The sequence below is a fragment of the Populus alba genome, chromosome 3 (genome assembly GCF_005239225.2).
Source record: "Populus alba chromosome 3, ASM523922v2, whole genome shotgun sequence".
Classification (NCBI taxonomy): domain Eukaryota; kingdom Viridiplantae; phylum Streptophyta; class Magnoliopsida; order Malpighiales; family Salicaceae; genus Populus; species Populus alba.
The window spans coordinates 12397593-12540745 of record NC_133286.1 but is presented as its reverse complement, the minus strand read 5'-3'; the positions used below and the strand labels follow the sequence as shown (position 1 = coordinate 12540745).

Sequence of the window (143153 nt, the reverse complement as noted above, 5' to 3'; positions counted from 1 at the left end):
CTACGTACATGAACCAGAATACTCTTGCTAGAGGGCAAAGGTAGGAATTTGGGGAATAAGAAAAGAAAAGGGATTCTATAAAAGATAAAATTATAGCACATCACACATTTTGTCATTACTGAATAAAATATACAAATATTTCTTAATCCAACGCTAACTTAATCATCGAAAAGACTTATGAAGTCCCTGAACTGGTTTAGCTTTCTATTTTAGAAGCCTGGAAATTAAACTGACATGGAGCGTTATTTATTAATTATGAATTAGATGGGCAAAACTACGTTCAAGATGAGGTCGGGTACATTGATAAGTTTTTTTTTAAAAAAAAACATAATCGACCATATTTGATAATAATCAACCATGATTGATCAAACATGATTCTGTTGAAAATTGTATTTGTTTTCCTAGTTGTTTTATAATTTATTTCCTAATTAAGTTATAGAGTTTTAATTTTATTTTTCTAGCTAGCAGCCATAATCTTATTTGATTTGGGTTTTCTTGTGTGTAGACTATGCCTGCTAGCTAGAAAAACAAATACAATTTTCCTATATATATATATGCTGGGTTTAAGTTCTTATATCAATAACTTCATGTATTAGTTTGAAAATATATCAAGAAATAGTCAGAATTTATGAAATAAAAACTTAAGTTTGTTCAAAATTACATAATTATTACATAAGTGAGCATATATATTTAATTTAACATAATAATTATAACTCAAGATAAATTTGTAATAAAAAAAAGTTAGCATGCGTACTAAACATGTATAGAATTTATACTTAAACAAAATTAGTTTAGAATACTTGTTTAAGTTTTTAGAATATATGTGAGCTGGGATTTTATTGTTGTTAAGTATTAATTTTTTATTCTTAAGTCTTTATTGTTTTCACTTCATGTAAAAAAACTAAATTCAGAAGCCTCTTAGTATCTAAAAACATTATTCTTATTTAGATGTATTTTTAAATAAGATCTAATAAACTAAGAAAAATATACTCAATTATCTCTCTAGCAGAACCTTAACTCTAGATTAGAAGGAAAAAATAAAGAGAAAAACCAAAACTTCAAATGAATAGACTAAGCTGGAAAGCTAAGGGATGAAAAGTGTTAAAAATTTCATAGAATTTATATATAAAAACCAACTTGAAACATTTTTCTTCAACCTATTTTATAGATGATTTTAGAATCAAAACTGATATAAAATTTATTGTAGTAATTACTAGAATAAATTATGTTCATTATTAGCTTTGGTTACTTTCTATAAAACCATAATCAAACCTGGATATTTTCGCTTTAATTAAATCTAATGTTTTTGAGATGAAAATTTTGTTCAAGTTTTGATTAAACTATTTTAGAAAACTTAATAAGATTCTTACATTCATAGGTTGTACAAAACATTAGGTTGAAATAAATAATTCTTCATGAACTAAACTAGATTCAGACACAAATTAAGTTCAAAAAAAAAAAATCTTTTGTAGTATAAAAAATTATTTTAAACCTATACCGAGTTGGGTTGCGCATGCATAAATTTAAATTTAAAATTCATTTTGCTTAAAACCTTTCATTTCTTAAAGTACAAGTGTTATTTGGGCCAATTCTAACTTTTTTTCAATTTTCACTGGATAAACCATTAGGAAAGTTTGTTTTTTTTTTTTTTGATTTTATGTGGATATAGTTTTTAGAGCGTTGTAAGTTTCTCTTAAAACATGCAAATTAATAATTTTTTTAGATTAATTTTCTATTCACCTATAATTTATTTAAATCATATTAATATTTCATGTTAAAAAAAATTATGTTGGAGATTAAATTCCATTAAAATTCTAACCCCAATAATGAGTGGACTTCATTTTTAATTTGACATTTGCTAATTAAATATGGTTTTAAATAAAATTCCAACAAAATATCTATTTGTTTATGGAAAAAAAATTAAATGGGGCTTGATTGATTGTATACTGGTCCAGTTAACCTCTAATTTTTGACAATAGAAAAAAGGGCTTACAGGTCTATTTTGCTCTGACTTAGTTATGCTTTGATGTACAACTTTGTAACTAGGGAAGCAACTAGGAAAAGAGGATATGTAATCATTATAACTTAATACTGAGTGCTATATGTTAAAATTGACCAAACAATTATGATATATGAACCAAGAAAAATATGCAAAACTTGACTGTAGGCTAGACTTGATAAAGTCTAAACTTGTATAAATAACAAGTTAGGTCACCTCAAATATGTAAGAACAAACTAAAGAAGTGGGCTTGATTCATACGAGCCAAATGACAATAACATGGGTTATGAAATAAATGTATAAAAAATCTACAGTGGACTGATAACAGTAATTATAGATTGATAATAGAATACATATAACAATAGGTTTATAATTATAGGCTGATAACAGTGGACTTACAGTTTTAATTCCCAAAAAATTAAAAAGAAAAATACAAAAACATATTCTTTCAAATAAAGAACAACTCCATAATTAATTTAAAACTCTCTTAATTGAAGCCGGTGTGAAAAAAAAAAACCTAGGAAACAATGAGCTAGGAAAATATACTTGAATATCACTGAAAATAAATAAGCATAACAAGTAAAACGGAAACGTTTGTCTCTCTTAAAATAATCTCGTTATATTGCTAGCATTCCACGGCATTGCCACCTAGAAGGCTGCGATGCCGGGTTATCATCAATGGATAGTGGATACAGCTCATGCAATGGAGAACCAAGAAAAAAGAGCATGTGAACTTTGAACACTTGCGTGGGGGGACCCTTGAGCCATTTGCCATGCAAGATGACAACAGTAGCTTCAAAATGTTTCAGTGCGAAAGAAGTTAACAAAAGAGGCAGTCTTAATCCATCTCCAAAGAAAAATATAGCAAGATCCTGTTATTCTCGAGATGGTATATATAGAAACTTGATTCTCCATGAGAGAGAGAGAGAGAGAGAGAGAGAGAGACACCGACACCGGCCAATGAAAGTTAATCCCATCTCTCCCCTTTCAATTTCAAATTTGTATTTGCAGAGAGAGACAAAATCAACCAAACGAAGTTGATCTTTATTTTTCTCCTGCATTTGGACTTTTCCACTAGATTTAGATACATAGAGAAATTAACAACATTCCCTTCTCTTTTGCACTACCTGCGTTTGAGGACTTCAGAATGAAACCAAATGCATTCTTTTCGGGACTGTAGATTTTAAAGTGAATATCTCGGAAAATGACGGAGTTGCCGGAGTTTCTACCTGGAAAATGCATCCCCGCTGAATGTTTAACCCAAGAACAGGCATATCATACAAGAGCCTGCACATGAAGTTATGCTTAACCCAAGAACAGAAATGAGGAATTCCCCCATAGATGATTGTCACAAAATTAAAAACTTCATGATGCAATGTTTTCTCAGTAGCCAACACCTGGGACCGTTGCTTCGTATTTTTTTAATGGTTGATTTTACAACAAATCCAGGTAACAGTAGCGTGCTGACAACCTAGAGGTTATGGATTTGAGTGGTTGGAGGCATTCCTGTTTTCTTAAATGTGACGTGAATTATGATCGTTTGTGATTTTTTTAAAAAAATATAAAAAATAAAAGGCTGGTCGACATGTTATTTGCTTTCTTAATAAGCAAGAAAATAAAATAAAACCAGGAGGCCTAGGCGATGTGACTGGTTCATTGCTGTTTTCTTCTTCTTTTACATTTTAAAAATAATTTATCAAATTCACTTACTATTTATTTTTTATATAATTATTCTTAAATATCATTATAGATTTTTATTTTACTAATTTCTTTTCAATTATTATGTATTTGATATGAAAATAAGTACTAATAATAAATTATTTTGGAAAAATCAATTAAAATCAATTTTTTATTATTAAAATATCTAAATAGATATATTTACAATTTTTCAGCTTTCTATCATATAAAATATAAATATACTATTATGATATTTTTTATTAATTTACTAACAATCATTATTAAAAAAAAAAAAAAAAACAATACTTCTAGTTGAAAAAATCGTGTTAAATAAGATAAATAAGAGACATATTATTGACAGAAAAAATTATTTCTGTTTGTGCGCGACGTGTTTGTGCGAGAGAGAGAGAGGAAGGGGTAAGATTTTCATATCCTCCACCAATTGTAATGAAGGCTGACCACTAGGGCAGCATACAGCTAAGCTCAAAAGATCGTAGCTTCAATAAAGACCATAGTATCCATGTCAAGGTGCGAAGATTCGTGATGATCCTTTCCATCGACTAGGCTTTTAACTGTATCCATCAAAACTTGTATGCTTCCTCTACGCCTATCAATGCACTTAATTTACCAATACACCATCCTCATTTCTCAATTTGTCTTGAAGTTACTGCAGTGATTAATATTGCCCAGCTCCGTTGTGCGCATGCATATCGTCATCATGATCAATTGTGAAGAAAAGCTTTGAAAATTATGAATAGGGCAGAAAGAGTGAAGGGTATCAGAATGATTTACTATATACTTGCTTGTGTAATTTCAAAAATGCATTCCTCGGTTCTACATGACAATGGATTCCTCTACAGGCAATCACTGTGTCCGCGTGTGAAATTAGAGAGTGAGGAAGCTTAAATTTCACGAGGTTCGTCTTTATAGTGTTAAATGGTGCAACAAATTCAGAAGTGCCATAAAAAAAATTGCGTAGAAGATTATGTAGTGAAAACAGAATGGTCCGGATCACTGGGAAAAGGGAAACCTATACAAAATAATCAGACAGATTATACGGAGCAATACAATAAAACCAGCTAAAAGCTTCTTCTAACGCACATGAAAATTCGTTTGTCTTTATGGATCACAGATTAAGTATCATCAGAATGATTTGTTTCTCTAGTTATGCTCCCTGTCGAAATCCATCTCATACCAAGCACTGATGCCAAAATGCTCATGTAGAGAGAGAGAGAGAGAGAGAGTAAAACATGGTTAAGCCAGCCCTAGGGTAGGGTATTTTCCATGAGTATTGCTTCTAAAGGTGTCCATATTTCTCAGCACTACTGGCAAAATATGGAACAAATTCATGCAAGATAAATGGAATTTCAATCTCATTGTTGAAGAATTGCATGGCAGTGATGTTAAATTCAACGAAGCAGCCGGGCATGAATGGCTTGAAGCATACAGAAAGTAAATTCCAAGAACAAGGAAAACAGAGACTTGTTGCTACCACACGTTTTCCCAATCAATCCAGTCTCTTATCCGAAGCTGAGCAGAGCTTAAAAAAGAAAAAAAAAATCAAGATTTTATCTGCCACAGAAAATCATAAAAGTAGGAATATATATGAAGATAAAGCCGAAAGGAAGCAAGCATATTTTGTGGGGTAAGCCAGGTAGCGGCAAAAGAAAACTACCCATTGTTCACCAATCCAAGATATTTGATGAAGTCTGATAACAGAAGAATTGAAAAGGGAAAATAAAATCCCTTTATCACTAACTCATATGTTAATGATGCTACTCATCATGTAGTCTAATATTCACTAGCAAGTCTAATATTATCCTAAAAAGCTTTTGGAGTTCATGAACTTCGTATGATATGCATCCTTTAGAATTTGTAAGGGAAGCGTTGAGCAAGAAAAAAATATTAATCCAACAGTTTCAAAATAGAGTTTAAAGCAATTTTCTGCAGTTTACAGCCATTTAACTTCACAAAACATGAATTTCCTATTCACAGAACCTATTTCGTGTGAGAAAACTATTGTGCATATAAGTCGTTAATTGATTAAATTACTGGAATTTCTTTAAAAGAAAAATAACATTTAGCTTGTGTCTAGGGCTGTTTTTTAATTTAACTTGTGTAATTACTCCATTAATTACTTTTAAAATAAAAAAAATTTAAAGCTTAACTTCAGGGGGTTTGTTCATAATATCATATTGTTTTTTTTTTTTTTGTTATAATCATTGGTTTTAATTAATATCAATAATAATTAAAAAAAATTTATCGACAATTGTTTTTAGATCTTTTTCTAAAATTTAATTTTTTTTTTACCTTCAAGATTTGGTTCATTTTAATTTTAATTTGTTTCAATACAAGTTTCATGGCTTTTTTAGCATCTCATACCTCACATCATGAGTTTTACATATTAACCATGGTTAGTTTGAGTTGATTCAATATGCCATTGTTTCAGTTTTTTTTTTTAAATATCATTCAATATGTTATCATCCAAATATTTTAAAAGTGTTTTGGCTGGTATGCATCAAAGTTTTGACTTCCTAGCATCTTTATGTTATTATTAAGGTTGGAAAAAAAAAAATGATCTGACCAACGACATAGTGCGGGTTAAAAAAATTAGTACATATAAAAAAAATTAAAAAGGATATATATGATACTGCACTGTGCATATGAACAATTAAGCACTTTTTTGTTTTAAATGTTTTTGGTCTTGCAATCGCATCCTTATTACCTATACATCTAAAGAAAGAGGAAAAATATATGGTGTTTCAATATTCATATAAATAGTGAAGCATTTTTTTTTCTAAGTTTTTTTGACCTCATAATTACATCCTTGCCAAGACTAAGACTAATTAGATAAAGTTTCATTTTGGTATGATTCTTCATTTTGTTCATGTTGTTTTTTATTTAAATAGAAAAGAGAGACTCGCTAGAAAAGGTAAAAAGAGAAGATTGCTGGTTTGTCCGCTTTTTGATAATGAAACTTGTTGTTTTTTATGTCAATAAGGTTCTTTTGATAAAGAGAGTTTGATGATGGTAGTCTTTTTTTTTTTAATCTTTAAACATCCTTGAAAAAGAAGGTCAGACTCGATTTAGACTTTTTTTTTTTTTCATTTGAATTTCATTTTTTGTGTGGTTTTTGGATGGTTTAAGGTATTTATGTGGATTGAAGATATGCTTTTAGGTGAAAATATATTGAAGAACCCTCCCCTTATTATTATTATTTTTTTTGCTACTACTGTGATAGTTGAAATTGAGGTTAGAGCCTAGTTGATGATATGTTGTTTATCACAGCTGGCAACATGTCATTTAATGTTTATTTTAAAAAAATAGGGATGGATCCTAAACAAGAAAAAAAAAATAGTTGTCTAAGGCTTGCATGCCTAGGCCACCCAGGTTTACGCCTATAGTTTTTTTTTTTGTTATTTATTTTTTATTTCATTGTTTAGTATTGAAATTTCATAGAATTTTTTGTTTAATTTTATTATTTGATATTTGGTTAATTTTGAACTGGTTTTTTTTTTAATTATTTTATGAAATAAAATAAATATTAATTGAGTTAAGAGGAAGCCATGACATGGATCATAGTTTTGTATGTTAACATGTGTTCTTTCTCTTGGATTTATTTTTTCTTTAAACCTACAAATTCAATGAGATCATTTAGAGCAGCTTCCATACTATTCAATTTCAAAAAGAGGAAGATCAAAAGTTAGAAATATTATGCGGGGCGTAATGACAAGGCAAAAAATTTCCTGTGGCCGACAGAGTATGTTCTTACATTCAACAAAATTTTTATCTAACACAGCGTAGCGTGGGAAGTAGTAAACTGATTAAACCTTCAACTAGGCAGGTGCAATAAAAAAAAATAAAAAAAAATAAATAGTTTAAAAATATTAGACGCATCATCCTAGATATTTCAATTGCGCGTTGTCGAGCAAACGAGAGTCCAGGCCTGATATTTACCAAACAGCTCCGCCTTGCTAGGAAAGAACATGCAAACACAACACGTTTTGAACCATAAGATGGCAGATTGACCCTTGATTCAGCTTCCAACAATCGAGCCTGATTTACCCCCGATCGATTCAACGGGTGGACCATAAAAACTGAAACTTTTTTTTATTTATTATTTCAAGCATAAAAAAAATAGGGAAAAGGTGCGACCACGTATGCAAAAAATGACTATTCTTGATTGTTTGGACCTTTTCTCTTATAGACTAGTGCCCACCAAAATTGTATCCTTCAAAAACCTGAGCCTGATTTTTGTTATAAATGAACACACAGCACGATCATTCATTCTTACATTTCTTCTCTTCGTCTTCTGTTTTTTTAAAAACCATAGAGAAACATGACTATAACACTGCGATCTTCAACTTCTTTTACCAGTCTGAGACACACCAGAAGCCTCAAAACTCCTGATGGTTTTTCCGGCACTGTTTGCTTTGCGCAGATCAAGCCATCATGCCGTCTTCAAGCAAAGAACTCAAAGCAAGAAGCACAGCTTTCGCACGATGATATCCTGGTGACGGAAGGAAGGAAGAGCAAGAATTGGGAGAAACTACATGCAATATCAGGTCCTGATCATAGCAGCAACAACTCTAGAGTGCCCGTGTTTGTGATGCTGCCACTTGACACGGTGACAATCGGAGGGAATTTGAACAAGCCAAGAGCGATGAATGCTAGCTTGATGGCCTTGAGAAGTGCAGGAGTCGAAGGAGTAATGGTGGATGCTTGGTGGGGATTGGTAGAGAAAGATGGACCTTTAAAATACAACTGGGAAGGGTACGCGGAGCTTGTGCAGATGGTGCAAAAGCATGGCCTCAAGCTTCAAGTTGTTATGTCCTTTCATCAGTGTGGAGGAAATGTTGGCGATTCTTGCAGGTACTTTTAAGCCTAAACGTTTCTAGTTGTAGGCAGGTTTAAAATGATATATAGTCACAGCAAATAATTAAGCAACGAATTCTTAGTTTTTATATATTTTTTTCCCTTTTATGTTTAAGATTGGGAGACGAATTACTCGTAAGAATATTTGTCAGATTCCTTGAGACCTAACAAAGACCTTTTCAGACTTGACAACTTAAAGTTCGAAGCAGTAAACTTTTTTATTTGTAAAGTGTTAGTTTTTTTTATAACAATTATATATATTTCGCAGGAAAATATCTTCTTTGATAAATATTCTAAATAGTGCTTAATCCCTCCTTTCTCCTGAACTTCTAGCATTCCCCTACCTCCGTGGGTGCTTGAAGAGATGAGCAAAAACCATGATCTTGTCTACACAGACAGTTCAGGTCGGAGGAATCCTGAGTACATTTCCTTGGGCTGTGACTCATTGCCATTGCTAAGAGGAAGAACACCCATACAGGTCTACAGTGATTACATGAGGAGCTTCCGCAACAGATTCAAAGATTACCTAGGACACGTTATCACGGTACGCTTCTGCACATGACACTTCTTGGTTCTTGTTTTTGGGCATAGAGACGAGCTTCATATGATCAATTGGGCACATAAATGATCACCAAATTTACTCCAAAAAATGAAACCATGTAACAAACTTGAACTATTATTCTCTCATGTAGACATCATATGGCACGTTCATGCTAATCAGATCTCTGTTATTTATTTATATATTTATTTTTGGCAATAATAATTTTGAAAAGTGCATCGACAGAAGGCTAACATGGAATTTTTTTATGGGTTAAATGAATAAAAACATGATCTCTTCATCGAAAGACTACTGAGCTTGAAGCAAGGATTAAGCCCAAGCTCATGACTAACTAGTTTGTAAGCAAATGGGTCAATGCCACCTCATCATTTGATTACTAAATATCAGCTTAAGGAACAGCGTCTCTTTATTTTTCTTTCATTTTTCACTGAAAAGTATGGATATAATATATATATATTATATATATATATGCCAAAGGCCAATCCAGTGGGGAGAGCTCAAATGTTTAGATATTTCGAGTTTACTTTTAAATTGTTATGAATTTAAGTTCTTTTACTATTACTGAAAATTTATAAATATTAATTTTAGTGCCTGTATTAATTCAAGATATAAACAATAAATTTAATAATAATATAAAAAAAAGATCAGAGGTTTCAACTTGGTCATAGGTACAACTGATTAAAAAAAAAATCAAAGAGCGAAGCCCTTCCTTGTCTACACGTAGGATATTATTTCTTGAAGCTTAAAAAACCGACCGTTTCTATTGCAGGAAATTCAAGTGGGGATGGGTCCATGTGGAGAACTGAGATATCCAGCTTACCCAGAAAGCAAGGGCACATGGAAGTTTCCTGGAATTGGAGAATTCCAATGCTATGACAAGGTAAATTTGGCTGCATCCTAAACTGCAGATTTTTTTAGCATGCTAGTCGGCTAATTTGAGCAATCCACCGATTGAGTGCTCCATCAATTTATAACACAATTGATACATCTTATTCAGTGGTTGCACATGGAATCATATCATCAGATTAACCATAGAACCTGTAATATATCTGGTCGAGTTATTTGGTTTTGGAAATTTTAATTCCTAAAAACAACTCCTTTATGTTGAACAGTACATGAGAGCTTCACTGGAAGCATCAGCTGAAGCAATTGGAAAGACAGGCTGGGGACGGCGTGGACCCCATGATTCCGGCCAGTATAATCAATTTCCTGAAGAAACTGGATTTTTCAGGAGGGATGGTACATGGAACACTGAATATGGACAGTTCTTCTTAGAGTGGTACTCAGGGAAGCTACTAGAGCATGGTGACAAAATCCTAGCAGCTGCAGAAGGAATATTTCGAGGAACTGGAGCAAAATTATCAGGAAAAGTAGCAGGAATTCACTGGCATTACAGAACGAGGTCTCACGCAGCAGAACTAACTGCAGGATACTATAATACTAGACATCATGATGGATACCTACCAATGGCACGGATGTTCAGTAAATATGGAGCTGTGTTCAATTTCACCTGCATGGAAATGAGGGATGGGGAGCAACCAGAACATGCAAATTGCTCTCCAGAAGGATTAGTGCGGCAAGTGAAGATGGCTACAAGGACTGCTAGGACTGAACTTGCCGGAGAGAATGCATTGGAGAGGTATGATGCAGGTGCATATTCACAAGTCATGGCAACAAGTAGATCGGAATCTGGCAATGGATTGACTGCATTTACATATCTAAGAATGAATAAGAGGTTGTTTGAAGGGGAAAACTGGCTGCATTTAGCGCAGTTTGTTAAAAGCATGTCAGAGGGAGGTCGCCATGGAAAAATATCAGAATGTGACTCCAGTGGAACTAACCTTTACGTTGGCTTTATCAAAGACAAGAGCGTTCACAAAACTACGGAAGTTGCTCTGGCATAAAAAAAAGAAGTGTATCTTCCTGTAAAACACCAAATAGCTCAATCTATTACAGGTAAAAAAGTAGAGAAAAGTAGAAATAAAATCACCATACCTTTGGCATGACCTGCCAAACTCTGAGATGATTGTATAGAAGAATCAAAATCTGTATCTGCATCTCCATGCCACTAACGGAGAACAAATTCTTATAAGCTAATGTTGTATCAGCCAAGATTATAGAAAGCTAAAAGATGACTCGTCATTTTTGGGTGAGCCAAAAGAGATCGGCCAATCTTATTCATCACAAACATCCAATCACATCCTTCTTTCTCTTGACATTTGCCTTGATGAATGCATTTTTAAATTCAATCTTGATCCCTGTCCCATCTACCAAAGAGGTGCAATCCTTTCAAGTTCCATGAAAAATATGCTTTAATTTAGAAGAGTGATTCATAAGGCTTAAAATTTCAATCCCTGCAACTTTCAAGAACATACACGCAGAACCTAACACAAGATCGAACTCATCTCAAGCAGTTGTTGAGACTTAAAACATGACAGAATAACCTGTAGATGTGTGTGCCAAGCTTGTAGTAACCATGTATCCAATGCATTACAGGAAAAAGGAATTGCATTTTGTTAAACGATGACCTTATTTTACAATCATGTTCGAAGAATTGTCTTGTGTTAAAAACCAGTAAGTTTGTTGAATTGTCCTTGCTGCTACATAGACTAGAGGGAATCATGCTTTCGAAGAGATCTAAGTTGCAGAAACTAATCTTAAGCTCCCAGGAGTCAGTTTTATTAAACTAATGTGTACATTAAACTTGTACCTAACTTTATGAATACTATTGTGTTTTGTATGTTTTACTAATATCTTTCTTCTCTTTTCTTTCGTGGAAACAGAAAACTTATCAAGGGAGTGCCATCCTATTTACAGAGAACAAAACTTACACAAAAACAATAAGCCAATAAACTCAGTAGCATCATTTACACTAGCAAAATGTTCTTATGCATGCCGGAATTTAAATTTATAATCAAATTTTCTATAAGAAGGCTAAGACTCTTTTCTATTGCACGCCCGGTTTTTTCACATTCCTTAGTAACTGCATAGCTCCTTTTTTCTGCCTACAGAAACCTCCACAAATCCAAGCATTCAACTCAACATCCCCAGGGCCTGAAGTGCTCCAACTTCCGAATGGCTCCAGCAGTGAAACAACAAGTGATTGAAAGGTTCAGCTGCACCCTCACAAAGATAGTACCACTTCCCTTTTTCTGTAGGATTATTAACAGCCAAAATCCTATGCAAACCACCTCTCGTTCAAAAAAAAAAAAAGACACTCTGTAGAGAGGACTTTGATCTTCCAAATAGATCTCCAAGGGAAATCACTCATCTCTCGATGCACAATTCTTTCACAAAGCTGTCTGAAGAGATTTTAACTAAATTTACTGTTCGTGTATAGTCCCCATGTCATCTCATCCTCATCTTCAACCCTCAACATGCATCATAAGTGATACTAAAAAAAAAAATAACATCTACCTTATCCCTAACCAAGTCAAAAAAAGATTGGAGAAATTAGGACTCTAGAAGAATATTCGGATGTTAAGTTTTCATACAAAAAAAGAAAAACAGTCGTCCCCACTTCAAATGCGAAAAGAACTCTTCCCAACCTCTACTAATATATTGCAAGAATTCTAGGTTCAGGGTCTATTAATACCAAAATCAACACAAACTATTAAGCATCGAAATTCCTCAAAGCTCTTAAGCTTAGGAACATTTTATGATCGGATTGTTGTTAATAAAATATAATGTATGGACCTATTCTTTTAATAAATCTTTACACATCAATTGCCACCGCAAAAAGGCAATAATAGGCTATTAGCATGAACGATGTGAAGCATCTGAATGTCTCGCATGCCTAACAGGTTTTCATGGGAAAAAAACCAATAATCATTCATGAAAAAAAAAATTCAAAAGGTGTCCAATACAAAGCGATCCGTAAATCTAAATTCAAAATACTTAAATAAAAAAAAGCTACGCGTTAATTAATAATATTAGGCCAATGCTGGTTAAGATCAGCAGCAATATTACACAATGTACAGATTTTCCTTCAAAAATAAAAAGAACAAAAAAATAATTATGGCAGGAAACAATTAACTCACTATAACACAGAAGAAGAGGAGTTAAAAGTCAAAATCCCAAGGTTCTCTTAAGTCTCCAAGCTCTTTCCGAGACAATTCTCTTCAATTGAGTTCGGGTTTCCACGGCGAAGATCTTCAATTAAGTCTCCAAGCTCTTTCCGAGCTGATTCTCTTCCAAACATGAAACCATACCTGCAACCCCCAAAAATAAAATCAAATTAAAAAAAATAAAACCTGATTGACTGACGAGAAGAAAGTTGAGGAATACCAGAAGGAAACGGCAGAGAAAACTCCGGCTGTGGTTACTGTTTGAACTAGTGTGAACGATTTTCCCATTTTCCTTTTTCCAATTCTATTTTGTTTTCGGTTCTATTTCTAGTCTATGAGTTAGTTTCGGGTTTTACAAAGCTTTTCTCTCAGTACAGTACACCCTGGAACCCCCCCCCCTCCTTTTTCTCAGCAGCAAATAAATAAACAGACTAATAAAATAAAAACTGAAGTAATGTGGGCTAAGGCTGGGCTCCAATAACTAGAGCCTGTATTTTAATGCTTTACACCTGAACCATGCATGGGAGATTTACTAGTTTTCCTTCCATTGCAACTTACAAAACTCTCTTAAGTAACTTCCGATTTAAAAATCTCAAGTATTATTTTTTTAATCTTAATATCAACTTTATACATGAGAGGGGGGTAAAATGAAAAAAATAAAAAACATAATGTATAAAGTTGATATTAAGATTAAAAAAATAATATATATATATGAAGGATGAAATTAAAAAACCAATAAAACCTTTACAAAAAAACAAAAGAAAAAAAATAAAAATTAAAAGAATTAGGATAAAATTGAAAGTAATAATATATGACAAATTAGGATTGGAAGATGAAATTTAAAACAATTAAAATTTTTACAAAAAAATCAAAAAAAAAATAAAAAATAATAAGCATTAAAGTTGAAATATCAACAACAAAGAAGACAAACCTATAATTTTTAGGAGATAAGAAAGAAAAAAAGGAAAAAAAAAAAAAGAGTTCATCAATGTTAAATAATACTGCTATTATTAACACGCGTTGCACCAACAAGAAAAGGATGTGGTGATATTTTCAATGATACGGTAAAAATATAATTTTTTTTTTTGTCATCAAAATGTGCCGCGCATTGCTAGAAAAGCGCAGAAACCTTCAATGCACCAACCTTCTTTCAACCTTTTTTTTATATTGTTTTAAAAAAATTAGTATAAAAAAATAAATTGTTATCGATGAACCTTGTAATAAGAGAAAGATCAAAATGAAAATATCAAAAGGCCCCTAAATGAATGTCATTTAATTGTATTTAAAAAATGAAAAGATATAAATAATCATGTATGCTAGTTTTAAATTTTATATTTTGAGAATAATTAGATTATTTATTATGCTTAAAGAATTAGAAAAGACTTACTTTTTTTTTGGATGGATTATAAAAAAGTTAATGATTAAATTTGCCTTTACTTTTAGTTGTATATATATATTATAATTATTTTATAGTATAAAATATTTCACTGACATATATATATATATATATATATAATATTAATTTGTAAATTTTAAAGAAATGAATTTGGGTGTGTTTGTTTTAGCTTTTTGTGGTTGAGGTTGTTTGGGTACAACCCAATTATACACAAAACTTCACAAAAACTATTTTTTCTTTTTTTATATATCTTTTTAATGGATTCCACACCCAAACTCAACCTCTAAAACAAACCAACACTCCAACGCGAAAAAGTTCTCTGTCCTTCTGACAATTTATTATTCCAAACATGATTGAAGAGGGTCGAATTCAAGCCCGTTATGAAGTAACGTTTTTTCATGTATGGTGCGGGCAGCCGACCAGCCAGCCAGCCAGCCAGCCAGCCAGCTTGTGATGGTAATGTCAAATTACTGGCAAGTTGGTGATTGAAACTTGAAACATGAGCCCTGATTCTTCACAATATTTTATAATACCTCGTACAAAAAAAAATATATTATCTTGGTTTATTCGTACGTGGACCGTGTGGTTTCCTCCGCCTGCTCCACCAAAATGAAAAATAAATAAAATACTTTGAATATATGTTTTTATTTCTTAGGATGAATATGGAACACGTGGAGAGATAGAGCAGCTATTTCATGCTCTGGATTAAAAATATTATTTCACACTACACCACAAATATCTCCATGATAGTGGAAAGAAATCATTTAGTATATTTTATTTTATAACAAAAACATAGTATTTGTATCAATTTTATGATTTCATACGGTCGGGGTTTAAAATTATTATATTATGGTTTAATTTGCAAGTCCGAATGATGATCGAATTATTTGCCTCATGTATAAGTTTTTTTTTTTTTTTTTTTTTTTTGTAATTTGGGTTAAAGCCTTAAATATAGTACTCATTAAAATTTATTAAAATCTTTTAAATATACCGAGTTAATGTGAGAAATGCGCTCTAGGAATTATCTGAGAATGAGACTCAACGTAATCAACTCCCTTCAAAAGCCTCAAGCAACATTCAAAATTAAAAACAGCAAAATATCAGTCTGCAAGTCATGGCAAACTCTCTCGTTCTCACATTCTAATAAACTTTTAATTTTAGGATCAATAAATTTAATCGAGATATATATAAATTAATTCAAACACCAACATTAATTTAACAATATATATAAAATCTCGAAGATTGATCCAAAAGGCAGAAATAAGTACAAGAGGTTGATCACGAGTTGAGAAATAATGGAAACCACATTACATTAATCATTGTAATCATATCAGACAGAAGTTTGGCATCAAGATCCACGACCATTCTGCCCATTCACTCTTTGTTATTGCCTGCCTCACTCCATTTACAATCTTTACAATGGAAAAGAATGGTATTAGCTACCTCGAACCCTTGGCTTATCCGACACTGAATCGGATCAACTCATTTACAAAATTTATGCAACTCTAGGATTTATTTCTCACTGGAACGAATTTCAGGTGCACTGTTCATAGTTCCATCCGTTGTGCTTGGTATCCAAACATTTACACCTGTCAAAATTACAAAAGGTAGTTCAATCAGAAAAGTATGGTAATGTCTTGGCTCTAGCCAAACTGTTAAAGATTATACATGGACAAACCTTGTTCTGTCTTCGCCTAAACAAGCTAGATTGAGATGATTCGGCAATATTCTTATTTGTGGAGGTGCTTCCCCCTTCCAAATCTTGTATTATTTGCTTCAGGCTCGCCACCACTTTAGTCATTGTCGGCCGCTCTTTTGCGTTCTTGTTTAGGCAGCTATCTGCCAACTTAGCAAGTTGCCTTGCTGCTTTGATAGAGTACTCATTTCTCAGTCGTGGATCAATAATCATGCTGAATCTACTACTGTCAACTGGGAACTGTTTCACCCAATATAGAAGCTTCTGCTCCGCTGCAGGGCGGTTTCTTTCCACAGTTCGCCTGCCAGTAAGGATTTCGTAGAGAACCACACCGAAGCTCCATATATCACTTTGACTGGTGAGGTGGCCTGTTTCAACATATTCAGGAGCAGCATACCCATATGTACCAAGCACCTGACACCGGCAAACACATCAACAAAAAAACATGCAATGCCAAAAAATCAATATTGAAATACAATCAAGCAGCTTTGTATTAATTATTGATCAGGGAAAGGCATCCTGCATAACCATGCTTATCCAGATCTAAAAATGTAACTTTTCAGGAAAAATTCGTGTTAATGATTTGATAGATATCGGTAAAGAAGAAAGAAAAGAAAGGGAAAGATAAGAGGTTAATTTGGTTCCACCTAGTTGCAGCATAATTCATATATAACCAATGACATACTGAGATTTTTCAGTTTCTAAAACACACATTTTCTACAATCTGAGCTGCATCACTTCTAGTATGGAAGTTAAAGGTGATTAGATTAACCAGCTACATTTTTTGGTTCAGCAAACTAATGAAGAACGCATATTAGAAGATGGTTTTGTTTAAAACACGTCATAAAGCTACTCACCGCAGTGGATACATGAGTCCGATCACCAGTCGGCCCTTCTCTAGCAAGCCCAAAATCTGAGAGCTTCGGCTTGAAGTCCTCATCCAAAAGAACATTCGAGGATTTGAAATCTCTATAAATTACCTGTGCAATTGAGACAGAAAAGGATTAAAATTCAATAATTGAATAAGAGGCTGTCTTAAAATGTACCAAAACTTTCAATGTGAGGCCAAGAACGCTACGATCATTCATAAACAAAATAAGATACTCAATGCCGTTTGTCCAATTCACAGCTTCTCCACATCACATAAAACCGATACCCTTAGGAAAAGAAATTATAAGAACTTGGATGCAGAAAATGAGTTCTGCCAAGGTTTCATCCATGGCGAGATGTCACAATAATATCCTTTAGTGTAAAACTAGGTAATGATGAAATTTCTCATCCACCCACCACTATATCTGAACAGTAGATTCAGCAAATGCCTTTTCCAGAAACTATGAGGTATGTTTAATGAGTCAGTAAAATTCCCTACCAGAAAAGAATGAGAACTGTGGCCAGGTCATATCATCTTCCTGGGCTGGAGACTTGTCAAATCATAGCGAGACAGGATAAAATGTTCTCACAGGAAGCAACTATCTGTCTAAACCAGTTGCTCAAATTCTGTATGACTCTACCAGTATGATGGTCCAGAATGGGCCAATTAATCTACATTAATATTAGAAGGTTCTGACTTCAAGACCTACACACAAATACATTTCTTTTTTTACAAGAATCAGCCAATACCTTACGAGTCCACACACTCATCTTAAGAATAGCATCATAGCCACAACTTGAAAGCATGAAAGTGCAAGACGCTCCGGATTCCTAGATCAAGACAGATTTCGACTTGGTGCAGTCTACGTAACAGGGCCATTAATTCAGTTCATCTAGGTCATAGTAAAAAGTACCTGGACTTCCATTCCTCCATGCAAGTAAGCCAATCCTTCAGCAGCACCAAGGATTATCTCTAATCTTTTCCTCCATGGCAGATTGGGCAGACCTCTGTTGAAAAGATGATCTTCTAAGCTTCTGTTAGGCATATATTCATAAACCAGTAGCCGTTGGATCCCTCTTTCACCATCTACGGAGCAGTAACCTATAAGTTTCACTAGGTTTGGGTGACTAACAACTCGAAGAAATTGAACTTCTGCAAGCCATTGTTTATGACCCTATATCAGAGAAGGACATCACCAAAAGAAACAGGTTTTAGTTGATGAAATGAAGAGACACATAAACAACAAATAAAAGAAAACATACAACAGTTAATGAAGGCCAACAGGCATCAATACTACCGAAAAAAAATTAAGTTTTGATGAATTTGTGTAATTTGAACTACAGAGAAGATTCCAAGGACCGAATACTAACTTTTGGATCCAGTTAATTTGAGCTTTGTTCCAAGAAAGATACTCCATTTTCCTTATTATAATGGATTCTAAGCATAAAGTTAAAGTTTAACAGATGCAAGAGTTATTGGCCTATTGCATATTATTGTCCGTTAGCTTCTTTTTTCTCTTGCTAAATTTTGTGATAAAGCCAACTCTCTGCTCATTCACAATACTCTCCCCCTGGCAATCGCCAAATGACTTGCAAAAGTCTAACTTATCACTGTCAACATTATTATCCTATCATTATTAAGAAAGAAACTCAAGATCCCTGCATATCCAAATGGAATTGTCTTGCTACTTTGGCCAAAGACATTTTTGGCAGCAAAATGACATAATCTGTATCCCAAAGTCGAGATTATGTGACTTGTAAGCCACATTTCTTCACATGATCATGTCAGATTTTGATTTCAACATTAACTCCCCCAACCGAATGAAAATTATTACATGTAAAGTGATTGTGAGCCTCAAAATGAGTACATTAGTATTTTGTGATCATTTCAGGAATGGATATGCTTGTAAATCAGTCAATCACCAAAAGACGCTTTCTTTGTCAAATTTTTTTTAACACCTTGATTTAACTGAGGAGAAAAGCAAAACATGACATTTTTTCAATTTATAACAAGATGTCCATACAAACAGTTAGTTCACCAAAGTACATTACTGAATGCAAGAGGCAATTGGAAAATTAAATAAATTAAGCACAGCAATTACAAAGAAACAATGAGATTGTACCTGCAAGCCGTGGTTGTTGAGCTTTTTTATGGCAACAACTATAGGATCCCCTTGACCATTAGCAGGTCTGATTGTTCCCTTGTACACACTCCCAAAACCACCTTCTCCAATCTTAAGCAATCTGTTAAAACCATTTGTAGCCTCTCTAAGCTCTTGAAAACTGAAAACTTGCAAATTGTGCTCGCTCACGTTGTACAATTCAGGTATGCTTCTTGGACATGGTAAGGACTTCGCTGTACGACTCGAAGATGAAATATCTGATTTGCGTTGGCCTCCCAATTCTGGGGCTGAATTTGCTTTCCCTTTCGTGTTCTTAGATTTATCCTTAAAAATATAGAAACACTTCATGGTTTTTCCCTCAAGCTTTCGATATTAAAACTTGCCACAAGCACGTATTGTCTCAGATTGTTGCAATTGCAAGAGCGAAGGAGGGCCTTAAAAGGGCTCAAAAAAGAAACGCAGGATGAAGAAATGAAAACTGCAGGAAATGAAGGGAAAAAGCAAGCTTAGCAAACTATATAGATAGAGAAGCAAACTAAGAAACCCAGTTGAGGATTGAATCAAAGTGTAAACACAACAGAGAAAGAATTGAGCTTTGATCGGAGGAATTATATTGTAGAGAAGTGATGGCAGCAGAAAACCAACCAATAATAGAATGACAGGTATAAAGGGGCAGATAGCGGAGACGGTAGAAAAATAATTACGATTCAAAACCGAGGCATGAAACAGGCGATGAACAAGCAATGCAGGTGGGAAAGTAACAAGACGAGAAAGAAAAGTAGAATAAACACGCATGGAAATAAATGGGAATTGAGAGAGAGATAGAGAGAGTGGCGTGTAAGACCAGAAGAAATGAAGTGAGGACAGTCCACATGATCAAATCAGCGAAGACTAATAAGAAGACCTTTTCCTTCCAGGTTAATGTTATCTTTATAATGGGTCTCTGTATTCCTTTACGCGTTCGTACCCTGACGGGTTTTTTTTAAGTTTTTTTTTTTTTTTTTGTGGTTTTTTTATTTAAATATATATTAAAATATATGTTTTTTTATTTTTTAAAAGAAATATTTTTAATATCAATATATTAAAACAATTACAAAATAAAAATAAAAAATTAATATTTTTAAAAACATAATTTAAAAGACAATTCCAAATTCCAAACTTCATGTTAGTCCTTTTATCTTCGATGAGATACCGTAATTGATGACTACTTACTTTGGAAAAAAGAAAATATCTAAAAACCAATGCTTTGCAACTAAGATACATGGCGTCCATCATCATCAATCTGACAGTCCTAAACATTAAAAAAAAAATTATATGCATGGGTCGATTGTATTATAAAATATCATCTTAGAATCATAATTCAACGGCTTATATATATTTTTTTATAGTTTTCTTTTACAGGTTGATTGTATTTTTTTTGTTTGGAAAGTGTGATTATTTATTATTTTTTAAAGTAAATTTTACTAAAAAATACATTCAAAAATATATATTTTTTTATTTTTTTAAAATTATTTTTGATATCAGTATATGAAAATAATTTTAAAAACATTAAAAAAATATTAATTTGAAGTAAAAAAATAAAAAAAATAAATTTTTTTTAAATATTTTTAAAACACAAAAAAAATTAGGATCATCTTTCCATAAAATTCAATCTTAAATATCCGGAAAATTTGATCTGAAAACACTCTTTGTTTACATTTTTTTTTTATAAAAAAAAGAGAGAGACTGAAGAATTCTTGTGGTATTGTGCACTTTAAGTTTTAATTTTTATTTTATTTTTTAAGATATGACAGATTAAAAAAATATTGTCTTTTGTTTGATCGCAAGTGTGATTGGATCTTTCTCTCTCTCTTTTTTATTTTTTATTTTTTTATTATATGACTTATTAATATAATTCAGCTTCATTTAAAAAAAATAAATACGATCAACTTCATTTTTCAGAAAGATACTATCATTGATTTAAATGTAGGCGTGTTAATAAGATGCTTTCGAATATTTTACGAACACGTCATCTCTTACAAGTGTATGACCAACTTATCTAAACGGTTTGTTTTTCAAGCTAATTGCACGCTTCAAGGGATGAATTCAATTTACAGTGAGAAAATGAAATGAATATTTTTTAGCTTTTAAAATTAGAAACACTTAATTAATAAACTCTTTAAAATATGAGCACTCAAATATTTCAAATAAAACACTTAATAAAAATAAAAATTGTAAAGCTCAAGTGGAAAAAACAAATAAAAAAAATAGAAATAGAAAATCCAATGGTCTTTACAATTTCTCCCTTGAAAACGGGTTTCACTTTAATTAATGTTTGGCATTTGACCAGCTAAAGTTAATTAATTAATTAATCGACTTTAAGATAGAAGAAGCAAGAATTTATATAAAAGAGAAAATGGCTATGTGCCGCCAACTTCAATAATTGGCGTCACCCGGTACGCAGTCGTTTTGGCCTTGCGTGTGGACGTGAGTTGACATGCTTGTGCTTGTGCATCATGAGGCAAATATTATTTAATTATTTGCATCTTAAAATACGCAAAGAGTGTTCCATGATATTGTTTATAATATAATATAGTAATAATTCAGTACCCCGAATAACACACATGCATGATTTTCAAATCCTTGATGGAGGATTAAAATTTAAAAATCTCACCCTCGTCCTCTTCCTTTTCTTTGAAAATAATTATTTTAATGTGCTAGTATTAAAAATAATTTTTAAAAAATATATAATTAATATATATTTAACATAAAAAATTATTTAAAAAACAGTTACAACCACACCGTCAAATACACAATTAACCTCCACCAAAAATGCCAAAAGAATTGAAGTTGGAGAAACGTAGGACCAATGAGGAGACATGGGTGGGCTCGGGACCTTCCATGGGGGGGCTCGGCAACCTGAAATTTTTTCTTGGCCCCCTATGATTTCCTTAGTTCTTAGACATTAATTTCTTAGGGTATTCAATGGTGCTTGCTTACTTTTCCTTGTCAAAATGTGAGTAGCAATTAGTTTGTCAATCATATTATTTACTGGGTTGTTGACCGTGTGAAAGATATAGAGGTGATTTCCATGGCAGACTGGGAGTTGAAAAGAATTTAAATCTCAGATTAAGCAACCGATAATACAAGAACATTGACGTTGAAGATTCTATTAGAAAGGTAGAGAAAAATCGCATCTTGTTAACCGTGGAAGGTTTGGCGTAGCGGTTGAATCACGTTTCGTTATTTTTTTACAAGCTTTTTTATTAAATTATTTTTTTATATTTTTTAATTGTTTTGATTTGTTATATAAAAAGATAGAGAAAAATAGCATTTTGTTAACCATGAAATGTTTGGCTCAGCGGTTGAATTACCGTTTTGTTATTTTTTAAAGTTATTTTTTAATTTGTTTTTGTATTTTTAAATTATTAATTTATTAATATTAAAAATAAAATAAATATTATTTTAGTATATTTTCTAATAAAAAAAATACTGTCGCATTTAATTTATCTCCTTGCTTCGCCACCCTACAACACGCAAGTTGGAAAGATGTGATCGAATGACCATTAAGGGAAAGGGAGCTAATTTCTCGTTTTTACATGACATGTCTTGTCTTCTTGACCGTTTCCGCTTCCAGCATGGATGTTTAGGGGGCACAAGTTGTCTTCGGTAAATGCCAGCTGAATTTAATGAGGATGCATCTTACGTTAGTAATTGCGTATTTACAGGAGTAATGCATATATATGGTTAGCATCATTGCTTTATTCTCCCCAAAAAAAAAGATAGACATATAAATTAAAAACTATTAATGTAGTTTGATTAACATTGTGGGATATGGGTTTATCCACGTTATCATAATACTAATAAAAAAAATTAATAGTGATAAATGAAGCAAGATTTATTGTTGCTATAATATAACGATGATTTTACTCTTCATAATACAAACTAAGAAAAGAAAAGTTATGAAATAAAATGGTTTTTTCACATGACTCCATTGGTATTACCAAGTTAAATGTTAAATGGAGTAAATCTATCTCTTCATAAATTTATTGCATATTTGAATTATTAATTACTCTTAAAATAAAATTAAAAAAAATACAATTATATGGGGACTTTTGCACTTTTCATCTTTTTTTGATGGTATAATTATCTAACTACACTTGAAATCTTATTTCTTTGAACTTGCTTCTACGAGTGTTTTCATATTTCAATATAGCTTTTTTTGTAATTAAAAAATAAACTCAAGAGCACTTAGGTCTTTTAACATATATGTGTGTGTGTGTGTGTGTGTGTGTGTGTGTGGATACATATGCTTGCAGCCCCATCTTTTCGAGTAGCATGTTAGGACTTCAAAAACACCAGGAGTGGCATATCAAGATCTTGTTGGTGGAGGGAAGTGTTTTAGCGGTGAACTGATAGTGGAGTGTTGATTGACTCCCCCTCCTTCTCTCCTCCTTAGTAAATTACAAAAGTTTCTTTTCATTTGGTTTTTGTATATAATTTGGTTTTTATTTTTTTTATTTGTATCTTTTTTATATATATCTTTTGTAGTTTTTTTTTTTCAATTTCATCTTTTTATCATTTAATTTCATTTAATTTTTGCATAATATTTGGTCTTAATTTTCTTAATTGCTATTTCTTTCTTCTTCTTCTTCTTCTTCTTTTTATATCTTTTTCTAATTGAATTTTATTTTCAATTTCATTCCCTAACCATTTGATTTTGATATATTTTTGAATTAAATTTGGTCCCTTTTCTTTTTATTACTATTTGTTTTGTTGTGAATCCTTTTTTTATTGCCCTTTTTTTCCCCCCCTAATTCTATCCCTAATTATTTTGTGATTGAGAGTTTTACTTTGTTATTTTTTAAGTTTTATTTTCTATAAGGTTAATCTTAAGCTCACGGCCAGGATCATGAGTTTTGAATGTTAAATTTGATTTTCTTAAACATAAGTTGACTTTGAACATTTTCAATTATTATCATAAGTTGACTTCAATCTTTTTTTTTTATATTCTCTATTAAACTTGTTTTTCTTTCCCACATCATTCTTGAATGATTGATTTATTGATAATTGATTTTCATTTTTTTTTTCAAGGGCTTATCTCAATTCTATGACCATGATCGTGAGGTCAGCAAGTTGATTTAGATCTTTTTTTCTCATTGTTTTTTTTTTTAGTTTCGCCCTTTGATATCGAGCTGTTTAATAATGTCATTGATTTATTCAATTTATTTTTTAATATGGTTATTTTAACATCATGACTAGATTGCAAATTTAGCATGCTAACCCGTGTAAACTCAGGTTATTTTTTTAACTTTTTTCTTTGCTAATTTTTTGTCTCTTTCTTTATTGTCGTATTCTTAATTTATATACTGAAATTATACATGCCAGCTTGATTTAATGATGATGCATCTTACGTTAGTAATTGCGTATTTACAGGAGTAATGCATTTTCAATTAATATATGGTTAGCATCCTTCATTCTAAAAAAAAAAAACCAAAAAAAAAAAAACTAAATAGACATAAAAATTAAAAACTATTAATGTAGTTTGATTAACATTGTGGGATATGGGTTTATCATAATAATAAAAAAACTAATTAATAGTGGTCGGTGCAGCAAGATTATTATACTATGAATGGCTATAATGTAATCATAATTTTGCTCTTCATAATACAAGCCAAGAAAAAACAAGTTACAGAGCAAAATAGTCTTTTCACCTTGCTCAATCCGTATTACCAAGTTAAATGGAGCAAATATGTTTCTTCACAATTTTATTTTACATTTGAATTACTAATTTACTCTTAAAATAAAATAAAATAAAACAATTGAATAGAAGTTTTTGTACTTTTTATCTTTTTTTTTTTGCATAGTATAATTATTTAAAAATCTTAATTCCTTGAATTTGCTTATTGGGATGTTTTCATATTTCAATATAGCTTTTTTGTAATTAAAAAATAGACTCAAGAGCACTGAGATATTTTAATATATATATATATAAAATATATTTTAAAAGAGAATGTGACTAAAACATGCTAGCGAGTAGGAGAAGCCATCACCTTTCAGACAACATATTTGAGCTCCTATAACAGTCAAACACCGTCTTATGCTTGTAGCATCATGAGTGACACATCAAGATCTTACTAGCGGAGGGGATTGTTTCAACGGCAGACTAACAATGTGGTGTCAGTTGACTTTTTTCTCTCTCTCTATCTGCATTTTCTTTCTTCTTAATGGTAAAATGCAAAAGTTTCCTTCCATTTGTTTTTTGTATACAATCTAGTTTTTATTTTTTATTACTACTTTTCTTATCTTTTGTAGATTTTTTTTTTTCAATTTCATCCCTCATCATTTGATTTCATTTAATTTTTATATTGAATTTGGTTCTAATTCTTTTAATTGCTATTTATTTATTATTATTTTTTTTATCATTTTCGTAGTTGAATTTTATTTTTAATTTCATCCCCCAACTTTTGATTTATTTTTGTATCAAATTTGGTCCCCCTTTTTTTTATTACCATTTGTTTTGTTGTGAATCTTTTTTTATTGCCCTTTCCCCCTTAGTTTTATCTCTTATTATTTTGTGGTTGAGAATTTTATTTTGTAAATTTTTAAGTTTTGTTTTTTATAGGGTCAATCCTGGGCATGATTGAAAATTGAAAATTATTATAGATATGGATTCTGTTTTCCTAACCTAATCTCTAGCATGATTGAAGAAAAACATAGCAGAAAAGCTGTAAAAATAGAGAAAAGGAAGAAGATAAAATATATATTGCTTAGTGCGTAGAACATCTCATCTTCAACCCTCTTTTTATACATCATTCAGTTAGTTTTGAGTCAAGCGAGTGTACGCGTGCCTAAAGTTTAAAGCCTATTTAAAAAACAAATTCTAACATTAAAAGTTGTCAAATGGTGATAACTATCCCACCTAAAATTTAGCTTTTTATTGTTTACCATTTTTTTTTTTCCCTGCTGTTGAAGATTTTTTTTTTTTTGGTCAAAGCCACTATATATGTATATATATATATATATATATATATATATATATAGTCAATCGTTAGAGTGGGGTATTGTGATTATACTTAGGAAAAGGAAATAATTATTATTTTTTAGGGGAAAAAACAAAAGGGAGGGAGAATTATAGGCTCCACTTCAACTACTATGCCAATTAAATTCTAAATCTAAACTCGCTAGCCACACCGGTCACCGGCCAAATGAGAAAGGTGCTTCTTCAATCCTTGCCAGTCAGGCAATTTCTTCCTCCGTTCGTTTACCAATTATTATCTCGACACCATCGATTATTGTGTTTTTAATTGGGGGAAGTCTAGAAATCTCCATTACAATATCAGGATCATTGAATTTGAATAAAATAACAGAAACCAATGGCTTTGGAAGTGTGTAAATGCTAAAATTCATTGTAGCAGCCCCTTTTATTAGTGTACTTAAAAGGTGATAATACGATGATGTTCAGGAATTTAAGTAGATTGGAGGTTAATTTCTTGTTTCTTATAATCTATTTTATTTTTTTAGTTAAGACTGCTGCAGATACCTGAAAGTTTTTTTTTTTGATAAATTTAGAGATTCTCTGATAATTAATTCAGTGATTTTTTTTAGAGAAAATATAATAATATTAGAGAGAGATATTTCTAGAAATAAATATGAAATAGAAGGATTCATAATTTATTTATAGCTCATGAGTTTTTTTATAAAAAATAAACTAAAATATAAAGTTGGCCTGATAATATTAAAAAGAAAAAAAGTATATATGTTGATGACAATATTTTATATATATTAAAAAAAAAGAATATCACTGATATATGTATTTAATATTGATGAAAATGTAATAAATTCTTTGAGGATTTTTACACACTATTTCTTGCACAATATTAATATCAATAATAATATAATAAATTTTTAAAAGACTTTTATACATTTAAATTTATAAAAAGAAAAAAGATCCAAAGTATAGTGTTGCTCTCTTCTCCTAGTTGAACTAAGGGAGGGGGGTCATTCAGGAATTTCTGGCTGATACAATCCCACAATGAAATAATCCACGGATTTGGACCTAACATATTCCTAGTTAGCAGGAAAAACCATCCACGACATGTTCCTACTAGCACTGAGCCATAAGGTAGCATCAAAATTCTGATCCCCTTTGTCTCCGGGAACAAGAATCATATAGACTTGCTCTCAACTAAAGGGAATTCAAGGTTGGTTGTTGAAGTTTTTTTTTACTTGGTAGTGTTATTCTAGTTGTTTTTTTAAATAATTTTTTGTATTAAATACATGGTAATAATATTTTTTTTAAAATCTTTTTTGATATTAGCATATTAAAATTATTTAAAAACACTAAAAATATATTAATTTAAAGTTAATAATAAAAAAATAAATTTTTTCAAAAGCGCTTTTGAAATGCAGAAACATACAGCCGCAACGCTGGTTTTTTATTTGTTTTTATGTTTTAAAAGTATTTTTAAATAGATTTGATTTTTTTATTTCAAATTAATATTTTTTAATGTTTTTAAATTATTATGATGCGTTGATATTAAAAATATTTTTTTAAGAATAAAAAAATATTATTTTAAATAAAAAATACTTTAAAAAATAACTATAACATCCATCCATTCGGTAGTGATTTTTGCCCCACTTTTAGCATAGCATTGCAATTTCAAATATTCAATAATTTGTAATCTGTGAGTAAAGGAGGTCCATCATTTCCTTAAAGTGCTCAAGCTTTGTTAAAGGTTTCGAATGATTTCTTTTTCGTGTTTTGTCGGTAATGTACCCACTGCTCCTCAGGTCTTCCGGGTTCGGCTTCTACGTTTTTCTTCCTCCGTGTTTTATTATATGGCACTCATTATCCGTGGAATAAGCTAGCTTTCATATTGGTGCTTAGGATTGAGGAGTGGTAAGATGTGTTCGATTAGGTATAATTTTTTTAGGGTTTGTTTTAGTATTGCGGTTTAATAATATTTCTTAAGGTTTTTGAATTTTTTATATTTTTTAGTTTTAAATTATATATATATATATATATTTTTAATGTTTTTGAATTGTTTGAATGTGCTCTATTAGAAATAAATTTTAAAAAATAAAAAATATTATTTTAATATATTTTCAAATAAAATAATATATTAAAAAATAATATATAACGCAAGCACCTAATTAAAAATTTTAAAAAAACATGTTTTTTATTGTTTTTTTTTTTATGCCAAAAAAAAAACCCCAACAACGTCTCAATCACAAACGCACCCTTTGTCTGTATCAGTTTGGTCTGTTTTATGGCAATTCCGTCCTGCATCTATGTAAGCACTGGAAACTTAAAAATTATCTCTGTCATATAACGTACGGAAATTATGTATTTCATTTTGGTATGGTTTGTTTTGTAATTTGCAATGATTGTAACATCTATTATTCACTTTATGTTTTTGAAGAGTATAAAAGAATCTTTGAGATTGATCGATTTGTTACAAATCATGCTTGATTTCAACATATTTTTGTTAACCCCAATGCTTGATTTCAACAATTGATAAGATAATTCAGTTGTTTTAGTTTTAATTTGATTGAGTAATGTAACTTTTTTATTTTATGAAAGAAAATGTTATTACACTTTTTGGCCCTTTGTACTAGTGAGGTTGTCAGATATTTTTAAAATTTGCACTATAACACAAACATTGAAGAATAAAATTATTTTTTGGTAAATAAAACATTGAAAAATAAAATTAAAAATGAAAAAAAATAAGCATACACGTAAGCTATAGGAGGCAGTGTGTTTTCGATGACGTGGGATATGATCCTGTACTTACAATGTGAAATGAAGGGAGTCCAACACCTTTTTGAAAAACAACAGGAAGGGAATCCACCGTCCTTCCACATTGCCCAGACTCAAGTAATCAAAACACCTTTTGAGAAGGCTGTGAATTTTGTTTTCTCAATTTACACCAGAAAGAAAACAAGCGTTGACAAGCAGGCACGAGAAACACTGAGAAAGGGACTCCCCCGAGTTCAAATTTCAATGTGATCATGCCTCGCACTGTCTCCACTCTTTCAGGGAATATAAACGTGCTGTGTCTCATCGAATTCAGGATCCCCTCGTTCCTCCATGGGTGACGGCTGAGGAAAGCAACAGGTTCTAAAAATTCAAACACTCCGAGAGAGACGGGCGCCACACTGATTTCAATGAAACCCCATTTAAAAAATAAAAATAAAAAAATAAAACAATTTATGAAACTACAATCATACGAGGGTGATTATACAGATCCGTGAACCATTACAATCTCAAATACAAAATAAGTTGCTCTCGCATGCGGATAATCTTACTTTCACTCTGTTGAAAGATAGTTGTGCAGAAATCTTCCAATTGAAGCAATTCAATAAATTTCTCTCAGAAGATTGGTTTTTAAGCCGGAAAACACATTGAGTACACTCCACTAGGTCAATTCTGTAGTACTGGTTGCTGCCAACAGTATCCAAAATGATTGGATTCCATTAGATCCTGACAATCCCATTTCTAAATTGTTTCTTGATTAGGATTCCAAAGTAATCTGCGAGACGGTGCAGGCGGGGCTAATCCTGGAATATCCCGAATGTCCTTGTTGCTTGGGTTCACGAGCTGAAAAATCAAGGGCAGTGATAAATAATGAATGTTTACAGAAAATACATCGACACAAACAGATTATTGAAGTGAGCTAGCCAGCTTAACAAATAGTGTTTTGAAGAGAACACAGGATTTGTTGTGTAATAAGCAATAGTCAAACCGTAGCAGGGTCTTCTCATAGAGGACACTTTCACCACGAAATCAATCTTCAATCAAGTTGAACTCTAATGTAATTTAAGACATTATTCCATAACAGCTTGAATGCAGTTACGGATCCCAACTAGAATAATTTGAAAATCAATTACTTAGACTGCTTCAACCAATTGCAGGATCCAAATTCATAGAGTATGACAAAAAAGCTTTGACTTGATCGTGTATAAATTCCTATATCTGTAGAGTTGTGACTGCAGTGATGGAGGTTAAAAGATGTACACTACAGGGTCTTAATTGCAAGGTACTTTATATTTTCTGAAGCGACGGCTGAAAATGAAACCTCTGCAGCTTCCACAATCCGCGAGATATCTCATGAAAATAAGTGAAATAACTAAACTTCAAGCAATAATTAAAATTCCTTAACAAATGAACTCCATAAATGCAAACAGCTGTTCACGGACATGTTTCAACCCTAAATAAAAAATGCAAAAGTCCATCATGAATTGCAAATATGAGATTGTCAGCAATCTCAAAGTGATACCTAGAATATAAAGGCCATTACCCAGTAAAGATCCCAATATTTTGGGGTCTGTAGAGCAGAGCTAGTATCCACGGGGGGTTTCATCAATCTTAAAGGTGGATTAGTTCTACACAACAACTCTTTGAGATTTCTTTTCAGCTCTTACAGATACAAAATCTAAGAAGGAAGCTCAGTTTAGTACCAGGAGGCTGCTCAATTTGAACTGCAAAAGATGTTATGCGGAAAAGGTAATAGGCTAAGACACCTCCGACACCAATAACAAACAGTTAAGAGCGTGTCCATGATTCTATGTCTAGATTAGGGAAAAAATCAGAGATTAACATAATTTAAGAACAGACAACAAAAGCAAACTTCCATTGGTTAAAAAATACAGTTCAATTTAAAATAAATCAAGTAAGTGGAATACCTTCACAATAATGATTGCTATGACTCCAACAACAATAAGGAAGAGTAATGCCATAATGCACTTGTCAGTTGCAACCTGGTGGAAAAACTTGCAGTGAGTAAAAAGAAGTTATAACTAGGCCTGGAATATGAAAGAAAAGGAAGTGGATATTTTAGAAATTGACCTGCCTACCAATTTCCTTCACCATTTGCGAAGCTTTCTTGATTGAGAAATGGATAGAGTCGAGCTCATTAACAATCCTACTCATTTGTTCAGTCTGCACAGAAAAATGGTCTTAGTTTACAGGCCATTGCAATATCAAATATTTTACCTTTTTTTGCCTTTTCTATTGAAAGGAAAAGCAACTACCAACTCCAGGATATTACAAAGTAAAATTATGTTAACTTTTCGGATGCTGTCAAAGTATATACCTGAGCCTTAAGAGCTGCTGCAGTTTCTGTTCCAACATTGATGGTTTCTTGAACAACCTAGCATAAAATAGAAAAAACAAAGAAGTCAAATGTCAAACTCAGAAAGAAGAGATACCATTCTACGATTTCCTTTTAAGTTCCACAGGGCTTATGGGGAGTGGTAATCAATAGCTTTTGGCATTTTTCAAGGACAAAATCCAGCGAGAAATTAGGTATTGAGCTTTCATCTTATCAAAAGGTTAGAGAAAAGCTCCTGAAAGTTCCACTATTATACTAGCAAAACTATTAAATGATACACTGGCTTCTCATATCTCTATACATGTTGGTCCTCATAGTACAGGAAATATAAAAGCTGCAAAGAATCTTTAGCCAACTTCATCATAAGGCAAGCAATCCATAACAGAGCCAGAGAGGTGAGTGACTAGACTCTACCTTATTTGGGAACAATAGCAAGTTTGGAGCTTATAAGTTAAAAGAGGTCTAGGTCAGAGGTGCTGAGGTCCCTTTGGCCAGCAGGGGGTTGGACATACTTTAGATTCTGATAGGTAGGCGATGGGTTGGGTGTTGTGGTAATTTGAAATATGTAAACATGATTTAAAACAGGTATAAGATTAGCAAGCATTTTCAGTAGCATTTCTTCTCTGCAATCATACAAACAATGAGTTTAAAAGTAAGAATACAATAGGTTTCAGGAAAGCAAGCACTTCCGCATCAAGTTTGAGCTTTTAAGCTAATAAGCTTTTTTTTCTCCTTTGGATTTTGAGTAACTGAATCACTTTAGCTCCATGTTAGATGTCCGCATCTAGAAGACCTATATGAAACACCATCATTGTTTAATAGGGTAAAACTTTTACCACCTGCCCTTCTAAATCAAGTTCAAGGTTTAGAGGAACAAAGATTTCTGTTTTTTTCCTTTTGATTCCAGTAATTGAATCACTTTATCTCAACTGTTCATATGTGGAAGGCCTAAATATTTACCACCAAGTTATAGATTGTTAGTTAGCCCTTTTTGCTTCCCGCCTACTGCTTTAACCATTCTTATTTCAAAGGCTATGCCCAAGAATACACGATCAGGAAGTGATGCAGGCTGCACTGCCTCAGATAACAACCAGTTCATGGGAATCAAGCTACTGTACTGAGAACACATGCTGCAAGTTGAAGAAATTTCCTCCACGTCTATCAATCAGTTCTCCCTGAATTTTCTCTTCTAGAGGTTCCCTTATTACAATTGGAAGACGAGAGAACGTCTCTTTGGGGATGAGGCTTTTTCTTGTTCCTTTCAATCCTCATTAAAAGGTAGGACTGCCATCCAAGCTTTGGGGCCAGATGCAATGCTAAACCTTGAAAGTAAAATGCACGAAAGACAGTACTTTGAGAGAATTGTGCATAACTTTCCAGTGGATGAAAAATTATATGGCAAGCCATCTAAATCTGACAAACAGGAAATGAAAAGAGGTGAGGTATCTTGGAGAAATTTTTTAACTTTTAGACTTCGTTTGTTTGCTAAAAAGTAGTTTTGTTTTGGAAAACAAATTTCTAAAAAGCGAATTATTTTTCAATATTTGACAATGTCATGAAAAATGAACTGGAAAACACTTTTTAGCGTTTGACTATGCTATTGAAAATGAGTTGGAAAATCAGTAATTTATTTCATGGAAAACACTTTCCTAATATATTATGTCCTACATAAACATATTAGTAATTTATTATTTTCTAATAATATTACAATTTAAATTATTTTATATATATATATATATATATATATATATAATGAAGTATTGTACCACTTTAGTTTTTAGGTCCTTCATGGAAAGTATTTTCAATCTTTTAAACCATAAAATAATTTTCTCCATCTAAAGCTTAAGTTTTCCTTTGACCTAGAAAGTGAATTTTGTTGACAGTTTTCCACCGTGTAGCAAAACGTGAGAAATTAAGGAAAGTGCTTTCCATTAAACAACCAAGGCGCCTAAAGCATTAGTCAACCTCACCCAGAAAGGCTAGAATTGAAGAGTGCATAAATTGCATGAAGAAAAAAAACATGTCACAAAACACAAACTAACCTTTTTTCCCCTCTCAATTGCCTGATCAGTCTCATCCATCATCTGATTTCCATGATCCACTAGCTGTTGGTTTGTCATAGCTGTAAAAATATATAGCATTTTTTTACAAACAATTCCACAAAAAAACAATTATAATGCCTGCTATTCTGTTCAGTTAAACCTACCACCTTAACTGTATCAAATGCAGGACAAGATTAAGAAAGGGAATGAATTGGTATATTGGAACATAAAAGAGAAAAAAAATCCTTATTTGTGAAACAAGTTAGTAAGGACTATTATAGATAGCTCCCTTTGCCAGCAAGATGGTGACTTCCATGCCCATGTTTTTGCCATGTCATTAGAAGTTTCTTTTCTTTACCCTCCATCCCTCAATTGCAAACAACTACATGCCGAATCCTAAAGCAAACCAGAAAGCTGCAATTCATAACTGTCAAATTCAATAAGTTTGCACATCTCCAAGGAGAGCACCAAACTCATTCACACCCTTCTGCTGAATCATCTATTACATTTTACCTGGAATTCTTCCATCTAAAAGCAGTCACCATTTTCATGTTACACATTCTTCAGGTAAAATAGATTTTCTAAGAACCTTTTTAAAAAGGATCCAATGATTTATTGATAGCTATTCTGGGCAAGGCATCAATTGATAGAAAATCTCAAGCTTGGAGTGAACAACCTTAGGATGACATGCTGTAAAACATATGAATCTCTGGCATATCCAATCCAGTTCAACATCATATCCACAAAAGGCTATAACCAAATGAATGATCAATAATGCATTTCCATTGCAATCAAGGGTGGATGGATGTACTGCAAAAGGTTAGGGTGGGAAGCACAATCATTATCATGGTACCAACAAAGATGGATCCAATCCTACTCTCAGAAATTAAAGACAAGGTGAAAAAGCTAGAGTTAATATTCATCTCCTCAAATGACAACATGTAACACAAGCTGGCATAGCCTAGTGGTTGTGTACTCAGTAGCTTCCTTTGGTGAAGCAAGATCGAGTCCTAATGACAACGGTTTATTTGATTATTATGTAACAGAGGAGGGCTAACACCACACTCCCCCCCCCCCCCAATTTGTGCAGCCCAAGGTCCAAGAGGCCCCAAAAATACAAAATGACAACACGTAATCGCCACTTATATCAGGCATTGCAGTGAATGCATTCCACCTTCAAATACTGAACATGAACTGACCCTTTGTGAACGGCCTGCTAGCCTGCCATACATGACACCCTTAGTTTTGACATTTGGATATCTTCGACAGAGAAGAAACAAAAGGAGGGAGAAAAGAGTGCATCAGACACTCATCCTTCCATGGATGCTCTCCTTGGTCCATTTCCCCTTTCTAAGTTCAGCTATCCCTTCATATTCCCCAAGAAACTCTACTCATTGAAGTAGAAAGATATCAGAACCACAACATCTAACTCAAAGTAAAAGGAATCAGGATTGCTGGATGAAGCAGTAACAATTTGGAGGCAAATCGAAGTTCTAGTAAAGGAACAAGATCACTTTCATGTTTTTAACTTACTTCCCTAGAACAAGTTGACCAAAAATATGCGGTGGTGTTTCTATACATAATATTGAGTGGGTGAATAGGTGAGTGAGCAAGTACTTGCATATTTATTGCCAAAGCTTCATGCTAATATTAGCATAGAAAATAATGTTAGTTAACACGATTACTTGCACCAAGATTCAAAACTTAAGATTTTAGCATTTACAACCCTTGTATATCAAAGAAAAGATTCATGTACAGCAGAAAAGGTCATGACTTACACGAAGCTAGCAGCACATTGTCATCATGTAACTCTTCATTGGGCCCATCAAAGAGATCAACTCTCTTGTTGTTTTCAAGATTGGTCGCATATCTGTATCACCATCACAACAATGTAGAAACAGAGCAAACAAAGGATTAGAAGCACGGCAAAAGATTATTAAACAGTTGCTAATTATTATAGGTAACATGTAAAATAATTAACCACACATGATAAAAGAAATCAGATATTTTTAGGCAACAGAAGTATTCTTGTATAGAGAACAAAATCATTAACAGGACAAATCACCAACATATTTTATTCAGAAAAATGCAAACAATCATGTATGGGTTCTATCCTTCAAAATTCTGAGACAAAATCCCATGATCTTCCATTTTAAGGATAAATAAGTGAATTCACCAAGAATTTGAGAACATATATTCTTCAGTCATTCCAAAGGTAACTGAAACAGTGGTTAGTTTAGATCAATTTGAAGCCAAAATCGTTGACCATCCAAATATAATTTGCTAGTTGAGAGAAAGTTAAACAACTTGGAACAAAATCTCATCGAGGAATGTCTATTTCTAGTACAATGACCAGAAAAAAGATCCATTGACATACCTTGGTGAAGACTCGTGGACCAAAACTCAACTTTTCAAAATCAACTAACAATCAGATTTGAAGATTGTAAAAAGAAATGTGGAAGGAAAAGGTACAAATGCACACTACCAACAAAGAAAAGGCATTGTATATCAGGACAAATGATGTTGCTAATTTACCACAAGCATCAACAAATTTCAACTTTTTGCTTTTTTCTTTTTCTTCTTTTGGGCTGGAAGGGGTGTCAAGTTTGAAAGAAATATTAACCAAACAGATAAATTCCTCATAAAGTTTTTCTAAAAAAAACTGGCTAAATTTTTTCAAAGATTTCTCTGATGACTGAAAATGAAAATATGAACTTCAGAAAGTGAAATTGAGTTAGTGTTTAGTTTGGAAAAAAAATATTCATAATCCTATAACTGGAATAAACAATTATATCATTCCCAACTTCACCCAGTAGAGAAAAGAAGACATCAGATTGTCTTTACATGTTTTAATTGTAAGAACAATATGTCATAGTTTGTTCATGATAATATATATCTCTTGGTGCCATACTAAACATAGATGGAAACTTATAAACTGATGACAAACTTACTGTTTTTTAAGAGCAACATATGAATTCAACTCTTTGATCTGCATGGTAAAGACAACAACATTCAGAAAACATTAGACATGCAAAGAGACACAAAAATATTAGACTCTTGATAAATCAAAAGCCCACCATTGACTGCTTTTTCTCATTCAGCATTTTGTTGGTGTCTGGATCATTTCTACTCTCCATATCCTTCATTTCTCTGTCAAACTCTTTGATAAGCCTGAAAAACAAGAGGACAATATTCTGATTCTAATTCTAATTGAGTAAGTATGAAAGAGAACTGACAGAGAAAAAGTAAAATTAAAGTGTCAGCAATATTTGTCCTATTAACCGAACAGTATTGTATGGGATGTCCAGATTGTCACTCCTCTATAGACTTTTAGATCCTCAATTGTATCAAATCTTAGCAACTCGGTTCTTAGGGTTTACAATCATTGCTGTATCTACATTCTTAATATATTCATCCTATAATGTGGAACTGTGATAACAGAAATGGAGTTGACTATAGAAGAATTTGAGTTTCAGAATAAGAAATAAGTTGAAAATACATGGATAGGAAACCTGATAAAAGAAACACCAGTAAATAAAATTCTGTAGTTGGTCAAAGACTCCCAGACCCCTTAAATTATACCATCTAATTCTCACAGAATCTAGGAAAACAAATAGTACAACCGACATCATAACAGCACTGTATAAAACATGATGTTCTTTTTCCAAGAAACAGAGGATGAATGTTGTGTGCTAAGGTAAGTTTTGTTAAATAACTGCTTAAACAATGAAAGGAAAATATACATTTCATGATTGGTCATTCATAAAGTAAATGTTTTGCGCTAAGGTGAGTTCCATCATTTGATGCATCCTGGTTCTAGATCATCCCTAACAAAAATCAGCATAATTAACAATCGACCCAACATTGCATTTTCATTCAATATCGAATTGGGAATTGTATTCAGCCAATGGTGAACTGTTAAATACAAACTAATAACATGCATATATAAGGAAAGTTAAAGAGAAGGTGCAATTTGCAAATACCTCTTACACTCCCGCAGCTTCCCCGTAAGTTCTTCCAGCTGCCTACTCTGTCTATTGACATCCTTAATCTTCTCCAATTTCTGGAACCCATTTCTGCAACAATAACACAGACACGTTGCATTTAACTAACAATTCATACTAACCCACCAATAACTGCAAATGTCTAGTCAATTTTCTATAAAACCCATATCAATTAACCAACTAAACCAAGAACATTGACTCTTAAAAAAAATCCAACAAATCTCTCTCCAGCTTCAGATGCCATACAATTCAATTAATGAACATGCAAAGCTTATATTTCAGCGTTCATTAATTTGATTTAATTACATTAGAAAGAAAGACACTGTAAAGAAAGGAAGAATTACGATAAAGCTCGAAAAATATCGGCGATCTGTCCATTGATCTCTGCTAGCTCTTCACTGATCGACGATAAAGGATCCATCTCTGCCTATAATTCAATAATCCTCAATGCACATATAAATAATAAAAAAAAAAAAATTCAAACAATCAAGCTCAAAATGAGCTCGAAAACTAATCAAATCCTATTAAATTTACAAATGCATCTCGTAGAGAATACAAATAGTACCAAATTCAATTGAATCTCTTCACACAAATGCCTAAGATTGCAATTGGTAACTGAAAAATTTGGGTTACGAATTTTGAATTCACAAAAAAATAAAAAAATAAAACGATTTGAAATCCTGATCCGATCCGTACAATGTAGGCTATGGAATCGATCAAGGACCAAGATCCAAGGTTTTACAGTTTCTCTCGATCTTAAGATGAAAAAATACAAAAACTAAATCAATTATGCAAGTATAAAAATGTCTCCTCGTTAATGTTCTGTTTTTGCGTTGTTTTTTTAGTATTTTGTTTTTGTTCGATGAATTTTTATTATTGTTGTTGTTGTCGGCTTCTTAATTCCAATCTGCGAGTCTAATAAAAATTGTCTTTCATATATTTGATATTCTGAAACATGATAAAATAATATTTTTATTTTTTAAAATTTATTTTTAATTTTAATATATTTAGATAATTTAAAAATATTATAAAAAATCATTTCAAGCTAAAAAAAATTCAAATATTTTTAAAAGTGTGATTAGACCGTAATGTCAAATCTTAAATGAAATCTAAAAAAGATTTGTTTTTATGTTTAGAATTATGTTTAGATGCATTTTAAAAAATACATATAGTATTAAAGGTATCAAATTGGTGTATTTTTAGTGTTTTCAAATAATTTTAATATGTTAATTTTAAAAATAAAAAAAAAATAAAAAAAAATTCATTTAAAAAAATGTTTAAGCACATAGCAATTTGCACCATGATATTAAACGAACATTTATTATTGGGCATAGAGTGTTTGGCTATAACATTTAAAAAATATTAAGTTATAACTTAGTCCCTATAGTTTGGAAAAACTAGTTAATTAGCCTTATAGTTTAGAACACTATATAGTTAATTCACTAATTATATGGCCCGTGCTTAACCGTGATTAAAAACAAATTTCAATGCAAAAACAAATATGCAAGTGTTTACTATGTGTTTTTTATGCTAAGAAAAATTCTAAACACAAATAAAAAAACCCTACACATTAATTTAATTAATAAATTGAGAATCATTTATAATAAGAAATGCAAAATAAAATTTATTATGATAACTAAAAACAAAATTGAAAATTTGAGAGATAAATATGTATCCGGATATACGATCTCTCAATATGGATAATGAACCTAGTTATGTTTAATAACTTTGCTTCTTAGAATCAAATTTTTGTTGAATCATACAATAATAATAATAATAATAAACACAGAAGAAAACGAGTTGGATTGACCTTTTTTCAAATGCAAAAAAAAATATATAAAGGCATCGTCAATGTGTTTTCTAAGAGAAATAAACTTACCAAAAATTCAAAATGTGACATATATTGGATGGTTTTTTTTTTTTAAAAAAAATAGAAACGTTAGCATATTGGATCGATTTACATAAACCTGAGTTAATCAACTAAATCTACAATTCAAGTCTTGAAACTATGATAACTTTATAAAAAGTAAATTAAAATAAATTAGGATATTTAATTCTCAATCAACTTCATGTTGAAAGATAAAATTAAAAATAAAATTATTTAATTTTAAAAAGGACAAAAAAAACAACTCAAATTCACTTGAGTTAACATATTAAACCCGAGCTATGAACCATGCATCCCACTTGATCTAACCATTCTTTATTTTTAAAATTATCTTTCATTTAATTATTTCTCAACCAAGTGTATAAGACTTTTTAGAATAATTATACCTCAACCAAGTGTTTAAGCAAAAAGCAATTTGCCTCGTGATATTAAATGCACATTTATTATTGGGCGGAGAGTGTTTGGCTATAACATTTAAAAAATATTAAGTTATAACTTAGTCCCTATAGTTTGGAAAAACTAGTTAATTAGCCTTATAGTTTAGAACACTATATAGTTAATTCACTAATTATATGGCCCGTGCTTAACCGTGATTAAAAAAAAAAAATCAATGCAAAAACAAATATGCAAGTGTTTACTATATGTTTTTTATGCTAAAAAAAAATATTCTAAACACAAATAAAAAAACCCTACACATTAATTTAATTAATAAATTGAGAATCATTTATAATAAGAAATGCAAAAGAAAATTCATTATGATAACTAAAAACAAAATTGAAAATTTGAGAGATAAATATGTATCCGGATATACGATCTCTCAATATGGGCAATGAACCTAGTTATGTTTAATAACTTTGCTTCTTAGAATCAAATTTTCGTTGAATCATACAATAATAATAATAATAATAATAATAATAAACACAGAAGAAAACGAGTTGGATTGACCTTTTTTCAAAAGCAAAAAAAAAAAAAAAAATATATATATATATAAAGGCATTATCAATGTGTTTTCTAAGAGAAATAAACTTACCAAGAATTCAAAATACATATATTGGATGGTATTATTTTTTTTTTTAAATAGAAATGTTAGCATATTGGATCGATTTACATAAATATGAGTTGATCAACTAAATCTACAATTCAAGTCTTGAAACTATGATAACTTTATAAAAAATAAATTAGAATAAATTAGGATGTTCAATTTTCAATCAACTTTATGTTAAAAGATGAAATTGAAAATAAAATTATTTAATTTTAAAAAGGACAAAAAAAACAACTCAAATTTACTTGAGCTAACATATTAAACCCGAGCTACAAACCATGTATCCCATTTAATCTAACAATTCTTTATTTTTAAAATTATCTTTTATTTAATTATATCTCAACCAAGTGTATAAGACTTTTTTTAATATCAAACAACATTTTTTTTCAAAAAAACCAAGCGTGTAGGCCTACCTAGGTGCCACACCAATAAAAAAGTCTGACTTCACCGCCAAATCCATTAAAAAAGGCATGGCCCGCGTGCTATGTCTCTCTCTTCTCTCTCTTTTTGCAATTGTTTTCCCTCATTAACAATTTGTTTATATTAAATGGCAGACAACACGCCATCCACCCTTTAATTCAAAAGGGGGGAAATAGCGCAACTAACGTATCATTTGCTGACCTAGTTTTAAAAAATTATAGGGTCACCAAAAACTCAAGCCTTAGGTATTTTTGTCTAAAAAATTGATTTTAAACCCATTTGTTTTAACCTAAAATACCTAGAAAATACCATAGACACCTTGATAAACTTCAATTACCTTGTACAAGAAAAAAAACCCGCCCTAAAATCCAAAACCAATGAACCAAAAGACTTTTTAAGCTTAAATTTATCATCTCATACAAGGTGAAAGGCAAAAACACTTAAGCTAAACTCCTTTTTATAGAATTGAATCTGTAGACACTAAAATCAACTTTTTTTGTGGTTGTAATTGGTGGTAATCAAGTTTTTCTCCTCTATTACCAAAATCTAGCCACTTTCTCTATTTTTTTTATCAGACGAGGAACTAAGAAAAAAAATGAATGATTAAGTTTTGGACCAAAATTAAATTTTAAAAATACTGAGGAACCAAAAGTTTGAAATTTAAAAAGTAGTCGGACCAAAATGATTTTTTTGATCCAATTCTAGAACCGTCACATATTTTTTCTACCTTTTTCACTTTGACCCCTTTCTTTCAATCTCACCCTTGCCCAACAAATTTGAAAAAAATGGACTTTAATTTAGCCCCAAAAGAATGTAGTTGATAAAAAAATAGTTTGATGAACAAAATGAAAAAAAAAAAAAAAAAGTACCACGATGAGTCCATTATGAAATGCAAGAGCATGCGCATTGTGTTTACCTTGAATGTTTTTCCCACCACATTTAGAGCTTTTTGTAATATTATGTTTTTAAATTTATTTGTAGCTGAAGTTTTTTACTCCAATTCATATTTATTTTTGGTTTCTTTTTTAATTTTAGAAATAGAAAAGGGGAAAAAAGATAGGAAATAAGAGGGTTTTTAGATAAATTACTTTACTGGACAATTTAATTATTATTTTTATAATACATATACATATACTAAAAGGAAATGGTTTTTTCATGTAGAAATGATATAATTGTAAATTTTGTCAACTTTTTTTATTGTGATGATGTTGTAGCAGTGGTAAAATTTTAATTTTTGGGTTTTTTAGAAAACAAGTTTTTCTAATATTGTTTTTCTTATGCTTGGCATTTTTATCATTCCACACTTGCCTTATTTGTCACCATTTTTTTTTACACAATTTATTGTAATATTTTATTAGTTTTTCCTTTTTTGCATTACACTTTTTTTGGAAAAATTATATTTTTTTATTTTTTACATTTTGAATATTTATCACTCTACACTTGGTCTATTATACCATTATTTTTGTTCTTATATTTATTCTTTTGTAAATTGTTTTCAATTTATTTTCTTAACATTTTTTTATTGAAAAATTCTTATACAAAAATTAAAAAAAATAATGTTTCACTGTAACAATTACAATATTGTTTCATTCTTATGCTATGTTAAAAATTAGCATGAGATTTTATATGTTTTTTATTAACACATATGATCTTTATTATAGTTTATTATATATAAAATATTGAATTTTTCTTATTCATAATTATATTTTTTACTCAATGTCAAAAAACACGTTAATAATACTTAAACATTAATTCTTTTGTGTTAGAAAAAAAATTAGTTGCCTACAACAAGACTAGTTGAATATAAGCGTTAATACTTTGTTTTTTGCATTTATTGACATAGATTATTCTTGAAGTATTTAATTAAATACATGCATAGGCTTTGTGAGTTGTAATTATTTAAAAAATACATTTTAAAAGCTTGTATATTAATTTTTTTTTGGAAAAAAAAATATTCGACTCGTGACGAAGCACAAGTCAAATATCCTATATTAACTAATTTGTTTTGATAAAAGTACATGGACGAATTTATAATTGATGCTAGAGAAAATTTAATATTGTTTTTCTTTTTTGCCATTTAAACCACTAATCAGGAATGCCAGGGTGAGTGCGCAGGGGATATTCAGTAATTCACACGATTTGAGTATGAGCAAACTTTTCTTTTTCTATTTTTTTTCTGTTTGTTTTTGTTACTATTGGCAAACGCTAATGGGTCAAGCTCTAACATTGTCTTTAATAAGAAATTGAAATGGCCTAGCCTCACCCATCCATACTTGGACCTGACTCACTTCAACTTTTGTTTTAAATGGCTTATTGGTGGTTAGACGTGTGTTTGGTATTGTGGTAGCTTTTATGGTTGTGGTTAAAAAAAAAGTATTTTATAAAACATATTTTTAGTTGATGTCGGTTTGATAAAATATGTGTCTTGTTAAAACTGTAGTTTGTATTGAGGTTGAACAAAAAATAGCTTTAATGTGTTTGGTTAAAAATACTTTTTAAACTAAGGTTCGGTAATGAAATGACTAAAAAGGGCATATATTAATATTGATAATTTTTAGCTTAAATATTGTATATTTAACTACCATTACATCATAAAATAAACAATACTTTATGAAAAGTATTTTTTATTATTCCATTAAATTATCTGCAATTCCATCACATATAAAAATCCATCCGGCAAGACCTATGGTTTCCACGGCTTCCTGAGCATGCAACAACATTAGGTAAAATATCATCAGGAATAAAATTAAGATTGCAATCAAATTCTGCAAATGCTACGTCATAATACGATCTCCTTCTAATATAATTATGTAGTGCCATTAATGTCACTACAATTTCAACTTACATTTTGTATGGATACACACACATGTTTTGTAAAATTCTCCAACTTTGTTTCTATACTTCCAAAAAACATTTTATCACATTACGTAACGATGAGTGTGCATGATTAAATACTTCTTACCGATATCTTGATTGTCCATGATGCATAAAATTTTATAAGTGATATCTCTCACTTTTATATGGACTAAATACTCATACTTATTGGGATATTCAACATCAACCGAATAATATTTATTTGTAATTACAAACAACAATTTAAATTTTTCATAATATTAGTAAATAAAAAAAGCAAATTATTATACTTATATTATCATTCAATTTCTATCATATAACTACCTTCTGGTGGTTTAGGAAATTTTATATTTCTATTATCAATAGCTTCAAGAAAAATACATGTATCATGGACACTGTCTTCCTATCCCACCTACACAAACATGAATTGCATGTCAAAACTATAAGCAACCATTATGTTTTAAGCCTGTATACCTTTTCTTCTAATACATAGAATTTATTTTCGGTTGATATGCAAGCTCACACATGTGTGCCATCAATTGTACTGATACAATTCTACATGAAAACCAATAACAATTATAATGTCATCACTTACTAACATGTAAAAAACAATTTAGTTTCACATTGACAACATTAACAAATATTTGTCTTACTTTTAAATGAGGCACATATCTTAGATTCATTATAATTTCTTGTGGAGTGTTTGTTAAATTAGGGTCTTGTGGTTTTATAACATCTACCACGAACAAATATATTATTGTTAGGACTTATTTAATGCATGTACTAACAATTTCACCTGAATATTTAAACATCTTTTAAACCCCCCCTATTTGATGCTCCTAGTGCTATTGTATATAGGAATATAACTATTTTTTTAATAACAGTTATCCTTTTCGAAGGTTTTAACCTATACTTTGTTTCTAAATCACCGCACAGGCTCAACAAAGTTGATGTATCCATTCTAAACATGTCGACACATCGTTTACAACGTCCTCTTAAAACTTCATTTAACCAACGCATGCTTGTGTTGTATGAAACCATACACGGTTTTTGATGCATATAATTAATATAATACATGTTTATTACCCTAGCTATGCACACAACTAACTTTTTCCTATCAAATTCTCGTCTCCAAAATGATTCACCATCATTGTCGTTGTCATCATTATTTTCCCCATCATTACCATCCCCTTTTGAGCCATCATTGTCATCACCTCCATAATAATTAATGTGATTAACAATGATTCATTATGCTTTCATAATCGTTATCAAGATCTTCACTAAATATTACATTAAATCATGCATTTTCCATATCTACAATGCTAAATAAACAAACAAATAAATAATATTAAATACTAGTTTTTTGAATAAAACACAACAACAAAAACCAAACATAAAAAAAAAATAGATGAATAATAACATAGAAATGATTGATTACTTGTGTTTTTTTTATTATGCTTATGAGGTGTAAATAATTCTTGTAGAAAATATGTTTTTTGGCATCAATAATTTATGAACTTAGAGAAGAGAAGCATTGTCTTATATAGAATATAGAAACATATGTAATTGATGAATTACAAGTGTATGTGGACATTGTGCTTGACATAACTTTTATACTATTGCTATTCTATGGAAAATTTCAATACAACAATAATTCTTTGCATATGTTGTTATCTTTTGTACAAATTTTATTTTTCAATAATTTAGTAATTCATAACTTTGTTTGTCTGTACCATTTGTAAAAATTTTGATTTCTCTGTTATGTCATGTCATGTTTTTGTTATTTTTTCATGTGTAATTTGCCTACAATCCAGTATCACACCTAACCTTTTTTTATCCCAACTAAAAATAATGCAATGTCTTTTATCAGCTTGTGGAAAGTTTTCCTATCCCTTTAATTTTTGCCACTGATTACTTGTTGAATTTGAGATCCCAGCTTTTGATTTGTACATCCCGTGTAACACAATTGACAATTTATTTACACATCAAATCTTGTATGATTTTTCCTTTTCTTTACAGTTCATTAACCTCACATATAATTTACATTTTGCTTGGAATCAATTTTGTAATTGGAAGGACAATATTTAAATAATGTTGTGCAAACATACATTATCCAAATTCCTTATAATTGGATTTCCCGAGCAACAGAATTCATAAGCCATTTTTTTTTTATCAAATACTAAAGCATAGCCCACATTATCAACCAATCTCATAAAAATTAAAATGGAACTTTCCTAGAATTACTTACCAACATAACAACTCATCATACTCAATAATTGTCAAACACATGAAGTTTTAAACTAATTAATCTACCTTCCATAACAGTAACATAATAAATAATAATGCTTTATAACCTAATTGATTGCAGCCACCAATAATTGACAGATTCAATTGTCAAATTAATTTACAGTCCTGAATCAATATAAAAGAATCATTCCTTAGCCAAATAATCTTAAGAAAACTACCATAATATTAATCTATAAATTTATTTAAATGAAAAGAAATTTAAAAACATGTTAAATAACATACTCAACAATATTACTTAAAGAATAAATGAAATCATGCATTTGGGATCAATATATACCTCTCGGTCTCAGGTGCTTTAAGTCGCACATACATTCTCTACAACCATTTCATCTTGTTTTCAAGATTTTCCATAGCTGACCAAATTTCTCTATTCCTTCTCAAACCCAAAAACTCAGTAGTAAACCCATGAATATCATCTCCGATATTTACTCATTCAATCAAGTGAAGCTCACTCATAACTTTATGAATACAACATCATTTCCTATCTTTGCTAATAAATATTGAATCACTATTGTTTAACATGTTGTTAACTAATTGATCCTAGCATGACAGTAGTTATAACCCAATTCTAGAATTTCTTTTTTTTTTTCTCAGCTTGAACCTCAAAACATTCTCTTTCTTTTCTCTTGCCACTGCTATATGTGTTGCTATTGTTGGACATATTAACCCCTCTAACTATGTTACAGACATCTTCGGTAAAATTTGGAATTCCATCATTTTCTAAATCATCGCTTATTTCTTTCAAATTAGGCCAATCAACATTAGCATTTTGATTGCCATCAACACCAACATTATCATCATACAAGACTTAAGATGATGGTGTCACATATACTCTCTAGTAGCAACAATGTTTGAGAACATTCTATCAAACTTCAAACATAAAGATGGTTTGATACCAACTTACCCAAACTTTTTTGCTCATCTTATTTTTTACACAAAACAAATAAAATTATTTAATGCAACTTTAAATAATTTATTAATTATTGAAGTAAGATTTAAACAGATTAAAGATTAAGGATCATGGTAAATAACCTAAATTCTTGCCTTTTACCACTCATCATTAGCAGAAATTGTTTCTAATTCATTACTCCAGCCCACACCAATTTTAGAAATAAGCTTCATTCATATCCTTCAATCCTTTTTGCAGCCATCCTATTTGTTCTTCAGTTGTATTTTGATGAATGCATGAGTAGTCTTCTTTGAAAGAAGTTAATAAATATTTCTAAATAACTTTGTTGAAATGAGTATTTGGTTTCATTCTTATGTCGATAGTCTTGATGCAAAGGTCACAAAAGGCATGCAATATTTTTTTAGTCCAAGGAGCTTTATCCATAATTTTAGGACTTTTCATTTCTAGCTGGATAACATATTTAAAAGCAAGCAAAACGAATTATAACATGCTTAGAATTTGACTAATCTTTGATGAAAGTATAACTAACATGCAAGTAACAATCAGTGAGGTAAACAAAATTGAAATGAAAAGAAAAGGACTTCTAGCCCCAAAAATGAACTTAGACCATCATATATATATATGGTAGTTAAATCAAACATGTAAAAAAAAAAATATAATGGCGTCAGCTCAAATTAATTAACATACTATCAAAAGTTAGTGGCTAGAAGAAGCCATAGTTGCATGGAGAATGTGAACGTGAAAACTTAGAAAAACATGTACGATTGCAATGTTACAGGTCATTGGACACAAATAATTTGGTCAGTATACAATGATTAGCGAAAGAAGAGAACTTTATAGAGTATTAATTTCTGTATATTAATTTGGCCAGTATACAAACTTAGAAAATTAATTTCTTTCTATATATTAATTTATGCCAATTCACATGCATGAAACCTTATGGAATATTTAATTTGTGTAAGTAAAATTTTCACTCAAATAGTTATTTCTTTACTTTTTTTTTATTACACAACAGGTCTGCTATCCAACATGAACTCCTATTTCAACCTCTTTGACTGTCCTATTTACTGATCTCTCTCTCTCTCTCTCTCTCTCACATTGCATAATCCCTTTCAGTTTTTCTCATGTCAGCAAAAGACTTAATTTAAATCCTCCACAATAGAGTACATGATGAAAGTAAAAAGGGTCCAATAAAACATCTTGTAAATAAGAATAATCAATAAATTTCACAGTATTGCAGATCCAGTAATGCAGATGGTTAATTAACCTACTTCACAGCACCAAAAGTTTTCTTTTCTTCATGTTGGCATGCAAACCTAGTAATGCAGATGGTTAATTAACCTACTTCCCAGCACTTAGTGTTCACAATATTGTAAATAAGAACAATACACAACACCCAAACTTTAATTCCTATATAATTAAAATAGGTATTTGGTTAAATATTTGTAAAGAAGGAAACATATTACTAGTTTACAACACATTCTCTTCTTGTTCCCATACAAGTTTTCGAGATCCCCTTGTTGTTGTACTTCCAAAATCAATACAAATCTACAAATAGATTCATCAATAATAAATATGAAATTGCGAGAAACAATAATAAAAAAACACTTCATTTCTTTTTTTTCCCCGTAGACAAAATAAGGAGATACCAAATCATGTATTGATTTTGAAAAAGATAAGTACAGAAGAAAGAAAACATTGTTCATGATGTAAGCAACAAAAAACAATGAAACAAATTACCTTTTTAAATAGATCTACAACATCATTACATTGGAGAAACCTATTGGGTAGAAAAAAGCAAGGAAAATTATTTTTAATATTCCAACAACTTTTTTTCTTTCTTGCTAGTGATATGTGTTTATCGGTGGTTCTTGAAAAATGAGATGAGGTGCTGTTTGCAAAACTGGTTTAATATATATATTTTTATTTTTAACAAAATTATTTTTGATACCAGTATATTAAAATGATCTAAAAACACTAAAAAATATACGTGCTTGGACAACTTCTTTTTTTTTTTTCATTTATTATTATTATTATTATTTGTGTTAAATTTTTTTTTATACCACTTGTAGTGCATTGCGGGGCCTTAACCTAGTTTTAGCTACTAAAGTCGTGTTTGAAAATATGGTTGAAACCGCATTTCCTTAAAATTCAATTTTATTTTTGTTTTTTGCTAAAAATTATTTTTGTAATATTTTAAAATATTCTAATATATTTTAATATATTTTTAAATAAAAAAAATATAATTATTATCATAATTTCAAATATTTCCAATTCCTAGTTAACAAATACAACTCGTATTGGAGTCCTTGTCATCCTCAAGACAAACGAAATAAACACGAGTAGAGTAAATAATTAAAAAGAAAAAACCCACCACATAAACGGATCTGGGCCCGGATGGGATTTAAATTAGCAGCCCATTCGACAAGTCGAAGCTTTTATAAAGGGAAGCAAGGAAACCCTAGTAGTGGTTTCTCATTTCCAGCCGCTGCTTTCCTTCAGTCCACAAGCAGAGACCCGTCAAGGCAACCAACCACCATGGTACTCCCTCCATCTCTCCATCTTGTTGTGTATGTTTCTTATGTTTTGATGGAAAACGGTTTCGAAAACTAGGTTTTTTCTTGTCTTTGCAAAGATCGTCTTAGCTATTTTATAGGTTGGTATTTGAGTATTGCAATTTGATTTGCTTGATTTAGTAAGTGCTAACCTTCTGAGATATTTGGGACGATTGGATTTTGATGATCTCTTATTTACTTCATTTTCTGAATTTAGAAGTGACATGTTACTACCATATATTAGGTTGTTGTAATAGCATCCGTGATTAAAATTTCTCTTACATGGATTCTTCTTCTTTTTTGTCCTTGGGTTCGTTGGTTGTAAGAGTTGCCTGTTTCGGTTGCTGCTTAGAAGAAGTTTCCTATTCAAGGACCTTGAATCTGTTAGGATTAATGCAGTTTGCACTTGATACTTCGTTTTGGATTTAGATGTTTTAAGCTGTGCATCTTTTGTTTTGATTGCAGACCAAGAGAACAAAGAAGGCTGGAATTGTTGGAAAATATGGTATGTGTCCATCAATCACCCGGGACAATCTATTACTCATACACATTGTATTGTGCATAATTGCGACCTGGAAACTTCTTGTTTACGCACTGTTACTGAAATCAAGAAGCTTTGACCGGTCTACAATATCATTCAGATATTGATTACTTTATGTAGCCTGGCATTGTTTTCCCACTTCATATTTGTTCCTTGTTCATGTAGATTGCCTTTGTAATGACATCTATGTAAATGGAATGATTCTATGCAGAATAATCTGACTCTGAGTGTAGTGTCTTGTGTTTGATTCAAAGTTCAGGTGGTTCTAATATTATATAGAATTGAGAATCTTTGACTTGGGATTCGTTTAAAATGTTTTATAAGTTAATTCTGGTTTTTGATAACTGATCAGGGTCTGACTTTGTTTCTCATTTCAATATATATGTGAATCTTAGTTTGGTTTCCTGTCTTTGATTCAAAGTTTAGGTTCTTGGATTGAAAATTACAAGGTTTAATTTTTTTCTTGATGCAGGTACCAGGTATGGTGCCAGTCTGCGTAAGCAGATAAAAAAGATGGAGGTTAGTCAGCACAGCAAGTTTTTCTGCGAATTCTGTGGGAAGGTAAGCTGTTAGTAATTATATCATTCCTATCCATATGCAGGCACATAGCGTCTGTGTTTGTGTGTGGATCTGTGAATGTTGTCACTTCTTGCTCTGCGTTACATGATGGTAGTCTTCTAATCTTATGTGCTGCTGGCAGTATGCTGTGAAGAGGAAGGCTGTCGGAATTTGGGGATGCAAGGACTGTGGGAAAGTCAAAGCTGGTGGTGCCTACACTTTGAACACTGCCAGTGCTGTGACAGTGAGGAGCACAATTCGCAGGCTGAGGGAGCAAACTGAGAGCTAAGCTGCTGTTAAGAACCCACTCTATTGTCTTTAGGGTGTTTGTATTGTTGTTTTAGATACAGACTGGTTGGAAATGTTTTTGAGGATGTTTGATTCATTTGCGTCACGCCTACTCTGGAATAGTCATGTTTGCAGATTAGGCATTGGGATTTATCCCGTTAAGATTTTTGCTTCAATATTATTAACTTGTTAATCCGTGCGCATTGTTTCTGCCCTTATGCTTAGTGCCCGGTGGTCTTAGTTTTTCAACCTGCTTTTTTCCAGGACAAACGGCCCCAACCCTTATAGCTGCTTTATGATTATGATCTTAATTTGGCATTGCCATAGGAAAAATTATATGTTTTTAATGTTTTTTAGATCATTTTGATATATTGGTTAAAAATAATTTTTAAAAAATAAAGGATGTATTATTTTAATATTTTAAAATAAAAATCACTTTGAAAAATAACCTAGACACTCTACAAAATCACATTCCTAAACACTTTACAAGGGAGGGTAACTAAAGAATACGGTTATTTGTCTCGAGTTCAACAGGAAGAACATTTTGTTGCACGATTTAACAGTGTTGGAAATGTTAAATCCTTCTCGAGATAAATGAGCCGCCAATTAGTTGTAGTGGAGAACTGAAACCGTTTCCGTAGTTTTGCAAATATCTCTAGTGATTATCTGGGCAAAATCAGGATTAAATGATCATCTCTTAAAACCCGATTTCAGCAGGAAAAATAAAAATAAAAAGGTCTGGGCAAAAAAATTAAAAACTGTGGAGGAAATGGGTGCTTCGACTTCTTGTATAAACCACTCATAATACTGCTGCATTTTTCCTTGCAGGAAATGCAGATGCAACCACTTACATTTATAAGTAGTTGAAAGATTTAGGCACACCCCGTTGTAAATTGTGGCCAAACTTCACATATACATCTCTACCACACAACCTTTGAGCTCAAACCTCCTACTCAACCTATGAACAAATTATCGAGGCCAATAAGAAATGGCTGAAATCATCTTGTTCAATCAGTCATTAGTTTATTGACTGTTGCTCCGCGCCGGGACCAAATCATATAGGATATTAAATCATAATAAACAACATTCATTAGCCTCTTACCAACGTATATACAAGGTATCGAGGCCATCGGAGAGTGGGGGGGTCCATCTTGCTCCTCAATCAGCCATCTCTTTTGGTGGCTAGACTGCGGTTCCAAGTAGGTACCAACCACTTGTAGCATACATCTAAACGAGATTGAAATGATTCCCACGCAAAATTTGACGTAACTGCAGAAGGAACAGCAAAGATGTCTTTTCGAAGCAATTCCCCTGTTCTGGATTTTAACTAATAGCATATGCAGGATTCTGAAGAAGCCCCGAAGTCCTTTTAAGATTTAAACAAAAGGAGATTGTGCATCATCACTGTTCTGGTGGTGCATTTGTCTTTGGACAGCCTTTACTGCTGCAACTCTTGCAGCATTGGCCGCCTTGTTAGCAGATTTAACAGTTTTGTTCACTCTCTCTTCTATCCTTGCTACATCATATGCTTTCTCAGCAGAGCGCCTTGCTTCCTGTATTTATCAAAGTAACAGGTGAGAAAGAGGATAGTGATTCGTTCAAAGATAGAGATGGTACATGCCACATCATATGAAACTTATTTGTTCAGAATCCAGCAGAATTCAGACAAAAGCACCAGTGTCCAAGAAGAAAACATCAGGTAGAATGAGGTCAAAAGCCACAAGGACTAAAAATATGTGAGAGATCCTGATGCAGTTTACTTTCACTCACATAGTGGGTCCCACTTCCATGTGAGTGTGGGAGTAATACACTGGTAGTGTCTAAATTCTCAAAGTACGCTTCTCAGGTTATGGCTCATGACTCACTGAGTGCTTGCAGCTGGAGCTGCTGCACTATCCTTAGAAACATACAAGAAGTTAAATCACACAACAAATCTTGGAAGTTACTTTCTGAAGAAATACCAAATCAATCTGCTACCTAAAGGAAGCCATAAAAGGAAACTAGTTAGGGTTCATCAAAAGCAAAAGTTGTACACAGGGTTCAAATCTTGAAGAATTCTATTATAACTTGCATATGACCATAACATATGACCTGCAATCTGACAGGTCCTGTGGGATCATATTGACCACGATTTAACAGCTGTTTGTTATGGAAAATCCTATTACAACTTGCATAGATGTCAAGACTTAACATAGATTATTGTATCTGATATTTTACTCCACATGTCAACTCAAATTACAAACAACACATTTTCTAAACTGAATATTTTTTGTTAATTTGGTTCTCGATTCATCTAGAAAATCTTAACAAAACATCCTTGACCAAAAGGAAAAACACGTGGTTACCTGGACAGCACTAAGAACTTTGGTATGACTAGTAGCCTTTGGAGATCCAGGGTTGCCCTTCTCTGCAGTAGAAACATCAAGAATCCCATTTTGCCAGTGACCAGATTGTGTTTCTCCATTTTTGAAAGTGTACATACCAAGCCCTTGCCTCCTTCCCTCATGCCATGCTCCTTCATACCGATGTCCATTTCCAAACTGATAGACTCCAAAACCATGCATCTTATCTGCAAAATATTCCCCAGCATACATGTCCCCGTTTCTGCATATAAAGAACAGTGAAGCCAGGTTGTTATATTTTTTAAATGTAAATTAGTGATTGCACTCAAGCAATATAACAGCGGTGGCTCTATTTTCAATTGTAAACAATTGAGCAAAGTTACAGATCAGAGCATTACACTAATCACTAAATTAATTTTCATTTTGATATTTCAGCATCATTTCATAGAAAGAACTGGATTGAGGAAAAAAGGAATTTGTAACCCCGTATTGGGAATTGAATTGAATAAAATATTTATTTTTTGTTCTCTGTAAACTTTAATGTTTGAATTGAACCCCTCAATCCTAATATTTCATTGATCTGGCATGTCCTACTTTTGCAGGCCTGAACAAAACAAGTTCTTTTGACCTAAATTATCCTTCAGTATATCCATGGGTTTCGAGAACAGAACCATCTAAATAGATATACACTATTATTATCTCCATACACCCACCAATACATGTCGAAAGCTAATTGCTAGTGCCTAAAGATTCTGCGTCTAAGAAAACCAAAAGCAGAAATACAACCACCCCAAACAAGACCAAAAGGACAATTTAGAACCAGTTTCAAATTCTATAACAGCAAAATAAAATAAATGGCCAAAAACTCCATTAAACAACCGACAAATCTAAAAAAACACAATAGTCGAATAATATGTGCTTGTTTAAAATTAAAATTCCACGTAAACACCTAGCATGGATGGAATTTAAATCAGCTAAATTCAATATAGCCAAGTGGCAACATACCAAAGGGATTAAGGGAATAAAGCTTAAAAATCCAACGTCAGCTATCAAATCAAGATATCCACAGATTCAAAGATCCAAATTTACCTGAAATGGTAATGACCAAGCCCATGCTTAACACCCCACTTGAACTCCCCGACATACTTGCTCCCATCCTCACAAGTATGAACACCACACCCGTGGCATTGCCCATTACACCACTCACCAGCATAAACATCACCTGTATAAAACCTATAAACCCCAATTCCATGCCTCAAACCCTGCCTATACTGCCCTCTATACCTGCTCCCTTTAGCCCATGTTTCCACTCCACAGCCATCATACTTCTCATCCACCCAATCACCCTCATATCTCCCACTCATGTAATAGTAATAAACCCCACTCCCTGAACACTTACCTTCATGAAATTCACCCTCATAAACATCACCATTGCTATAAACCTGAACCCATGACCCTGAATAGGGCTTGTTTTCTTTTTTTGGCTTAGAGCCAATTGACCAAAGCACAGGATTTGAAGCTTCTGTAGGTAAAGGTGTTGACTTGAACTTGTTTGGAAGTGAACGAGTTACAAGTAAACGAATTGAAGGCAAGCGAGGAAGCACAAGATTGAGACATACTAAAAGGGTAATTAAGAAAGCAATAATGAAAAGCAAATTTATGATAAACAAGCGATGATGATTTGATATAAAGAAGTAAAGAGAAGGCAAAATTAAAAGAATCAAAACCCTCAAATGCACACAAAGCAAACGAGCATGGCTGAAATGGAAAAGGACTCTGTGAACTACAGTCTTGATAGATAATTGAGTAGTAAATGGGGAGGTAATAGTATTCAAAACTGTTTTTTTATGAAAACCTGATTGGTCAAGGTTGCCATGGAGAGAGGAAAGCGTAGGAGACTGAGAGAGAGAAGAAGGTGGTGACTGAGCCATAACTGTTAGTAGCTTGTGAGGTGTTGAAATAAGGTGGTTTTTGGGTTGTTGAAGGATTATTTGACAAGGTAAGGTTTGTTCTTGTTCGTGGTAGGGTTGAAAGTAAGGTTGGTGGTTCAATGGAGGTGGGTTTGGTGACGTGGGTGGTGGGATTTGGATTTGAAGAAGAGGTTGGTTGTGGGTTTGGTTCGGATTGCTTTTTTCTTCGTATTTGTTGTTGTTTTTCAAGTTGATGGATTGAAGGATCAAAGAGAGGTAAACGGAGGTTTGAAAACTCTTCTTCCTCTGCTTCCTCTGCTTTGTTTCGTGATAAAAAGTGTTTCAGATTTCTTTTGATGCGTTTATAGGTAAATGCGGTCTGAGGGAGAGAGAGAGTGTGCTGCCATTTGAGATCATATTTGTCGATTACTAGTACTGCCACTGCGATGTTCAAAAACTTCAAATTCAAGACTGTATTGCCATTCCTGGTTTTGGCTGACAACTAAATGAAGAACAGGAAGTTGATGGGAGGCAGGGGAGATACTACCTAATTTCGTTGACACTGCTCTTCATTATAGGACCCTCATCTCTTCCTCGATTTACATAAATGCCACTCTCTCTCTCTCTCTCTGATCTCAATCCATATTTCTTTAACCATAAAAAATAACTAATCTAACCATCAAAAAAATCTCCAATAATAAAAAATTAAAATTAATTTTTTTTATATAATTTTAAATTTAAACATTATAGTTATTAATATAATAACCATTATAAATTTATATAATTATTAATTTCAAGATCTATAGAATTAATTAAAGTAAATATAAACTAACCCCGAAAATCAATATTAATAAAAAAATATGTAAATAAATACTAATGTTTTTTTTATAAAAGAAAAGGAAAAATAAAAGAAATTGTCAAAAGACTTTTAAGAGGAAAGCATTTTATATTCATGCGTTAAAACCCTGAAGTCACCTTGTCCAAATGCAGTTTGTAAAAAGATACGAGTATTGTGGTGGAACGTTTTTTTTTTAATTAAAAATATATAATAATAATATTTTTATTTATTTTTTTATTTTTAATACTTTGAAACTAAAATCATTGAAAAATATTTAAAAAACATTATTTTAAATTTTTTTTTCAGAAAAAAACAATTTTAAAAGTATTTTATAATGCAAAAACAAACCCTTACATAATAAACATAACATTAAACAAACATGAAAATAAAACTAATCATTTTTATTTTTTTACTCTTATGATTTGAAAAGCTAAACTGAATTGAACATTGAAAATGACATTTCAATTACTTTATTTTTTACATTTTAAAAAGCAATTTGTTTCTTATAATTATTCAAAAACAAAAACAAGACTTCCTTTGTAATTTTTCATGTGACACCGTTGTTCTAAACGGCAGCATAAAAAGTAGATTGAGAGTGGCTAGCTGCAAATCGTGCCTTCAATTATTCCTTAAACAAGCGTGTTATGGAACGTAGATAAAAAAGAAACATAGAAAATGATAGTTTCTAAAAGACTATATTTAGTTAATATTTTAGTATATAAAAAATAGATATAGAAGAGATTGAAACTTGTTTGATTAAAAATACAAAAATAAAAACATAAGATAAGCTTAGCACTATAATAATTTTAAGATAATTTTTTATATTTTCAAAATAGGGAAAAAAACATGTTTCATATATTTTCACTACCTTTATTTGTTTTATTCCAAGACTGTAATAAAAAAAAAAAGTATCCAAGTTCTTGATGAGTTCTCCTCCTAATATCATGCCAAAGATCAAACTCAATTTAGTGAAAAAAATCTCGCAATAAATCAATAATTATCTCGCTAAAAGCATCACTTATGAACGTCTTGATAAAGAGAATTTTATATTAAGGATAATTATCATAAATAAATAAAAAAGAAAAACTATTAGTTTGTCTTCTGTTTCGAAATATCATTAAGATTGTAGTCCTGCTATATTTGAATACCTTACCTGATCATCAATGGCTAATATGAACTAATTATACTTCTGTTTAGCTATCTGAATGCTTCCATATGAATCTCTAGAACTTTAATTTCGGTGCTTAAATCATAGATTTCGTAGTTCATACCACTGCTAAGATTTTTTTTAAAAACAGCAAGAAATAAACAACAAAAAAGATGAATTAATTTCATACGGGGAAATAAACACAAGCAGAAGCCATGAACACTTGAGTAACTTCAGCCGTCGATTAAGTTATGTATCTATCTGTGGATTGAATTAAACAAATCTGCTGACTCAATGCTGTGAGGTAGGCAGTATCTGTCTATTTAATGTTTTATTTCTCTATTTTATTAGTTCCAGGAGACATTGAGGCTGGAGCCTCCACATCTATGACTCTGCAATTGGGTGGCCTGTGCTCTGTTCTTATCCATCTCTGCCTCTTCTTTCCATGGCCTCGCAGAGCCCCATGAATCCACACCCTCTCTCTCGCCCCAGTGTCTCAAAATCCCTTAATAGGACACAAAAATATACATCAAACCTCCTGTCTTGTAGTTCTGGTCCCAAATAATTGTGTGTAGAACCAGACACGAGCTGCCTAACTTACTTTTCTTTGAGTGAGATGACGAAGAAGACAGGAGGAACGTGAGAAAGAGATGGAAATGGGATCCGTCCATTGATACTTGCAATAAAAAAAACAACCTTTTACTTGGTTTCGCTTTTAAAAGGATTGTGAAGGTACACCGCCACCAGTTTTTCCCTTCATCTTCAGCATTGGAGGCTCGCCCTGAAGAGGGAGTCCCTGAATATGATGATACAATTTAAGTCCGATGGCAAGAAAAATAAATTTTTTTTATGAAGAACTTAATTTTTTGTACCTTTCATGTTCAATCTATGAGTGGATATAAATATTATGTTATATTCATTGATGATTTTACACGATTCATATGGTTCTATCATTTTTACATTAAATCTCAAGTATTTAAATGCTTTGTTAAGTTCAGACTTCACTTTGAAAATAAATGCTCCAACAAAATTAAAGCCTTACAATTGAACGGTGAACGGTGAAGGTGAATACTTCTCTTATAATTTTTATAGCTTTCTCACTCAAAGATGTCATTACACATCGCAAGATATATCCTTCCACGTCCCAACAAAATGACATTATTGAATATACGTTAAGACATATTATAGAGATCGGGTCGATATTTTTAACACGTTCTAATTTGTTAAACATGTATTAGGTTAATGCCTTTCTCACAGCTGTTTACGTTATTAATCATCTACTAACCCCTATTCTAGCTAATAACTCTCTCTTTAAATTATTTTTAAAAGAGCTTAATTATAAAAAAATACTTGTTTTTGGTTATCCATGTTTTCCTCTTCTTCATTCTTATAACTTATATAAGTTAGAATTTTATTCCAAACCTTGTATTTTTTAGGATATAACTTTATATAACTTGGAACAAGAATGAAGAAATTAATGATATTTTTTTTATTTTTTAAGTTGTTCTCCTAGAACAATTGCTCAAGATCTTTGATCTCTACCCGGATCTGATGAAAAAAAAATAGAATCACTTATTATGGACTTGTTGAGAATGATTTGATCCAATTTATGGCCTATTAGAAGTAGAAGACGTTCTGGTGGGATCCTCACGGACAGAAAAAAAATTGCAGTCATTTTGATAATGATCGAGTGACATTACTTCTTTGGCTTGGACCAAGGAGTCCCTTAGATCATGTAATATTCATCTCGACAAAAAATTATTGACATAATAAAATATATATCACAAGCAAAAATAATAGGCTCAGTTAGGTAGAGCACCTCGTTTACACGTGCACCGATGTTTTTTTTCAAATGAATACATTATGGAATCAAAAAACTTATTGGGAAATTAATGTCTTACTCCATGATTTTTAGGGAACAAGAGAACAATAGCATGACAAAAGATTTGATATACTATTTGTTTTTGCGTTCAAATTAAAGTGATTTTGAAAAAAAAATAATTTTTTACTTAATTTTTTTTCTTGCTTCAAATTAATATTTTTTTATTTTTTAGATTATTTTGATACACTAATTTCAAAAATAATTTTTTTAAAAAATAAAAAAATATTATTTGATACATTTCTAAATAAAAAATAATTTAAAAAACAACTATAATCAAACTTCCAAACATTAAATTTCATTTCCAACCATGAAAAAAGGCACTTCTCTTTCCACAAATTTCTACACTTCCCAACCTCCTCGCAATGCTCATCACAAGTCCACATCCTCTCCACCTTCTACCTTTATTACTTTATAAAACTCTTCTCCATTGTCTCTTATGCTACTTCTCTACCACAAGTTACATCCAACCTACTATATTACGTAGCCATTGCTACATCATACAACACAATCCTCCAATAACTACTATACTGGATTTTGTGGATAAAACATGCCCAAGTTTTATGTGCATTTTTTTTTTTTTGGATTTAAGAAAACATCACTTCTTAAAAAACACATTTTATGGACTTTAATGAGTAAGTAAACTCCAAGCTATCCTAAATTTTTATAAAAAATAAATGTTGAATTTAAAATCTACTACAAATCTTAAGTTCTTTATCATCAAGCCAAATCCCTTGAAGACTTTACGTGCAAATTGTGCAAGCCTAATATTTATGAGTTGAAAAAAAACCCTCGAGCTTAGTTTCACAGACTCTTCTACCTCGTTATTGGAACTTTCATGCTTAAGTGGATTCATCATTAATCTGTCATCACAATCCATCGAAGGGAAACTGAATAGCAAGGAAATAGCCAATAATTTTAGCTATTCTAAAATCCTAAAAGAATCTCATAAGAACTTTGGCTTTACTTTACGACAGATTATAATAATTTACACAAAAATGTTTTTTCACGGTATTTGAGTCGTTTAAGGCTGTTTTAATCACACATCTTTTAATTTCATGGTCTGAATTGGTAACATGCAAATACCATTAAATTTGAAAGAGCAATAAAGCAGTTTTACAATCTACAGGTGTTTTTGAAAGTGCAATGGAGCAAGGAGAGAGGGCCCCACCTACATTCAAGCCTATTCTTTTCCTCTCTAGTTAATTACAATCCGGTCCTTCAATTCTTCAAACTAATCCCTGTAGCATCATAAATGATAAATAATCTTTTAAAAACGTTGACTATCCTTAATTTAATAGGGTTTTTTTTTCAATAAAAAATTCATTCCCAAATATTTTCTCTAATTTATTATCCTTTTTATGTTTCAAAAAATAAAAATAAAAACAAATAAATTGGAAAAGAATATGAAATTGACGGGGGAGTAAGTAATCAACTAATTTAAAATATAGAGATTAAATATATATTTTTGAAATAGAAAGACTAATTAATTAATTTTTGTTAAACAATAATGATTGTATTGGAATTAAGTCTTTCCTTTCTTTCTTTTTTTTTAGATATTTGCCCTTGCACTTTTCAACACACGGGCCTTGTATAACTGGAAAAGGAAAGGATGAAAGGGGCCTGAAGATATGGATCCAATGGGCCCAGCTGAATTCCCTCATGAAAACGGACATCAGATAAATATTCTCAGCATGCAAGCCTAAGATCAATCTCATCTAACTATATAATGATGAGATTTTATAAGGTAAACTTGGCCATTTGAACAAAAAAAACCAGCAAAAGAAGTTAGAAATGGTTACTTCCCTTTATGCACATCAGCAGTAAAATGTGCGCCTCTGAAGAATTAGATGCATATGGAGCCACAAGCCAACCCAATCATGGACAAGGGGTGTGAGCCTATGGCTCGAGAGAAGCGTGCTACACTCGTAACACTCCCATGCCTTGCAGAGCCCATTACTTCACTAGATATTGGCACATGGGGATAAGGTTCATACATGAATAATCCAGAGCTTGTAGTAAGGCTAGATCAGGGAAAAAGAGAAAGTAGTTGAACATCAATTCCTCGACACCATAAAAGGGAGAAATGCGGGGATAAAGAAACTTATTCTGAATTTCTTTCTTAGCGTTCTAAATACATGCCACTAATGCAGATGCTAATCCTCCATACAAATGTCCATAGCTGATAGCTTTAGATGAGGCACCATCATGAAGCTACAGGTCTAACACCATCTTTTACTTTCTTCATCTTTCATTGTATTGTTCCTTTCCTGGTAAAATTGAACCCAGAGGTTGCCCACTCATCAATCTGTCACTCAAACTAATGCGTTGTGGGCCACAGAAACTTCCATCTGCTCACCCAGGTGTGAAAACTACCATGATTGTCAAAAGCTTAACCATCAGCAGTAAATAGATGTAAGAAACAGAGCACAATATATCACACAAAATCCTCTAAAATCCGAGCATAAAATCTCACTTCAAACACCAGTGGAAGATGAGCTAAAATATACATCCCGATGTTAAATTTCAAGAACAAACTTTGAATACCCGCAAATAATTTTCTCTAGTGCTTGACCAATTAAGTGCAAAGAAGATATTGTAAGGCAGTTTATGTAATTACTCTACCAAGAAAGAAAACTGCAAATTTGCAACACTGAAAACCGGGGGAAGGGAGGAGGGCGAGGGCATAATTGCATCGGCAACTAAAATTGAAGATCACTACATTGACATTAGCAGACTTGCTTCGTGATACATCATCAGATGTACAAGGGTTTTTCTTTTACCCTCCGTTATTTAGAGGGAGAGCTTTCCTTGTTAGACTTGGAGAACTCCAGCAGCCTATGTGAATTCCAAAAGCATGTCAAAATAAAGCATGCCTTTGTGACCCAAAGAAGCTTCAACTTCCGTTATTATGGTTTGTGTATCTTGAACCCAAATACTCTAGGAACATAGCTCTGCACTACCTTTTGTGGCTTGAGATGCCCATAAGTCATTAAGAACAGGTGAGGAAACGTCGTCCCAAAATATGCTCCATCAATGTCTAAATAGAGTAAAGGAAACTTGTGAAAAAATGATGATCAAAAGACAGAGCATGTAGAGTTGGCTTTAAACATGGCAAACATGGCGACTGAAACACAATAGTACCAGTTCACAAAAAACCACAGAACACAATAGACATCCCCCACCCACCCATCCTGACAAATATATAACACTGCCTTTCAAGAACAAATTCACCAAACATAATGATCACAAAATCACAATCTAAGACCTTTAATGGATGGATATTTTTGTTGTTCAACAGGGGTGGCATGTAAGCCATGCTTGAGGGAGCCATGGCCTCCCACCCCAAAAACTTCAAAAATTAAATATAATCCCCATAACCAGTTTATCTTACATATTGATCCTTGTAATACTCTAATTTGACCCCTCCAAAAAATTATATTTTTTCCTTTAAGGTCCCATCATATCTAACTTGGCCTGCCCAACAAATTTACTCACACTCCGCCACTGCCGAACAGGCCTTGGGCTAGAATGCGTGCACCCCTCCCCCAATCCAAATTTCCCACCACACCCCACCCTTGCCAAGATTTGAACCTAAGATATCCATGTGGAAAATCCCCAAGTCTTTACTGGCCGGGACATCCCTTTGGTGACCTCTGATTGATGGCTAGGAAAAGGCAAACGAATGAACATGAACCAATGAATGAAATGATCTTAAAAAGAACCCCTCAGACCTATGAATACATGCCACAGCTCCTATCAAATTGAAAAGTTCATGCTAGCCTGAAAAACATATGAGTGAATCTATATGCCAAAAGAACCACTAATGTTGCCTAAGAGCATCCTGTTAACAGAACCGCATGCCAATGCCCAACAAGGTCAAATGCAGTAGGAGAAATATTGAATGTAAATAAGGATACTGCCTTGATACTTGGAACGTGGGTAGTATATATCGTCACACCTGGGGCACCATATTTTAATATTGCTTGACCGAGGAATGTCTGATTGACCAACAGGAAGGCAAGGTTGTCCACAGCAGTGAACTCTTGGGCATCTCCCAAAGTCATAGTTCTTGTACTTGTCCAGCTGTAAAAATTGCAGAAGCAGCATTGTTGTAGCCAGTGGCCAAACATTAAAAAGAAGAAAAACATGAAAATGTCCATATCTAGTAGAAAAACCTCACCATAGCTGCCATCCCCTTGCTGGTCAATATGTATCGAGCATGAATCAGTCCATAAAGCATCTCTGCTGCAGATTCAACCAACTCATTTTGTTCCTCTGTGAACATATCACCTATCCATCCGAATCAATTACCAGAAATAATCAAGTGGCTAAGACCACAACATATCCTCTTTTATCTATCAATACCCGGCCGGCCGGCCGGGTAATGTGAAGTGAGAGAATTAAAGAGTCTCAAAACAGTAGAGAAGCAGTAATATATAGCAGCAGTAAAAAAGGACTCAGAGTAAGGACAAAAAAGCATACCATGAGAAGACTCGACATCCAAAATCAAATCAAGAGCATAGTCATAATAAGGAACTTGAGTGCTTAACCCACAGAGGTTAAAGTCATCTTGTATGTAATCATCATCCACTTCACAAAAGAATTCATTTCCTCTTAGATTACAGAACCATGAGATCCACGTCGTCTCATCTCCTTCTGACCCACTCACATCGGACTCTTCACTGTCCGTTTCAGATTCCACTGCACTCAAATATATATAAATATAACAATTACACCACCGACATTATGAAGATTGAGATTGAGATTATTTCTAAGAATAAATGATTACCATCGGAGGCGTTGTTGTCTTTTGAGAGGAGATGGTCAGTATTGCTGTAATCAGGTGGTTGTTGCTTGTTCATGAAAAGAAACAAATCCTTGCCGTTGGTGGGTCTGGAACTGGACGGTGTGGATCTGTCGAGATGCTTATCGAGGACATCGCTAATCCGATGCTTTCGATGATCCACCTCCGCCTTGGACCCGCCAATCCCTCGCTCTCTGTACATCACGATTATTTTCTTTTGATTGGCCGGGCGGGGCGGGGCGATGGATAAAGCGATCGATCTTCAGTTCAGTAGTGGGAGAGATATCAGCGAGGCGATGCGTTTATTGAAATTACTTATATGTCCCTTGACGTCCAAAATATCCAGCAGAACAGAGCTTTCTTTCGACGCAAAGTGTCTCTTCCTCTCTCTGTATGTCTTATTTAAGCTTCTTTTTTTTTAGAGACATTGAGTAGAAGTGGGGGCTGCACACAACATACCACTGCAAAATACTGGTGAACGTTTGCGTAGCTGCGGACTTCCACCCACAACTCCTTTGTTTACGTGGGTGCTCATATTTTTAATTTTTAATTTTATTTAAAAAAAAAACACTAAATTAATTTTTTAAGATATTTTTATTTTGTTTTGATATTATTATTATTATTATGTATTTTTAATTGAAAATCATTTTGCACTGTATTTTAATAAAAAAAATAAAAAATATATTACTTTAATAGTTTTTCAATTAAAAAATATTATGCATTACATTATCAAACATACACTAACTCAAAATATTGTTATTCAAGCTCGTGTGAGGCATAAATAACACACACAAAAAGAAATACAAATTAACAAAAACCTAAAGGATATAGGAGAAATATTGTAGATATGAATGTTTATTTGACAGTGTGGTTGCGGTTACTTTTCAAATAATTTTTTCTGCTAAAATATATGTCATTGATTTTTTTTTTATTTTTTAAAAATTATTTTTGTCATCAGCATATCAAAATAACTTAAAAATACTAAAAAAATATTAATTTAAAATTTATAAAAAAATTAAATTTTTTCAAAAGCGTTTTTAAAATACAAAGGTTTAAAACACTAAAATAATATTTTTTTCCCTCCTAGAAAAACCCAATGGCTTGACACTCAAGGTTATTATGGTATTTTTATAGGGTCTACTAGACATTATAAAATTGATTGGGGCAATTAGGTTTTTTCTAATTTTTTTACAAAATATAATTATTTAATTTCTTTTAAAAGCAAAAAAATATTTAACTTAGATTTAGGATATTTTAAAAAAATTTACTTTGTAGAACACGCTAAAATGGCTCTTATGCCTTTAAAATCGAAATTTCATTATTTGTACTTTTTTTTTGTTTTTTTGTTTTTTTTGGTGTGTGATTATCATGTAGTCTTCATAGCAATTGATATTTTTAATAAATAAATAAAAAGTTGTTCACTCCCCTGAGAGTTTTGTGGTGATTATTATATATTTTCAAACCGTTTTTAGTGCTTTTTGGGTTGTTTAAGTGATTTTTTTGGGTTCAAATAATATTAGATAGGTATTTTTAGGTTAAAATGAGTAGAAATATCAATTTTTCTAAGTATAAATAAGAGGCTCGATTTTTTTAGGCATATGAGACAACATCTATTTTTATTTTTTCAAAACATTAGTTGTTTGTCCCTTGAACAAGAAAAATAACAAGGCCCGTATACCTGAATTTTTGGTTTTTGTTCTTTAATTTTTTTTTGCTTTTAATTTCATTTTTATATATCATATAATCAAGTAAAAAATAGTTTTAAAAAGTTATTAAATCTAGCAAAATTTATGACTTAAGTCACGAGTTTGGCGACTAAACCGCGAAACCTGAGTTAATTAAATATATTGTCATCTCAATATATTTTTAAAATAAGATACCATCTTGATTTGTTTTTTAATGCATTTAAATTATTTTGAACTGATCTTTATAATATGTTTTAGTTTGTTATTTTCACAAATATGTTTTTTTATCTAATTTTTCTTTTAATATGATTTTCATGATCATATAATTCGAGTTGCAAGTTTATAGAGATGTTATTACCAGCTCTTTAAGTTTCTTTTAGGCCCTTCTTTTTATTTTTCTTGCATTAAAAAAAAATTAATTCCACCCACATCATAGCACAAACAATAATATAATATAGTACCATAAGAAGTAGCATATTATACATTATACAAGAATATCATTTTTTAGTGTCCCAGAAAACTCTTGCTAGGGAAAATTGTCCTTTTTAAAAAAAAAATTGCCTTCAAATTTTATTTTTTATTCAATTTCATCCTCGCAAATTATGTTATGTTGGTATTGTTTTATGCATTAGAATTTGCTTCTCTTGACATACCCTCGTGTACTCAAAATGCAAAAGCAAATTATATAAATGAATTAAAGGTTAATTTCATGAAATATAATTAATTTCATTTATATAATTTATGGACATAGTTAAAAAAATTTTGAAAGAACAAGGACGAAAAAAAAAAAAGCAAAACCTTTTTCATTTTCATGTGAAAAACTTCATTTTGATCCCTAAAGTTTAAATTTACACATTATGTGGTCCTTGTTGTCTTAAATTTTTATATTATGATCTATAAATTGATTTTTATTATATTTTAGTATGTAAAAGCTAATAAAGAAGAGTAAGTCGTCAAATTCTAGCCACCAATGATTGGGGTGTCTATGCGATGTCAAAAGATTAAATTCCATGAATGAACTTTAGTCTCTTGTCTTTTTGTTTCTGTGTTTTTTTTTTTCAAAATGAAGCATGTGCAGGGCAATTCATTATAGATGCTACTAATTATTCATGTTCACTATAAAAATTTTTTGTGAAGTCATGGTATTTTTGTAAATGCACTTCAAATTTTTTTTATTTAAAAAATATTAATTTAATAATTTTTTCAACGGAAAAAACACTTTTAACTATATTAACGAACACACACTTAAAACTATCTATGAAACGGTGCAGTATTACCTTTCGGCAACTTCCCGTATTTTTTTCATTCATCTTGACATCCTCTAAAATTGAATAATCACTCAAAAATAGACGAAAGAGGCCAAATTGAAATCTCATGCTCAGGGCATGTCTAAAAAAAAAACAGTATAGTTTAGAAAAGAATTTGACGAAACCCTCAATCCTCGGGAGGTTTCGCAGTTTACAGTAGAAGTTGACTTGAAAGATTTAAACCAGATGCTTTGGAAGTTTCCGATTAAAAGTACAGAACAGTCACGGCTCACGGACAGGACAGCCAACTCCTTCATGGTTATCCGAAGTAAATCGGATCTGATGGTAAGAAGGGATGCAACGCTCAAGAGAGGATCCATAATTCAATCTTCTCACTTCATTAATGCATCGAATTAACAATGGCCTATCATCTTTTTAAAGGTCAATACCTTAAACCTTCTCAATCCGTGTTCTGGGTACCCAGCTGTTCTACATTTGCTCAATATAGTTTGTCAAACCACGTTAAATATTGTGTCAGCGTGCTAAGTCTCTAATAGACAACTATAGGTAATCAGATTCCCAACAATTTTCTTTAGCTGAGATGAGGACGACCCCCCAGTATGATGAGCCTAACGAAGAGCTAAAACAAGAAGCTAAATAGAAGCATGCAGTTGTTAGGAATCATGAAGCAATTTACAGACACCAATATTAACAACACAATAGTTTTTCATTTTTACTGTTCCTTAGTTGTTAGTCTCTCTGCGCGGACAAGCCGGGCTGCATCATCCCTGCAAAAGAGGCAAGGCGACTTTGCAGATTTAAATAATATTAGACGCACCACAAACCACTTAGCATTGTCACTCTGCACTGAGCATGTTGAAGCAGGTTTTCAAGAGAGTAAAACTGCAAATTTCCTTCTGATATGTCCCCAAGAATGATGCGATTACATGGATAGTGGGTTTTCTACAATCTATATGACCCTTTTGACTCAGTTCAACCTTGTTGGGAAGTTTAAGGTATCTCCAATCAGATACTAGAAGTGAGTACTTGCTTGGTGGGCTAGAAAGGAAAAAGAAAAAAGGAAGAAGAAGCTAACTTTCTCAGATACACAATGCAAGTGATTTAAAATGCTCCACAACAAAATAATTTGATTAAATCAAAGTTTAATTTAATTGTACCAAGTTTCATGTCATTTTTAAATTCTGATCCGGTTTAACTAGGTTATTTTGGTTTGAGCAGGTAGATATGAAGGTGTTCTTCTAATATATTTTATTTTGTGGAGTTGAAATTTTTTTTTTTTTAATGTAAACGTATTTATTTTAATCCATAATTCATGAATGATTTTATGATTTTTTGATTTATGAATTTGAAGTATAAAAGGATAGCAACACAAAGTATAGTTCGGTTAAATTCAAAGTTGAAATTTTTATTAAACCTTCTGTTATGTTTATTGAATCTCATTTTTTATGGATTTTTATCTTTTATACTGTCACATATAATTTTATTCGACATTATTTTTTATTTTTTTATTTTTTTAAAAAATTTGAAATAGGATAGTAAAGACACCTTGATTTGAATAGTTTTTTTTTTTTTTTTTTTTTTACTTCTACTCTTGATTTTTTTATTGGAGAATGTTAAATTAGTATATATCAAACCTTAATAGGCTAATAGCTATCTGCAGTAAATATTGTTTTTCATTTTGATCATGACAAAGTTTTCCAATCCTATTACTTTTAATATTATTTAGAATTTGTTTATTTTTATGTTTTAAATGTATTTTTATATAAAAAAATTAAAAATCTTTGTTTTTATTTATTTATTTTGATTTTTAAATTATTTTAATGTATTGATGTTAAAAATAAATTTTAAAAATAAAAAAAATATTATTTTAATATATTTCTAAACAAATAATATTTTTTATTAATAATCGCTACTATAATACCAAATAAAATATTAAAATATAAGAATATTTAGTAGTTGCTAACAAACTCTGTATTTAAACCTTTTTTTTCTCCCTAAAATACAGTTAAATTAATTATAGCATAAGCAGTCAAGACTCAAAACACTCCTTATAGCACTAGTTGTCTCCTAAAAACAATATAGTTTTTAGTGTTGTCAAACAAATAGCTCCTATATTATATTGTATTGTCTCGTTCTTACCCCCCTCCATTATCATAGTAGTAACAGCACAGACAGAGATCGCAGCAAAGAATATATTGACGTTTTCGTTGCATATATTTCTGGATCTTTCCTGTCTTTACTCGCCTTGGTTTTCTGCTGCACTGTGTTTTCAGGGATTATATTCTTCCATCTCCGGTTGCAACTATATCAGGTATTAACTCTTTTTTTAAAAAAAAAAATTTCTCTACCATTTTTTTTTTGTCTCAAGAAGTTTTCTTTATCTCTTTCTGTAAAAAAGGGTTTTCTACAATGGCTTAATGGGTTTTAGGATTGTACAGTAAGCATGTCAATGGTAAAGGTATACAAGAGGAAACAAAAAGGCAAAGAGTTTGGCAGTTCGATGGAGAAAAAGGAGCCTAGTATAAAGAATGTTCATGCTCCAGAACCTCCTGTAAAGCTTCCGCCTCTACCAGCAAGGCCACAGCTGGTCTATGTTAAAAGGCGCTCTGTACATGATACAGAAATTATTCAGGCCAGAATTGAAACCGAAGAGGCTCGAGACCCAATTTGTGCAATTATTACTGCCGCTACTTCCACGACCAAGAATGGAGATTCCAACAATTCAAACATGCCAGTGGATGACTGCAAGTATTTGCACACTGCTGATGGTTTTCAGATAGATTCCAACGAAAGTATCTATGACTTCGACGAAAATTCTGCTGCTGCTGCTCATGGTTCTCAGGCAATTGGAGATTCAGGAGAAGGTCTTTTCAAAGAGGGCTTTCAATCTGTAAACCATGATCTCTTGTGCATTCCAGACCTGGAGGAGAGTGAAAACAGCAGAGACCGGTCCTGTATGCTTCTGTCAATTTTTTCTTTCCTTTTGATTATTATCTCACATGTAAATGTTTTTTTCTTGGACTATATATATATTTTGGTATAGGAACTAGTTATAACTTGGCTAATAAAATATGGTAGTTACTTACCTGATGAATTTGAATGCAGATGGTAAAAAACAACATGGTTTAATCTCTCACATGAATGATGAGAAGCTTGATCGTATCGAGTGCTCAAAGCCTGTTGAGCCAGTAATGATTTCGACTCCATTGCCGAAGAGAAGTGGCAACAAAAGACCAAACAATGGCATAGATAAGAACAAAAGGCCAGCGAAGAAACCCAAAAGGAAGAAGCATAGAGCCAAAGTTGCTGTTGAAGGTAAACCGAAAAGAACTCCGAAAAAGATGCCAAAACTTTCAACTCCAAACGAGAAGAGGAAGTGTGTTGAAAACGTTACAACACCGAAAACGAAGTATGTTAAAAAAGCTCTTCCTATCGGAAGTACCCAAGAGAGTTCAGTGACAGAGGATCATAAAGAAGTTGCTGAAATACCGAAGACGGAAAATCTGCTAGTTGATGACGAAAAGACGGCTATGGTTAGTAATGTCAACCGTGACTTGAAAGATGACAACAAGATGGCTATGGTTAGTAATGTCAACCATGAGTTGAAAGATGACAACAGATTGGGATTAGATTCAACTATGCAAGGTGGCTTGGATAACAAAAGTGGAGCAATGGGTGTGTTGAATGGTTTTGACTTGGGGTTCGATTCAAATCAGAATGAACTAAGATGGAATGTTCGTGCATTGAGGTCTGTGGGAGAGTATTGGACGAAACCTGGTTATCATCAATACAATTCTTTACTGGCTTATAAAAGGATATTTAAAGTAGACTCCTGTCTCAGTAATAGCAGAAGGGTTGTGCCTAGTGTTCCTAAAAGATGCATGAAAAAAAGGATGAAGAGGAGGCGGAAACTGAATATGTTCAGTACCATAGGGTCGTCCGATTACTTTAGGGGCCATGTAAGAAAGAAAAGATCTGAGATGTTTACTCGAAGAGTCGATTTCACTTCTCTCATTGCAGGATTCGCAGAGATAGATGAGGTTTTAGTGACAGCTCCTCGGGATCATATAGCTGTTCTTGAAGAACAAGAGCTTCAAATAACAGACAAAGTAAAGGGAGAAAACCTCGAGAGTCTAACAGAGGACTGCATTGAGGTTGGGCTTTCTCTTGAACAAGCTCTAAACAGTGAAGTTAATGGATTCCAAAGCACAAAGCTTCCCTGAGATGGTACCCTATGCTGCAAAACCAAAGTTTCAGGATAGTAAAAGCAAACAACGGGAGTAAAAAATGATGAATCAAATCACTGACGAATCAATAAAAGGTACGTTTTCTTCCCTTTCCTCAAATCTTTAGCGTGATGCTAGTGTAAACTGTTTATTTATTTTTTTAACATGCATTTTAACCGTTCATAGAAGTTTTCGAAGAAGAAAGTGGTGTTTTTCTTAAGACAGTTAATCGTGCTGTAATGAATAAACTTGGTGATCGACTACAGAAATTAAGCACCAAACGACACTGGCTGGCTGGGTCCTGGTAGACGGAAAAGCAATCCAGAACATATGGTCGATGGAACAACATGCAGAAAGACCAGTGAGATACATGCTGTAGTTCCCTATCGGGGCCGTGGCAGAGCAAAACATGAAGTTGATCTGGATCCAGAGTCATTGAGAAAGTGGAATCAACTGGTGAAAATATATAGTGGAGTGGATGAAGAAAAAGAAGACGGGGAAAGGGAGCAATGGTGGCGAAGAGAACTATTAACTTTCCAAGGACGAATAGATTTATTTATTTCTCTGTTGCATCATGTTCTAGGTACTTTCATACTAGCTACCATGACTTTAAATCATCCAAAATTTGGATGGCTAAGTTTAGAATTGTCTGAGGCTTTTTTTCTTTTTTGGAAAAATCAGTCTTCGAAAAGATCATACCTTATACCATACGTTTACTTTCCAAGTTTTTCCAGCAGAGTCATCCTTTTATTTATTTGGTGAATTGAAAAGTTCTTCATCTAATCTTAATATTTGTTGCCTTCTTAGTAGGTATATGACTATAATCTATTGAATTTGGAAGCTGATCCCTGATAAATGAATCCTGAATTTGATGAACAATCTGAGAATGCGCCGACATCTGTCCACTTGACAGTATTTTTAATCTTCCGTCCTAGTTGTTCATTCATGTCGTTTACCGTAAACATCTAGAAGCTAAGCTAATAAACCAATGCTGTTTTTGCAATCCTGATAAATGAATCCTGCACATGTTGTCTTTCCAGTAAGTCACAAAATTAACACAATATTTTCTTGTCTCCTATGAAACTTGCCTGTAAACGCAAAAATCTTTCTTTTTTTTTTCTTTTTTTTTTTATGTGGGTGTCCGGGCCAGCTTGCGCGCACCACGACTAATCTCACGGCTCACTCAACATCCTGCAAACCCAGTGAGCATGTAAGGCACCGCAGGGGTGACAGACGTGCACAGTAAGGTTTGAACCCAGGATGCAGAGGAAGAGAACAAGTCCCTTCAACCGCTAGGTCAATATCTCAAGTGCGCAAAAATCTTTTTTTCTTTGACAAGGTTGATATAAATGTTGCTCGGATAGTTGTTCGTTTAGGCTGGCCCCCCCTGAAACCTCTCCCTGGAAGCCTTCAGTTCCACCTTATAGAAGAGTAGGTATCATGCGCCAGCAATTAAGCTTTCCGGCTGATAATTTTTGGAGTCCAAGTGAAATCAAATATTGTTTTGGTGCAGGTTCCCGATGTTGGATAACATTCAGAAATACCTCTGGCCCAGACTATGCGCGCTTGACCATAGAACACTGTAATCCTGATCACTCTTTCCATTTTAACTATTTGTCTCGCAATTGTTTCTTCTCACATTTGTTTAATCATAACCAAGAAACAATTGCTGACTCCGTATATTATCCAAGGCAGCTATGAGCTGCACTATCATATGATAACCTGGAAAGCCTAGTGGAACTTCTAGTTCATTTGGAAACAATTGTGTTGTTACAAATCCACTGTCAGTTACCTTTTTAGATGGCATCAGGACTACAGAATCTGGTCCAAACGGTCACACTTGCAAACCCATAGTTGAAGAGCCAAAATCACCACTACATGAACAAGATATTGAAGATTTTCGTGGGATGAATGTATTGAAGATGAAGAAGTCCCCACTATCCAACTCAATCATGAAGAGTTCAATCCAAATGGGCAAAAGACTCCATACAGCAGTTATACGTCACAAGCTTTAGTTTCTGTGGGCACACTCCATTGCCAGCACCTAAAATGAAGTGTGTGATCTCTTGGCGGACTGAACATCAAGTGTAAGTAGAGATTTCTGACTCATGTCCATAAATTAGTGAAATCTTTCTATGAATACAAGTACAAGAACAAATTGTTTAGATTTAATTATTATATATTTAACTGTTCTTTTACTCTAATATACAGGTATGAACTTCCAGATAATCATGAGCTTCTGGTTGGGGTAAGTTATAGCTCCCTGTCACTTCTTTGTGATGTAATAAATTGTGTCGGCTTACTAAAACTCGATTTCTGACTGACTTGTCTGAACAGCTCGACAAAAGAGAAAAGGATGATTCAGTACCCTTCCTTCTCTCTATATGCCAAGCAGGTACACTTTTAATAAGATGAGATATAATTCTGAAAGATAGGTTAATGAACAAGTAGTTCAACAATATATTTAAAAGTTGAAGAAAATCATGGATTTAATTCACACTTCTTGGTTCAGTTTTGCTAAATGATAATTCATCAAACCTGACTTAATGCCTCATGCCAGGTGAAACTCCATATTCAAGCCAGCCACCTGTGAAATTATGCAACTCGCAAGGATCACAACTCTCTGACCAGAGAACATGTTTTGCTTGTGAAGGTATTTGAGAACAAAAGGCTGGTATAGTTCGTGGAACAATTTTGGTAAGTAAAAACTGTGTCGATGTGCATGTTCTTATTCTCAGAAAGTAGAAGATTATGTTATAAACTATAGCAAAATAACACATGCACAGATACCATGCAGGATAGCTATGAAAGGAAGCTTTCCACTCAATGGCACATATTTTCAAGTTAATGAGGTGAGTAGACCCAAAGAAAAAAAAAAGGAAAGGGAGAGTTCCAGTTGCAGGAATTTTCAAGACAAAGCTTCAGCTTTGCAAGGCCAACCAAAGACATTGATTTATGGATGCCCTATGCACTTGAAAACTTCATATAGATATCAATCAATGCCAACCCATTTCCTAAATGCCTTGACATGCTCAAGCCTCTTGCTTTGAGCCTCTGTTCTTGCCTCTGATGCTTTTAAACTCCGATATAGATTCTTATGAAGCTTCAAGAACTCATCTTTGTACATCCACTTGTCGCAGTACATATTACGCTCTTTCATATAACCAATGACCTCCATTGCTCTCTCAAAATAACCTCCTCGGAGAAAGTTCAAATGCAAAACCTCATAGAGATCCCTACTCACCTCTAAGTCCTTGCTACCCACGTTCCTCTTGATATCCCCCCACAAGATTGTGATATCTCGATACATACCCAGAGAGGAAAACCCATCGATCAGATAAGAAAAAGTTTGCACTGTTGGTTGGATTTTCATGTGTTGCATTCTTTTATACGTCTTCAATGCATCCTCCATCATTTTGGCCTTGCAAAAATAGTAAATGGAAGAATTTAATTCATAAACCACGGAAGGAATGGCCTTCTCTTCCTCTCTCATTTCTCGGACTAAACAGTCTATGAGATCTGATTTACTAGACGAAGATGATGCATTATTAGCTGCTTCTGAAAGACAAGCAGTGGCAACCATCTCATCAGACAAATTTACAACAAAACCAGCCTTCCTCATTTTTCGTAGCAGTGCCTTTGCTTCTCTTAACATCTCTCTACAATAATATGCTGTTAAGAGTGCCATATGCAGGGTAGAGCCTATGGGAGCCCCAGCTGCATCCATGTCATCCAAGATGTCATGGGCCATTTCCAGCCAACCTAAGCGAATGCAAGCATCAATCACATCAGAGCAAAAACTGGACTGGCCAAGCACATGGAAGTCCTGTTGCATGCAAAGTAAAAGCTTTGAAAGATCAGTAGTTCTCCCATGTCTTCTGTATCCATTTACAAGCTTTGCCAGGGCTCTGTTACTAAGGCGAAGCTTTCCACTCCTAAACATTACAAGCTCTTGTTTATGTTTCACTCTGAGGATAGAATCCTTCTGCAACAACTCTGGCATAACCTGTATCTTCAAGCCAGTCTTGAGATTGTTAGATCCAATTGGAACAAGGAGACGCTTTTCTTGGTCCATCCTAAGTTTTTTATTGGGAAGAGACTCCTGGAATTTATGCATATCCAACAAAAGCTGTGCAGCAGAATCGATGTCATCGAATTTAAAGTGCAATTTCAACAAACTATCATAGAACTGACAATAATAACCAATAAAAGGAGCACCCACTTCATCAACATGATCCTTCAATTTCTTGATCTCATCCCTTTGACCATTCATTTCATGGATCTGGGAAAAAATAATGACCGAGTGTGCATCAGCAATAACACCCACCTTTGACATCAACTCAACTATTTCTTGGCCTTTAAGAGATGATTTGAACTTCACACAAGCATCAAGAACAAGGTTGAATATCATTGCATCAGGTTTTACCACTTTGGCACGAACACTTCCTTTTGCGCTTAAATGTAGAAAACAATCACACATCTGAACCAAGAAATTTGATGCTAGACATGCTCCAATCTCCGTCTTCACCATGTGTGAAACCACTGACCATAGTATAGTTAGTGGGGGCATATTCTCCCTCTCTAGCATCACCCTTAGAATCATAGAGGCAGGAACAGGCATCTGTGCTCTAGCTAAGGAGATTGAGAGCTTTGTCAGGACTGGAAACTGAAGCAAACCAGGCTTTTCTTTCAATATTAAGAAGACCAAATCACATGCTTTTTGCAACCAGTGGTGGTCTGATGAATAGGAAAGTCGAGAAATTAACATGTTCACCATGGAACCCGTAGGAAAGCCATATAGTTTCTTGAAGTCAATAAAAGTTACCCAAGCTTCATCTACTTGATGCTCCCGCAATGCAATTTCAAGCTTCCTCAAAAGAACAACATTAGAGGAACCTCTCCAACATATCCTCCCAGGCTGACTAACACTACCACTCGAAAAATGTTGGAGAGCTACAAGCTGATATTGTCCAAAGACTCTTTTGGAAAAAAATTCTCCACTTTGATCTGCAATCAAGGCAGTCTTCTGAATAGCTGAAGGCACAAAGACTCCAAGTGCATAGCTCAATGGGATTTTTCTTGAAAAACTTAGTGCCATCTATATTACCATTTGAGCTGCAATGCGTCTCACGTCAAAATAGTTCCAATAAAAAAGAAGAAGCCCTCAAGCCAGAAAGAACTGCTCAAATTGATCATCTGTTTCAAGAACTTGACTAAATTAGACACATATTGTATAGTGACAAATTCAAAAATACAAAAAACAGCTAATACGATCATCAGATAAAAAAACAAAGGTCCTAGTAAACTAACATTTAGGCAATAAAATTGAAAATTCAGATAAAACATAGAAGTTGTTGATGAGTAAAGCTGGTTAAGTTGAAGTTCAGCAGTTCAATTAAATCCAGTAAATCATCAAAGAAAAGTGAACGAGTTAGAAAAGAAAATGCCCCAGAAAGTAACAAAGAAAAATACATAATTTCCGAGAAACATCACTAAACCAAGTTAAATATGTAAATAAATTTATCATCTTTGCTGATATTCGAGATGCAAGACATATAATAAAAAGAGGAGAGATTGTGTTCGTTCAATGCACATGGAATGGGTAAAGAGAGAGAGAAAATGAAATACCAACCTCAAATATCACCAAACTCAACACAAGAAGTTACTTCCCTCCCTGTACCCACCGGAAATAGAACTCGGTTGAAGAGACGAGGTTAGCAGCTGGCAACGCATCAAATCAAAGTATTAAGGAGAATAATAGCCCATGAGATGTTTTGATGAATGAGCTGGATATCTGTTTTTTGGTGGATTTATAAAGCCAGAGCCCATGACTAATGGCTTCCTTTTCCATCGAGAACAAAAAAAATATTTGTTTTCTTATTGCCAATTACATTAGATAATAATAATTCTGCTAGCAATGTTACTATGCAAAAAGCCAAAAAGACTTAGAATATTACTAGTTTGGTGTTTCGTGTTATACCGCAGGCTCACTTTTTATTTTTATAAAAAATATCATAAAAATCTAAAACCTAAAAAAGTTGGGTACTGCCACCAACCCAAGAAAATTAAGTCATGACCAAGGGATATATTAGCCCTCGGTCCTGATATTTGACCCAAGAGAATTTGGTAATGAAATAGGATCCATTAGCCTTGGGTGCCACCACTGGACCCAAAAAAATTAAATCCTGATACAGGATCCATTAGCCTTGGATCCTGACGCATGGTTCATTAGCTTTGGATCCTGACAAAAAAACTAAAATAATTGGGTTGAGATATCAAACCTAAGAGAATTGGGTTTTTACACATAACAGGGGACCCAATTTCCTTAGATCCGACTTTAGGTCCCAAGGCTAATGGGTCAATTTTCTTGGACTCAATTTTCTTGGGTCCGTCATCAGAACTCATCAGATGGCGAACTCAAGTGCATAAAGTCTTGACGAAGCACCCAAGAGAATTGGATCCGAACACGGGACCTAAAAGAATTGGATCCTTATGTGGGACCTATTAGCCTTGGGTCATGGCATTAGGACCTATAGTCTTAGGTCAGGCGATGCTGCAACACTCAAGGGATTTGGGTTCTGACAATTGACCCAAGAGAATTGGAAAATGATGCGTGACCCATGAGAAGTGGGTCCTTAAAAAGGACACGCAGTCTTGGGTCAGATGGGGCTGTATGACCCAAGAAATTTGGATCTACACTTATGCCACACCCAAGCAACTTGGGTGAAATGCCCCTTTCTAGCCCCAAGTTTCTTGGGTCTGGAAGGGGATGTTTGACCCGAGTTAATAATAAAAATAATAATAGTAATTAATTTTACCCTTCAAATCAATTTTATTTTTTTTATAGTAATAATATTTATTTCAAATTTAATAATATTAATGAATATAATAATAATAATAATAATAATAATAATAAGCTTGTTTGACCGAAGTTTTCATAGTTTTTTAATCCCTTCAAATCAAATATATGGTTTTTTCTTCGATAACAATAATATTTTTTTTTCAAATTTAATGATAATAATAATAATAATTTTTTATTTACCCTTCAAATCAAATCTGTAATTTTTTTTTCAATACCAATAATAATTTTTTTCAAATTTATTACTTATTTTATTAATAATATTAATTATAATAAAAATAATAATATTTTTTATATGAATACTTATATTTTTTATATGAATACTTTTAATTATAATAAAAATAATAAAATTTATAGCACAAATAATTATATTTAGAAACTTAAGACCCAAGAGAAATGAGTTCTAACGCCTGACCTAAGAAAATTAGGTCCTGACGCAACTCATTAGCCTTGGATCCCCACGCTAGACTCAAGAGAATTGGGTTTTGAAGTAGGACCTATTAGCCTTGAGTGCTGACGTTGGATCCAAGAAAATTTGGTCATGATGCATAATCCAAGTGAATTAGGTCCGGATGCATGACTCATTAGCCTTGGATCCTGACGTATGACCCATAAAAATTGGGTCTTTATGCAAAACATATAGTTTTGGGTCAGGCAAGGCTACAAGACCCAAGGGATTTAGGTCTGCACTCCTGCTACACCCAAGCAACTTAGGTGAGGCAAAATGCTCTAGAGTATGAAAATAAACTCCATTTGGTTCTAAATATGTTTATGAAGAATCTTGTGATCGAGAAATCCATGTAACACATCTCTATTATTATTTCATATGCAGTTGCTATACTTAGCTTTGCTAGGATATGTGGAATATAAAGTGTCTTTATCACATGTTTCTTTTAAAAGTTGTCATTTATTGTTAAAGGAACTTATTGATGAAGTTAAAAAAACTTTATACATAAATTGGACTTTCCATAGTTTGTGAAATTAGGTTTGGGGGATGAAAGGTGGGTGGGCTTGACCGGTGGTGGAGATTCTCCTGAAAAAATAAGCCCCTCGTAGAAAGAAATATTCTATGAAGATTAAGTCACTAAGTGTTAAAGAGAAAAAAAGATGTAAAATAAATTGTTGAAGAGAGAATGACAAGTATGAGAGCCTTCATCTATTTAGTTGGTAATCTAAGATAATTATAAATATTGGTCACATCAACTCACCTCAAGTAGTTCAGAGGATGGTGTCACGTTGATTGATGAAAATATTGATGTCCATCATTAATTGAAAAACTATTAAATGTTAATGATATACTAGAGAACATAGTTATTGGTCAAGAAATAAGTGTTTGTCTTATGTTGAGAATGGTGCATTGTCACCAATGGCTTGAAATGGTGGTGTTTTGCACAAAAGTGTGTACTTGCATAAATAATATGTCAATTAATCATGAAAGATATTATGTGTGAATGGTACACAAAAACGTGTTTTGACTCCTCGGGACTTGAAAAAACATGGGTATGCTAGAAATGAGAATTTACTAGATGTAGTTGTTTGGATCAAGGCCCAAACAATATAAGTGTTGCTATTTGGGCTGCATACCCAAACAATAAAAAAATAATTTTTTTTCTTCTTTATTTTTTATTATTGGTTGGTTGAAGTTGGTGATTGATCCAAACAACTTATATGAGTGTGATGAAGGAGCTTCCATGAGAGGTGCTTGATCGGCGATGAGAGTGAATTGTCAACTTTGAGTGATGATCAACATGGATCATGATTGTCGAATTTTGACCAGTGTGATTTTAGAGAGGGAACTATTTGTTTATGTTTTTCCCTTTTTTATTTTTCTTTTTCTTTGTGAAATGTTATTTGTTTTCTTCTTCTTATTTTTTTCATTCTTCTCTTCACTTATCCTTTATAATCTTCTCCTCTCTTCCCTATTTTTTTCTTTTAATTTTTTTTTATCCTTATCCACTTATTCTTTAGTTTCTTGGAGAAGAGTCTAAAACTTTCATGTTTATTTTAATCCCTCTTTTCTTTCTTACTCATAATTCCACTCACTATTTTTTTTACTGTTTTTTTTTATTAATTTCAAGTTTTGGGTTTTTGAAAATTCATCAATATAAAAATAACAAGCAAAATTGTCAAAAATTATAAAATGGCCAATCGAATTGTATCGAAAATATATTTAAAAAAAAATTGATTTTTTTTATATTTTTGAAAATATATTGAAAGAAGGGTAAAAATAGAATTATATTTTAAACTTCTATACCGATTAAAACAATTTTAACTTAAAAAATGGAAATACACGACCACCTATTGTTTCTTAGAACTATTTAAGTATCATATGTGATAATAATGATTATCCTAAAATCGAGAAATCAATCAAGCATTGTTTATCCTACCTGCATTGAAATTTGCTCTATTTGAGAATAAGATTTAATTTTTAAAATAATTTTTTTATTTAAAAATATATTAAAATATTTATATTTATATATATATATATATATATATTTATTTTCAATATCAACATTAAAATATTTTTTATTTTTTAAATTAAAAATTAAAAATTAAAAATATTTTTAAAATACATCATCAGCGAGACAAACGTAGCGCCAAACAGATAGTAACCTCGTAGTTCATGTCTGAGAGAGATTTAGGTAATGCTATGTATGCCTTACCAATCACAAAGAGAAAGTTTAAAAAAGCCATCCCTGATCATGACATGAAGACATAGTTTTTCAATAGCTGTGATTCAGGCTCAGTTCCACAATAGACAAATCGGCTTTGGACAAATCCTAGACTTTATTCTGTTTCCAAGTGCCTGGAACGAAACTTCACAAAATGCTATGGATACTGTCAGCTTATAATTAAAAAGTGTTCTTGGTTTCGGACATGGCAGATCCAAATTTGTTCTCACAAGCAGCCAAAACCTTTCGGCAATGAGACTATGGTAAGCACATACATTTTTTTTTTCTATAACATTCTTCTTAATGATTTTCTCAACTTTGGGGCTGGTTAAGGCTTTGTTGTTGTTGTTGTTGTTGTTGTTCAACTTGATCTGGCACCTCGAGAGAAAAAAGCTTGTAAAATCTACAGCTAACAGAAGCTTCATGCTGAAACTTCAAAATCTTTCGTGGACAAGATGTCCAAAATAAGACATAAAACCAATTCCTGCAAGTCTGTTGACACTTCCTCGTCAGGCTTATCTCCAGTGTTTCATTGGGCCCGAAATCCCTGCTGGGTTCTTATTCATCAATTCAGAAACATCTTTTCACACACTTTGTCCAGATTTTCAACTGGTGAGGTGCACGGTATCAGAATTTCTTGGCTAACAGCTAATCTCACTCTTTTGATATCGGATGGACGCCACACTTGACGACGACAACGCCATTGGTTATTTTGACAGACAGTTCTCCACCTTCCATTGCACATGGAAGCCGACTAAATGTTACATAGTTCACCCAAGAATGATATTCAGGTTTTGAATAATATAGCGGGATAAATGTTGACCAATGAAACAATCGAACATCTTTGCTCTTAATTATTTCTAATCGTGGCAGAAGCATAAGGTAGGGGAAGTCTTCTTTCGCTAGCTCCGTAGCCAATCCAGACAATCAATCCTTGGATTTCACTGTTTGGTACATAAAAAGATATCGATGATCCATCTCCACGATGTCTGAACCAATCCGGTATCTCACTGTCACGGAGGCAAATGTCAAGATGCTCGCCCTTGAACGATGCCTGTTTTAAGTAAACAAAGCTTAGAAATCCAAGTGCAAGAGCAAGATTGAAAGCAAAAGATAGGGGATAGTACCTGAAGAAGACTCTTCTTGAAATTATTTGCCAGTTTTCTGCAGTTGTCAACATAAATGAGTGGTTTATTTCCCACGCTTCCTAAACCCTGAATATCAGCTAGTTGTTGGCAATTAACTAGATACATATCTGGTACGTTTTTCGACTGAATAGATAATCTTTCCATGGATGTGCAATGATACACCATCAAAGAGTGCAAACTTGAGGGAAGATCTGCACAATGGTACAGGCACAATACTTGTAGCTTGGGAAGTCTATCTATGCCATTAGGCAGATTATTGAACTTGTTTCTTGTGAAATTCAATTCTTGAAGTGAGGATAACCCCCCAAGATCTGTCCCATCAGATAGCCCACAGTAACTCAGATCTAGTCTTCTCAGTGAGTTTAAGCCAGTAAAAGTTGGAAGCAAAGCTCGGGGGTTTGAAATTCTTGGTGAAAGCCAAGGTAAAATATGTGAAAACCACGATACTGATGATAAGTCATATTTGAATCCACCCAACGATAAATTATTGAGGTTCTCCAAATGTCCAATGGAAGATGGTAGTCGCTCAATTGCAGTTCCATCTGCTAGAAGCATCGTTAATAAGGCTTCCATATCACCCAACTGCTCGGGCAATTTCTCAAGGTTTATGCACCTGGAAATGTTTAGAGTTTCAAGGCATTTCAAGTAGCAAATGCTTTCTGGAAGATTCTTCAGACTCTTGCATCCCTCCAGATTCAACAAAGTCAGGCTATCCAAATGTCCAATAGATTGATGAACCTCAACTAAACTTGTGCAACCTTCAAGTATAATTCTCTCCAGACAAGGGAGTCCCATGAAGTGCGGTGTTGTAGAAAGGTGCACAGAATAGCTGAGGTTTAGGATTTTCAGCCTGTTGAGAAACTGATTCGAAAGAGAGAAAAAGGGATCAATGTACATGAAACACAACCAGCAAGTTAAATAATTCTAATTTATATTGTTAAGAAACAAAAACATATTGTATATTTCATACTTTGATCCCCTTCCAGACTTCTCTGATGTTGCTGTACTGCATATCAAGAACTACTACATTGTCTAGCTGGAAATCTCGCGGTAAAGATTTCAAAGGGCATTGATGCCAGCATAGCCATGCCAACTCTTTGGGAAAATGCTCATAGCATCCAGTGACATGTGCTGCATTCTTTTGGAGCAACCTTAAACATCTCATCTCTGCAAATGATTCTGTGCTCAAAACTACATCTTTTGATGCTTGTAAATCAAGAGTTATACCTTCCACTGCTTTTGTTCCCTAAAAACACCAACCATTGATTGGTAAATGCAGTCTACAATTACGTGGGTGCGATTCCACACTTTCGTATTTATTAAAAATTCCTAAGAGAATTCTAAATTCCCTCCTAAATATTAGATAACTGATGTGTGTTTGGGAACTAGCACGAAAGTAGCCTTCATGTAAGTGTATGGAAAGATGGAGTTCAAACAGTAGTACCCAATTTGGAGAACAACTTGGTGTTAAATTTTATATATGTCATGCATTGTTTGGAGTTTTCTATAATTAATTGGTCACTGAAATAGACTTTGGCCAATCACTCAAAAAGATGATCAGAGATCACTTATGTGCTTTCAGAATTAATAGCAACAATCAGCACATGTTCAGTATCCTAACTGAGGCGAAATCCTGAATTAAACAAGTGATTAAATTAGTAAAAAATATTAATCAAATTCCAATTAATCCAGATTTATGTTAATCCAAATATGAAAAAAAATGCATGACAAAATCATGTAATGAAAAAATATAAAAAGAAAACTGAAAAGAAAGGGCACACGCTCTCAAATAACAGCACTAGTCTTTATGCATGTAATGGCTAGAGCAACCGTGCTTGGTCTCATGCATTTGTTAACTTATGTTCACAATAACATTTGGTTCTTACCATCTTTTTCCTGAGTACATCCAGCACATCCTTCTGAAACCAAAGTCTGCTGCATTTTCCTGGATGGTTAGGTGACATTTCACGGATGATCTCGCTTCCCATATCTCGTAGTAGATCATGCATCCTTAACTTATTATACCAGTTAGTTGTTATAAGTGATCTCTGCATTAGAACCTCAATACCAATTCTAGAGTGGAAACCACAGCCATCAAGTAATGTTGAAACATAATCCACGTCCATATCAATAAAGAAACATGCGATATCAAGGAAATACCTTTTATATCATCGTCTTCAAGTGCATTGAAACTTATTTGGAGTTTTCTCTGAATTTGATGGTGTGGAATTTTTTTTAATTTCTTAACAGCACTTCTCCATTCACCTATGCTTCTTTTGCACAAATAAGAACCCAAAACTTCAAGAGCCAGTGGAAGTCCTCCAACATACTGAACTACACCACTAGAAATCCCCAGAAATTCTTCTGTTGGACGATTCTCCTTGAAGGCATGTGCAATGAAAAGCTGAAGGGACTCGTCATGATTCAATTCTTCAACGAGATATTTATTGTCCACATGAAGTTGAGTTAGCAAATGTTCGTCTCTTGTTGTAATAATTACTCTACTTCCAAGGCCAAACCAATTTCGCTCTCCCATCAGTGCACCAAGTTGTTTCAAATGATCCAAGTCGTCAAGAACAACAAGAACTCTTCTGTGACAAAGTCTTTCTTTGATCAGAGCGCTTCCTCTATCAACATTATTAATCTTGAAGGTTTTTGATTGTATGAGATCAGAAATGAGTTGTTCTTGTAATTGAACAAGACCATTGGGTTGTTCTGAGATTTCTTTGATATTCAAAAGACAACAACTTCCATCGAATTCATTGCAAAGTTGGTTAAATACGGCCTTTGCTATGGTTGTCTTCCCTATACCTCCCATCCCATATATGCCCACTGTCCGGACATCATCTGTATAAATACTTAACAAGGAAACTACGTCCTTAACTCGAGAATCAATACCTACTGGGTATGAGGCAACAGTCAAGTATTTGCAGTTCAGTTTATGTAAAACATCTTCAACCATTTTTTCAATAAACTTTGCTTCGTGTCTGTTCACAGAAATTAAAAAGTAAGTCACTAGTGACATGATAAGCACACCCGAGTGAAACTGTTACACAAATCATAAAATTATGCTAGCTAATCTATAGTGTTTAGTAACCATATCAAGCTAAGCTTATATACCAGCTAAAAATGAGGAACAAGATATAGCTGAACTTATCTTTCCACTCCTCCTACCGGTATTCTTAGTGTATTGTTGGATAAGGGGCCCAAGTATGTAGTCTATTGCTCAAGAAAACATCATATTCCCATCTTGGTGCCGATGATGATGAAGAGAAAGATGGGTCTGAATTTTTCCTGGTAGCCGTAGAACGGGCACTCGTTGGTGAAGGTAGGTATCTAATGGAGAAATTGCTTATGGTTCATAACCTTACCAGCTGACTTTGAAATTGAATATCGCTTTCAAAGTTGGGGTGCTGGGTTTTCATATTTAATTTGCCATGCATAACGAGAATGAGCAATCTTCAATATTTTTCTTGTCAGCGTTTCCAGATTGTCATCCATCCTCTTATCAAAGTTGGGTTTTTTTTAATTGTTTTTTAGGAAATTTTTGAAATTTCGAAAGCTATTGTTAGTCAAGTTGAAAATGACACGGATTTCTGCTAAAGGAATAGAGTAAGAAATTGATGGGGTAAGAGTAAGAAATTTTAAAGCTATTCTTGAATTCGGGACCTCTGGTGTGATGTGCATAGCTAGTCAGAATCCTAGATGTTTTACTACGAACAGTCCCGGGAGTGCACTTTCTTCACCAGCTTGGGATGCTAAAGCTTCGATAGCAATTGAAATAAACGAATCAAGAGAAAACAATCAACCTTTTTTCTTCTTTTTTTTCCCCAGAACTATAAGCGCCAGGTTAAGCTGCCCTTTCCGCAAGACACAGGCTTTTGATTCTTGTCAGTATTTTTTTAAACAGGCAGCAGAGAATTCAATTTGGCTAGCAATTAGAACAAACAAATTATACTTTACAGACACCACTTCAAGGTTTTTGCAAGAGACAAATCGGCTACCCTTATCTACATTTTTTTTTCTGGCCATAATATTTGCATGAATTTCTCACGGTAACATGGACACCAGATTTAGTAATAGCCACATTCAAACAAAAGAGAACTGTGATCCAACTCTAATAACTGCTGCAGAGGTTTGACTCGCTACAACATGGATTAGATAAACGACGCTTTGCAGTTGAGATGAGAACCTCAAAAACTAATTTCACTCATCAATGTTGAAAGCTTGCAACTCAGACCAACACAGTTCTCTTTTTCCCAAAAATAAAAAACTACTGTTCAATCTAATTGCAGTAATTTCCTAAGTCACTCTTTTCTTGTCCCCCTCCCCCTCTATGCAGCGATCTCATCCACCTCAGAATTAAAGACAAAACTCGGAAAGGTTGTTGTGATGTCCCTGCATTAATTTCCAGAAAGAAAGAATAAAATAACTGAGAGACCTCCATAACAATCCGCAAATTATAACAAGGGTCTAAGAGATGTCTTATTTTGTACCTCAAGTAGTGGAGAGTCATTATCTTTAATAAGGATGGGTTTCTACAAACAAAGTTCTCCCACTCAGACTTGTCTATCTTCCCATCTCTATTTACATCAGCGTCCAAGAAAGTCTGTCCAAGCATAATTAAGAACTAAGTCAAGAGCTTCTAGGAAATTGAAAAATATAACAAATGCTCGAATATCATAACAAAAAAAGAAATACATGCCATCATGCACTGAACATGGTTCAACAAGGCATAACAGCCTTTTTGCTTTATGGTAGGTATAACAGGTGTGGACCCAGATCCAACCGACATAGAGAGATTTTCCAGTTTCTTGGTCTATCATAATCAACTTGAACTTTTCAATTACTTTTTAAATTGTTAATCACGATCATAAATTTGATACTATTTTGCTGCTACATGGCAGCGCTGAATCCCAATCTAAACAGATGAACAGTTTGTTGATCCTGAACTAATAGCAAACTAGCAAAATGCTGAGAGAAGGTGAATCGGTTAACTTAAAAGAGACATGTAAAATCCAAAGTAATCCAGCAATAATTCACCTTATCAAGAATTATTTCAACAGTCTCATCAGCCAACTTCATTTCCGATTCACAGAGAAGTGCAATCAACATTTGCTTAACCTGTCAAACAATTCAAACAATGAGCAGGCCAGCAGGTAGTTTCAATAAAAAGATAATCAGATGAAGTAACAAGTCTGGGAGATGTGTTGAGCTTTCTCTTCAATAAGCTTTGTTTTTTTTTTTTTTACATAATTATTTAACTTAATGATAAGGAAAGCATAGAGAAATCTCATCGAATTGAGAAAAATGTCATGGCCAGATGACAAAAAGAATTATTTAGAATCAGAAGAGTGCAAGAGTTATTGAATTCATAATAAGGAACCAAATTTTAGTCCCTCTTTGATGATTTAAGCTACAGTTAGTGCCATTGAATAGTAAAAATGACAATTTCATAAGGCGTAGAAGGTTATAATTTATCTGAGTTGTATATCATACAAAGAGACCACATCCTCCTAATTTATGGGTAAATCAGATACAAAAATACGCTCTTAACTTTTCATTTTCAGATATGCCCAGCCACAAAGTGGATGCAAATGCTAAATGAATTGCTGTGAACAAGGAAATTAGCCACAATGCAGCAAAATATCAACACCCAAGCCTCATTTAACTGGCCGGGTTGTCAAGAACTGAACCTAGAATAAACTCAAACCCTGACCGAACCATACCCTCTACTGATAATCTAAATCCTCTACACATCTTCAGCTGTGAACGTTCAGATATGGAAGCAAAAGTGGCAGGTAAAAGAACAACACAAAGAGACATAATAGCCAAGGACCATCTTTGCATAGGACTTCTGTTTGCCCTGACACTCAGGGGGGGGATTGTTTGCCAGTATCTAGTCATGCACATTTCTCTCATTGCACAGGTAAAACTAAGAATTATAAATCTCACTCATAAAATTCGAAAAATGACCATTCTCATACCTCTTGGCGCTCAATGAATCCCGTGTTATCCAGATCATATAGTTTAAATGAGACTGCAAGAAATTCCAAACAGTAGAAGTTAGTGGACAGAAAAATGAAATGAAGCGAGGTCATGCAGAATACAATGACAACTGCAGTTTATTCAATTGAAAATCGTCACAAATATGTATTCAACTTACAGTCTATCTTGTCTTCTAGTGAGGCATTGGGATGGAAGACATTGAGTGATCTAACAAAATCGCTGAAATCAATGACTCCCTTGTGCTTAACATCAAACAGCTCAAAAATCTGCATGCAGAGTTGTTTGAATATCAAAACTTATCCAACTGAATGAAATGAGATGAGGGCGTTGTTTATAATGCTGGTTATGACGAAAATTCAAATCTTACAAGGTGTTTTTAACTTACTGCAATTATTAGTTGGTTCTTCTTATAGTCTTATTATTAATATATAGAAAAGATAAAGGTTAAGTAGCTCGCCCCATATATAATTTCAGGACAGAGCCATGTCCAACATGTACAATTGAGATAACAAAAACTGTCGAGCAGGTCAGGAAAAAAAGAAAAAAACACTTTTAAAACATTATACTGGGTTATTTCTCAGTTCAAATATTGTTTCTTCTCAATAGAGAAACTAAAGATAAGATAGATACCCTATTTGCAAAGAGATTCTCTTTCTTTCTGTTTTTGAAAAGAGCCAACTGAAACTCTTCCTGCATAAACAAGAAAATACTCACTGTCATATTTTGCATTATAATTTCCACACGCTCTTGAATCTGATAATGCCAGATGAACATTCAACAAACATCACAGTCATATCAATCATGCATTAGTATATGTATTATAATGAATGGTTGAAAATATGGATAATTTGGCTGAACACAAACAAATATAATTTGGGTCTCGTGTACATATTATATGCGTGACAAAGATTAACCTAATATGGTTGAAAAAGGAAAACTATTTACATAAGAGAGTGTGCTGCTGAAAATCATAAAAGATCACTATCATTAGTAGTGACATCATCGTGATTAGTATTAAAATCAAACATTCTACCATCTGTGACCAATTGTAGCATTAATCGGTGCATAGCATCCTCTAGGTTAAACAGTTCTGCCTACATGTCTTCAAATGAGCTTCACATCACACTATGTGAGCCGAAACGGAACCCAACTTCAGAAACTCCATTTCTTGAATGCTATCAAATATATAATTCTAAGTTCTTCTGTTTTTTATCCCGTGAAAACACAGGTTAAAACAACAATTCAAACCTTCAATTGGAACTATTCAAGTCGAAAAGACAGCACTCAGGAGTAGCACAAACTGAGACTGCCACATAAAGAACCTTAAAAGAAAATGTACAGAAATGGACCATCTTTGCTGAAGAGAAAATTTCAGAAAAAGAATAGGTAATGGGAGATGAGGAAGAAAAGAGTTTTGGGTTCAAGACACCGTTAATGATACCTTGCTTATTAACCCATCATCAACCACGGAACTGCTAATGCTCTTGTATAGTTCAAAAAGTGCTTCAACTTCACTCACACTAACTGCAGGATCAAAAAATGGCATACATATCAAAGACTACACCTAAAAATTAACAAGCATGCAAAGGTGAATGTAAAGATATGTCAATGCACGGTAATCGCACACAGACACAGCAATAAACAATGAAATGAAAAGCATGCTAACTTGAGACACTGAAATTTCATACCCAAGACTTTCAAGAAATAAAAAATAATAATTCGGAATATAGTAATAGCTTTTTTATTAAAAAAAAAAAAACATTACGAAATTAGATAATAAACGAACCACAATTCAACATAATTGGGGTTTATGATCTCCAAAACAAAAGAAAGTTTTCTCAATGGCCAAAAGAGGGCCACACATGTGACAATACAGCAATTATAGCTGAACTGTTTTGAGTTCACAGCACTCAAAAACTTGAAAAAAAATGATTTAGAACCATGAGTTTGCAACCCCATGAATGAACAGAGTAAAGAATAAGAAAGGTAACTTACAAGCTGTTTGTGAGGCAAGGGCAACAGGGTCCTCGTGTCCAGGGAACTGTCTTGCTACTTTAGAACTAAAACAGCCCATTTACTGGCAGAAAAGGGGGGAAGCAGGGAGGCGGCAGCCAAACACCAGACTTTTAAAGCCTAGCCTTCACTGACTACAATTCATCATCAAAATCATCTTTTTAACCTTGCAAGTTTCAAAACCATCCATGTTGAAAAGATTGCCACCCACACAGAACAAAATTAGTAATGCAAATAACTCCGAGTAAAAAGAGCCCATTTTTCATTTCACTTTGATAAACAAACAAAAAACCCAGGTCAGCAATTTCTGCTTTTCGATCATTTCCATCGAACACAATCATGCTTGATTGAATTAAAATAAAAGAAGAGTAAAAAGCTTTAGATTTCACTCGCTGTAATCAACAAAACTATTCGACTCAATTTATATATAGTTTTCACCGGCTAGAATTCAACACTTACAAAACACAATTAACGTAAAAAAAAATCATTTTAAAAAAAGAAACGATAAACACAAAATCCTTCTTTTCCTCGCATTTCTCTGGGACCAAAAAGAAAAGAAAACAGAACAAACAAAGAAAGAAAGAAAAGCACCAAAAACATACAAGTCAGTAAGGAAAGAAGAAAAATCACAATTACACTTGATTAATTACAAGACAAGAAGAACTTAGAGAAGCAATCATAATTTAGACATGATTAATAAAAGGACAGAGGAGGGAGACTTACCAGAAGCAAGAAGAAGAAAAATGAAATCTTGAAGTAGAATGGGAGACAAGGGAACTCCCCACGGAGGGAGAGGGAGAGGGAGAGGCAAATATAAATTAGCTTAGCTGGAGAAAAAAACTATACAGCGAGAGAGAGAGAGAGGGAGAGGGAGAGGGAGAGGTATTATGGAGGTGTGTGACAACCTGTGTTACTAACTGTACTATATAGACCGTAATCAGACGGCTACTATTGATTTGATTTCTCTCATCTTTTCATCACAGAACTCGCCGTGAATGTTTCACCCTGTTTTCTCTTTCACCTTTTTTTTTATCTCTCTCTCAACTCTCAACTCTCAACAAAAATATTTAAAAACAATAAAAGAAAAGAAAACCATGCGGCGAACTTTGAAGTTTTGACAAAAATAAAAACAAACAATCATGTGTCCGGGTGTTTGATTGCGCAGTGAAATGATAATTTCAATGAAGTTTTTTTATATTAATATTAAAAATAAATTTAAAAAATATAAAAATATAATTTTAAGACAGATGTGAAAAGGAGAGCTTCGATGAAAAAGGATAAAAAACATGGGAATATACTCCTTTGCTTTCTAGGATTCTACTTTTCTTTTTGTTCGTTGGTTGGGTGGTTGAATTCTTCCCTGCCGACCTAATCATGGTCTCATCTCATGGATTAAACACTTTGGAAGGGAAAGGTGATCACATGAATATTCGATTCCATATTAACTGTTTCTTTTCTCGGAATTTCCGTCTTCTCTCTTCTTTTTTAATCTCTTTTGACAGCTCCGCCTTCCGCCATCTTTCTTCCCCTCAGGCTTCTCGGTTTATTAATTTAGAGGCTCCGTTGTCATTCTGACTATAGTTATACTTGTCCATATCTTAATTGTAGTTGTAATTCAAACAAAAATTAAAAAAATATGGTGAATGCATTATTTATGTTTTTTTTAATATTAAGCATTGAGTTTTATTATTTATTTAAATTTGTTTTATATTATATTATCTTGATTTTCATAACACGGGTCATGATTTGATAAGTTTATTTGGGTTGAAATAATATATTATCATTTTAATATTAAAAAAATTTAACATGATATTCTTTTAGTTCAAATTATGTTTTTATTGGTTGTTTAAACATGTTTTAAAACTCGTTAAATGAATCGAGGCATATCAAATCCACCTATATATAATTTTTTAAAAAATAATACATTTAAAAAACAAAATTTATCAGTCTACCCACACCAATGATCTAGTTCTAGCTAATATAAAAGTGTTTAGCTAGGATAGTTGTTGAAGTAGAGGTTCAAAGAAAAGAAATCCACAAAGTGGAGCTTTTCTTTAAAAGCTAGCTTCCGAAACTTTTATATGGAAAACCGTTTTTTGTTTTTTCGGTTTTTTTTTTCTGCTGGCACATTTAAGTTAAGTCTTTTTCTAGCAAAACTCCTAGATGCACGTTACACATTAACAAAAAAAACCTAAAAACCCATGCAAAAAATACTGTAAAAATGCCTTTATTTATTGTTAATTGAAATTAATATTTTGCCCTCATAAAAAAACTTGAACTGTCTCTATTAGAGGTAATTGAGTCTTTTCATAGAATCTTTTGGTTATGATAGAATTAATCAGGCTTAACTTATTTTTTACACATTATAATTACTTAATTACTCTTAAAATCAAACAATTATTTAGCTTGGGTATAAGGGTGATATTTCACTTCTCACAACACAGCAAAATGATTTTATTACTATTAAAAATAAAAATAAAAATGACATAAAAACATGTCATGATAAAACTATAATCATACTAATTAGGGTTGAATAAACTTGAAATATCACACCAAACCTACAATCCAGATTCCAAATCATGTTATTGAAATAACCCAATCAAAAAATAAAAAGAATTATAAAGCTTTTTTTATATAAAAAAAACTCATGTTGCCTTTTTAATCTGTGACCTGATTCATTAAACCCAGAGCACCTAATCTGAGAAAAAATTAATTTAGAAAAATGACAAAAAAAATAGAGAAATGAGGCTTAAAATGGACATAAAAATTAAAAATAATGTTAGAATTAAAGGGTGGAATTGAAAAAAATAATAGCTTTTACAAAAAAGCCAAGAAAAAAAATAAAAATCAAAATAATAAGGATCAAATTAGAGAATATAATACCATCAATTTGAATTGAATGATGAAATTAAAAATCAATAAAACTTTTACAAAAGAGTTAAGGCAAATTAAATGATGAAATTAGAAAACATAAAACTTTTATTTTTAGATGTCAGGAGATGTTGCACACGCTGCCTGAAAAGGTATGGACACATCCTATTACACCCTGATTGTGCTACACGCTCACGTCCTTTTTTTTTATTTTTATTTAGCTAAATACAAAAGTGTCTCTGAACTGATTTTTTAATTACAAAAAAAAAAACACTTATTAACCTCAAGCTTAATTTTTATTTTATTTTAAGGGTATTCTCATGGTTTTACTATGCATTTTTATTTGTTAATATTTTTTTTATATTTGATCAAATATCAAATTACCCCTCAACTTAAATTGCAAAAATAAAAAAAACTATTATGAAATTACAAAAAATATCATTTGATGCCATGTTTAAATTTTTTGCTAAAATATTCTTGTTTCATTATACAATTATTATGAAAAAAATATACTTATTTGACTTTTTTCAATTTAAAAATAACAAATAAATCATATAAAAAACTTTAACATCCTTAAAACCCAGTGTAAGAATTTATATAAAAAAAAAATCATTACATTATTCCAGTAAACATTGTCATTAAATCAATAGCTGATTTTCCTAGGCAAATTAAGTTTTGTTAATGGTAAAATCGAACACTCGTGATGTCAACAGTTCTTTTTCTTCAAATTTTTTTTTTCCCGCCTCTCCTCTCTCTAAAAAGATCACAAAGTATGGGTTTAGTGATTAATAACATGAAAGTGGAGGTGTGAATGGTCCCAAACGAAAGAAGACTATATATTATTTTGAACACGAGCTTTACTTTTCATTGAGGACCATTTCCTTTCTGGCAATTTGAATGAGGGCGTGGCTCTTGAAATTCAAATCTGGACACTATATTTGTTGTTATCTGGAAATAGTTTGTGTTTGATTTGGTGACTTTAATGAAAATATTCTTATAGCATTTAAACCAAGATTTTTGCTTCTAGGATAACGAATGGATGATAAAAATTAAAAGAATCAGCTGTGTAAATGCTAGGAGATCTACAATTTTAAATACTTGATATACATAATAAAATTAATAAATTCACCTGGATGGATCTAAAATCTAAACACTAAAATCCAATACACACACGTGTGTGTAGGCACACGCGCGTGTAAACATCACCAACCCCTTAAGCCCGTCACAAAAGTCGGGAAGCTCTAAAGCTTCTTCTCTTTTTTTTGGTTTTTTATATTATGGTATTATTGTGTTTTTTAAAAAATTTAAATTTTTTAAATTTATTTTAAATTGATTTATTTTAATTTATTTTGAATTGTTTTAATATACTAATATCAAAAATAAATTTTAAAAAATAAAAATAATATCAAAAATACATTTTTAGTCTTTGTGTTAGAGATGAGAGAGAAACTTATTAAAAAATATCAAGGGGAATGAAAGTTCTCAGTTGAGCAACTTTTTGACTAAGAAACTTGCCTTTCTTAATGTTAACATGCCACTTTCAATAATATTTTAATGTATTTTCAAGCAAAAAATAATGTTAAAATACATTTTTTAGTCTTTGTATTAGAGATGAGAGAGAAACTTATTAAAAAATAACAAAGAGAGTGAAAGTTATCAGTTGAGCAACTTTTCAATGAGAAAACTCACCTTTTTTTATGTTAACATGCCACTTTCGATAATATTTTAATGTATTTTCAAATAAAAAATGATATCAAAATACATTTTTTAGTCTTTGTATTAGAGATGAAAGAAACTTATTGAAAAATAATAATGAGAGTGAAAGTTATCAATTGAGCAACTTTTCTATGAAGAAACCTTCCTTTCTTGATGTTAACATGTCACTTTTTAATAATATTTTAATATATTTTCAAATAAAAAGTAATATCAAAAATATATTTTTTAGTCTTTGTGTTAGAGATTGAAAGATAAACTTATTGAAAAATAACAAAGAGAGTAATAGTTATCAATTGAACAACTTTTCTATGAAGAAACTCTTCTTTCTTGATGTTAACATGCCACTTTTGATAATATTTTAATACATTTTCAAACAAAAAATAATATCAAAAATATATTTTTTAGTCTTTGTGTTAGAGATGAAAGATAAACTTATTAAAAAACAACAAAAAGAGTAAAAGTTATCAATTGAGCAACTTTTCTATGAAGAAACTCTCTTTCTCGATGTTAACATGCAACTTTTGATAATAATAATTTAATGGTAGTGTTTTTAAATTTTTATCTTTTGTTAAAAAGTAGACTAAGCTTGGTTTGGAGATTTTTTATTCAATTGTTTTTCAAAAACATTTGGGGGGTTTTAGGGTTATTAGATAATTTAAAAAAGGTTTTTATGGTATTTTAAATCATTTATTTCTTGTTTTATTCCACCCAAAAAATGAATTCTAGACTTGATCATGTCAGAGTAACACTGTCGATTGTGCAAGCATCTCATCTTTGATTAGTGTCCCTATAACTTCATTTATATTTTGGAATAATGCTAGCATATTATAGCTAGCTACCATTTCTGTCAGTTAATTAACCACCGACAAATGCCAGACAACTTGTTTTTTAGCCAGACAACATGGACCGAGTGCTTGGCAACTGCATCAAATTGTCCTAGACAACATGTTCTTACATGTTGATTCGTAGCCATGCATTTATTATGGAATTACTGGTATTTCCAGCGTCTGATGCTTTTAAGTTCTCTCCAGCTGATCACATGCCCCTGTGGAGATCTTTTGGAATGCACATGAAAACACTATGAATGCATTATTAAGGATAGAATTCACCGTCTCTGAGAAACCAACAAATTAATATCATCCTAATTTTGCCCCAACAATTTTTTTTTTCCAATTTGTCAACTTCCTTTCGAGTGCAATTATGGGGTGGAATCAAATAATGGACGGGTTTGGGTTTATATAAATTTTATCAAATCTATTTTACTATTTTTATTTATTTATATGGACTTGGATATTTGATAATATAGGTTGAATTTCTAAACTAATGATTGGTTTGTTTTTGAATAGGTCTATTTTATTATTAACTTTTGATTCTATATGGTATAAACATAAAGATTAAGTAGAAGAGAAAAAATATAAATTTTAATAAAGTACGTGTATTGAATTCTTTTTATCTCACATGATTTACCATCTTAAAAATAAATGAAATTAGTGCACAATCCAAATTATATATAGAAATAGAAAATTTATATTTTAATTAACATATCAATCTAATTTGGATTCATTATGGATAAAATTAAATATGTAAGGACAACTTTAACTAATCAAATGATATTCAAATCTAATTTTATATAAAAAAATTAAAATCACACATTTTATATGATAAATGCTGAGGTTGTTAGAATCATGTAGAAGTTAAATTTGATGAAGTGGTTGTGCAAACTCATTAATAATAAAGTGACATCTTTATTATAACCTTGAGAGATATAGCTCAACTGATCAGGTTTTGGGTTTACTTTCAAGAGGTCACCAGTTCGAGTTCTACAAACTTCAAGGCCGTTAAAGACTTATATGATTGTTAACTTTAGGATATGTAGGATTAGTCGAGATGCACATAAACTAATCCAAATACCCATGTAAATAATTAAAAAAAAAACATCTTATTATTGATTATGTTCCTACCATTTTCATTTGCACTTCGAACCATCATTTATTTTCTTCATAGCCATTTGTATACGAGCTTTAAAGCTATGTTTAGGCCATGTTAGTTGGGATCCAAATGTCCTAATAGAATTGTTTATACTAGGAAAAAAAACAATCAATTAATAATTTATTGTCTTCTATGTAAGCTCTAATATTGGTAATTATTTAGAATGTAGAAATTTTAATACCAATAATAGATTGATTTTATGATAATTTATTACACAATGATCATACTTATTTTAATTTGTTTTTATATCTGTTTGGTGATTATATTTGATTAAAATACCACATCAATAATTGTTAATTCTCTCATATTCCTATGATAAAATAAATATTAGCTATAATATGATAAAAAAATGAGCAATGTTTTGAATGATTTTTATAATTTATTATATCAAGTGGTATAGTAAAATATATTTAATGAAAGATTTCGTAGGTGAGAAATAAGGTTGTTTTTTTAAAAAAAATTTAAAAAAACTAAATTATTTAAAGTATTTATGAATTCGGATATTGTTCGGGACAAAATAAAGACAATAATGAATCCTACACTTTTGAGTCAACGATCAACTTGACGACACAGACACGTGCCTTGTGTCCAAAACTTATTTTTTTCCTAAAAAAATATAAAATATAATTAATTTTCAGATTCTTAGAGTGTGGTGGTAGCAACATCATTCATTTGAAATCCATCCCCTTTATCCCATGTGTCAGTCCATCAATTTGTTCATTGACTTTTTGTGTCCAGTAATTATTATTTTTTGTTGATAACCATTTTTCTTATTTTTTTAAATTTGACACTATATTGTGAGAAACACTCAAAGCATAAGCATTGTCCCACGGAGAGGACAAAATCCATGTGATTGTTATTACCCTTTAGTGAGGGTTTGTTTTTATTTTGATGTACTTTTTTTTAAAATTAAATTGATATTTTTTTTAGATTTTTTTTTATGATTTTAAAAAAAAAAAAAAAATTTTTATTTTAATACATTTTTTAATATTTTTAAATAAAATACATTACACGCAATATCAAACACAAGTGTAATTTTAATGCTAGGTGTTAATTAGCTATATTATATATATTAATTAATATCAATTATCTCTCATTAATATTAATTTTTTTTTTGCTTTTGTATATAAAAAATTGCGTAAAAACTTCTGATTTTTTTTTCCCTTTTTTCTATTATTTCAAAAAAAAAGTTAGTGGACCTTGTCTGTTGGGATGTATTGGCTTACAAAAGAAGAGTTAATACAGAAGAGGTATTGCCTTTCGTTTTGCCTTCAATTGATTTTTTTTCTGTTGGCATTGCTTATAAAAACTAAGAATGAACCCTTTAGAGAATAGAAATCTAATAATGACATAAAAAAATCTCAATATTACTATTAATATAATATTTTTTTAGATAAAAAACACTTTAAAAAATAAGAATTATCACAAAAGCATGTAATTTTTGATATGAAATGAAGGTGTAAAATTACATAATACTATATAATAAAAAGAAATTATAAGGTTATGATATTGTTCATTCACGGTTTAATATTTTGCCAATCAACATGTTGGTAGTGACCTCGTCTATTTTAGATAATAAGGGTGTTTAAAATATGCAGGTCTTGGCTCAGAAGAACAAATGTCAAGGCAAAACCATAGAAGGTTGTCATTACCAAAACAAGAGAGGTTGACATCTTGGATTCTCCAATATTATAAATTTGTCATCGTGGAATGATCAAATATTCTATTTTTATTTTCCATGCCCTTCTTCCTCTATCCTTTTGTCAAATGTTTGAAATTATTTTTGACACGACAACTCAAAAAAATACAATTAAAATTGAAACGGGTAACTTGGATGTTTTAATTCTTCTGCCACCACAATTGGATGTTTCCGGATAACTTTTTTTTTTTTTTATATGTTTGTGGGGATAGCAATTTCTTATCAAAGTATTTTTTATTTAAAAATATATTTAAATAATTTTTTTTTTAATTTTTTTTGAAATTAACACAGCAAAATGAATTAAAAATAAAAAAATTTAAAAAAATTTAATTTTTTTAAAAAATACTTTTTAAAAACATGAAAATAAATGCTTGATATCAATTTTCTTATCAGGTTACTTTAGAGATTGCGTTATGGATTGGGCACCTTATAAGACTAACTTCTGGGCCTCTTTAGATGATGATGAGATCAGCAGATTAAGGAACACGAAATCTTCTTTACCAGACACGAAATAATTTAAGGATTCTTCTGGTTCCTTGAAAGTGGGTGGTATCTTGCGTGCCAACTGCCACCTCCTTTTGACTACCGCCATTTCCTTTTTGCACTTAAACCTCCCTTTTTGACACGTTGAAAGCCATTTCCACAGCCACTTCGCGAGGCACTTTCAGAGCCATCTGGTCGCCGATGGAGAGCACAGCCAATCAGTTCACGCCGAACTGCTCTCCCAATTCCCTGCTCTGTGGTAAAAGTATGCAAAAAATCATCATTTCAAGTCTTCTAAAAAAATAACCATGAAGGGTTGTTAGTATATATAAAAAAATCCATAATATCATATGAAAACAAATTCAAGTCAAGTGGTATTAATAGAATAATCTTTTTAAAAAATAAATTTAAATATTTTATTTCAATAAATTTTAATAAAAATCATCTTAACAATTAAAAAGGAGTTTAGAGATCTAGACTTGCTCTTGACCAAAATAAAAGGGCAGGCGTGCATGTCTTTTTATTTTATTTATTTATTTGTTTTAGAGTTCTTTTTAACAATTAGACTATGTATCTTTGGTTTGGCCTCTAACCATATCATGTGGTTGAAAAGCCGGATCTTTGATTTTTTAGATCAAAAAATTTATTTTTAACTATTTTTTTAACACAAAACATATAAACAAATCATCATAAAAACTAAAATAAATTCATTTATGACCTCAAATTAGTCAAAAGTCATTTAAAAATAAAAATCAACTTAAATTCAAAAAACATTCCAAGCCCATATCTACTTTCATAGGTAATATAAAAGCTAAAGAACATGGTTATAAACCCAACTTAAGTCATGGCTCTGAAGAATTAACTCAATTTTAAAAAAAATCAAAATAAAATTGTTTTAATAATAAATAATAATAATAAAAAAAATCAACGAATTGATGGTTGAGTTTTACATTGGATTTCCCTAATTTTGGATTAGATCAAGCCAAGCTACTTCTTCTATTTTTCTTCAACTTGGACCTTTATAGAGCTTGGATTGGTAAGGTTATGTGGAGACCTACGAGGCTAGTTAAGGTTTTATAATTAGGTTAAATAACACTATCATAGAATTCCTCTCATCAGTTAACACCAAAATATACTTTTTTTCTTAGCTAGAATTAGGCCAACTAACACCTTTTCTCTCCTCTTTCTTTTCCAAATACCCCCCTTTTCACTCTCTCTTCTCTTCAATTCAAGGATTGAAATACAAAGAAATGGAGTCTTAGATTAAAAAAATAAAAAATACAAGGATTAAAAATGAAAAAATATAAAAAACAAACTTTGGGACTAAAAAAGCTAAAAAGGCGCCTCATCTATAGTATAAAAAAAAAGAGTGAGAATTTGTTTAAGAGTCAATTTTGATCTTAGGACTTAGGAGTTTTAATTACGTTTAATAAAAAAATAAATTTAATTTCATTAAATTGAGCATTGATTTAATGTCAAGATTTTTTTTCAATATTGCAAGAAACTCTTGCGAAGCCAATTGAAATAAATTATCAATCACAATTCTAAATAAAATAATTTTAAAAAAATAAAATTAAAAAAACAATAATTAAAGAACTGGAAATTGATAGGCTTCTTCTTCACGTTCACATTCCAATTTTTTCAAGACCGTCCAAGCTTGGGATGGGCTAAGTTTTTTCGTCTGGTTCGTGGAAGAGAAGCTTGGCATTGTCTTCATCTTCTTTTGTAGCTAATAAATGTACCTTCTTCTTCTTCTTCTTCTTCTTCTTCTTTTCAATGAAGAAGTTTGAAATAAAACGACTCTATATCACTCTCTTCTTCTATCTCTAAAGTTTCGCTTATTTGTCTTTTATTATGATCACCATGCTATGCTTATTTGTACATTTAAATAGCATTTTTTAAAAAAATTAAAATTTTATTTGCTTCAAATTATTATTTTTTTTATAATTTTGCATCGTTTTAATATACTGATGTCAAAAATAAATTTTTAAAACTTATTTTAATATATTTTCAAATAAAATTACTTTAAAAAACAATTATTATTATAATGTTAAACGGTCTTCTTTGCAATAAACTCCATTTAAAATTATTATTATTTTTATTTCTAAAGTTTCGTTTATTTATCTTTTATTATGATCACTAGGCTATGTTTATTTTTACATTTAAAAAAGCATTTTTAAAAAATTTAAAATTTTGTTGCTTTAAATTATTTTTTTTTTATGATTTTACATCATTTTAATATACTAATATTAAAAATAAATTTTAAAAACTTATTTTTAAAAAACAATCACTACTATAATTTTAAAAACTTTTTGTTTATGGTCTTCTTTGCAATAAACTCCACTTGGACGGGAGAGAGGCTTGCCGAGTCAAAACCAGGTGACAACAACTTGGGTTGGGCTATCGTCTTTTTGGTTTTTGCTGGCGCAGTCAAGTTTGTAAAGCTCCGAGCCGAGAGGTTTCCTTCATCCGAAGCGGATTAGGCTTTAGCAGTGACTTTATTTCAACCCAAATTGATTGCATCCTTGATTTAGGTCCAAAGTCCCTCTACCAATTAAAAGCCTTGATTCGATTGACTTTTGACTAAATCAGGGGTCTTAATTGTTCTTCCTTCATTGTGGATTACAGTAGTTCATATATATATTTTTGTCATTTTTTTTTATTGCATTCTTTTGTGAGATGTTGTTGATGTTCTATCTTTGTATTTTAAGAGATTTAAAGGTTTTATTATATTCTAAAAAAGGACTGGAGGTCAATTTAATAATATATAGTTTGAATTTGTAGTGCTTAAACCCCGTGCTCTCCAACCAATGAACTTTTATTAAGTAAATATTTAACCTAATATATTTAGCCGGTTTAGTATTTATATAAACAGTTAAACCGACCTCATGTTTTTTAATTGTATTGATAATAATAATAATAATAATAATAATAATAATAATATTGTATGAGATGAAACATAATAAAGTAATAATTTACACACAAAATTAAAAGCTTGCCCCTTATCCATTCTTAAGATTGGGTCACTCAGAGTGTTTTCAGGCTAAAAAATGATGCACATCAAAACGTGATACCTAATTACAGGGCGACAGAGAGAATGATAGTAATTAATTTTAAAATATTTTGTTATTTAAAAATATACATAATTATAAGAATATTTAAAAATATAATAGCGATATTTTTTAAAATAGTTTTTACTTGAAAATATATTAAATATATATATATATATTTTTTAAAAAATTATTTTTAATATCAACACAACAAAATAATATCAAAAAATTAATTTTAACTAAATTTCTGTTTTTTAAACAAAAAAAAAAACCTTAGTACGCAATCCTAAACGGCCACATGTTCGAGAGGAGTGGAAGCCACTCGTCGGGCGCCCCCAGCATTGACTACTGTTGCTCAACGGCTCACCTTAAAAAAAAAAAAAAAGAAAAAGAAAAAAGAAAACCGCGTGTGGGATAACATGAGCACACGTAATGCGTGTTGTCTTTAGTCAGCGTCTGCAGAAGCGACACTTGGAAGTGAACCTTAACATCATTCGTGTCCTTCAATCCTGTTTGCCATGCTAAATAGATCCTCTCCTCTCCACTTTTACCTTTTTCTTACATCCCCTGCCAGCAGCACAGCACCTAGTACTGTACCATTATATATATATATATATATATATATATATATATATATATATATATATATATATAAAAAGAAAACCCAAGAAAATGATATTATTTTTTTATATATATCGTCAATCCCCTACCAGTAGCATAGCACTAAGTACCTCTTTCTGATGATTTTAAAGATGTCGTTGTCATCAAGATTTAAGCTAAACCAATTGAATTGAATCCAATTTTATCACGAATTCGTCAAGATTGAAAATAAATAAATAAATAAATAATATAAAAGGAATTTTCCAGCCGTTGGGTGTCTGGGTGCACTATCATTCTTACCTTGTTTTAAATGTAAATCTTCAACGCATAAATTACTTGTCTATTAAGGGTCGTTCGCTCCTATTATTTTTTTTAGATAAGCACATAACATATGATCTGCTTTTCTCTATATTATAGTTATATTGGTGACTGAAAAGTCGAGGATTTTTTTTTTTTTTAACTAAACACTCATTTCAACCTAATTTTAACTCAAAATATTTTTTAAAAAATTATAAAAATCTTGATAAACTTGTATATGCCTCAAACAACTTAAAAATCTATCAAGAACCTAAAATCAACTTGAAAATAAAAAATATTATTGAGCTTGTATCTATAATTGCAAGCAAAATTAAGGGCATATAGCACGTAAGACAAACTCTTTTAATTGAATAGAAATCAGTGTTAACAAAGATTTTTTTTTTTACCATTAGAATTCTCTTTTAAACCAGGAACTTAAAATTAATAATAAGAATTTTTGGATTAAAATTGAATTGTCAAAAATTATAGGAACCATAAGTTTATAAAATAAAAGGTATGAGGGTCAAAGTAAACTTTTTACACGACTTTTGAAACGACGGCTCATTTCCTCCACTTTTTTTCACTTTTGTTCCCCTGCTTTCAATCATGCCATTGCTCAATAAATTTGAAGCAATCCAGCTTTAATTTGCCCCATAAAAATGCAATTAATGAAAAAAAAAGATTTAAGAATATAAAAAAAAATCACCATCATAAAAGTTTCTTCAACAGTATTTTACCCGCAATGTCTAGAGTTTTGTTATGTATCCGTTGAAAATTGATGTACAACGTGGTCAAGTATTTAACAAAAGGGTTCATCTAAAGCACTATTTATAATAATAATACAGGATGCAATGCAATTAATGACCATCAAAATAGGTACATTAAAAAAAAAAATTCAGCAAAGCAAAGAACAGCCCGGTTAGATAAGCTTGGGAAGATAAATGACTTGCAGAAGAATTGACATTACAAGGGAACCTTGCCCGTTGTTCTTGTTTTTTGTAGTTTCTACTTTCTACTGTTAAAAAGTCAGCCTCTGATTTGATCTTATTACAGACACTGTTCTTTCTTTCTTTCCTTGAAGAAGCATAATATATATTCTTTTCGGGGCAGGAGTGGTGGGGTTGATTGCGGTGGGTAGGTGGTCTTCTTGCTTTTAAACAATCTTTCTTTAAGTGGGTTATTTGAACGGGGTCGCTCTTTGTTTTTTATTTTATTTCATTTCAAAATTACTATATTTGTTTGTTGGGTTTGGGGCTCTGTCTGTCTCTCTTTGGTTTCCTTTCACTTTCAAGTTTCATCATCTGGGTGTTTATTCTCTTGATATTTCTTCTTCATTTTCACCTTTTGACGTGGTGATTTCTAAATTTGTTTTCTTTTCCTTTCTTTCGGTAGTGGCGTAATTTTTGGCGGTTAGGGATGGAGGAGAGGTATGAGACGATTAAGGAGCTTGGTTCAGGGAATTTTGGAGTAGCAAGGCTAGTCAGGGATAAAAAGACAATGGAGCTTGTTGCTGTTAAATACATTGAAAGAGGAAAGAAGGTAAGCTTTTCTTTAAAAATGTCATAATCATGCATCGTAATCTCTGCTTTCTCCTTGCAATAGTGGTAAAAAATAGTTCTGGTAATTTTTCTCTTTTCCATTTCTCATGCTTGCCTTCTTGGACAGCTTGATATTGAGAATCGATTTTATTTACAAAGGAGCTTGTTGAGTTATGGATTGGTCTGTCGTCCAAAAAACACACACGAAAAAGGGGAAAAAGGTGGACTGGGCTTAGTTTAATTTCCGTTTTTTCGATGGTTAATTATTGCCACTGCCTTTTCAGGCAACATTTCTTGGAAAGTCGAAATTGTCCTAGAAAGAAAGAATTGTAAATTGAATGTTACGGAAGATCTTCAGATAATTTGATGGGGGAGTTTGAAGAGTCATGTTGCTCTTTTTTGTCATTTCTAGGGGAGACACCTTTTAGATGGCACATTCCCAGAAGCAGAGGGGTAAATTTACCGAGGATATTTAATATTATCGTAACCATTTCCTTACCATCTAAAGAGCAGTTCTATGCTCAGAGCAGATATATTTGCTCAATGACTGCTAGTCAAGCATCCTAAATCCCCACTTTGTTTCTCCAGAACATTTCTATTCACTGTTCTTATTGTTTTTGGTAGCATGATTTCTGTTGTGACTGGATGTGATGGCACTAAAGCTCTTTGACAAGTTATGAGTTAGCTACAGATACTGGCCAATGATTATGTTACACCATCCTGTTTCTGGTTTCAGATTGATGAGAATGTTCAGAGAGAGATCATCAATCACAGGTCTTTAAGGCATCCAAACATTGTCAGGTTCAAAGAGGTAAGAGACTAATTTTGTGTATCCAAGCTCTTGGTAGGTTGGCCTTGCAAGTTATGTCTTTTAGTTTAGTTCTACGAGTAACTTACTATGCTTAAAGCCTGTTTGCACCTGGTACTCGTTATAAAAAGAAAGTGATTTCAAGCTGACTGATTCTGGACTTTTATATTTTGGCGCCATAGCCTGCTCCCCAACAAGCACAGGGCAATCTGAAACTCTCTGTTTCCTTTATCTTTGCTAGCACAGCCGTAACTCATCAATTGTTGTGGTCTTCTCATCTGTTTTCGATGTTTTTATTCATTAAGCTGTTGAACACATTAGCCTCAAGTTACAGCAACATATCTACAGCAACATAGCAGCTTTCTCCTTGGTTTTCCAACCTGAAATTCATAACTTTTTTTAACCTGGACTCATCACACAAGTGCTTTAGCAAATCTTTCCAAGCTTCTCTTATGTGGGTGTGTTTGCATATCTGCAATCTCTAGTTAAACATTCATGTCATTTCTTCCTGCTTCACAATTAAATAGTGAACCTCAGAACAAGATAAAAGGGAATGGACAAGGCTTTCTCTTGAGTTGTACCGAAACAAAGCACGCTGTAATGTCTTATTTTTGCTCGTAGGTCTTGTTGACTCCAACACATCTTGCAATTGTCATGGAATATGCAGCAGGTGGTGAACTTTTCGTAAGGATATGCAGTGCTGGTCGATTTAGCGAAGATGAGGTTGTCAAGCTGTAGCTTGTAATTCTGTTGGCACCTTGAGTGATCTTCCTCGATAATAATTGCATGTGTGCTTGTATAAACTGTATTCTGCTTGGTGATTATTTCTTTTTCTTGCAAATTTATGCCACCACAGACAAGATTTTTCTTCCAGCAGCTGATATCTGGTGTCAGTTACTGTCATTCCATGGTATGTTATCTGAGTTTTTAATTTTCATCTACGTCACTCTTGTCTTGTGTTGTTTATGAGTTTTTTTACAGGAAATTTGTCACAGAGATCTGAAGCTTGAAAACACACTTTTGGATGGAAGCCCCACACCACGCCTTAAAATATGTGACTTTGGTTACTCCAAGGTTAATGTTTCTTGGCTCTTCAAATTCTTCTTCTATGATGATGTTCTTAAGGTGTTTCCTACTGATTTTTTCTTCTATAATTGCAGTCTGCTCTACTGCACTCACAACCCAAATCAACAGTTGGAACACCAGCATATATTGCCCCAGAAGTCCTGTCACGGAAGGAATATGATGGCAAGGTACTTGGTGTTTTATATTTTTCACCAAACATAGCTGAAAGGACACCCTCAGCTTATGCTGTCTTATTTTTTTATTTTTAGATTTCAGATGTTTGGTCATGTGGTGTAACACTATATGTGATGTTGGTTGGAGCATACCCCTTCGAGGATCCTGAAGATCCTAGAAATTTCCGCAAGACCATCGGTGTGAGTTTCTTCTGAACACTCAATACTATAGTTAGATGAAGAGTGTCCTATTGTTTTTTTTTTTTTTGAAATACTTTTATCTTAAATTCACAATTATATCACCAAAGTTAATTCCACTGTTCACTCTCCACAGAGAATAATGAGTGTTCAGTACTCCATACCAGACTATGTACGTGTATCTGCAGATTGCAAGCATCTCCTTTCTCGTATTTTTGTTGCCAATCCTGCAAAGGTAGTGCCCTATTCATGATTTGTGTTGTGTTATCTTTCTTTCAACATTTTCTCCATATCTCCTCTTTGACCTCTCACTTTTTTAGTAGCCCATCAATCTAACAAAGCATTTAAAAATCATGCTCTTTGGTCTTATGCTTTTATTGTTCAATCTCAAAGTGAATTAAAAGCTTCTATAAAGTAAATCTATATGAAATCAAGTTTAATTGTTTACTTAGAAAGATTGCATGCATATGGTTTCTTAACTCTGTAAGCACTCATAAGAACATTGATTCCTAAATTTAAACCAGCAAAGAGTAAATGGACTCAGTTCTAAGATACAACAGAAGTTCAACCATAAACTGAGAATTACCAAACTCTCATTGATTCTAAATATAATAATAATGTAACCAAAATTAGGTAAACAAACAATAAGGTTATGCTAATTCAGCGAGCCTTGAAGGGTCCAGTGTGAACCTACATTTTGAAGCATAGTTTAAGAAATTTGATAATTTTATTTTGAATTTCCCTTTTCATTAAAACTTTGTATTTTGGGTTATAATGGGCTAGGCAGGTTTATTAGGAGGATAACTAGGCATTTGTATACAAAACGAGGAGCCCCTAAAAGCTACCTACTCATCCCAGAATTAATCAACAACCCGAGTTAGAAATTCAAACTCGACAACCAGGTTTTTCTAGGAAATAAGGGAATCTGACATAACCACAACTTAAATTTAAGGAGATGGCCTTTCATTACATTCTAATGTATTTTCATCTAGAGCAGTAGATGTTCTTCATTTTCATGAATGCTCTCAGTGGCGTGCAATGCGCCTTCATATGATATAATGATCCTATTCTGATGTTGTCTGATCCTTGGTAAAGAGGATTACCATTCCAGAGATTAAGCAGCACCCTTGGTTTCTTAAGAATTTGCCTAAAGAGCTCGTTGAAATTGAGAAAACAAACTTCACAAAATCAGAACGTGACCAACCTGCCCAGAGTGTCGAGGAGATTATGAGTATCATACAAGAGGCAAAGACGCCTGGTGAAGGTGGCAAAGTTGCTGAGCATGCTTTTGCAGGAACCTCCGATGACTTGGATGTCGATCTGGATTCTGAGGTTGATGTCAGTGGCGACATCATGCCCTCTTTCTAGTCATCACCCACAAATTGCATACAGAGAATGCGCGTATCCAGATTCTAGTTATTTCGGTGACATGAATTTCCATATGCATGCCATGTTATCTACATTGTAAATTATCCTGAACCAGTGTCACCTGGGCAGTGCTAAAACACGCGGAATGCGTTTTAAGGTGAAGCGCGTACTGTTTGAAGCATGCACCGCCTGTAGATTTCCCCGTTAAGGGATTTGAAGAAGTTGCCTTCAAGCACATATTATGCATATATTTTTCTTATAGTGTTTATCCTCTCGAAACAAATGAAGAAGATGATGATGGTGATGGTGATGGTCACTATATGGTTTTATAAACCATGCTCTGGTTCCGAAAACATGCATTAGTTGATTCTTCGTGTTGCCATCTTTTATTTCCTGTTTGTGTGGCGTCCCCGGACCTTAGCAAATTAATCAATAGAGAACTTTCGTCGGCCGATCAGCTGTGGCTCCCTCCCTCCCTCGCAAGCTCGTCACAGGCCTTCCCGTTAACTTAAAGTCAAAAAAACATGTCAAAAAGGATAGTTCCGGAAGTTAAGACTGCAAATGACACAGTGCATAGCTAGTCTGGGTACTTCTTGAAATTATTTTTATTTGATTTTATAATAATCAAAACAAATATTCTTATAAAGATAATGATTTAAATTTTAGATGATATTTTGTATAGTTAAAAAGTAATTTTTTTTGATATATTAATTAAACATGAAAATACAGTCATTCTGAAGGTTTATTTCATCTCGATAATTCTTTTTATAAATGTACACCATAGTATTTTTAATTGAAATAATTATTTTAAAAAAATATATATTTTATTATTGTAAAAGTAAGTTAATAAAATAATAATCAATATAGTATGTTAATATTTTATTTGATCGAAAACTAAAAAAATTATAAATGTGATATAATTATGTTAAAAAATTATTAAAAATTTTTAATAATAGAAAACCTATTTTAATCTAAATCTCATGAACAATTATTTTTTATTATTATTACATACATAATAATTAAAAAAAATTATCAAAATTTAAATAAAAATTATAAAAATATTTAAGAACAATGTCAAAACTAAAAAGTAAATGAATATGATAAAATATTTTTGAAGTGTTCAAAAAAAATTAAAAAAAAATTGCCAGCAAGTGTTTGTTTGTCACACTTGTGAAAAGAATTGCGCCGATCAACTTTGGCTTCCACACGTGCCAACCGGTAGACATAAGGTGTAGATTTGTTATCAATTGATTATGAAAAATATATTCAGCTGTTTTATTTTTCATATAAATAGTAAAGTACCATGAAAAACTCCAGTTTTTTTTTTTTTTATTCTTTTTGTGTACTTATGGAATTATATATATTAAAAAAACATGTTGTCTTATCAAATAAATTTTTTTCTATTAAAAACATTGTTATTTAAATAAAAATATATGAATAAAAAGTTTCAATAAAAAAAAATCATAACTCAATATTTTTTAAGAGCATGTAAGAAATAATTAATTTGATAAAATAACATAAAAATTAAAAAATATATATATTTTATTATCATCAAATAATCATGATCCCTTAAATAGGATTTGATGAGTGTGCATTACAATTTAAGATAATATTTATTATTGTGGTAAATGTTAAATCTTAGAATATATTTTTTTAATATATTAAAGTAATATATATTTTTTAAAAAAATATTTTTGATTTCAATGATTATAAATAATCTAAAAATATTAAAAAATTAATTTAAAAAAATTAAAAAATTAAAAAGCATAGCTGTGCCGCACAAATAATCTAATCGGGCCTACCATTTTGAATTTGATTGGTTTGTAGAAAGAGATGAAGGATGTGTGCTGAAGCTTCCTTGACTGTGGAAATTCTACTTTACTTGGAGGAGCGCGTTTTGGCATGATAGGTGGGAGAGCTTGTTTCAATATTTATTTACCGTTGTTTTTTAAAATATTTTTAATAAAAAAAATATATTAATATTTTTTTATTTTTAAAATTACCTTATTAAAATGATTTAAAAATATATAAAATATATTAATTTAAAAAACAATATAAATTTTTTAAAAATTTTTTTTAGAATACAGTGCCAAATATGCTCTACGACCAAACTTTATTCATTTACTGGTTTCTCTGCCGTTGTTTTGGAATATGGTAATTGGGAAACCATAGACCGTTGATTTACACAGAAAAGCAAATTACATTGTCATCAACTGATAAAAAGAATTCTTTGTAACACAAAAAATAAATAAAAAAAGGGTGGGATTCTTATCTTGTCTATTTTTGGCACGGAAATATACATTTTGGTACTTGAGCTTTTTTAGAATTCTTCATATTTCATTCTTGTAGTTTTGTTGTTACATTACCTCGTCCCGTATGAGCCAAAATATAAAAATCATTTTTAGTTTTATCTTTTCTTTTCACAGCAACACCTTTTCAAGATTTTTTTAAAAATTAACATTTTTTTGAACATCGCATGTTACCCACTCCAGTAACTGTTTATAACTTTTTTTTTTGGTATCATTAAATTGATGCAGTTGAGATCTTTTAAATGATATATGTGGAAAAAATTTAGGAAAAAAACTACACTTTATAGGTTTCATTGTTCTCGATATCGCAACCCATAAAGTAAAAAATTGAATCACAACCCTTCAATCTAATATTTATTTGAGAATGCGATGTAGAGTACTTGTGCAAAATTATTTTTCAATTGAAAATGCATTAAATTAATTTTTTTGTATGTTTATTTTTACATCAACATATCAATTCCATTTAAAAACATCTTGAAAAACATCAATATGATGTTTTTTCAAGAGAATAGTAGTTTGAAAAACATTTTAAAAGGTGAATTGAACCACAAAATCAAACACACTTAATTGGACATAACCTAATTAAACTCAAAATCTCAAACCTACTCCAAATCCAAACCTCAAACCCTAACTAAACCTTGATCACAAAACCCCAAATAAAAACTTGAAACCGTAACCTAACCCATAAAAGTAAAACTCAAAATCTAAACTTGAAATCTAAACTCTAAAACCAAAACCTTAAATCCAATATCAAACCCTAAACTCAAATCCAAATCCAAATCTGAACCTTAAACCCAAAACCTTAGGCCAAACCCTAAAAACAAAACACAAAATCCTAACCCAAAACTCAATCTCGAATCCCCAATCTCAAAATCAAAACCCTAAATCCTAACCCAAACTCTAAAAACGACGAATATGTCATTAGTATTACATTGCCAATTAAACTTGTAAAAAGGATGTTGCTTAACATATATAAGATATGTACTCTAAGTCTCTAACAAACCTATGTATATCTTCTTGCTTGCATCATCAGGGGGTTGACAAACTATTCTCAAGCCACTTTTACTTGATAGAATGTCATTTCAATATAAAAATGGGACTTATCCTAATACACCTAAGCATGGCTCTACCCTGCCTATTGACCCCCCCGATAACATATGTAGTCCATTAAGGGGTAACCCAAGAAGAATATCTATGTTCTAGAATATAGGTGTCATCTTATCTAGATGTAGATGGAACATTATGGATCTCACTTCTCCATCTCTCGAGCAATGCACCAATCAAGCTGTAATCCTCCTTGATATGTTGCAGGTAGGTGATGTAATAGAAATTTTCCTATATGATGTATAGTGCCACACACATTCATGCAGAATTATTAATTTATGTTGGTAATAATAGATCTTATTGTTGCCCTATAAAATAAGCAAAAAAGATAAATATTAGCATGATTGATACTATGAAAACTATTAAATATTAACATAATTGAATATAATAAAAAAAATATACTTACACATCCTACTTACATGACCTTCAATCTATGATTATCTCATAACTACCTTATCAATGTGATCAACTATATAACTATTATCCTTAATATGTCGATAATAGGATCCACCATGTCTATGGACTCCCTGTGAACTTGATGTACCATCTATAGTGCACAATATTGTAAAGTATCAACACTAACTTATAATATATAAATTAGTCCTAATAAATTGTATACATTCAAACAATAAAATATAATAAATAAAAAATAGAATAGATATAAAATAATAACAAATAACATTAATATCTAAACTTATAAAAAATGTATCTTGTTTGGCAAATCTTTCTATTATACATTCGATGACCATATATGCTACATCTATACTGAATTTCCCCTCTCTCTACATCCACCTCGTTAGGCAATCTAGTGAACCATGTTCATGAAAAAGAACATTACATGCACGAAAAGGATTAAGTTATAAATAAATATAATAACATAAAGATCAAATAATAATTTCTAAAACTATGAGGAGTCATTAATTATTTTTGCTAAACTACAGGAACTAGGTTATGATTAACTCAAAATGAAAAGGACTTGTGCATCTCCGAGTCACCGCCTCAGTATCACAAGGACAATCAGTCACAAAGGGGCTCCGAGCCTACTTTGAAAGTCAAAGCAAAGAGTGAAACGTTTCCACAGGCATTGACGAAATAGAGTAGTAGCCTTCTCTCAACACCCCACTCCGCGCCTATTTATTCTCGATGCCAGTAATTAGAAGAAATGCAGGAAAAAGGAAAGGTAGCGACGGGGAAGATGGAGGCAAAGCGATGGTCTTCCTTTATACTGCTAGTTGTAGTTGTTCTGGGCATGTGGGAGGTGAATAAAGCTGATGCAGCTCTTAGTGCTGCTCAATGCAAGGAGGAGAGGAGGCTTGGGCTTAATGCCTGCAAGCCAGTTATTTATGGCAAGCTTCCATCACCAGCTTGCTGTGAGCGTGTAAGGGTTAGCCATGTTGAATGTGTCTGCCCCGATATCACACCAAAGCTGGCTGCTCTAATTGACCTCGATCGAGCCATTCGGTTGATTGAAGGTTGTGGAAGAAGGGTTCCTCGTCACTTCAAGTGTGGGAGTAAGCTTTCTCATATCATGCCCTTGTTTTGTTTTCCATTTCTCCTTCCCTTTGTGCATTTTCTGACACTTTCTATTTCCCACTCTTAATTTGTAGGTATCACCACTCCATGAATTGAAGATTTAAGTTTCTAACTAGTTCAACCCGGTCCTTTGTTCTTGTCTGTGACTGCAGAGGATTTATACACAGTCTATGTAACTAGAATGAATAAAAGATTTTGAATACTTCATTATCCAAATCCATTTCGCTCTTTGGTTACTAGAGATTGAACTTCATTAGTTTGTTGCAGGTCAAGAACAGCCAAATCTGTGTGTTCTTTTTTATCTTACTACTAAATAAGGTGTCTTGCACTTATAAATTATAATCCCACTGTTATCTTTTCTTTTTATATGACATCATGATGCGCAAATATCTTTGTTCAAGCTATGGCTGCTCTAGCCCTTTGAATTTGATCTATGCTAGCTTCTCTTTCTTTTCTTGTTTATACGGGATGCCTACTCATGTCTTAATGGCCAAAGACCAGAATCGCGTGAATACGCACACAAAGGGGCATTAGAGAAGAGAGTTCTTCAATCTGTAATCACGATTGGGAAGATAGTAAATGGCAATTGATACACAGAACGAATCACATCAATTTGGACCAATCTCAAATGGAATGAAGAAATTTATGATGTTATGGAACATGATAATTTAGAGGCAAATACACGAGCAATAACCCAAATCGTCCAGCTATATATGAACCCTTCAATGCATTGCATATGCTGCGTTTTTTTTTTTTTTTCCTTTTCGGACTACAATGAATAAATAAATTGCTTTGATATACAAGAACTCAAAAGCAAAAGCTATACGATATATTTGTGTTTAACATTTCGGAGCGAGAAAAGCTCATAGTATACAATCACAAACTACTTGCTCACAGATCCTATCAGGTGGTTTGCAGAAAACCAGCGGCAGTGCTGTGGTGGCTAAGAAGTCACTGCAGTAACAGAAGGGCCCTCCAGTGAGAAAAAAATGAAGCAAGGTTGAATTTGATTTCAGTAACGGGAGCACACCAAAGATAAACAGCGTAATTCGAAGACAGTAATGCTGCGAGGCGTACAGTGATAGAGGTGGTTGATGCATTTGCTCTGTAATCACACCAGAGCTGGAATTGCATTTGCAGTCCTCGTCAACTTCAAACTGTGTTGGACTCTACGGAGACAAAGTCCTGTTCAGCCAACTAATCCATAATTATGTGAAATAAAATCTCAAAGACTCATCTTCTTTATGGTATCAGAGCCAGCTAATCCATACTGTGTTCATCATGTTCTCCTCCACAGATGGACTTTCTGAGCTCCAGCCAGAACTTAAAAACTCTTCCAAGCTCCAGGCTTTCCACTCAGCAGAATCAGAGGCTCTTATCGAACTTTATGTACAATTCAATTCTAAAGTCCTTCTAGCTAACTTGGCTGTAAATATTAATGGATTTGTTGAGTAATGATTTATAATTAGAGGTTCAAATTTAGTAATATTGCAACCGGAATGCGCGCGCATGACAGATGCGTGCACCAATACAGGCAGGCAGCCGGAGGACAAGGACGGATAATGTCATCTTTACTTTCATGAATCTAATCTAACAAAGTGAATGCTTCAATCCATGTTTGCTCTTACAGACCTTGGATCTCTACACTACTTTCTTAAGAGTTGAAGCTCATTTCGCAGAAGCTGGACTCATATTATCATAACAACGCTATATACAAGATCTTCTTCAATGTACAAACATGACAGCCTCGAAACCATTTTTTTCTTCCATGGCCTCCATTATTGTACTCTTTTAATTTCATGGAGATCCCTTTTCAGACCCTGCACTCCACTGTAACACTGTTGGGATCTCACAATACTTAAGCCTCACCCGTCCATACATTGCCTTTGCTATTAATAAAGTATTTCAGTTCATGAATCGAGCCACAATAAACCATTAGCGTGCTGGATTTTTTACTTCAACGATCAAGCTAACCTTCTATTCATGCTTTCTCCGACTCCGACTGGGCTGGTTATCTTGGTGATCAACGGTCCACTTCAGGTTACTATATTTTTCTTGGTTCAAACTTAATCTCAGACAGTCTCCTGTTCTAGCATCGAAGCTGAATATAGAGCCATTGCCAACACCTCTGCAGAACTAATCTGGTTACCATCTCCTCTCACCAAGCTTCAAATTCAGTTGCCACATCCACAGCCTTAATGTCAGAAAATTTTTGAGGAACGCAGTTTGCAGATCAAGTGCATCATTTACCCTACCTCCTGTAACTCATATAAAGACACACTCCAAGCTCTTTTATCAAATGAAAAATGATTTTCCAATCATTTATATATTTTGAAATCATTTCATTTTTATAATTCTTCTAAGAGAAAATACATGTAGTAATAAATTCATTTGAATGTTAAATAATTTTTTCAATTATATATAAAAATAAAAATAAATACAATTATTTTATTAGATTTGTTGTCTGTGAAGGTGCTTAGCACTTTAATACAATGCTAAAAAAAATCATCCCATGAAGATTCTTTATATGCTTATTCTTGCTAACAGCATTAAAAAAAGAAAAAACGAAACATTAGAAAAGATAAATTTAAAAAATTTAAATTCATTATCTTCGTGTATGTTCGGGTTGAGTCCTTTTCCTCTTCTATCTTTAGAACTAAAGAAAAGAAAAAGTGAAAAAGATGGCTAGATGGGGACCCTTTACCCCAACCCGTCTACCGATAGACAGTAGTAGTCAACTTGTTGTTTACGCGTTTTTCAACTTTTTTATTTTTATATGGGTTTATATGGAGTGTAATTGTTTTGTTTTTTAAAGTATTTTTATTTAAAAATATATTAAAATAATATTTTTTATTTTTTAAAAATAATTTTTGATATTAGTGCATCAAAATAATCTAAAAACACTAAAAAATATTAATTTAAAACAAACAAATTTTAAATTTTTTTTAAAAATAATTTTAAAATATAAAAAATTGATATAATTAAAAAAATTGATTTGTATATTAAGTGTCCATGCAAATAAATAAATGATTATATGCACGAAAGAAATGTCCATGCAAATCAAAATTTAAATTAAGAAACTAGGAGATAAATACTGTTTAAAATATTTGATCAACCCAAAAACATAGTTTTCTTGAGGAATGTGCTTTGTTTAACAAAACCCAAAGGTGATTAGAATAAATATTCAAAAGAATTCGAACATCCAGAATAAGGATAAAAAAAGCATATGTTTAATTAAAACATCTTCTTCCTATTAATGTATTTTTCTGGCAATCTATTTATCAAAATATTTATTTTTAGATATAAAAACTTATCAGAATCATAAAAGCAAATTTAAAAAAGAAATTTTGGATGATTATAATGTAGATATATTAAAAAAATATATGAATAATATACTATAATTTTTTGGAGTCTATTTTTTATATGTAATCATTATATAATAAAAACAAATTCAGAATAAAATTTTAGAAGAAAACAAAGACAAATAACAAAGAGCTACACAAAAAAGTGCTCAATAATTTTAGGAAAAATATAATTTTATTCAAAACCTAAATTTAAATTAAATAATATTTACTAGTTACTGCAAGTCTAGTGTTTTTTTTTTTAGGGCAAAAAAACATATGCAAGCTTTTTAAATATATTTTTTGTGCAAAAAAAAATCCCAATAAAAAATTAAAAATTATATGTTTTGTATTTGATTAAATAAATTGAGAATTATTTATGCTAATAAATACAAAAAAAAATAACCTGTTTATTCAACTTGACTCGTTGTAAGTTGAATAATGATTTTTTCTAACAGAAAAAATTATATGTAGGTAACATTAATATTTTTTTTATATTGAGTAAAAAATATAACTATAGATTAAAAGTTCAATACTTACATGTAATAAAATATAATAAAAATCATATATCTTAATGTTTTACATGTAAGATCTCAAGTTAATAAACACTTATAGTTTTAACAAACCAATATATAAACTCAAAACAACATCTAAATTAGTTTTTAAAAATACTTTCTCAGCTTCAATAATTTTTTTTGATAATATAAAAGGTAAAAAATCATCTCAATTAAAACTTTTTTCATCAAATGAAATCCTGTTAACATTAAAAAATGTTTTTTTTTGATTAGAATATAGTTAATTAATATTTTCTCTCTCTTTCATAATTTTTTAATGACTTCCCTCTTTTCTCTCATGCTTAGGGACATAAATATGGTAAAAATAAAGTTTGGATGAAAACATAAAAGCTACAAACTAGAAGGACTTAAAATGAAATGAGAAAATCTCATAAGCCAAATAATAATAATAATAATAATAATAATAATAAAATAAAAAGCTAGGAACGAACAATGTAAAGAAAAGAAAAAAAGCCTTGCATTGTTGCTCATTATCAAATTTAACCCTTTTAAGTCCATATTTCTTTTACCCATTTAAATTGAATTTTATTTTACAAAATAAAATATTAATGTAATGAAAATAATTTTTTTTAAAGAAATAAGCTAATAAAAATAAAATTAAACTAAATTATTAAATTCAATTCTCAATTCAAAATAATTATAAAATTATTAAAAATTTATATTTTATAACTGAAATAAAATTTTATTTAAAAAAATAAAAAATAGAGATACAATTAGAATTCACAATTTAAAAGGTATTTAAAAATATTATAGAGATTGCTTTTCAAAATATTTTTTCGTTCTGAAATATATTTAAATATATTTTTTTTTTATTTTTTTAAATTTATTTTTTATATACCAAAACATTAAAACAACCTTAAAACATAAATATATATATATATATATAAAAAATTTTAACAAAAAAACAAGTTGAACCTTCCAACCAACACATACAATCAACCACACCTTTTTTTTTTTTTTTTTACTTAATTTAATTTTAATTATTAATTAAATAAACATGGCCCAAACTACATTAAAATAATCGAAGCAAACCATATTAAATGATAATAAAACGATCTTGTTTGGTCCCCCGAGTCTTGAAAACGAAGTCGTTTACTTCATCCCTGTGAAATACGCATACAAAATCTTTAGCCAACTTGCTTTGAAGATTCCAAGCATTGCCATTGATTGACCCTCTCTTTCTCTCTATTTTATTTCTCGTTATGGTCATGACTACTACTCCTCCTCCTCTTTCTCAGATTCTTCTCTATGTTCTCAGTCAACCCCAGAACTCTCTCTTTCCTTTTCTCTTTCACTCGTCAATCCATTCCCTTTCATTCCAATCCCCATCTGGGTTCTACCCTCCTCACCAATATCTCAAATGGGTCGCCGCCAAAACGACTCTGAGCCATCCCGTTTCATCTCTCTATCCTTCCTCTTGGTGGGATTGATTTCTTGTGCTTTAGTCTACACTGTCCTCTCCGTCGTTCTCAATCCTAATTTGAGTTCTAAAGGTTCGAACTTTGAGTCTTTGGCACTGACAGAGGAGAGTAGTGATGGTGGGTGCTGTAGAGGGATTGAGAAGTTAGAGCTTTGGGGAGCTGCCGTGAAGTGGGGGTCAGATTTTAAGTTCAATTCTTCCAAGGAGTGCTGTCAGGCTTGTAAGGCTATGTGCACTGGCATTGATGGGCCTTGCTTGTGTGATACCTGGGTGTTTTGTGGCAATAAAAAGGCTTGTGGATCTAAATTTGGTGAGGTCAGATTGAAAATTGGGGTCCTTTATCTTGTTTTGATTTTCATTTTTTTTTTTTGCTGGAATTTTAATTGTTGTTTTGAATTATTTGGTTGAAATAGTGGATTATTTGGATTGAGAAGAATGAATTTTATTTCTTCAATGGAATTAGATCCCGAATATATATAATTTAAATGATGCTGTGATCATGCCCTTTCAAATCTTGGATCGATCATTGACTTAACTCATTGCGAATTTGAGAGATATTGGATCTGTTTATCCAGAAATTATATAAGTTGTTCATTGTAAATGGGCTTAATTTTTATATGTTCAATATAAAAACTACGACTAATAAGAACAATGAAAGGGCTACATTTAGAGAGGATCTCCACGTTAGTTGGATTTGAACCATTAGGAGCCTGTTTTCTTTATGCGATTTTCGCTTTCTTTGAACTATTGATTTTTGAGTCTTTGGTTGTGTTTTTTTTAATGATATACTAAAGTTTCAATTATGATGACACTAATCTCGTTCCTTTGACTTGCTTCATTTCTCCAGTGTTGGCTGAAGAAGCAAAAGGATATATTTGCCCCTGATCGACAGGAAGCAGGTGACCCTGTTATTTGGACTTCTGGGATTATCTTTGGAAAAGGAGAGGTATTTTAGTTTGATGAAATTTGATTCCATTTTAGGAGACAGTATATAGCAGACATACAGCTTGCACTCTCAATTAGATAATCTTGTCATCTTCAGTTTTTTGAGTTAAAATTATAAAGATCAAGGTGGAATCTTCTTATTGTACACGCATTATTATGTACCAATACTCTGTTAAATGATTAAAATATCACTTGGGTTTTTTTGTTGCATGATCTGAAAAACTAGTTGCCTATTATCAGGCACCAGAATATTGTTCACATACATTACTGTTGGTGATACTTTACACTTGTAACTGGAGTCTCTTTAAGTAAGAAAGCTGTGTTTGACTATGGATAATCTTTTCACAATTTTGCAAATTGCTCTCTGTTGTAGCCCTAGGTAATCTGAGTCAAAGGTTTTTCATTTTTAATTTTTTTGGTAGATGCTTGTTCTTTTCCTGCTGGAATGGATGGGTGACATTTACAAATCTTAATAACAAAGTTTATTTAGCTTTGTATTTATGCTCATTGCGGTAGTTTCTTTGTTCTATTTCTGCTGTATTTCATTTTAACCTCTGATGCGTCTTTCTGCATTTTTATTGTAAAAAATGTCTGTGGTTACCATTGTCATTGCTGCTAATTTCCTCTCTGCTCTCTATACATTTGTCATTGCTGCAGCTTTCACCTTAATTTTAGGATCCCCTCTATTAATATCCTTGCTCGCACTTGCTCCTTTCAGGGCATTGTTGGCCTGGAAACAGAATATGGCACTCTTCATATAAAAGTAAGTGATCATGCTTTCGGCAGGTTTGTGTTCCAAATGCCTCTGACAAGTCAATTGTGATGTGCTCCTCTCATGGAGTTGATCTATGTCTTCAGATTCTTCAACTTTATGCATCTTTTTATAAGTCAATCGTTGGATTAAAATTGCTTGGTGCAGCTCTTCCCAGACTGTGCTCCCCATTCAGTAGCCTACATTCTTGAGCTGCTCACTCTGCGTCATTGTGCTGGTTGCCAATTTCATCGTGCCGAGGGCCGAGGTCAATTGTGGGATTCAGAAGGGAACCACATAAAAAAGGTAAGCTTTGTTAATTGTGATGTGAGTTCTCGTATTTGACAGGCAATAAGATACGTGAAGATGCAATTTTCATTCAGTTGTTGGAGTTCTATGTGAACACTGCGATTCTGCTGTGTTAAGTTTCACCTAATCATATTTCTACTGCATGCTATTTATAAAAGGTTTCAGCAATGTTTGCCTGAGGTCTCATCTTTTCAATCTTTTGTTCACTCAAAGCTCTGTTTTTTTTTGGGGTATTCTCCAGGCTCCTTTTGGCCCTCCTTTTGCAATGATTCAAGGGACACTAGAAGCTCAAGGAACATCATTCAAGAAAATTCCAACAGAAGAGTGCCCATACATAAGAAGGGGTTCAGTAGCCTGGGTTGGCTCTGGTCCAGAATTCTTCATTAGCCTAGCCAATCACCAAGAATGGAAGAAAGCATACACTGTCTTCGGTTCTGTTCTTCCAGAAGACATGGAAATTGCAGAGAAAATTGCTCAACTCCCCACCAATTCTGATGTTTGGAACAATATTAACGTCTCTGTCTTAGAAAAGCCAGTTCCCTTGCTAGTCCGAAGACTCAAGACAAGACAGGGAAATCTAAACAAAATGTGAAATCAGTTAATTTTTTTTTTTCTACTTGGCAATGTATACAAAATTTTTTTTACGGCTTGTTTACATTTCACATTTCACATGTATGTTGTCTCAGCTGTCTGTTATGGACTCGATTTTTTGTCATCGTTTCTTTTCTTTGTTTCTCTCTGTTTTTTTTTTTTTTTTTTCTAGCAAAGTTTCTTGGACCAATGGTGTTCTTCTCCTGAGAAATTACAAGGTACTTTTAGTACTGTTTTTCTCAGCATAAATTAGGAAACGTCAGACACAGATGGTATTTGAATATGGGATTTTATTGCCAGTACAGTAGCACTGACGCAATTTCTTATTGTTATCGATTAAGGTAGGTTTTTTTCATGTTTTTTGTGGTTTGTTTGAAAATATATTAAAATAATATGTTTTTATATTATTATATTAAAATGATTTAAAATTATAATTTGTTTTATTTTTTTTTTTAAATATAAAACTTTTTAAAATACACAAATTAATAAAGAAACTAAAAGATTAAGGTTTTCTTGCATCTCTTCTTACAAAATTAATTAACAAAACACTAAAGAAGAATGACTTTTATTGCCCTTTTCTTATAAATTACTATTTATTTGATTTTTCTCACAAAATTATTATTTATTGGAATAATTTTTTTTTCAATCAATATATATTTTTTAATTTTTTTTCTTTTTAATAATATTTTTTTATTGGATTATTTCACTCTCAGGACGGTTTACAAGTTTGACGGGCTAACCTAATTGACTAAGATTTTTTTTTTTACTTAATTTTTTTTTTTCAATTTGATCATTTAATAATAGGTTGATTGAGAATTGGATTTTATGATTTATTTTATTTGCTATTAGGTTATTTCAGCTTCATGACTTGAGAATAATGCTTAATGAGTTAACCCGAGTTGTCTCGGCTTTTTCTTATGTCTTTATTTTTAATTTTTTTTTTTAATTTCATTCTTTAACATCAAATTGGTTAAGAATTAAACTTCATAATCTATTTTAGTTTGTTTTCTATTAAAATATCTTGATCTTATAATTAAGATCACGAGTATTAACATTTTGACCTCTATTAAACAAGTTTTTTTTTTTTTAAATATTATTTTAGTCTCATGACCGGATTGTGAGTTTGACGAATTAATTTAGTTGACTCAATTTTTTTAATTATTTTTTTTAATTCTATCATTTAATATTTCGACCATTATATATAATTTTTTTTGTAAATTTTTAAAATAATCTGGACTATTTTAAATCTTTTTATTTGTTATTTCTTTGTAAGTTCCTTATTTGTTTTTTGTTGATTGAGTCTACTTCTAAAGTTTTATAACTTTTTAAAAATATATTTGTATTGTAGAATTTTTTTTTATTGGTAAAAAAATATTCTAACCCGTAGCACAGCGCTCCAAGACAAATCTAAGTTAATAAACTTAAGAGCCTGTTTGGGGCTGAGTTTCAATCTGTTTTTTTGACAAATTTTGAATTTTTTTTTTAAAAATTGAATGTGGTTTGTACTTTTTGGATCGTTTTGATGTGCTGATATAAAAAATGATTTTTAAAAAATAAAAAAACATTATTAACATGCTTTTCGGCATGAAAAAGCTATTTGAAAAAGCAACAACTATCGCACTTTCCAAACACCTCTAAAAAAACGAAGTCAACGTTCTCTATATATCTTTAAAAAAAAAAAAAAAAAAAAAAAAAAACAGTTTGGAAGGAAAACATTACAAAGTCCAAACTACCTTCCAATTCCAGTCCACTCCCTTCACTCCCCACTCCGCCACTTCTTCCTCTTCCCGTCACCAACACCAAGATGGTCCAATTCCACGAAGACATAATAAACAGACCTCTTAGAAGATCCCACCGGTGGCCTTGTTATCCTTTTCTCCTCTCTTTCCCTCGCCAAACTCCTTAGCGGACTGGAAATCGGTTCTGTGGCATAAAATGCCCAAGTTTTGATTTGATGCAATTATATTAGTGTGTTATGTTGTCAGTCTTTCTGCTTCTGTAAATGGAAAAACATTCTGAGACAATATATTTTGCATTCTTTACGAGGCACTGGATCTTATAAGATGTAAATAGATTTGTTGCCTCCTCTTTGCTCTCTCTCTCTCTCTTCTCTGCACACTCTCTCAGAAGCATCAGGATTTAGGTAAGAGGCCAGCACTTGATTCACTTCAACCTACTGGCGTCAAACTCATACGAGTTTATGGTCCAATTGCACTCGTTTTTACTAGAACAGCACAATGCCTGGAACATTGCATGAATCATATTATTCATCCTTCGCTTTCAGCCATGTCAGTTCCTCTAAGAGGAATGTCTGCAACGCACAAGTTACAAGAGCTTGTCCAAGAAGTAGAAAATTAGAAAGAGATGCAAGGGGTTGTGCCATAGACTCAAATTACGAGGGGAGCAAATTTATAAGTATTTGTTAGCCCTGGGATAGCAGGTGAGAGTGCAAACTCATTCTCTTCCATGCTCATCATCTTGGTTGTATCTTCATTGGCTAAATGCTGCCACCACCGATGGGTGCTCACATGGGGAGCAGGGAGTTGGAATCCATGAACTAACCTCCTTAAGACGGATGGATATAAAGATTATATTACTGTTTTAGAAGGAAGATTTCACCGTAAGGATCCGGTGGTAGCGCGTCTGGATCCAGTTCATTTCGGGTTCAATTTCAAATCCATCAAGCTTTTTAGATAGATAATTTCCCTAACAACATGTTTGTTGTAGGCCCCACTCCAATTGTTCATTTCCGGTCCAAGAAAGAAAACAAAAGGGACCAATTAACTTTTCAACCACTTTACACACCATATGATACCCCACCCCCACCAAAAAGGAGCAGCGATCTGGAAGTGCGTATTCGGCGTGGGTGGCGGCGGAGTTGTTGCCAATTTCTTTTGTTACTATTTGCTACTACTAAAGATTAGTCTGTCTCATTGTGCGCCCCTCCATCCCCCAACCAATCGCACGTCAGGCGGTTGCCCCCTCTTAAACTCCCTCCCCAATCCTCGCAATGCCTTTAACTACAACAATAACCGCCACCAACGACCCATTCTCTCCTCCTTTCCTAACCTACGCCTCTTTTTTCCTCTCCTTATCCTTCACCCATCACCATGTCAACAGCACCATCTTCTGATTTCACCACCAAGCGGGTACCTCCGCCATGCTGGACCCAAGAAGAGTCACTTGCCCTAATCAAAGCCTACCGTGACAAATGGTACTCCGTCAACCGCGGAAACCTCCGCGTCGCCGACTGGGAAGCCGTGGCCGTTGCCGTCCCACTTAAATCGTCCCTCCAGTGCCGCCACAAGATCGAGAAGCTTCGGAAACGGTATCGTGCGGAAAAACAGAAGTGTCTAAAGTACCCAGGTCGGTTTTTTTCTTCTTGGGATTTGTTCCCTTTATTAGATTCAATGGAAATTGGGTCTCTAGGGTCTAAAGTAGAACAAGAAATCGATAAAGGGAATGATGCTGGAGATGGGATTTGTGTAAAAACGTTACGAGATAGGTATTTGCTGACTGCTCAAAAGAATGGGAAAATTAACGGGGATTTGGACCCAGATGAGGTTTTCGATTTGGATCCAGATTTTGCTCTTCGGGCTAGGAAATATAGCAAGGTTGATGGAGGTTTCAGTGTTAGTAAGGATTCGGGAAGTGGGTTTGGTATTAGCTCTGTTGCATTTAGACCTAATGATTATGTTGGAGTTAATGGGAATATTAAGGCTAATGTTGGTTTTAATTGTGATCATGGAGGCGAGGTTGGTTATAAAATGGAAAAAACACAAGGGGATAGGCGCTTTATGCCTCAGGGAGTTAGATTACCGGATCACGGAATGATGGCTGATCATTATGGTTCATATAATAGTGATTTTTCTAAAGGTGTCGATGCCTACAAAGGGTTTCCGCTGAAGTCCTTAGGTGATAGGAATTTGCCGATGCAGGGGCTTAACCCAAAGAACTATAAAAAGATTGATTGGAAGCCCACTCCTGATTTTTGTGATGATGATCATGTGGAGATTGACTATAGAATTGATAAAAGAGATAGGTTTGGCAAAAAAGTTAATGATGGTTGGAGTTCCTCATTTCCAGGGTTTATACCAAATAACTGTGCCAATATTGATGGGAAGTCGAGGTCTGATTCTCGCTATAGGGCTTTGAAGGGGTCTGTGAATGTTGAGACGAATGTCATTGGTGATGGAGTTAGGAGAGAGGCAGATTCAGTTGCGTTGCTGGTGTCAGCAATTGAGCAGGCTACAGAAAGCTTTGTGAAGGTGGAGATGATGAAGATGGATATGGCGATGGAGATTGAGAAAATGAGGATGGAAATGGGGTTGAAGCATAACCAGATGATACTTGAGTCACAGCAACAGATTGTGGATGCACTTGCGAAAGCCATGCTGGAAAAGAAGAAAAGGAGGAAAGTGGAAGTGCTGTCACCCAATTCAAACAGAAATGGATATACTCAAGTTGCTGCAGTGGATTGTGAAAGCATTGGTAAAAGTAGTATAGTAAAAGAAAGCGAAGCTTGTGTCAGCTGATTGTCGGATCAAGCAAGTCATAGTTGTTTTTTTTTTCCTGTTATTTTTCAGGGTGAATCATTTTTTTTTTGTTACTATAAGGAATACATGCAATGATATCTCTTTCTCATCAGTAAATATCAAGAGTTCTACTACAGGAAATATATTTTCCTTTGATCTCAATGAATAGTGTACCTGGTGGGTTTTTGAAGCTGTTTAGTGCATCTATTACCTTGTTCTTGCTGTTCTGATTATGACAAATCTTAATAGATAACTTATTCCAAATATCAACAGCATTTTTCCTTTCTAATTTATGATGTACATGTTGTGCGCCTTCATGTCTCTGATCGTTTGGATCACTGTGTTTATGTTAGCTTAGTGAGCTCAACCAACCACTCATTAGGTTTTTGCTTGGATGATTTCGTTGACTTTTTAACATTGCTAATACGTAATGGGGATCAAATAAACACCCAGTCACGATTACCAATTACTACTTGTTCTTGGGCTTGGTGAAGGTAGAGGATTTGCTGTGAAGTCATTGAACTGGAACCGTGGCTATGGTGAAACAAGATGCTGAATTTCTTCCTTCCTGGGAGCCTCTAAAAGTCCGAGTGCAAGCTACCAAGAGCGGAGACCAGGTTCGATGGCTGACAAAGAATTGGTAATCTTGTAAAATTTAGGTGGTCATTTTCCAATTCTCAAATTTGACCTGCGTGGGAGGATATTGGGTTGTTTTCACCACCAAGCATATTGGTTGGAGGATCAAAGTTCTGCTATCTGCCCTGAGCATATTCATGTCTTGTGTTTGAATCTTGTTTAACGAAGAACGTTACGGACATAATTGTTAATGAGCGAAGACCAGCCGCCCATAAATGGAGTGAGGAGTCATGTTACTTGTATCTTCCATGTATGTATTTTCCACATACTCATGCTCTTTCCCCCCTCTTTTGTCACTTGCGTTTTTTGTTTGTTGTTGCGTTTTCGTTTCCACGATTTGAGCTACATTTCACCTGCGTTAGATTGATCTTTGTGTTTTTGGTTTTATTCAGATATCTTATGCTTGCTTTGTCCTCTTTTTCTCTGCCTTCTTTCTACATTTACTAGAGCAGGGGGGCTCGTATGGGTTGGTGCGCCATTGGATGATTGATTCCTGCTTCCTCTGCTTTGAGTTTTTTTGGCGGGTTTTGGTATTTGATTATTTTAAATACCGAAAAATCAATTTTATGCTTTTTTAAAAACACTTAAAGTTCCGTTCATGGTCTTGGACTATCAAGAAAAAAAGAGTTAAGTTTTATCTTTATATATATATATGTTATTCTACCTTTCTCTTTGGTTATGAAGAAAAAACCGACGCATTGTTCATGTACATGAAATTTACACGTTTGCTTATGTGTTTTTTCCATTCAAACCATTGTAAGCCCTGTTTTCCTTCTCTGAATGTTTATGGTGTTAGGTTTAGAAGAAAGATGCCGTCCGCAACAACAACAACATCATCGTGTAGGTCATAGCAAAATGGTCAGATGGTATTATTAGCATCGATCGGAAATTGCCACATCAACAACCGTATACTGTGCCTTTTTACGAGTAGTATGTAACAACTATATCAGCCATGCTTCGCTTCCAACTTGCATTTTCTTTTCTTTTGCTTTTTAGCAGTGTGAAATATTGATTTGTTGCTCAAGAACACATTTCAACAGAGTTTTGTCTGATAAAATTAATGGAATGTTGTAATTGAAGTTTAATAAAATATTACTGTTCTGCATTCAAGAACTATAAAGCTACGATTTGCAATGACAATCCATTGTTTCTTTTTGGTTTTCCATGAGGAAGTCTTGGCTTATTGTTTTTTTAATCTAAAGAAACATGTGTTTAGAAGAGAGTTTATGAAGTTCATTGTTCAAGTTCGTTAACAGGTTTGCTACTGTTTGGATTTTACCTTATTTTGACTGTTTTATTTTTCTGTTTTTCCTCCTCTTTTCGAAGGTTTGTTCCATTTTCTCTTCTATTTCTAGTCTCTCATTGTTACAGGTCTTTTTTTAGCTCCTAACACAAACTTGCAAGACTCTTTTTGCCGTGTTGTGAGTATATTTTCCAGATCAATTCTGACAATTTGTAACAACTGATCTAGTTTGGAAATTTGAATGATTGAAGTCAAAAAATTCTGTAAAATTGAACAGAACACATATATGTTCAGTTATGATACGAGGAAATATATGTTGTGTGTTGCACCCACCTCCCGCTCATTGTCTTCTTCTTTCTTCAGAATATTGTCTGGAAACTATGCAGACTGGAGCGTTGAACTGAGTAGCTTTTATAGCTAGTTGATGTTTTTGGATCAAGCTTTGATACACCTTATGTATTTGTGCTTACATTTTTTGCAGTAAAATAAAAATAAAAATGATTGGACTTCGATGGTAAGGCCGACAACCTATTTAGCTACTTACTCCACTATGTATGGTCACCATCTCATGCACAAATTTGTCTTTATTTACAGAACAAAGCAATGGTTTTTTGAACCGATATGCTGTCTCTAAATTTAAATTCTATTTTGTATTAGAATTTACTAGTACATTTACCCATATTTTGCTGCTAATTGGACTATTTGAAAAAAAAATTAAAAAAATATTAAGAGTAGGGAGATTTTTTTTTTTTGACAATATCATTCAATCAAATGATTCTAAAATCTGTTAACCTGGTTTTTTGCTTAACTTGAGTTTTTGAATTAAATTACGTGGGAATTGATTTAAAATGAATAATTTCATTTAATGGGTCCAAAAAAAACTTTGATGATTGGTAAAAAAAATGATAGTTTTTTTTTTAAAAAACTTTTAGACAACACTTTTTTTTTTAATACTGAAATGATGTCAGATTGGATTGATCTCGGTCACCTTACAATCTTAGTCATGGGTTTCAATGGATATAATAACTATTTTATATATATATATATATATATTACTTTTATTTATTTTTATGATAAAATTAGATACTTACAAAATCAAGCAACAACCCTAAAAAAGACTCTTATTTGAGATTGTAATTTGTAATAACCCTATATAAAGTAGAAAAACATAAACCATGCATTTCATTTTTCATCCAATCAAATATTGAAGAATAGTAAAATAAATAAATAATTAGAAAAATTAAAGGATAAAAAACTAAATTTTTTTTCTTTCAAATTTAAGTGAATCTGACTGTAATGCTAGCTAAGCTCAAGAGCCTTGAATTTAGTTGCAATATTTGATCCAAAAACTTTAGAAATGGATTTGATTGCACTGCCGTATCTTAAAAGTATGATGATGTTTTAAATGTGGCATGATCTTAGTGATCAAATAGCATCTTCCTTCCGTTATAAACATTAACACAAGATTGGAAGAGGATCTTTGGACTTTTTTGATATTTGATTCTTGATGTGCTACAGATTTCTGACCTGCATGATCATCCCTTGCTCATTAAAATCCTCTCCCCAAGCTCTCATATTCCCACATTAGAGACGACTTTCAAATTTTCATCATTTAGATTTTGAGATCTTAATTGATCACTCACACAGCCCACCCGTGATTTAGGAGCACTACCAACTCTTCCTCTCATGCACCTCTCCACTTGGCATCTATCCTTTTGCTTCTTTTATAAGTCACAACACTGACTTTCGATATCTATCTCTACTGATCTGCTGCTACCCAATCATTTGATCGATGCTAGCTCAAGAACCCTAACGCACTCGCTTATCACACAACAACACTACTATTTGCTCTCACTTCATAAATAGAAACAATCATTATTTCCCCAGGGAAAGATTCTTTGTATAATATTATGAATGTATTTGGAGTTCTTGTGATGCAAATTCTTGCCATCCTACTGGGAATCTCTCTATAAGAAAATGGACACCTTCTTTTGATTTAATATTTTTTCTTTTTTAACAATTGTTTCTTAAGGTGTGGTTTTTGAGGCATGTAAAATCGAAAGGGCAAGGTGCTTGTTTTCTCGAAATAATGATTTTTTTTTTTATTAAAAAAGGGAGATAATTTAACAACCAAGTAACGACAAGGACGAGTTTACAAAAAACAATCCATCTTGATTATCCTCCCTAATTTAAAAGAAATCCAAAGCATAAATAACATGTGAGAGCAATGAAAACATAGGAAAGTGGTGGATGGTGAGGCAGATGATGAGTTGACTTTCTTTCTTTTTTGATATACATTACGCCTCATGACACCCACTTTATGAGATATAATCTATGGGTTAATAATCAGTATATCAAACACTTATATAGGAACTATACATTTTTTTTTTTTTTTATTCGAGGAAACCCCACTTTCCGGAAAGCACACTTTGTGGGTCCAGGTAAGTGAGTAAAACCCCGGCTGTCCCAGACTCTTACAAGAGATGTACGCTCTAACTCGAACTCGAGACCTGTTGTGTAGATCTCAAACCCTTTACCACCACGCTACACCCCTTGGGGACTAGGAACTATACATGCATATATGTAAGATCTTTCTACCATATTTCTTTGCGAGAATAATTTTTTTTTTTAAGAATAATTCGATATATTAAAAGGGTTAACTAAAAGATAGCAAAAAAATAAAATGAATAAAAAAAAAACATAAAAATAGAAAAGATTAGAGAATCATGCACAAAAAAAAAAAACACTAAAAAAAAAAGAAAAAAAGTTAACAGATACATAACCAAAAAAAATATGAGGATTGAAGAAGATGATACACTATATTTAAAGCCTTGATTTAGTATTAGATCAATTTATAATATTTTCAGATCTCGTAATTAAAATAGTGCGAGAAACCATGAATTTGCAAGAATAATTGAAAAGGTGAATATGGACTGATGGCTTCACAAGGACTTGGATAGTGTTCTAATTAATCTGAAACTATTCTTTAGTTATGATTGTTCTTTAGTGTAATTATTTGTTGTTCTATTAGTTTGTGCAAATTTCGTGATATGAGAATTACCCAAAATTCATATTTGATCAACATAATTAGAAATCCCATACTCTAATCCATGCTTGTAATCTGTCTTATATATAGAAGTTCATTTGAATTCTAATAAACTTGTAGACTCATCCAAGAAATTCAAAATATAGGTTGGATGAGTAAACTTGACCATACACGCACATATCCAATTTAAGTTGATAAATTATGAGTTTTTGTAAATTTTAGAAAAGTAAAGAGAGGATGTAAAAGGGGATGAGAGTAAGTGTGTGAGAGAGACAACATTTTTGAAAATAAGAGATAGATATAATTGAGGGAATTACCAACAAAATAACTATATCGATTAATCTTTTTTAGAAAAATTATTTTAGGGAGGAAAGTCTAGAAAAAAAAGAGGAATTGGAGGCGTCTTTTAATTTATCAATATAAAATATTATTGTTTTAAAAAATAATTATGATTCTCAAGATTAAATTAGTTTTTTTTCTGAAATATTTTTAATCATTTCCTATGGAATTATTGATAGAAAAGTTTTAAAAGAAAGATAACAATTGATTTTTCTTCATTAATTCCGTCACAAAATCTTACCTTTTGTTTTCCCTTTCATATAATTTATAAATTAATCAATATGAAGAGAATCGTTTCTTTTTTAGTTTCATTTGAGGCCAACCTAGCCATTAGTCATGTCTTTCAATAATTAATTGTTTGCTTTTTATTTTTCATGCTGTCTCGATACATGTAAAGCATATTCATCTCAAAATACAGTACATGTAACACATAAATCCAATCGGTTTTTGCTTGCGACACTCTTAAGGTTTGAACTATGGTCGAAAAGGAGATAGCAAAACACCCTCATTCGATCAATATTTATCTGGCCAATTCCTTGGATTTTCAAGTTATACCACTCCTTTTATCTTATTTTTCCATTAGGTTGTATGTTGTAATTAATTTTCTTGAGATTAGATTCTCTAATTTCTAGCCATAAGATTTATAAAAATCTCAATTCCTATATCTAGCGTAAGTTTAAATCTTAAGCATGCCTCCATTATAAACAAGAAACTCGAAGGATGAACTAGCTAGTAAATGACAAAATCGAAGAAGCTAGCTGGCTTATACTTTTTCCTAGAGGTTCAGTAATATTGTATTCATCATTACTTACTATGGCCAAAAATGATCTCAATCATCCTCTCCACTAGCTCCTTAAAAGAGTATGTTTTGTCATATATATATATATATATATATATATATATATAGAGGATGGTGGCATCGCCATGGACAGATTGAAGAACAAAGAGAAAGTGCAACCAAACAAACATCAATTAGAGAAAATCTCTCCCACATGCCTTTGTTCCCCCTTTATTTTGGTCATTACCTTTTCTATTGATTTGTCATTCTATATCTTCACGACAAATGACAATTTCCTTTTTCATAATAGGATTTCCATGAAATCTATATACATTGCAACAACCCAAAGAAACTAAAAAGAGTGTTTAAAAGGACAAAAAAAGAGAAAGACAACAGCATAAACGACAACAAAGATGGTTTTATTTATTTATTTTTTGCTGCTGCTGCTGTCGTCGTCGTCGTCGTCATAGCAGCTGAATGTCTAGCTTGCTTTGTTGGATTGATGGGTGTGAGACTTCACCAACACCCACTTCCATCTCTTCTGCTCGATAAGTTGAGTGAACACCGTATAGAACATAAAACAATGTTATCAAACATGCCCATATACCAAACCTTTGGAAGGACGGAATCTTTAGTGATGTCACGAGGAAGACATTAAGGAATATTGATGCTACAGCCGGCCATGGCATGAATGGCACTGACCACTCTTCATTAGCTTGGCAAATGGAAGGTACCATGTATTGAAAGAAGGCTGTGATCGTAACCATGAATCCACCAAATACTGGTAAAACCCACCACTGCTCTTCAAGTTTCCAAGACATAGAGAAGCCAATTGAACAAGAAGAGAGGAGGAAGAGGAACAAGAGGGTTTGTGAAGGAGGGTTGTGGCTAACGATAACATATCGACGATAGATGAGAGCATTTGCCACCAAGTAGAACACCAAGAGTGTGCTGATGGAAATTATATCAACAATTATGCGGAGCTCGGTAAAGAGTGCAATTGAAGCTGTGCAAAGACCTAGAACATAATATCATGAAAACACAAAAGGTTCAGTATACTGTTGGATCTCTATTTCCCTTTCTTTCTATGAAGCCTCTTTTTTTGACTCCTCAATATGAATATTCGGTGCCTAAGATAGAGCCTAGAGAGGCACTGGATGAATTATATAAGAACATGGGCGGGACTTCTCGATCGCCTACTTGAAAATGGGCATATTCTTTATAAGTACTGTTATAACTCGAAGAGGATGCAGATTAAACTGTTTGCAATTAATAACTTACCCAAGAAGAGAGTAGCATTCAAAGGGGTGCCTGTGGAGGGATTCACCTTGGCCAACCAAGAAGGCACAAGCCGGGCCCTTGCAATAACACAAAGGTATCTAGCTTGGCCTAACATGGCAACCAGGAGAGAAGCAACAATTCCCAAGCTTGCTCCGGCCCCAACCACATTGCCCGCCCACTTCCAACCGATCTTTTGGAAAGCGACAGAAAATGATGCATCTTTATCTATCTACAAATTAATTATGATTTGAAGAATACCTAATTGTTAGCATTATTCACTAAAAGAAAACTCTGATGTCTGCTATTTTGACTTAAAACGTATATATATAAAAGATAGATTCATTACCATATTGTAAGGGACCAGAAAACATAAAGATAAGGCCACGAGGCAATATAGCCCGGTGACTATGAGAACAGAACCTGCTATGCCCACTGGAAGGCTTTTTGCAGGGTTTCGGATCTCTTCTGCCATGGTTGAAACCGAGTCATAGCCAATATAGCTGAAATAAACCTTAGCTGCTCCATCAAGAATACCCTTGACACCAAAAGGAGCAAGCCCTCCGGGCTCAACCAAGTTCTTGGCGCTCCCTTTATAGAAACCGGCAATTATAATGAATCCAAAGAAAATCAAATGAAAGACCGTCATAACAAGGTTCAATACTGAGCTTTCCTTTGTACTGCAATCCCAAAAAAAAAAAAATATATCATTTTCAAAATCCCACTAATCATTATTACTTGGAAAAAAAAAATCCAACTAGCATGTTTGTGATGGTTGCAGAACCAATAGCAAATAAATTTTTAAAAAAAACATCAGTTATACTAATTGTAACAAAAACAATATAATATTAAACCTGCCCAAAACGTGTATATATATATATATATATAAACATCAAACACTAGTCACAAAGAAAAGAAAAATAGATATGAAGCAAACAAAACATATAAGGTGATAAGAGATCAAATTAACCTATGGCACAGACAGAGAGTAAGGAGAAGAATAAGAGCCACAGCTGGAAAATCCAACTTATTGTAACCCTCCACTAGTCCATCCACTTCAAATCTCCATGAGTTTGGGTTCTTTCCCACAGCATGGCATAGATATTCCGTGAAAGTTCTTGCAACCGCAGCATTCGACAATACATATTCCATCAGAATGTTTGCCCCGGCAAAATAACCTACAAACTCTCCTGTGTCGTGCCAAAAACATACAAAACATTAGGGAAATTAATAATGTCTATGTGTGTATCTAGAAAAAGAAAGAAACGATTTAAGCATCATTAAAATTATAACGATTGTCTATCAAAGATTAATGTCTAGATTAAGAAAGAGTTGAGTAGTGTATTATTGATACCAAAAGTCACCCTTAGGTAGCTGAAGGCACCCCCGGCAACAGGAATCTGAACAGAGAATTCAGTGTAACATAAAGAAGAAAGAAGAGCTGATATTCCAGCAATGATATAAGAGATAAAAACTGAAGGGCCAGAGATTTCATGGGCCACAAGGCCAGTGGTAACAAAAACTCCAACGCCAAGCATCCCTCCTATTCCAAGAGCTATCAGGTCGTACCACTTGAGTTTCCTCATCATATCTGCACCAGACCTTAGCCTAACCTGGTTAAGTTCCTGGTCAGGAGTCCAAGTAGCTAGCATTCTTTTTCTAAGCCTGTGAGGGGTTTGGGAGAGGGACTGGAGGTAGTTGGAGAAGGAAACGTTTGTGGGTGTGGATCGAATGGTTGCCATGTTGCTAGTGAAAGAAGAGATTGGTGAGAATTGCTTCGGGTGAGGGTTTTTAAATATGAAGTTGAGGGAGGATATAGCGCTAGATTCTTTCGCCAAAGGTTGATGGGAAACCCAAATGGGTGCCCCCAGCTTTATTGAAAATACCTAGTTGTCCATCGAGTTGATGAGAAATGTCTGGTGTGACCTTCACAGGAAGAACAAACATGGCTTTTGAGTGCCCCGAGACCCCGAAGAGGTTGTTCTGTTATGGAAGCATGCAAGAAAAAGGTTAAAAAAGGCTCGACCATTTTGAAAATGAGATTGTTAAGGGGAATCACAATGTGATAAGAAAGGACTAGCTTTGACCTAATCTTTAATAATTTCCACATCAGAAACTTAGAAAAGATGTGACAGACAAGCATCCCCACCTCACACTTTGTTAAAAGCCACTAAAGATTTCTTCTCTGTGGACCTTAGGTAATCGATTCCTCAACAGAATTAATGTCATCGTTGCCAATCATACATTCTCACAGTTTCCATTTAAGTCAAACATGTGCTAGTGCAAAATTGTGCTAGTCAGGTTATTTATAGGAAAACCTGACTATGTGTGTGTGTATATATATATATATATATGTATATATATAGGTATATACCTTGTAGTAGTTATTTATAAGCCTTGTCTTTCGGCAGTAGAGATCATATAATTCTGATTTCATCTTCTTTTAGCTAGTCAGGTTAACGCATCGATTCTACCAAAGTACTATTCTTGGAATTATTTGCTGGAAAATACTTTTAACTTTCAGTAAAAGGAAGAAAAATGGATGGGAAATCGGGAATCATCAGTGCTAGCAGTTCACGAAGTGGAAGGTGGCGCAGGAGTTTATCTTGCTGCACACACTCTCTCTTTAAAGTCTTCTTCTTCTTCTTCTTCTTCTTCTGCTACTATTATTATTTGTTCTAAGCATCAATCACAAGTCAAAAGCCACACTCTTTGGCATTAATCGAATCCAAATATACACAGATTGCTAATTAAGAAACAAAAATTATGAGGCTGGGGTATTTTGCTTCCTCTGGGATCGTTCACTGTCCACTCGGCAGGCCGGTTGACAAGTTTGGAGAACAGTTATGCTCTGATTTAATGACACTTATCCAAATTGCAATGCTAATCGTGCTTTCGAATTGAAATAATGAGAGCCACTAAGTGGATAGTGTTTGCTGAAGATCTTAACAATGGAGGACAGATCTAGGAACCAATTATATTGCTGATTAAAGCACAAAATTCTGGTGTGTTTTTACTTTATCTGTCTCCTTAGTTGTATGTATTAAAGAAATATGTAGTCTGCTCAACAGTCGGATTATCCCTAGATGAAGATCCATCCAGGACCCAACTTGCTTCTCCAACTTGCTCTTTCTCTATGTGAAACACATAGAACTAATTTCACTGGTTTAAACATGATCTATTTTCAAGAGGACATGTCAATACACATTAATTTGTTGGATTTGGGTTAAATTGGAGCATCACAAATCCGAGTCGATCGAAAACCCATTTACGATAGATATATTTTTTTTTAAAAAAAAAAAGACATTATACTGCAAAAATAAAAATGGGATAATCATTTGCATTTATTTGATAAACATCCTTACGATTAAATAGTAATTAAAGTAAACTTAAATGCTAACTAATAGCCACAAATCATGCTATCATATATCCGCTAAAAAATTACTTTTATATATGTGCTAAAAACTTAAAAAATCTGAAGCTAACAAAAAAAAAAAAAAAAGGGCGCCTAAGTTGACTTATGGCAGTCATGAAGCAATCTTCAACAATAATTAAGGAAACTGTATAAGAAATTCTCCACAAAAACTCTTTTATATATCTCTCTAAATAAAATTATTTTGAATAAATGCACGCTCTCTACTTTCTTTAACCTGAGCAATTAGGTTTTTATGCTTGTTTTACAATATTTTTATAAATGAACCACGAGCATTAGCTGGCTTGAGATACGATTTTTTTTTTCCTGCAACTTGATATATATGACTTGAGACATCTACTTGCCTCTTACGCTGATGTGTGGTCCATGAAATATCCAAATTATATATACAGTACTCAACCATTTATCTTTAAACTAATCAAATTAAGGAATTTGGAATCCATCCCATTAATTAATTTACGGTACAGTTAACCGAGATTGTGGTACATTTGGAGCCATTAAGTTGTGATATATATTAATTTATTAAAAACTTTATAATAAGCATATGCACACAAGTGGAGAGGGTCAAGAGAGAGTGGAATTTTTTCCCCAAGCTTTTCAACGTGATTGGTAGATAAGTTGCAAAGAAGGCCCTTTACAATATATTTCTTGAGTGGGTCATCTAAATTTCGTTGACCTCATTCCTCACCTCTCCTTCATAGCCAGGGAGAAAGTTCTTGTGTGTGTGTAAAATGCCAATGGAACCTTCATAATTAAGGTCATATCATATGTGAAAAGTGATTTGTTTAATAATCGGAATGAGACAATTTACTTAAAGAAGGAAGGGAGAATTTGTAAGAGAGTCGCCCATGGCATGAATCTATGAAGAAAACCCATGCTTGTGTTCCTCGGGGGCCATTTACACCCTATTATAAAGGAGTCCAACTTTCATCATTAGATTGTTTATAAAATTCTTAATTTGATCATTGTTCCATAATATATAACTATATATACAATTTTTATCATTTGAATTTAAATAGAAAAAATAACGTCATTATAAAAAAAATAAGATATTTTAAAAAATGCATATTCATTTAAAATTCTAATGGTAGTTGAATTTTGAAAAAAAATACTATAAATTATATCACATGATTTTATTTATCTAAAAAGGATTTAATTAAAAAATAATAAGAGTGCAAATGAAACATATTTTGAATTCTATATTAAAATAAACTTTTAAATTAACCAAAATGATTTGATATTGATTGATATGATGATATCAAAGATATGCTTTTATTTATATTCAACCTGAAAATATGTAATATACATCTTAAATGAAAGTTTATAATATGATTTTTTTTTATTTGATCAAACAATAAAACAATAAACAATAAACATGTTACAAAGGAAAATCTCATTCCAATTTTTTTATTATTGAAAATTAATTGTAAATAAACAATATATTAATTTCTCTCTTTTATCATTTATTTATTTAGTTAAACTATCAACTTTTATTATATAGAAAATATAATAGCGTTGGTGTCCTCACTTCGCAGCAGGCCAAACTATTTCTCTATATAAAAAAAATGATTTGCCAATATTGAATTAGGATTACAAAAAGACATAAGAAGTCGGTTATGATAGATATGTAACAACGCTAATTAAAGCTAAGCCAATACGAGATATCCTGTCAAAATCATGATCTACATCTTGTGACTAGAATAATCCAATTAAAAAATAAAAATAATTATAATTTTTTTAAAAAAAAATATGTTAATTTTTTAAATCTATGACCCGAATCATTAAACTTAAAGCACCCAATTGTAGAAAAATCATGAAATCTAATTCCCAATAAATTAAATATTAAAGGAAGAAATTGAAAAAAATAAAATTAATCATACAAAATAATTTTAAAAAATAAAAATTCAAAGAATAAGGATCAAAATCACTATTACTATTATTATTAGTAAGTAATATCATCATTATCATCATCGTCATTGTTGTTGTCATCATTACCACTACCATTGTTATTACTATTATTACCATTTCTATTATTATTGCTGCAGCTGCTGGTAGTTGTGCTGCAGTTGTTGCTGGTAGTTGTGCTGCAGCTGCTATTATCATTACTATTATTACTAATCACAATTATTGCTAGCATTGCCATGATTAGTAATAATAGTAGTAGCCTATTAGTATTATTTGTATTTCCACAGCTATTACCACATTATTATTATTATTATTATTATCATCATCATCACTACTACTATAAGTATTTTTATTATCATCATTATTCTTCTTCCTCTTGTCCCTCATGTCATCATCATAATGACCATCGTCATCATTATTTAAAAAATAGAAACCATGAACTTGATTTAAATGATATAATTGAAAACTATAAAAATTTTAACAAAAGGGCTAAGGAAAACATTAAGAAATCAAAAGAAGAGTGACGAAATTGAAATCATTATTATTATTGAAAAAAAAAATCATAAACTTGATTTGAAGGATAAAATTAAAATCCATACAAACTTTGACAAAAGGGCAAAGAAAAAAAAAGAAATTGAAAGTGAAAGGACCAAATAAAAAAAATTTATAGGGTAGGAGAGAGAAATGAAGGGGAAAAAAAGGGTCACCAGTGATAAATTGATCATATTTAAATGACACGCACCACTAATAATGAAAGAGAAAACAACGAGGAATAAAATGATACGATGGAAGCTCATTTTTTTTTACCTTTGGGAGTTGTTGCACGTGCTGCCCAAAATACGCGATGGCTCCAATGCACTGGCACATGCACATGCACATGCACAAAACATGCCAACAACTTTTGAAAATATAAATACTATTTAAATATTAAATTACATTACTACCCTCAACCAAACATTCATTTATTGTTTGAGGTAAAAGTTGAAGGTCTTGTCTAGTATAGATGAATGTATCCATTTGAGAGGTTAAAGATTACATATTGCATCCTAAGTAAATTTCTATTGTGTTTTTTTTTATTATTATTATTATTTAAAACATTCATTTATTCAATCTCTATTTAATTCCATGCAGATACTTATTCAACCTAAAAAAAAAAGTTAGAAACAAGACGCGTGTTAAGATTTTGATATGTAAGGATTGTATTGTTGAAGAAATTTTAATTTTTATCTCGTACTATTTCAAGCCTCACTTGAGAACAAGAATTAACCGTGTTCCAAGACATAATTATGATGGGCAAGTTTTATCGAGTGAGAATTTGTCAATATTTTCTCATCTTAGATGACCTTTTATAAGAAAATACAGTGGAGGGAAGATACTCGATACAAAATGAATTCAGTGGGGGGAAGATATTTGATAGAAATTGAATTCAAACATGCACATGATTAGTGTGATTTAACTAAGATGAATTGAGACTTTTTATTCAACAAGTACAATATTAACATGTTTCTATTTTTAAAAAAATTTCTCTTATACTCTTATAAAAACTGATAGATTGAACAATTTTTTTGAAGCAACATTGTCAATTTTTACTATCTCAAAATTCACACCCAACTGAATCTCAAAATTTTCAATTACAAGATGAATAATTTTTTATATGGTTTAAAACACATGTAAACAATACTTAATAATTCTTAACTCTTGTATCTTGTAATACTTAATTTCATTACACATTTCTCTTTAACTATTAATGGTTGTAATCTTGTACTAGGTTTATCAAATGGAAGGCAATGCTAGTGGTAGCTTGAATTTACTATATTTAGGTCTTTTGAAAAAAATCAAGTGTTATAACGAGTATTTTTTTAATTGATATGTCTTTCATATAAAAGAGTATGGTTAGGGTAGAAAAATATATAATATTAAAGTTTGTGTTAAGAGATTAATTTCTAATGAGTTTGAAGTTGATTATTATAAAAAGTTAAAATAGATGATTAAATTTGAATATCATAAAAAGAAAAATAGAGTATTTTTAACCAAATATTATTGGTATGATATCAACAATAGAGAAATCAAAGTAGATCCCAATTATGATTTTGTTGAAATTAATATAAAGGTTAGACTTCGTAACATCGATGATGTCTTTATTTTTTCCAAGCAATGCCAACGAGTTTATTATACATTCATTCTTTCGTTTAGAAAGACTCATTCTAGAGGTGACTAGGTATCCATTATGAAAACTAAACCTAGGAGTCCGAGTTGTGTCCAAGTTGTCCAAGATAGTAATGATGAAGTAACTTCAAGAGATGATTTCTTTCAACTTGATGAGTTAGTTGATCCATATTGAGTTGCTTCATTTGCTACCTTAGAAGAAAATTCAAGTTTTCATGTCTTTGAGAATACTTTTTAATGATGTTAATGCTGAAAAGTTAAATAATATATTGAGAACTAGTGGACATTCAGACGTTGATGAAGAAAATAAGATCGAGAAGCTCCAATTCAATGAAGAAAATTATGATGGACATAGTGATAATGAAATTGAAGAAGAATAAGAAGACAATTATGATTAAAAAGATTTCAAATTGATTTATAAAACATCAACATGTACTGAAATTGACATTAATGTAATTTTTTCAAATGTCGTTGCTTTATAAGAAACTATTGTTAACATAATTGGAACGTTTGTTGTTTTGATTTTATTATTTTATTATTAAATAGAATTGATGTTATTGTATTGTGATTTTACTATATTTTTAGGTTAGATAAATAAAGAATACAAAAATAATAGGGGGGGGGAACTATTTTATACTAATAAAAATATTGATGGAATTGAAATACCAACAGAATTGTTAGACGGACTTAGTCCCTTGAAAAGTTTTAGATAATTAAAAAAAAAGTTACAGGATTTTACCACTGAACATTCTAATCATGAATGAAATTGATAGACTTAGTCTTCCAAAGAGTTTTAGAGAGTTGAGAAAAAGTTATTTGAATTTGCCATTTAAAGTCTAAATCATCAATAAAATTATTGACGGAACTAAATGTCGTTAGGAAATTTTTAGGGGGGTTTGGAAAATTTTGAGGGGTTTTGAAAAAAATTCAATGTTAATTATTGATGGAATTATTAACGAACTGTAAAAATTATTAAATATTCAACTAAATATCAACAATTATATCGGTAATAAATGATGTGTTACTTTTATCTACAGAAATACAATCAGTAATTCCATTGGAGAATAAGCCTAATCAATAATAGATTAGAATCTCTATAAAACCTTTATTTTCTCTCTCACCCTATCCTTTTATCCTTCTTTCTCTCTCTCTCCCCCCCTCTAACTTAGACAACCATGCCAGGAAACCACCAAGAAAAAAGTTATTATTCTTTATCTTCTCCAACTAACGAAAACCAACTTGCTCACCAATCCAACTCAACTTTAACCAAAGATATCTTCTTCAGCCAAAGAACACTAGCAAATTATCTTCTTTTCCAATGATGTTGATAATGTCAGCCTACCTCTTCTTATCATTTTTTCCAGCTCATTGAGTCAAAAAAATTCTGAAGAGGTAAAATGTGTTCCAACTTCTACATTGAAGGTTGATTTCTAAGCTCTTAAATCCTGATATGTTAATCCTATTTTTCATGTTTAATTTGTATCTTAATTGAACATTTTTTACAAAATTCATTGAGGACACTTTGTTTGGTTGATTTAAAGGTTTGAAATGTGATTTGTGAATGATATATGTGTTGTAAGATTATTTTGGATTGATTAAATTAAGTGTGTGATATTAGTGAGATTTTAGTTAATGTTCTAGATGGAATTTATTGATTTAAGTGTATTTATAAAGAAACTTGTTATTGTTCTTAACATTGAGAAAGAAGCATGATATAATGGATGTGATGGTAATTGATTTTTAAAGAACAAGTTCATTTGTTGAATTTGTTTGCATTGTTGATCATTGATGATTTTTTTTGTTTGATTGCAAATTGATATGGTTTGTTGTGAATGATTACATAGTTTATTTTCATAGAAATCTCACCATGTTAGTTATTTTAGGAATTATAATATAATGATCAAATTTAAATACTCGTTGAACACATTGTGAATATCATGGTTATGGTTTCAGTTTGATTGTGGATTGTGTGGATTGATTGTAAAAACTTGAGATATAGCTAATGGGTTATCTAAATAAAATCAATTGGTTAGCGGCGTGTTATTTATGTATATTTATGGATTTTAAAATTTTAGAGAGAGAAAAAGTGAAGCTGAAATTTCTTTGAAATTGGATATAGTGAGTTAATAATATATATATATATATATATATATATAATATATATATATATATATATATATTACTAATTCAAATAGCTTTTCGTATTTTTTCATTTTTAAAAAATTATTTTTGATATCAGCACATGAAAACGATCCAAAAAGTACAAACCGCACTTAATTTTACAAATTTTTGAAATTTTTCATGTTTGACCGCAATGCTGCACATAATATTCCAACGACATTTTGCTATTTTACGGTAGTGTTGCGCCAGTCATGAAACATTCAGGTTGCAGGTGTTGATGTACAGTATCATTCACGATAGGAGACTGTTAAGGATCTACATATTTCAAAAGATCTCTTAGCTTCAACAGTACTAAAGCCATCACACTTGCAGAGCAGTAGACGATCGAGTTGATAAAAAACATTGGCTCAAGTGTTTTTTCTTAGAAAAAAAAAATCCATAAAAGAGAAGTCTATTTTAATTCATTAGTGAACGTACGCATTCACCAAGCATAACCATAACTCTCAAACCTAACTACAGGATTAATAAAATCAATCAATTAATTAAACTTGGTGCGTTTATTAGGATTTTGATAAAAATGAGACTCAAATTTGAGATCTCAATCTTTTTATTCGTGGAAGAATATTACTGAGCTGATTGATGATTTTCAAAGAAATTACCCTTTAAATTTATTGGAGAATAATAATTAACGTTTGGAATTGCCTTGGTAATTAACTTTAGATTTTGTTGCGTGTAGAATCATGTACAAGAAATAGGAAAAGGCATCCGGAGATGACTTGCAAGATGTTTATTAGTTTAACCATTCTGATTAATTGGCATCTTAATTCATACATTTAACCAACAAAATCAAGTGTTGCGTCAGGTAAATATTCTTAATTTGGGCTATTGGCTAGCTAGCTAGGAGTAGAATACATGGTACCTAAACTAGGAATGGAAAGGATTAAGGGGCATGATCAGCACAAGGGTGGGTGCCCTTGTATATTTTATGCATTATTGTTTAGTGAAAAAGGCAAAAAGAAAAAAAAAACACAAAACAAAATCTAATTGCATACATCAGCCACGAGAAAGAAAGAACAACAAACAATAAAAAATGGATGTAGAGAAAATTAATGAAGGTTCATATATCGCAAGAGCCATTAGCGAGTAGAAAAGGTGGCATGGGAAAATCTAGCTTGATGGTGGCCACCACCAATCCAATGGAGACCATAGGCCATGTAATTCTTCATGTTTTAACTCATGACTCGGAAGCTTTTTGTATATAAAATTAATATCATTCTATTCAGAGATAATAGGCATAATAATGAGAGGGTAATTAAAGAAAAAACACATCTAATAAGACCCTGTTTGGAATTATGGTAATGATTGTAGTTAAAAG

The 143153-nt window shown here is 32.2% G+C and overlaps 14 protein-coding genes and 1 pseudogene across 20 annotated transcripts; 7 read left to right on the top strand and 8 right to left on the bottom strand.

The window, feature by feature from the left end:
• The first annotated feature begins 7912 nt into the window (after positions 1-7912).
• Positions 7913-11270, top strand: LOC118062867 (beta-amylase 3, chloroplastic). The gene is made up of 4 exons (XM_035076730.2): positions 7913-8548; positions 8885-9095; positions 9880-9990; positions 10223-11270. Exons 1-4 carry the CDS (start codon positions 8016-8018, stop codon positions 11012-11014), a joined length of 1647 nt encoding a protein of 548 aa, XP_034932621.1. The 5' UTR covers positions 7913-8015; the 3' UTR covers positions 11015-11270.
• A 1737-nt stretch (positions 11271-13007) lies between these two features.
• On the bottom strand, positions 13008-13578 carry LOC118062868 (uncharacterized). The gene is made up of 2 exons (XM_035076731.2): positions 13398-13578; positions 13008-13321 (listed from the first exon to the last, which is right to left on the bottom strand). The coding sequence occupies exons 1-2, from the start codon at positions 13463-13465 to the stop codon at positions 13198-13200; spliced, it is 192 nt and encodes a 63-aa protein (XP_034932622.1). The 5' UTR covers positions 13466-13578; the 3' UTR covers positions 13008-13197.
• A 2280-nt stretch (positions 13579-15858) lies between these two features.
• LOC118062872 (probable serine/threonine-protein kinase PBL19) lies at positions 15859-20156 on the bottom strand. Of its 3 annotated transcripts, none has more exons than XM_035076737.2 (6): positions 19908-20156; positions 19263-19740; positions 18054-18314; positions 17127-17249; positions 16252-16683; positions 15859-16162 (listed from the first exon to the last, which is right to left on the bottom strand). In XM_035076737.2, exons 2-6 carry the CDS (start codon positions 19608-19610, stop codon positions 16157-16159), a joined length of 1170 nt encoding a protein of 389 aa, XP_034932628.1. In that variant the 5' UTR covers positions 19611-19740; positions 19908-20156; the 3' UTR covers positions 15859-16156. The 3 variants fall into 3 exon arrangements, with proteins under 3 accessions (XP_034932628.1, XP_073263953.1, XP_073263954.1); XM_073407852.1 differs by having other exon boundaries at positions 19967-20156; XM_073407853.1 differs by having other exon boundaries at positions 20107-20124.
• An 8750-nt stretch (positions 20157-28906) lies between these two features.
• LOC118062870 (novel plant SNARE 11) lies at positions 28907-38296 on the bottom strand. Its single transcript, XM_035076734.2, has 10 exons — positions 37748-38296; positions 37383-37475; positions 36477-36570; positions 36351-36388; positions 35178-35269; positions 33400-33479; positions 31340-31396; positions 31093-31185; positions 30930-31004; positions 28907-29844 (listed from the first exon to the last, which is right to left on the bottom strand). Exons 1-10 carry the CDS (start codon positions 37822-37824, stop codon positions 29743-29745), a joined length of 801 nt encoding a protein of 266 aa, XP_034932625.1. The 5' UTR covers positions 37825-38296; the 3' UTR covers positions 28907-29742.
• Positions 38297-49202: 10906 nt separating this feature from the next.
• LOC118062883 (large ribosomal subunit protein eL43) lies at positions 49203-50955 on the top strand. The gene is made up of 4 exons (XM_035076750.2): positions 49203-49361; positions 49841-49880; positions 50389-50477; positions 50617-50955. The coding sequence occupies exons 1-4, from the start codon at positions 49218-49220 to the stop codon at positions 50761-50763; spliced, it is 420 nt and encodes a 139-aa protein (XP_034932641.1). The 5' UTR covers positions 49203-49217; the 3' UTR covers positions 50764-50955.
• Positions 50956-51648: 693 nt separating this feature from the next.
• On the bottom strand, positions 51649-55552 carry LOC118062818 (uncharacterized). 2 transcript variants are annotated; one of them, XR_012169326.1, is made up of 4 exons: positions 54194-55552; positions 53108-53366; positions 51865-52315; positions 51649-51720 (listed from the first exon to the last, which is right to left on the bottom strand). XR_012169326.1 is itself a non-coding variant. In XM_035076665.2 (3 exons), the coding sequence occupies exons 1-3, from the start codon at positions 55033-55035 to the stop codon at positions 52139-52141; spliced, it is 1278 nt and encodes a 425-aa protein (XP_034932556.1). In that variant the 5' UTR covers positions 55036-55552; the 3' UTR covers positions 51649-52138. The 2 variants fall into 2 exon arrangements, 1 of the variants encoding a protein (XP_034932556.1); XM_035076665.2 differs by having other exon boundaries at positions 51649-52315.
• A 5355-nt stretch (positions 55553-60907) lies between these two features.
• On the bottom strand, positions 60908-64139 carry LOC118062819 (casein kinase II subunit beta-2). 4 transcript variants are annotated; one of them, XM_035076666.2, is made up of 6 exons: positions 63671-64139; positions 63364-63582; positions 63062-63171; positions 62799-62964; positions 61842-61918; positions 60908-61250 (listed from the first exon to the last, which is right to left on the bottom strand). In XM_035076666.2, exons 1-6 carry the CDS (start codon positions 63885-63887, stop codon positions 61194-61196), a joined length of 846 nt encoding a protein of 281 aa, XP_034932557.1. In that variant the 5' UTR covers positions 63888-64139; the 3' UTR covers positions 60908-61193. The 4 variants fall into 4 exon arrangements, with proteins under 4 accessions (XP_034932557.1, XP_034932559.1, XP_034932560.1 ...); XM_035076668.2 differs by having other exon boundaries at positions 63062-63156; XM_035076669.2 differs by lacking the exon at positions 60908-61250 and having other exon boundaries at positions 61314-61918; positions 63062-63156.
• A 4799-nt stretch (positions 64140-68938) lies between these two features.
• Positions 68939-73540, top strand: LOC118062865 (uncharacterized). The gene is made up of 2 exons (XM_035076727.2): positions 68939-69592; positions 69744-73540. Exons 1-2 carry the CDS (start codon positions 69082-69084, stop codon positions 70859-70861), a joined length of 1629 nt encoding a protein of 542 aa, XP_034932618.2. The 5' UTR covers positions 68939-69081; the 3' UTR covers positions 70862-73540.
• Positions 73541-73669: 129 nt separating this feature from the next.
• On the bottom strand, positions 73670-76648 carry LOC118062866 (pentatricopeptide repeat-containing protein At4g17616). The gene is made up of 2 exons (XM_035076729.2): positions 76497-76648; positions 73670-76060 (listed from the first exon to the last, which is right to left on the bottom strand). The coding sequence occupies exon 2, from the start codon at positions 75960-75962 to the stop codon at positions 73857-73859; it is 2106 nt and encodes a 701-aa protein (XP_034932620.1). The 5' UTR covers positions 75963-76060; positions 76497-76648; the 3' UTR covers positions 73670-73856.
• A 3831-nt stretch (positions 76649-80479) lies between these two features.
• LOC118062854 (TMV resistance protein N-like) lies at positions 80480-91113 on the bottom strand (annotated as a pseudogene).
• A 12036-nt stretch (positions 91114-103149) lies between these two features.
• On the top strand, positions 103150-107681 carry LOC118062838 (serine/threonine-protein kinase SAPK3). Its single transcript, XM_035076696.2, has 10 exons — positions 103150-103404; positions 103663-103809; positions 104545-104619; positions 105238-105339; positions 105473-105526; positions 105598-105690; positions 105777-105869; positions 105951-106055; positions 106189-106287; positions 107148-107681. Exons 2-10 carry the CDS (start codon positions 103687-103689, stop codon positions 107418-107420), a joined length of 1017 nt encoding a protein of 338 aa, XP_034932587.1. The 5' UTR covers positions 103150-103404; positions 103663-103686; the 3' UTR covers positions 107421-107681.
• Positions 107682-111915: 4234 nt separating this feature from the next.
• On the top strand, positions 111916-112753 carry LOC118062952 (uncharacterized). The gene is made up of 2 exons (XM_035076846.2): positions 111916-112344; positions 112441-112753. Exons 1-2 carry the CDS (start codon positions 111996-111998, stop codon positions 112455-112457), a joined length of 366 nt encoding a protein of 121 aa, XP_034932737.1. The 5' UTR covers positions 111916-111995; the 3' UTR covers positions 112458-112753.
• A 4638-nt stretch (positions 112754-117391) lies between these two features.
• On the top strand, positions 117392-120440 carry LOC118062951 (uncharacterized). Its single transcript, XM_035076845.2, has 5 exons — positions 117392-118017; positions 118550-118648; positions 119366-119410; positions 119567-119704; positions 119949-120440. Exons 1-5 carry the CDS (start codon positions 117643-117645, stop codon positions 120297-120299), a joined length of 1008 nt encoding a protein of 335 aa, XP_034932736.1. The 5' UTR covers positions 117392-117642; the 3' UTR covers positions 120300-120440.
• Positions 120441-123049: 2609 nt separating this feature from the next.
• On the top strand, positions 123050-125099 carry LOC118062950 (protein FIP2). Its single transcript, XM_035076844.2, has one exon. It carries the CDS (start codon positions 123409-123411, stop codon positions 124831-124833), a length of 1425 nt encoding a protein of 474 aa, XP_034932735.1. The 5' UTR covers positions 123050-123408; the 3' UTR covers positions 124834-125099.
• Positions 125100-131044: 5945 nt separating this feature from the next.
• On the bottom strand, positions 131045-134123 carry LOC118062949 (cationic amino acid transporter 6, chloroplastic). Its single transcript, XM_035076843.2, has 5 exons — positions 133508-134123; positions 133124-133343; positions 132503-132833; positions 132157-132385; positions 131045-131893 (listed from the first exon to the last, which is right to left on the bottom strand). The coding sequence occupies exons 1-5, from the start codon at positions 133893-133895 to the stop codon at positions 131340-131342; spliced, it is 1722 nt and encodes a 573-aa protein (XP_034932734.1). The 5' UTR covers positions 133896-134123; the 3' UTR covers positions 131045-131339.
• Positions 134124-143153: the final 9030 nt, after the last annotated feature.

Excerpts from the sequence above, each read along its gene's own strand:
- LOC118062952 (XM_035076846.2), top strand. The coding sequence starts at position 111,996 with ATGCAGGAAAAAGGAAAGGTAGCGACGGGGAAGATGGAGGCAAAGCGA.
- LOC118062865 (XM_035076727.2), top strand. The coding sequence starts at position 69,082 with ATGTCAATGGTAAAGGTATACAAGAGGAAACAAAAAGGCAAAGAGTTT. Across the intron at positions 69,593-69,743 it reads AAACAGCAGAGACCGGTCCT|ATGGTAAAAAACAACATGGT; the intron begins GTATGCTTCTGT and ends ATTTGAATGCAG.
- LOC118062872 (XM_035076737.2), bottom strand. The coding sequence starts at position 19,610 with ATGAAGTGTTTCTATATTTTTAAGGATAAATCTAAGAACACGAAAGGG. Across the intron at positions 18,315-19,262 it reads TCAACAACCACGGCTTGCAG|GGTCATAAACAATGGCTTGC; the intron begins GTACAATCTCAT and ends TCTCTGATATAG. Across the intron at positions 17,250-18,053 it reads ATGGAGGAATGGAAGTCCAG|GTAATTTATAGAGATTTCAA; the intron begins GTACTTTTTACT and ends TCAATTGCACAG.
- LOC118062950 (XM_035076844.2), top strand. The coding sequence starts at position 123,409 with ATGTCAACAGCACCATCTTCTGATTTCACCACCAAGCGGGTACCTCCG.
- LOC118062866 (XM_035076729.2), bottom strand. The coding sequence starts at position 75,962 with ATGGCACTAAGTTTTTCAAGAAAAATCCCATTGAGCTATGCACTTGGA.
- LOC118062819 (XM_035076666.2), bottom strand. The coding sequence starts at position 63,887 with ATGTACAGAGAGCGAGGGATTGGCGGGTCCAAGGCGGAGGTGGATCAT. Across the intron at positions 61,919-62,798 it reads ACGTTCCAAGTATCAAGGCA|ACATTGATGGAGCATATTTT; the intron begins GTATCCTTATTT and ends TACTCTATTTAG. Across the intron at positions 61,251-61,841 it reads GGCATCTCAAGCCACAAAAG|TTTTCACACCTGGGTGAGCA; the intron begins GTAGTGCAGAGC and ends CAATCATGGTAG.
- LOC118062868 (XM_035076731.2), bottom strand. The coding sequence starts at position 13,465 with ATGGGAAAATCGTTCACACTAGTTCAAACAGTAACCACAGCCGGAGTT. Across the intron at positions 13,322-13,397 it reads TTCTCTGCCGTTTCCTTCTG|GTATGGTTTCATGTTTGGAA; the intron begins GTATTCCTCAAC and ends TGGGGGTTGCAG.
- LOC118062870 (XM_035076734.2), bottom strand. The coding sequence starts at position 37,824 with ATGGATCCTTTATCGTCGATCAGTGAAGAGCTAGCAGAGATCAATGGA. Across the intron at positions 33,480-35,177 it reads CAATGTGCTGCTAGCTTCGT|CTATGACAAACCAACAGCTA; the intron begins GTAAGTCATGAC and ends ATATTTTTACAG. Across the intron at positions 29,845-30,929 it reads TAGCAATCATTATTGTGAAG|CTCGTGAACCCAAGCAACAA; the intron begins GTATTCCACTTA and ends TTGATTTTTCAG.
- LOC118062838 (XM_035076696.2), top strand. The coding sequence starts at position 103,687 with ATGGAGGAGAGGTATGAGACGATTAAGGAGCTTGGTTCAGGGAATTTT. Across the intron at positions 105,691-105,776 it reads GTGACTTTGGTTACTCCAAG|TCTGCTCTACTGCACTCACA; the intron begins GTTAATGTTTCT and ends CTATAATTGCAG. Across the intron at positions 106,056-106,188 it reads ATTTCCGCAAGACCATCGGT|AGAATAATGAGTGTTCAGTA; the intron begins GTGAGTTTCTTC and ends CACTCTCCACAG.
- LOC118062818 (XM_035076665.2), bottom strand. The coding sequence starts at position 55,035 with ATGGCTCAGTCACCACCTTCTTCTCTCTCTCAGTCTCCTACGCTTTCC. Across the intron at positions 53,367-54,193 it reads CTTGGTCATTACCATTTCAG|AAACGGGGACATGTATGCTG; the intron begins GTAAATTTGGAT and ends CTTTATATGCAG. Across the intron at positions 52,316-53,107 it reads AAGTTCTTAGTGCTGTCCAG|GAAGCAAGGCGCTCTGCTGA; the intron begins GTAACCACGTGT and ends TGATAAATACAG.
- LOC118062867 (XM_035076730.2), top strand. The coding sequence starts at position 8,016 with ATGACTATAACACTGCGATCTTCAACTTCTTTTACCAGTCTGAGACAC. Across the intron at positions 8,549-8,884 it reads AATGTTGGCGATTCTTGCAG|CATTCCCCTACCTCCGTGGG; the intron begins GTACTTTTAAGC and ends CTGAACTTCTAG. Across the intron at positions 9,096-9,879 it reads ACCTAGGACACGTTATCACG|GAAATTCAAGTGGGGATGGG; the intron begins GTACGCTTCTGC and ends TTTCTATTGCAG.
- LOC118062883 (XM_035076750.2), top strand. The coding sequence starts at position 49,218 with ATGGGATTTAAATTAGCAGCCCATTCGACAAGTCGAAGCTTTTATAAA. Across the intron at positions 49,362-49,840 it reads CAAGGCAACCAACCACCATG|ACCAAGAGAACAAAGAAGGC; the intron begins GTACTCCCTCCA and ends TTTTGATTGCAG. Across the intron at positions 49,881-50,388 it reads TGGAATTGTTGGAAAATATG|GTACCAGGTATGGTGCCAGT; the intron begins GTATGTGTCCAT and ends TTCTTGATGCAG.
- LOC118062949 (XM_035076843.2), bottom strand. The coding sequence starts at position 133,895 with ATGGCAACCATTCGATCCACACCCACAAACGTTTCCTTCTCCAACTAC. Across the intron at positions 132,834-133,123 it reads ACTCTCTGTCTGTGCCATAG|TACAAAGGAAAGCTCAGTAT; the intron begins GTTAATTTGATC and ends TTGGGATTGCAG. Across the intron at positions 131,894-132,156 it reads GAATGCTACTCTCTTCTTGG|GTCTTTGCACAGCTTCAATT; the intron begins GTAAGTTATTAA and ends ATTATGTTCTAG.
- LOC118062951 (XM_035076845.2), top strand. The coding sequence starts at position 117,643 with ATGGGTCGCCGCCAAAACGACTCTGAGCCATCCCGTTTCATCTCTCTA. Across the intron at positions 118,649-119,365 it reads TTATCTTTGGAAAAGGAGAG|GGCATTGTTGGCCTGGAAAC; the intron begins GTATTTTAGTTT and ends TGCTCCTTTCAG. Across the intron at positions 119,411-119,566 it reads ATGGCACTCTTCATATAAAA|CTCTTCCCAGACTGTGCTCC; the intron begins GTAAGTGATCAT and ends TGCTTGGTGCAG.